The sequence below is a fragment of the Girardinichthys multiradiatus genome, chromosome 11, assembly GCF_021462225.1.
Source record: "Girardinichthys multiradiatus isolate DD_20200921_A chromosome 11, DD_fGirMul_XY1, whole genome shotgun sequence".
NCBI lineage: Eukaryota > Metazoa > Chordata > Actinopteri > Cyprinodontiformes > Goodeidae > Girardinichthys > Girardinichthys multiradiatus.
This window is the reverse complement of record NC_061804.1, coordinates 33,078,143-33,217,025: the sequence shown is the minus strand read 5'-3', so window position 1 is coordinate 33,217,025 and position 138,883 is coordinate 33,078,143. Positions and strand designations below refer to the sequence as shown.

The window sequence follows — 138,883 nt, the reverse complement described above, 5'->3', positions numbered from 1 at the left end:
TGTGAAACTTAGGCTGTGCCACAGACTGTTGGGTATGATGGCATCAGCACTGGCGGTCATCAAGTTCAGCTGTTTGTACATATGACCGTTTCAGTGGTGGCTGGCATCACAGAATTTGAGCCCAACGCAAGTCCTAGTTTCTCTGGCATGTGCACGCGCACTGAGTTTGTGGAAACGCTGGTGTTAGTGAAAGCAGGGCGTTTCTACGGGAACCATCCAAACAAGGAAGGCCATTACTACAGACGCCTCGTTACAAGGTTGGGGAGCCACAGACGAGGGCATGATAGTAAATGGTGTGTGGAACTCACACATCTTTTCATTCGCACCCAGAGCTCATAGCTTTATAGGCCTAGCCTGTTAGAGGGTAACTCTGACTGCCAGTGGGCTTCCACAGAACATCATTGGAACAATTCAGAGATCAAGACCTGCTACCAACGTAGCATGTATGAAGGCAAATGATGTGCATTTAATAGTTGGTGTACAAAACCCATGGTGAGCGCAATGCCGACCCCTGTGTCATTTATTCTGACATTTCTGCAGGAGCTACAGGATAAGGGCTTGGCATATTTCCACTGTGAAAGTGTACCTGGCTGCTATTTAAGCTTGTCACATTGGCTTTGGAGACAACAGTGGGGGAGCACTTGCTGGTGTGCCAGTTCATGATGGGCGCACGACGGCTCTATCCAGTGTTGAGGAGCCTCACTCCTTTATGGGATTTACTGATGGTGCTGGATGCATTGTGACGTGCCCTTTTCAAGCAGGCTGAGCTCAAAGTGCTTTTCTTCAAGACAGCTTTTTTTAGTCACCCTGGTTTCTGCCAAATGTGTAAGCGACATTCATACATTTTCAGTTAACCCGTCCTGCTTGCAGTTTCTCAGTGGGGACTCTAAGGTTTCACTCAAACCCTACCCTGCTTTTATACTAAAGGTTGTTAACCTGACCCTCCCATGCCGTACCCTTGAGTTAATGGCATTTTATCCACCATCATTCTCCTCTCAGGAGCATGATTGGTTGCATGCGCTCTGCCCTGTGCCAGCTTTGCAGATGTATGTGAAGAACACAGCCGCAAACCAGAGCAGGTGTTTGTGTCATGGGCTTCACCTCATAAAGGTAAACCTTTCTCAAAACATCGCCTTTCGCATTGGATAGTGGGGGCTATTACAATGGCTTATGAGAGCAGAGGCCTTGCACCCCCTGCTGGTCTGCAGGCTCCCTCCACTCTTCGGTTATATGAAACATGAATGAGGTATCTCAGTATATCACTTTTCTTTCAAGGAGCAATGAGGAGGGGTGCTTACAAGACTGAAGATCATGCGTGACGTCGGGCACTTGTACTGGGAGGAAGTCCCTCCTCTGGGAGAGGACATGACTTATGTCTGTCAGTCAAGACTGGCGTAATATCATAGAGCTTCTAGGAGACAGGCGGTGGGGACGTGTCCCATAGTGAGATACCTCACTCATGTTACAGAGACGTTTCTCCCATACAATGGACCGGAGCAGCGCCCGCATAACTGCAGGCAAACACCCAATCTGTCTGTCCATCTCCCGCTCCATCCTACCATTACTCATGAACAAGACACCAAGATACCTAAACTCCTCCACTTGAGGCAGACAATGATCCCCAACCCAGAGAGGGAACGGTCAAGAACTATGGCCTCCGACTTAGAGTAACTGACTCTCATCCCAGCCATTTATGCTCAGTTGTGAACCGTTTCAGTGAACACTGGAGGTTGTAGCCTGAAGAAGCCAACACAACCACATTATCTATGAAAAGCACAGATGAGCTCCTGAGGTTTGAAAAACCAGACACTCTCCTTTCCAGAACTAAACCTTGAGATCCTGTCTATGAACACAGGATCATTGATATGGGACAACCCTGAAGAAGTCCAACGCGCACAGGGAACAGTCTCAACTTTGTGCAGACACAACTCTTGCTTTGGGCATACAAGGATTGAATAGCCCTTAAAAGCCGCCCAGAAACCCCATACTCTTACAGAACCCTCCAACCCCCACAACATTCTTTGGAGACATGGTCGTAGGCCTTCTTCAGATTCACAAAACACATGTAGACCAGAGAAGCATACTCCTATGGCCCCATCAGCAATTCCACAAGGTTAAAGATCTGGTCCACTGTTCCACGGCTAGGAAGATAGTCACATTGCTTCTCCTAGATCTGAGGTTCAACCATCAGTCTGAAGCTCATCTCCAACACCCAAGAGTAAGCTTTCCCAAGGAGGGTGAGAAGTGTGATCCCTCGATAATTGAAACACACTCTATGTTCCCCTTTCTTAAAAAACAACCACCCCAGTCTGCCACTCCAATGGTCTTATCCCGGTCCTACATGAGAGACGGAAGAGGTGTGCTAACCATGATAGCCCCACAGTATCCAGAACCTTCAGCATTCCAGGCCAGGGGAGCTTTTAAATACCTCGGCAACCTCTGCCACAGCGATGAAATCGTATTTTCCTGAGTCTTCAGCCTCTGATTCCTCAATGGAAGAAATGCTGACCGGACTGAGGAGATCCTCAAAATGTTCCTTCCACCACCCAACAATATCCTCAGTGTGGGGAATCTTCAGTCCAGATCTGCAGTGTCCCCCAAAAGCATATCCAGCTTGGCATAGTCCTTGTTTACCCTCTCTGAGTCACCAAACTGTTTTCCGGAAATTCCTCAAAGCCAACCAAAAATGTCTGCTTCAGCAAGTTACCCGACATTCTCTTGTAAGAGTTAAATCCTCAAAGAGCTTCTGTTCCTCCAGACTGAAAGAAACCAGTTCAGGTTGTTTGAGGATTTCAAACAGTAAGAATCAGATTGGGATGCATTGAAACAAGGAACTCTTTTGTGTCTCACCAGGAAACCAGCAGGCAATGACAAGAATGAGCAAGACCTGACTAGCCCGGCAGTTAAAAACAGTGGATGGTTTTTGCTTTCCGGTTTAGAAAAGAGCGTTTATTGTGAGTCTTTTTACTTAAAGATGAGTAATGAAAGCTGTTATTTCTAACCTTTATTTTAATAATTTAAACGAATTGCATTTCTGAAGAATCCAGAAAGTTTGAGTACTTGTCGTATAATTTTATTACTCAGAACAAATCTGAATCATTTTAAATGCTTTTTATGCCTCCAGCAAATCAGTACAGAATGTGGGGATAAGAGACATATTAACCAATCCAGAATACTTTACTTGTTTCAGAACTCCACAACAAAATAGTTAAGCCAGGTAGGTTGCTGTGCAAAATGAACAGAGGTAGAGAGAATAGTGCAGTTTATTAGATATTAGGTTAACATTAGTCAGAGACAGTTTGGCCAAGATGCATGGTCACCACTGTGCTCTATATGCCCCTCCACTGGAGTATCAATGCAGCAGCAGTGGGAACTCTTCCAAAACTGCAGTACGGAGAAAATGCTTTTTGCTGCAGAAAGACAGAGTGCTGCAGCAGACCTGTCCAAGACAGCTGCAGCAACTTGGTGAGGATGCACAAATATATTTAGATGAGTTATAATAGATACAGATGCTGTGTTCATTTGTTCCATTTCATAATTCAGTGGTGCCACGAAGATGCATCCTCAGCTTTAAACAGAACATAGGTACCTCTGGGATTAGTGCAGTGAGAAGCGTGCTGCCCGCAGCAGGAGACAAGGACACACATCTCAGGTGTTATTGTACAGTACTGACATAAAGTGATAAAACTCAGCTTTATTTGTAGAGCACTATTTACAGAGTATTCAAAATAATACGTAATCATTCTTTTCCCATTTTCACTATTAGCTAAAGGTCACATGAATTCGTGAGGAGAACATTTGTAATAGACAAGCTTTGTTGTTTTTTAACTGACCTTCATTTACTCCCCAAATTTCCACTCCAAGTTCAGGTAAAAAAAAATCTTATAGCTTTTTGACAAGCTTGTGTTAATGTGGAACTACAGTGGTGCCTTAAAAATGATTTGGACCTCATGTACCACTTGAGGGGTATGCCCCTACCTGAAAGCTAGGGCACTAAAAACAACTGAGCTCATATTGTTGAAGGAATAAAGCTAAAATGGAATACAATCTGTGTCCAGTGTCTTAAAGGGAAAAACAAGGAAAAGGTTTTAAATTATTGACATGGCAACAAAAAACTCAAATATAAACACAAAAGCAAAGGTACCTGAGTAAAAGCTTGATAGCCTTTATGCTAGTTACAATATTTTTTCATTTATTCCTATCAAGCTCAACCTGGCAATTAGGGTGTGATAGTTATCTGTTATTTGTTTAGCTAATGTTGTGTTATGCACAGATAGACACTCATCCACCACTAAACTTGGTTAACTACTAGTTAGCACAATTAGCATCTCAGTCAATGACAGAATTGGCACAACACGGTTTACATGTCTTTTTAAAGGCCATATATCCTGTGTGAAAAAAGTGAATGTTTTTTATGTGACTTCTATTGGTTTTTTTAAGCTTTTATAGATTACATTTTCAACAATAAAATGGAAAAAAATTGATTGCATGACTGAAAAATTTAGCAATTTACACCATTTATTTAAATAATTAACTTAATTTAAATACATAATATTGCAAAAGTGATTCTTTTTCAGAACCTTTGTAAAATTTTCTCATCACCATATGTTTAATTTCTGTGTAAATGTCTAGTTGTTTAGTTTTTTGTTTTTGAAACACTCCTGTGATTCCATCCTGTACATTCCAAGAGGAGTTCATCCAGGTTTGTCCCCTGCACAACCTGACAAATGGGTTTCACAAAACTATTGATCGTTGTTTATTCTTCTCCAAGAGGACGGACAAAACATTATGCACTGGATGCAAGTCAACGACACAATGCAAGCGACTGATCTGTTTCTACATGCTCATCTAGGAGGAGTAAATGCTGCAAGTAGATAGAAAACTTTTTAACCAACTTGAATAATAAACTGAATTTGACAGCATTGTTTGTTAAGTAGGATCAACAGGTATGTATTTAACTTGGAATCTGTATGATTCAACTGACTTTGTAAAGTGCCTTGAGATGCCATGTGTTGAGAATCGGCGCTATATAAATAAACAGAATCTGAGTCACATTTCCCCACCCAGTCTGTTCATGGTAAAGACTGCTGTGCTCACACACTTTCGACTTAAAAAACAGACGCCGTGGTTTCAAAATGGTCTCTTTAATCACTTTAATCAAAAGCTGCAACAAAATATTTGACATCAGGACTTTGATGGAAAAACAATTAAGTTCACTTTGTTTGTAATACATTCAAAATATATATATAAAAAATAATAAAATCTCCTGTGCAATGTCACTGGTGTGGGAAACACAAGAATATGCCATTCACCTGTGTTGCTCAATGTGAATTTTTGACAAGCAAGGAATAAGGGCAAGATATCCTGTTCCTTTATTTCTATCAACATCTCAAAAACATCACTCATCTATTCTTAGAAAGAGAAGACATGTTGGATGCTGCAACAGCAGATACAGCATACACAGATAAACATTAGCTGCACTGGTAAGGCAATATAGGTATGAAGCCAAAATGAAAAGAAAATGTATTTTTACAAAAATCACTTAAAGTTCACTTATGCTGCATTAAAATTCATGGACCTCGAGAACTGTGGTCCAGGAAAGAAATTTCACACAATCTGTGGAAAACTATTTAAATTAGCACAAACAACTTTATGACACAGCTCCAACACTACAGAAGAAACCATACACAAATATCAAACAAGAGCAATAAAACAGGAAAGAAATTTAAAACACTTTCAAATGCTAAGGAAAATTTGTTTACATTTTAAAAAACAGTATAACAGTTCAGTTGCTCTCAAAGAAGATTCTTCAAATAGAAATGCACCGATCAAAGTTTTGTGGCCGATATCTAATCTACTGTTTCGTAAAGCTAAAAAGGCAAATTTTAGCTGATTCCAATTGCTCCTTTCAAAACTGTAATGAACAAAATTGAAAATACATTTTAAATTAAATGGTCTGTAATTATGGTCTGGAGTAGAGGCTACATCACACCATCTGTTTAAGGGTTAAGTATATTAAGTATAAAACAAATGAAATTGTTACAAATTTTACATTTAAACTGTCTTTAGTACTGTAGTCTAGGAATTAGCAGTTAGCATTAGTAATTGTAAACAACAGTCAATGTGTTTTAATACAAGAATATATACCCTTACCTTCTTGGGATTTCCAAACGGGTGCTAATAATTCTAAATCAATCATAAACAGGAAGAGGCTGGAAGCTCATAAGGATAAAAAAAAACAGCGTGTCTGTATTACACCTTCTGTTTCAAATTATCAGCCTCAACAAACCACAAACATGACTCGGTAGAAACTATAGCTTCCCTTAAAAGCCTGTCATTGTCTTGAAACAAAGTAGTGATGCAGAAAAAAAATAGCCTAACTAACTTTGAGTCTTCTTCCTTCAGTAAAAACTTCCACACCGAAGAGTGTTGTTGTTAGCGTGACCTGGAGGTGCTCAGGAATGTCTCAGAGCATTCACTGACTGGAAAAAGATCCGATATTTGAGTTTCCAACCGGACGGTGACCGATCAGGGCCGGTCAAGCTGGTCACCAGCTGATTTGTCTGTGCATCTCTATTGTGAAATATTTTAAAATGCCTTTTGCAATGTTTGTTTGGTCAGTGATGTTTGGTACAATAAATATTATAGCTCAGGCAAAAATCAGAGGGATGTAGGCGAAAAATATTAAACGTTTTTATCTCATCTTGTATCTTTGCTTGAGGCTGGAGGCACTAAATACTAAAGTAAAGCTGACTCTGAGCAAAACTAGGGTCAAGTTTCACCGAAGAAAATGTTTAAAAAAAGATTTAGCAAATGCATTTAGACTGTATCTCTGGTTGTCAAACTTTTTTATAATGAGCATTTAAATTGAATTGTGCAACACAAATATTTCAGTTTCTTTTACTAGAATGGTAATTTATTTAATCATCTTATTAGGTTTATCATTGTCGTCATCCTCATCGTCACCATCCCCAAGACCTTTCTCCTCTTTATCATCCCCATTGCTTGGTTTAGACTCCTGGTCGTCCGAACTACCAACTTCTATTTCCATTTTCAGAGCTGTCAGGTGAACTGCCTCTGCAGGTGAACTGCCATAACCGAGGTCAACACATTCAGCCGTAGACAAAAAAAAACACAACAAACTGTGAGATGGGAGGATTTTGGACTTCTGTGTACATATATAGTGCAGTAAATGAAAACAAATGGACTCCCAGACAAAGATGACCAGAGGGGCATTTATCCATATAAAACCAGTTCATTGTTCTCTTGTGTGTGGATTTGGGAAATTTCTTACCTGAACTTGAAGTTAGCACAGCAGTCTCAAGCAGAGCAAAGAAAGGTAATTTGCCCAAATAATTTTGTGTTTTATCTTTTAAGCCTAAGAAACCCTTTTTTCTCAGCAGGAAACAATAGGAAAGATAGTAAGCCTTAATTCACAGCAGCATGAATCCCTATGCTTTTCCTGTTACTACACACAGCCCAAAGGTTTGAAATTTAAAAAAATAAAATGGCACAATTATGTATCAGCACTGCTGCTGTGAATTAAAGTTAAAGTCAAGACCCACCCTTAGAACATGTATCCACACATACTCTAACATGTTTAAGTTCTTAGAAACGTAAACACTGTTTTTGAAGTAGATAAAACAACATTAATACATATTATACAGCACATTGCATCTCCAACACTACAGTGGCCTCAGTAACCCACAGTAATATCTGAAAGCTGACTCTAAAGGAAAAAAACATTAAAGCAAAAACAAGGCCTTTCATTCATCTCTTCCATGAAAATGAACCCAAGCAGCCAAACAGACTCCATAGCAGTCCTGAGAGAGAGAAGATAAATTAGCTGTGGTATTCTTTGAATCCTCACCACACAGTGGGTTCTTTCTTGATGTACTCGGCAATTTCCATCTCAGTGAACCTCTCCTTTTGTCTCCTCCTGTAAAACCTCACAGCAACAAAGATACTAAGGAGGACCAGGATGACGCCGCAGGAACCTCCGACAATGGCTGCCAGGAGGCCAATCTCAGAGAGGGATACTAGAAACAAAAGCACATGGAATTACTTATCTAGCTTCGGGAGTACCTCTCAAAAGTATGATGTGCAGTTGTTTTTAGACCCCTTTACTCTGATGCCCCTAAAAAACCTAGTGCAACATATTACATTCAAAAGTCCCAAAATAAGTCAAATGAGATTACCTTGGAGTAATTTAATAAGGACATTTAAAGCAGGGTTAGGTTAACATTAGGCTGAACATAGTAGGTTTAACATCTCACACAGCACTGTTCAGTCCATCATCTAAAAATGGAACGAGAATGGCACAACAACAAACCCACCAAGACATTCCTGTCCACCTACATTGAGGCTGAACATGGAGCCCACTAAACAGAAATGCAGCCTAGATGTCCATGGTAACTCTGCAGATTGATTTCCTTTTACATAATTATGCACTACTGTGTGTTGGTCTGTCATAAAAACAAATCCCATTAAAACACAATGAAATTTGTGGTTGTAATGTGTCAAAATATGGTATGAATAAGGGTATGAATACTTTTGCAGAAACAGTATACAGTTTCAGTCTAAAGAAAACTGCCAGTATATTATGGTCACCTCAAGTGTCTTCAAAGGTACAAAAAATATCACATACTGGATTATTTTGTATGAAAGCAGTTTGTTTTTACATTTTACAGTCATCAAAAATCATGCATAGTACATTCTCACCTTTGTCGACGACTCTAAGGACGGTTTCTCCAGTATTGCCGTGGGCATCTGGAGGGTTGGCCACCTGACAGATGTAGGTACCGTTAAAGGTGGGCTGGACCTCATGCAAGGTGACGGAGGCATCTTTTCCATTTATATCTCCTGACCACACTGCATGCCCTTTAAAAAGCCCTTGATCAGGAGGATATGGAACCTCTTGATAGTAAAACATCTGACAAACAGACAAAATGTTAAATAAGATGCCGGAATCCAAAGAAAATAAAAGGAAAAACCAAGTTTTTGCTTGTTCTATTAATTTTTACACAGTGAACACAAATCTTTAAGCCCTAAGGCCAGGTGTCTTAATGACTTTGTTCCTAAAATGAATTGTCAGAAAAAAAATAATTATGAGACCATATATTATTAAAATGATCCACCAGTGCACACAGACAGTATTTTAGTTAAGTTTTGATCTCAATATAGGTTTATTTAACATTTGATTGTTGTAAAAAAACATTATGACAAACACATTTAAAAACTGTAAATGCTTCTGACAACAGGTTGAATTTCCTTCAGTGTGCCATTCATGAAGCTGCAACTTGACTGCAGTAAAAAATAAATAACTAAAATTGTGCCCCACTATCATCAAAAATATATATATATATTTTATATTTTATGAACAGACTTTTATAATGCTCATTTTGGAATAAGTTTAAAGATCAGGCAATATCTAAATTAATCAGTCTAGTTTTTATTTAATATGGGTAGGATTAAGTGATTTGAACATTGTGGGAGGCAGCATCAGAATAAAATTATAGCTGTGTTGAGTTAAAAGTTTCAAATTACATCAAAAAACAGAGATGGTAGACTAACATAGGGGATCAGAAGCTGCATTTACAGTGTGGTATTTGTGTTATTATTGTTTTTTCGATGTTATAATCATACATGTGATGAAGCACTATGGGAGTTCGAGAAGAACTACTAAATTTAATGGGGGTTTATTGTGTATGTTTAACTCTATATATAAAATAAAAAACAAAAAAATTTACATTTTGTTCAAAACAGAAATGAATATGCAGAGAAACACCTAATGCTAACTGTTAAGTATGGCAGAGGCTACGTGATGATGTGGGCCTGTTTCTTTTCCAAAAGCACTTTGAGCCTTTTTAAACCGGAAACTAAACAATCATGTGGTCTTTTAGTTGAAGAAACAACATTTTCACTTGCTAACAAGAAATTGTACAAATACACACAAACATTTCAGTGTAATGAATAACACTGTAAAACCATGGTATTTTTAATAATGTCCTGTGAGAATTTCCTCGAGTCCATGCCTAAGATGAACCAAACCGATATAACATGTGCAGAATAAGGTTTACTATTACTGATGACAGTAAGTTTTTGATGAAAAATGTTTGCTACTTACACGCACAGCAATTTGTGAATTAATGGGCCGGAACATCCATGATACTGTAACTGTCTGAGGTGACACGGGATGAGTGGAACTGAAGGTGCACTTCAGTTTCACATTGGTCCCATTGACTGCTTCCACCTCCTTTGTAGTATAAATTTCTATTCCCCAAACATGATGCAACTCTGAAAAACACACCAGAAGTTTAGGAGATTGTACAAACTAACATTTTTATTATTATGGTTCTGAAAAAAATTAAAAGGTTGCATATTGCAACCCATCATTAAATCCACAACACAAATGAGAAACCTGTCGGCCATAACAGATTATTACCACTGGTTTGGATTGTAAGCAGGGTGCCAGTGAAAACTACGCATCCACTGATCAAGAGGTGAAAGAGTACTCGTATTCGTCTTTGGCTTATCCAAACCCGGGTCGCGTAGGCAGCAGGTTAGGCGGAGTGGCCCAGAGTTCTTAATTAGTAAAATAAATGACCTCTTACAGGATGAAGGAAGAAGAAGGGTATGTTTTCAATTAAAGTTTCACGATTACATAGAAAGTTAAAAGGTAATGATACATGTACATCTCAAAACATTGGAATATGGTGAAAAAGTTTTATATTTTTTGTCACTCATTTCAGAAACTGAAACTCATTGTTGGGAAAAGGTACATAAGTTTCATCATTGTTTAGTTTAAACCATGTTTATGTTTGAAATTCTACTATAGTTAAGATGATTCCTGTGATTGCTTTTTTAGTGTGTAAAAGTGTTTGTGGAAAGTTAAGGAATGCGGTCTGGAGTGGATCACTCCCTGGACATGACAAGCTTATACCATATATGGGAATGACTACTTTTTATGTTGAAATCTCTGTAAGAATTGGCTGAACCAATTCCCGCTTTTTACTTGTAGGAATGTGAGTTGTAAATAAAAGTCTGGTGTAAGGATATTTCTCTTTATGAGAAGGAAGTCGCTGTTCTGGCAGAGGACTGTCTCACCCTTGCAAGTCAAACTTACTTGGTTCACTTGTGTCTTATTTTACACTTGTCTGTATTTATCAGCTTTCTAACTCTAACACTCATAAATTATAAAAGATTCATTACTGATAGAGTCAAATATTTCAAGCTTTTTGCATTAATTACTGCATCAATGCAGCATAGCATGGAGACGATCAGGATGTAGCACTGCTGAGGTGTAATGGAAACCCAAATTGCCTTCAGGTCATCTGCATTGTTGGGTCTGGTGTCTCATCATCCTCTTGACCATACCCCATACAGATTCTCTATGAGGTTCAGGTCAGGCCAGTTTGCTGGCCAATGAAGCACAGTAACACCATGGTCATTGAACCAGCCATTGATACCCTTTGGTACAGTTAAGAAGCTACGACGTCCTTCACAAAAAGCTAAAATTGTATGAAAAATGCAAATGAAAGAAACATTTATCAGTTCTTACTTTTTTTCAAATTGCTATAAATGGGATATAACAAATTCCAAGAATACTGTTGCGATGGTGGCTGCTTGCGGTTGATAAGAAGGTCCTTAACAGGAACATTGATGCCCTTATTTTAAACAGGACAAATAACTTCAACCATTACAGAACATAGCAGCATTGTTGTTTTCTGGGACAAAATATGACCTGCAACAATTGTTTGTTTGGTCTTTATAATGCTAGAATGCTTTAAAATACACAGTTAAAAAATTACTTAACAAAAATTTTCTGTTTCTTAGTTTCATGCTGTCTGTAAAACTAATAAGTAAAATAAATGTATAAATTACTGTTTTGTCACTTCCATTCTCTCCTTTGCTCTTTTGATTTGGCGAATCATCAAGTCCCATGGAAGGAAAACAATGAAACCCTAACTGTGGAGTGAGGACAGAAAAGAAACTATGGAGCAGGAGGTGGTGACTGTAAGTAGGAGAGAAAGTCAAGGGAGGGTGGCTTAAACTTCATCAACTGTTTTCCAATTATAGAGTGAATCAGAATATGACAAAGCAACATATGGTTTAAACCATGTAAATGTGTTGAACATATTTTTTTATGTTTGATTAAACCATGTAAACAAAAGTAGAAGTCTAAACTTTACCTTTAGTCACCATTTTCTCATCCTTTTGATAAAAGTATCACTTGACACAGATGTCCTTGGTAGTATCAATCTTAAAACCACATGCTTAAAGTGATTAACATTTTCTGGCAGATCCAGCTGCACAGAGCCACTCCTTCCTTCTGAATAACCTGATTTTCCACTTTCCAAACTCTCAATAGAATAAGGATACTTTGACTTTTTAAGTTTGAATATTGGCAAGTTATTTAAATGAAATGTGGGGAGAGTATTTCTACTTCAAACATCCTGCTGAAATGTAATAGTTAAGCTAAATCTGAGGGTTTAGACAGCTGAAATATCCCTCAGATTACAAATATTTTTCTAAATAAATGAAAAATGGCAAAAATGTATATATTCTTTAATACAGTCAAACTTATCAAGATACTCCATTTAATCAGAATGGTCCAGTTTTCACTTGAACGCCTTTGATTGGTTATCATTAGGTCAAACATTAAAAAAAACTGTTGTGATTACTGCTAATCATTAAATGTATCAAAACTAACAAGTCCCAACATTTTCAGTACACAAACACATAAACTTGCAGCATGTTCTTTGATACTTTTTTGAGTGTAATAAAAATCAGATATAAAGGTAAGGGACCTGAGACATAAATGGGGATAATCTTGCAATTCCCTAATTTTCTGTAAGATTCAAAACGACTACTTCTGCTGCACAAAATAAAAAATATGAATTAGTCGAAAGCGGAAATTCATATTTGCCAGGAAAAGCCTGATGGATCTCGAACTTGTGGAACAGCCATTTGGACAGACAAATGTCTCTGCCATTTAATTTATCTAACTAAATTTGCTAGATCAAATTATTATTATTTTTAGATTAAATAGTAAACCAATTGTCAGGAAAACTTTGCAGATTGCATTTTTCCATGACCATTAAGACCAAAATGTACAAAACCTTTTAAAATGCATTTTTATCCATTTTACATTTCATATTTTAATATAGAGTAATTTAAACATCCATCCATTTTCTATACCCGCTTCTTCCATACTGGGTCACGGGCAAGCTGGTGCCTATCTCCAGCAGTCTAAGAGCGAGAGGTGGGGTACACCCTAGACTGGGCGCAATTCATCACAGGGCAACATACAGGACAAACAACCACGCACACACCCATTCACACCTAAAGGTAATTTAGAGAAACCAATTAACCTAACACTCATGTTTTGGGACTGTGGGAGGAAGCCAGAGTACCCGGTGAGAACCCACGCATGCACAGGGAGAACATGCAAACTCCATGCAGAAAGACCCCCGGCTGAGAGTCGAACTGAGGACCTTCTTGCTGCATGGCAACAGTGCTACCAACTGCACCACTGTGCAGGCCGTGATATAAACGATTAACCGATTTAAATGTTCTTGTTTCTATTTTAAAATCATTAGTTTCAATTTCTGTGCAACAGGTGCAGGAAAAGAGATTTGTTAAAATAGAAACACTGTGTTAACCTCAGAGAGGAGTGAATAAACTGAAAGCAAAGCAGCAATAAAGGAATTCCAAGACATTTATCAATGTCATTAAAACCACTGATAAAAAAAAATGTACCCTCCCTTTCCAAAGTTGTGATTCTACACACTGCAAAACACTATAGACTAAAATGGCACCAAGTTGCTTCAATAAAAAAAAAACATGGAATGCAGCTCCTGAGGAAATGTTTGAAAGCCAAACCTCACATGTAGGTCTCACTGCTGGATTAGAGATAAGGCTCCTCAGATAAGAAATTTCATCAAGAGAGAAAAATACACTACTGAACTGTTTCAGTCGGCTGCAGAAACTCAAACACAGAATGATTCCTGCAAAGATCAGTGAGCAAGTCCCACTCATAGAATTTGCCAATGAAGTAACCGAAGGCTTCTTTCATGTAACAGACAGGTTTCTTTATGGCAATTAAAATAGTGCAACTGCTAAAACAAATGTAGCTGTAGCTGAAGAGTTACACTCCATTATAAAAGCACAAAAACATTTTTGGACTCTGTTTGTGGCTTTGGTGTTTGTTTACCTTTTGCTTAGATTTTTCTATTTTGGTTTTTGTATGTTTTTCTTTTCTCCCTCTTCCGCCTCCTAGTGTTTACTACTTAAGTTCTTTTATGGTTTCTTATTACTTTGTATGTTTTATCATTATTATTATTGTACTTATTATAGTTCTTGGTCTTCCCTGGATTCTCTAGTTTTATTTCTCTTTAGTATTTTTGTGGTTTATTGTGTTTTATTTGTTCCTTTGCACTCTTCTTGTTTACTAGTTTATTTTCTGTTTCCTTTCCAGTTATTTCAGTCAGTGTGGTTAGGTTTGTTTACTTTTGTATTCAGGTTTTCTTTATGGGTTCTTTGTTTGTTCCTAGGTTGTTATTGTTGTTCCTATGTTCCCTCTAGTTCCTCTGTTTACTTTAGTCATGATTATTCTAGTTTTCTTAATCCCCATTTGATTATTTATCTTTGTCTATAGGTTTGCTTGGTCTGTGTTTCTGTTTATTGTTTATTAGTTACTTTGCCCATCCTCAGTCTTTGTATTTGTTTCACCTGTTCCTTCTGCTTCCCTGCCTGCTTGTCACACCTGTTCCCTGTTCTGTTGATTATCTGCCTTTGTTATCTCACAGTATATAAGTTGGTTTTGTGTCTTTGTTCAGTGCTGGTTCCTTGTGTTCGTCACACCTCGTTCTCGTGCATGATTTTGCTACGTTTTTTGACCTTGTAAAATAAATCTTTGAATTACAAAGATGATCCTGCCGAGCTCTTATCTGCACTTTGGTCCGATCCAAAACCACAACGTGACACTTCTAAGACTATCCAAATATTTTATTCAACTTAGCTTATTTATTTGAATAGATTGTTCTGGCTTTCTAATGGTCAGTAATGGAAGCTCTGATGGCAAGTTTTTGGCGATGTTTGTGACCACAAACCATTATATGCAGGTAAAATAATATAACTGTTCATTATTTAGCAGGTGCAAATTATCCAAAGATTATGACTACGGATTATTGAGGGTTTTAAGAAGTTACGGTCCTTTATACCTTTCCAATTGTTAACCGCCCTTTTAATGAGAAGCCAGGAAAACACCCGAGTTTTCTCCAGCTGTGTGAGGTATAGAGTAAACCAGCGCTCCTCCTCCTACATCTGCTGGTCTGCACTGCCAGCCAAGTGACCAAAAGAAGGGAGGGGAATTATTTTCGGTCACACAAAACATGGCTTTGGCATGGAAAATAAAAGAGCACCATCCATCACTCTCATTATTGTAAAACCTTTTTGAACCTGATGTTGCAAACCTCAAAATGGCATGTTTGTTAGGCAGCTGACCACAGGCTCCATCGGAGCAGATAGCCTGACAAAGTGAACAGCTAATATTAGTTTGTTATCCATGTGCTACTATATAAAAAACAGAATATAGGTAATCACACTGTAAAAAGGTTGTACCGAACCATGCCTATGCTCTATAGACTACAAGTTTAAGAATCTTGCCGTCCTTTGTTTTTCTTTATTCATGCATCTTGCAAGTAGGTGATGTTATGGAAGCACCTCTTTACAACTTCTTGCAAATCTCACTTCTTTTCAAATGTTTTAAAAGGCATCCAATGCGAGACAAAGACACTATTCATGATGGCGCTGCATACAGAAAAAAGGCCACTGTATGCCCTGATAAAAGGACAGGACAGGAGCATGCAGCAACAGTGTGGATTTCTGCCGATCAAGTGAAAAGTTGAACGCATCCACTGAAAACCACTGCATACATACTAAATGGGACTAAAGTTTTCACAGCTGCAAAACCCACCTACACACCAAGATGAGGTAAACATTTTGAGAACTCTGCTAAATCCCTACCAAAATTTAGTCTGTGGCTCCAAAGAGAGTGCAGGTGTCTAGATAAAAACAAGGACACTGCTGGGTGTAGATTTTATATGTTCAGGTTTAATGAACCTTACAAAGCTTTAATACACACTGAAAAAGTATTGTTAGAGTGGTTGCCACTATGCTCGTAAGCAACACCACAGCAATCCTTAGGTTTGCAAACCTTTTTTTAAACAAACCAAGGTGGAGGTGTTTAGCCCTAAAACTCACCGGCTGTCAAGGATGGTACTGAAGAGGTGATAGTTTGGGCTTGTCATTTAAGCCACAGGACCTGGGTACATTCCAGTCACTGGAGATGACCATAAGGTATTCTAGAGTCAAATGTGAGGCCAGACGACCAACACATGGGCGCATCACTAGCATCAAAGATTTTAAAAATTACGGTGAAACTTTTCAGTCCTGCTGTTTCTCTTCTTAATGAGAAGCCAGAAAAAGATTATAAAAGATTAAATTATTCTCTTATCGTGGCCGCATGGACACTAAAGTAACACAGAACTGCCCCCCTCTAATCCTCTACAATATTAGATTTGCAATAATGATTTGTTTTATTATATTAGGCACAGTAGGAATAATTGTTGCTTTTCTGTTAAGAAATGAATCATGTTATACATCTGTGTTTCATATTTTTGCATCATGAGCGTGATACAGTGTATCTGTGGTATATTTTCTGAACATGATCATTTTGTGACAATTTCATACCAACCCTGCTGGGTCATAACAAGACAAGGATCTAATCATAGCAGCAAATCTACAACATAATGGCTGAAAATGTATCATGAATCACAATTGACTGGTGAAGCTTAAATCTTAAAATGCTTTGCTGGGACCTTAACAGAATGGTGGATAAGCAACTGGCTGTAAACCTGAAAAGGACTATTTCACACTCCTGCTGCAACAGGAGAAGTATGCCCGCAAAGTAATGTGTTGAGCAAATGTACCTTATTTAATATCTGATAAATACAATACAATTCTTATTTTGCCCTGGCAGGTTAACCTTAAAATAAATAAAAAATAAAAGCATGCTGCTCAGAACTGACCTTAAAGCCATAAAAGTCTTATCAATATCTTATAACATCTTTGTAAGTAGAAACTCTTCATATTTATTGGGCAGAATGGAGGAATTTGGAATACAAAGAACTTTAACTCTTTGAAGATCCACTCATTTTATGCTCCACCTGTATCCCTAAGACATAAAAATGTGCACTTTAAGAAATTGCCATAGATGTGAGTGCCCAAAATTGGCAACAATGTTGATATCGAATTATTTTGCATTACATGGAAAACTGTCTTCATCTATTACAAAAACAATAAAACATGTTTTCTACAAGTTTTGAATGAATTTCAAAACAAAGTAATAAGAAAGATGATCAACAAAGACGCAGTTATGCCAATAAATTAAAAAAAAGAAATGTCAATGGGCCTAGAAGAGGAACTGGTCCAAAGCTATGCTGTTCACTTGATGTGATCAAAGGTCGATGTAGATCTCTGAACAAGATCCCTCTCACAAACACCTCTAAAAGAGCAGCTTGAATCTATTAAACCCGTACAAAAAGCTGTTATTAATAATACGCTGCCCAGGTATAAAGCCACGTATAAATATTAAGCGAACCTTGCTTTGATACAGAAAGGAAAAAGGCGAGCCGGTTTGAACATATGTCCAGGAAGTTCAAACTCACCTGGTACCACGAAACCTCCCAGAAAAACAAGAAGCCATATCCGATCCATGTGATAAAGCATCTATAGCTATTCCCTCAGATCCTGCTGTAAAAGTCCCTTCACGGGCGTTTAGTGAAGGGAGGCATGAATTTTAGCGACCTGTCCGCAGACTGTCGCTTTCTGAGATTACCATTTACAAGAAAAGAAGTGATTCATGGTTCATGCTGCTGCGCACAGAGCATACACCGGAGGGGGCGGGGTTAGACACCTGTTGCATAACCTGTTCACGTTCCACCCCAACTGCCACTATAGACGTAAAAAAAAAAAAAAAAAAACTTAAGCCAAATAAACGTTTGATTTGATGGTAGAGAGCTGACTTAGCAGCTCAATTATTCATTAATTAGGAAACTTTATTAGGAAACTGTACATTAATGCCATCTTGTGGTCACATTATAACAAAATACACTTCAAAGCCAAGCCAGGAGTCAACAGACTGGTGGCGTTATGTTGTGATAAGGTTATTGTTATACGAATACTGTATTGATAACAAATAAGCCGTTTATTTAAGATCAAATGTTATTATTTGATTGAACTAAATATTTATCTAGGATTTTATATCCTATTAATCCTCTCCTTGCCAGCACTTTCAGAATTTGGCATGGCCAGGTTTTGGTAGGATTTGTTGTGAAACATTTTTTCCATTTTCTCTATGTGATGCCCAAAGCTTAAGACATTTTTTTTTATAATCAAACCCTGCTTAAAGCTTTTCCATAACTTCAATCCTGACCTGTCTGCTGTGTTTCTTGATCTCAGTGACGTTTGTTCACTAATGTTCTTTGATAAACTTCTGAGGCCTTCACAGAACATCTGGACTTATACTGAGATTATTTTATACATATGTGGACTCTATTTACTAATTAGGTGAACAGTCCATGAGAGTCTCCTCCTGCTGCAGCTGATATTAATCTCACTGATGGATGGAAAACTGCCCCCAGTGATCTTGCCAGCTGCTTTTACCACCCACAGGAGAGCTTTCCTGTCGAGCACAGAGCAGCTGCCATGCCACGCCACGCCACACCGTAATGGACTTTATAAAATCCACGATCAACTGTGTTAACCATATTTATGCTGAGGTTGCTTTGCACCACTCTCCAGGTGTTGCACCTGTATGCTGATTCATCAGTGTGTGGAATCAGTTCCACTTTGGCAGTGTCATCAGCATACAGGTCCTTCTCAAAATATTAGCATATTGTGATAAAGTTCATTATTTTCCATAATGTCATGATGAAAATTTAACATTCATATATTTTAGATTCATTGCACACTAACTGAAATATTTCAGGTCTTTTATTGTCTTAATACGGATGATTTTGGCATACAGCTCATGAAAACCCAAAATTCCTATCTCACAAAATTAGCATATTTCATCCGACCAATAAAATAAAAGTGTTTTTAATATAAAAAACGTCAACCTTCAAATAATCATGTACAGTTATGCACTCAATACTTGGTCGGGAATCCTTTTGCAGAAATGACTGCTTCAATGCGGCGTGGCATGGAGGCAATCAGCCTGTGGCACTGCTGAGGTCTTATGGAGGCCCAGGATGCTTCGATAGCGGCCTTTAGCTCATCCAGAGTGTTGGGTCTTGAGTCTCTCAACGTTCTCTTCACAATATCCCACAGATTCTCTATGGGGTTCAGGTCAGGAGAGTTGGCAGGCCAATTGAGCACAGTGATACCATGGTCAGTAAACCATTTACCAGTGGTTTTGGCACTGTGAGTAGGTGCCAGGTTGTGCTGAAAAATTAAATCTTCATCTCCATTTCAGCAGATGAAAGCATGAAGTGCTCCACAATCTCCTGATAGCTAGCTGCATTGACCCTGCCCTTGATAAAACACAGTGGACCAACACCAGCAGCTGACACGGCACCCCGGACCATCACTGACTGTGGGTACTTGACACCGGACTTCTGGCATTTTGGCATTTCCTTCTCCCCAGTCTTCCTCCAGACTCTGGCACCTTGATTTCCGAATGACATGCAGATTTGCTTTCATCCGAAAAAAGTACTTTGGACCACTGAGCAACAGTCCAGTGCTGCTTCTCTGTAGCCCAGGTCAGGCGCTTCTGCCGCTGTTTCTGGTTCAAAAGTGGCTTGACCTGGGGAATGCGGCACCTGTAGCCCATTTCCTGCACACGCCTGTGCACGGTGGCTCTGGATGTTTCTACTCCAGACTCAGTCCACTGCTTCCGCAGGTCCCCCAAGGTCTGGAATCGGCCCTTCTCCACAATCTTCCTCAGGGTCCGGTCACCTCTTCTCGTTGTGCAGCGTTTTCTGCCACACGTTTTCCTTCCCACAGACTTCCCACTGAGGTGCCTTGATACAGCACTCTGGGAACAGCCTATTTGTTCAGAAATTTCTTTCTGTGTCTTACCCTCTTGCTTGAGGGTGTCAATAGTGGCCTTCTGGACAGCAGTCAGGTCAGCAGTCTTACCCATGATTGGGGTTTTGAGTGATGAACCAGGCTGGGAGTTTTAAAGGCCTCAGGAATCTTTTGCAGGTGTTTAGAGTTAACTCGTTGATTCAGATGATTAGGTTCATAGCTCGTTTAGAGACCCTTTTAATGATATGCTAATTTTGTGAGATAGGAATTTTGGGTTTTCATGAGCTGTATGCTAAAATCATCCGTATTAAGACAATAAAAGACCTGAAATATTTCAGTTAGTGTGCAATGAATCTAAAATATATGAATGTTAAATTTTCATCATGACTTTATAGAAAATAATGAACTTTATCACAATATGCTAATATTTTGAGAATCAGAATCAGAATCAGAATCAGAAAAGCTTTATTGCCAAGTACGTTTTTGGACATACAAGGAATTTGTTTTGGCGTAGTCGGTGCAATACAATACAAATTAAAAAGTATAAACATATCTACAATATAATATAAATATATGTGCACAGTTTTAAGTGAGTGAGAGTAAGTATAGATCAGTATAAGATGCAAGAGCAATACAACAATGCAGGTGATCATTGTGCAAGTATGGCAGTGCAAGTAAAGCAGGAGTCCAAGCTGAGCGTTAATGTAACGCAAAGAGTTACAGTGTTACAAGTGAAAGGGGGAGTGTCAGTGTGGTTTCCGGGCTTTGTTAACAAGGCTGGTGGCAAATGGGAAAAAACTGTTCTTGTGGCGTGAGGTTTTGGTCCGGATGGACCGCAACCTCCTGCCAGAGGGGAGAGTTTCAAAGAGTCTGTGACCGGGGTGGGAGGGATCAGCCAGAATCTTCCCTGCCCGCTTCAGGGTCCTGGAGGTGTACAGTTCCTGGAGCGACAGTAGACTGCAGCCAATCACCTTCTCAGCAGACCGAATGACATGCTGCAGCCTGCCCTTATCCTTGGCTGTAGCAGCGGCGTACCAGATGGTGATGGAGGAGGTGAGGATGGACTCAATGATGGCTGTGTAGAAGTGCACCATCATAGTCTTTGGCAGGTTGAATTTCTTCAGCTGCCGCAGGAAGAACATCCTCTGCTGGGCTTTCTTGATGAGGGAGCTGATGTTTGGCTCCCACTTGAGATCCTGGGAGATGATGGTTCCCAGGAAGCGGAAAGATTCCACAGTGTCAATTGTGGAGTCACAGAGGGTGATGGGGGCAGGTGGGGCTGGGTTCTGCCTGAAGTCCACAACCATCTCCACTGTCTTTAGAGCGTTGAGCTCAAGGTTGTTCTGGCTGCACTAGTCCAACAGATGGTCCACCTCCCATCTGTACGCGGATTCGTCACCATCAGAGATGAGTCCGATCAGGGTGGTGTCGTCCGCAAACTTCAGAAGCTTGACAGACTGGTGACTGGAGGTGCAGCTGTTGGCGTACAGGGAGAAGAGCAGAGGAGAGAGAACACAGCCTTGGGGGGAACCGGTGCTGATGGTCAGGGAGTCAGAGACGTGCTTCCCCAGCCTCACGCGCTGCTTCCTGTCAGACAGAAAGTCAGTGATCCACCTGCAGGTGGAGTCGGGCACACTCAGCTGGGAGAGCTTCTCCTGTAGCAGAACTGGGACGATGGTGTTGAAGGCAGAGCTGAAATCCACAAACAGGATCCTGGCATAGGTTCCTGTGGAGTCCTGGTGCCGGAGGATGAAGTGAAGGGCTAGGTTGACTGCATCATCTACAGACCTGTTGGCTCTGTTGGCAAACTGCAGGGGGTCCAGGAGGGGGTCGGTGATGTCTTTTAGGTGTGAGAGCACAAGGCGCTCAAAGGACTTCATCACCACAGAGGTCAGGGCGACGGGTCTGAAGTCATTAAGGCTTGTGGTCCTTGGCTTCTTGGGAACAGGGACGATGGTGGAGGACTTGAAGCAGGCTGGCACATGACATGTCTCCAGTGAGGTGTTAAAAATGTCTGTGAAGACTGGAGACAGCTGATCAGCGCAGTGCTTCAGGCTGGCTGGTGAGACAGAATCCGGACCAGCAGCTTTCCGGGGGTTCTGTCTCCTGAAGAGTTTGTTGACGTCCCTCTCCTGGATGGAAAGAGCCGTCCTCGGCGTGGGTAGGGGGCTGGTGGGGGGGAACTTCAGGGTGGGGGTTGGAGGTGCCAAGGCCCCTCTTGAGGTTGGAGAGATGGGGGTGGTGGATTGTGGCTGCAGCTGTTGGGGGGTGTCGTGGGGGATGGTTGCAGGACTGTCCCTTTGTCTTTCAAAGCGGCAGTAGAACTCGTTCAGGTTGTTGGCGAGGCGTCGGTCGTTAATGGAGTGGGGGGCTTTCGGCTTGTAGTTGGTGATTTGCTTGAGCCCTTTCCAGACAGACGCATAGTCGTTGGCTGAGAACTGGTTTTGGAGAGTTCCGTGTCTCTGTCCGCTCTGTAGAGCTGGAATCCTGCCAGCTGCAGCGCAGAGTCCGGTATTAATCCACACAGCCACGTCTCCGTGAAGCACAAAACTGCCGATGAATAAAGGTCCCTGTTTTTCCCCAACAGCAGTTGTAGTTCGTCAATTTTGTTGGGAAGTGAGCGCACGTTAGAGATAAATATTCCAGGTAACGGTGTTCGTAGTCCACGCTGGCGAAGTCGTACCAGCACCCCAGCCCGTTTCCCTCTCTTCCGGCGTTTCACCGCGTGAACAAAGGTGAGCGCACCTTTGACCAGAATGTCCAAAAATTCCAGAGCAGTAGGCAGAAAAGTTGGAAATAACTCCTCTGGTGTAGTAGCCCTGATGTTCATGAGTTCTTCTCTGGTGAGAGAGCTCCGGGTACCATCACAGCAGACCGTTTTAAAGCAAAAAACAAAACAAAACAATGCGCACCAACACGCCGAGGCGACCATCTGCGGCGCCATCTTGGAAGGACCTGTATATGTCAAACCTGAGTCCATCTTTGTCCATCACATGACAGTTCCTCTGCTGGAAGGTGATAGTTGCTCCTCCATTTGCTGCCCTTGCGACTGAGAAAATTTCTTGTGGATATGATGGCATGTAGAGTGCTTCTCACAGCTGTGCTCTTTGCCGTCGTCCCTTGTTGTCTAGAAGGTGGATCACCGCAGTCCCTCTTTGTTGTGCCATCCCGGTGCACCTGGTTCCATCTGCTAGCTCCACAGAGTGGCTCTCCGGGTGGAATGCGCTGTCAAATCTTATAAACTTTGTGATGTCGTTGATGATGTGAGATGTTGCTCCTGCATCTACCATAATGCCTTTCTTCTTTACATTGTTCGCTGGCCTGTGTTCTTTTGTGTGCTTGACCTTGAAGAGTCTATCTTCTTCTTCCTCTTGTTGTTCGGAGACTTTTCTAGTGCTTTCCAATCCCTCCTTTTTCTTGCACACGGATTCATGGTGTGTATTTCGTCTGCAGTAACTGCACCATACTTTCCTGGAGCACATTTTTGCCTTGTGTCCTTTTAACCCACATTTGTAACACTTCAGATTAGAATAATCATCTTTTCTGTTGGCAGTAATGATTTTGCTGATACTTTTGTTCAGCTTCACATCTGTCTTCATCACATTATCTTTACTGTCTGTTTTCTTCATTTTTTCTGCTTCTTCATAAACTCTTAATCTTCTTTTAAAGTCTGTGAATGTAACTTCATCTTCATTTTGAGTCACATGTACAGCCAGTGGTTTGAATGACTCTGGCAGGCCGTTTAGTATCATGGCTATAATTAATCCATCACTTAGGTTCACTCCTGCATCTTTTAATGCCGTAATGATATTCTCCGCCCTTATCGGGTAGTCAGTTACAGTCTCATTGTCGGACATTCTTAGGTTTGCCAAAGATGTGTACAAGTTTGTTATTCTTGGCTTGCTCTTGCATGAATAGGGTTCTTTTAGTATCTTCAGAGCTTTTCTGCCATTGTCTGTGGCATCGTGTCTTATCAGTAACAGGCTTTTATCATCTATTAGCCTTATTAGCTCAGCATAGCAGTCTGCATATTTCTGATTATCCTGTGCTCGCTGTTCATCACTCGAAGGCTCTTTCAAGATAGTCTCTTTTAGCTTTAGGATGTGCAAATGGCCAAGAAATCTTGTTTCCCACAAGTCATACTTATCTTCCGACCCATCGAAGAAAAGTTGAGGTAACGGCATTAAACCAGCAGCTCTGCTTGCCATCTTGCCACCTACAGACTTTAAAATAAACAAAATAAACAAAATAAAACAACCGAACTGTCAAATTTTTTATTTAAATGAAATCAAAACTTGACCACAATGCAGAGAACAATAACTTCTTTGTTCAAAAGAAAAGACGGAAACTGAAGATGAAAAGTTATGCATCAGAAAACGGTTTATCATTGTTTCATGTATGGCAGTTCTTTAACAATTGAAATATATATATATATATATATATATATATATATATATATATATATATATATATATATATATACATACATATATATATATATATATTCTACATTGTCAAGTGATTCTAAATTCTGCCTTATACAGACAGCCTAGAAACGTTTTAATTAGTTTGTTTGGACTTTGCTGAGAGAGAGAGATACTTTCACCCCTGGATGTAGCACAGACTTTTCCAAAAAGTTTGAAAATTTGTCTCGTCAGTCCACAGAATATTTTCCCAAAATAGGATATTATTTACAGTTTCTTAATGATGATCCCTTGCACAATTAAATTAACATATTTCAGTATACATCAGACTGATTTTTGATTTCATGGAGCACAAGTGATAAGTTAAGGGGTTTCAAGTGGGCTCTGACTTCTAAGGTCAGGTCAACAGCCTGCAATGTGAACGGTACGGTTGAAAAGCTGTTTGGGAAAAAAAAGGTTTTGAATAGTTAGGTCAGATGAAAGGGAAACTCAACAACCTATCCTAATGGACTGCAACAGGAGGTCACGAAACTTTATAATCACCTTTAATTTGAATTAAACTCATTTACAACCACATGCAAGAAATATGACACCAGAACAAAAACAACTGTTTTAACAACTAGCTCTCATAATGTAGGTAGTAGTAATAGTAGTAGTAGTATTACTTATCAATAGTGTTACCCTTCTCTTTGATAACATGTTGTATTTTTATTTATGAAATGAAGCATTTTTCTTGACGTCATTAATCAGCTGACAAGGGGTGCGCACCATTTATTGCCTGGTGACGGTTTGGCGCACCGGGTGGGCGAGGTTTGCTCATCTACTATTTAAGCAGAGCTTGGAGATGTTGCCGCTAGCGATGCGGACGCCCACTTCGATCATGTGACTAGTATACACAGAGTTTAAATAATGAACAAATTTAATAAATTGACAGAATGTGTCGATTCCAGTTGGTGTATGTGCCAGATCCTCTAATGGTTCATGTTTTATTCGTCCAAATTTACATTGACAGCAGTTGATGACGTAATATCACTCTGACAGGTCGTCTATGATCTCGCTTCGCCAGGTAAAAGGTTTACTCTCTACGTAAGAGTTAATCTCCTCCCACGCCGTCTCGTGACCCCTTTTTCCACGGTGATCCCCCGGCGGACGTTCAGAAATTCGTTCGGTGAGTTGAGATAAGACACGACAGGAAATATGTTTGGCATCTTATGGCTAAACTCAACACGCTATTTGGAAAGTGGCATCAGCTAAAAATGATGTCTAGCGTGAATGAAGCGTGTTTTATATCAGGTAACCCACGAGCTATTGTATCGAGGATTCCCTCCTGGCTGTGATATCATTATTCCCTTTTCCTTCCCTTTTAGGCGAATTCGACTCAGTCTCATAAACCTCCACAATTATTATAATAAAGTGCGGTTGGCGGCATCTATATATGTTTATTGCGATGGTAAGACTAGGAGCTGATGATGTGGCTGCCTGTAGAGCATTGTTCAGGGAATATTTGTATCCGCTCTATGTTGCTTATTTCGACCACTGAAAACATGTGCAGTGAAGAGCTGAGTTTCCCCGTAGACGTGTTTTCCTACCAGGCGTGCCCACCGTCTCGCCATTGTGCTTCTAAACGGTGTTTTACAGCAATGGGATGTGAACGCTTGGTGTATTCAAGTATAACTCGTACACTACCTTATTTACTTTGACATACCTCTAAACCTGGGGTGTCCAAAGTGCGGCCTAGGGGCTATTTACGGGTCCCGACTGCAATTCCAGAAGAATCCAAAAGTACCTCCCAGCCCAGGTGGTTGATGTGGATGGAGACCTTTTGTTAAATTGCTATTGACAAATTAAAATCTTCTTACAATGGAAATTAAGAGGTACAACACAAAGTATCCATCTTTTAATAACCAGGCTTTTTGCGTTCTCTTTAATTTCATAGTAAATGGGACCACATTTGTCCAGTGACGCCCAAATGTCTTTTCAGTGAATTTATTAAACTTGGCTTGACAGGAAACATTTTCAAAGAAAGCCCGACATAAATTGCATTCATATTTCTGAAGCATTTTTTTTAATTGAGCCCAAAAGAATTTGCGAATTGGATGTCATTTTTTCAAATAATGCAAACATGCAAAACCTTCTTAATTTTGGATCTACAGTGATTCACACCTTTCTTTTTACTACAAAAAATCTGAATATCTTTATTTGTTTAAAAAAATCTAACATTTTAATCTAATTGTTGTTGAAATGGTAAAAACATCACAACATGATTTGTTTTTCTTCAGTTAAAAAAATACTTTTTAATCCCTGTAAACTACTTCTGACTTAACCATATTTTGGCCCACGTGAAAAAAAAGTTTAGACACCTCTGCTCAAAACATATTTAAAGATGGGCACTATTTCATAGTAATTTAGTTTTCACTAACAGGTGTAGATTGAAAACAACACAGCTGGTTAATGATGTATAGATTCACAATTCATTATTTTACTAATCACTACGTTTTTGAAATCTTTCCTAAAAAGAAATAGCAAGTTCTGCTTTATGTGTAATTGTTTGATGACCTCAAAAGAGGCATAAGAATTCTGACATATATTCTGTAGCATTTGAACTTTAAAGGCTTCAAGCTTTATCATCCTAGCCTGAGACTGAAGTAGAAAAGCCATGATTAATACTACCATGGTTTTTGTTGAAGCTAAAGAAAATGGAGACTATAACAATGGTCATATTTAGGAAAATTAGCTGTCTGAATTTAACATTCTAAGTCTGATTGGTTCTAACTCAAATTTTCAGGTGAAATTACGGTCAATTTAGATGTTTGGCAGGAAACTGTGATTAGGTTATTTTGAAGAAATCCTTTATACAAAATGGTAGACATTTTTCAAGAACATTTTAATGTACTTGTTATTGTTAGGCGTCTCGGAATTGGAAACTCCTGTGTACGACGTGGCCTGAACGCACCATGGAATGAAAACGTCCGGGGAAACGCGGACCGACGTAACGCCGTAAAGCACCGCGTAGAAGCGCAAATGGCGGGGATCCAGACTCGACATTACAGCTCTGGAGTTCTCCTGACACGGCCTGCCTAGTCTACCTTACTGACACTCCTAGTGTTTGCCAGTTTAATTACTTACTAGCTTTTCTAATCAGTACCAGCAGCACAGAAATAGAGTTAAGCCGTGGTTGAAGAACTACGGGTTTGACAGGAGAGGTGATACCCTGTCAACGTCAGGTGTTGTTTCTGATACATTTTACCGTGATTTATGACGTGTTCCGTTTTAATGGCACGCTGTCTTCTGTCATTAGCGTCATAGCAGCTAACACGCTAACGTCAGATAAACTGTAACCCAGCAGAGTCAATGCGATCTGCTGTGTGATCTCTAAACACTCGCCTTTGGAGGGAAAGTGGCCTACATCCGTATAATGCTAGTCTGTGCTCCACTGCTGAGAGCCGCAGCATCATACTAAAGTTTACTTGCACTGTTTTAAGTAAGGTAACCCACTATCAGTTGGTTACCTTGTATCCCAGCGTCAAACCACGGACTGGTTCTCTTTCACCTATCGGCCAGCGGCCGGGTCTCCTGCATGATGAGTGGTGATGAACTGAACCCAGCTGCAGTGCCTCAGCCAGTAGAGGATCTACATGGAGACGGACGGTGGTTGTCACAGGTATGTTCTGCACCCATAAAGGTCTTTGTTTTCATTCATAATTATTCGGGCTACCATAATGCAAGTCTCATTCCACTGTATAACAATTCAGTTCAGTTGCGTGTGGAATAAGCATTGGGTCATGGGGTTTTACTTGATTATGTGCGAATAAAAATGTAGAATTTTATAAACATTAATCTGTCCTGGGCTCCTTTAAAGCCTGAATAGTTTGCTTTTATAGTGTCAAGGCCTGTGTGTTTCACTGCAATGGTTAATCTAGCTTGTTTAGTGGCACCTCCTGGCAGGTCTTTGCGAGGTTAATCCTCTGAAGCTGGAGCAACTTAGACGGCCTGCTTTGCTTCAAGCCCTCGATCAGGCGTCCTGGCTGTGATGAGCTTGTTGGATTTGACCTAACACTGATGGCTCATTCTTATTATCCTGCGGCTCTAATTAAGAAAAACCATGTCAGAAACAGCTTCAGCTAGTGCCTTACGAAATCATTTATACCACTTATATTTCTGTCATGTTAAAATCACATGTCTTCTATTATGATTTTCAGTGACAGATCAACACAAAGTTGAGACATCCTTGCCTATAATGACCACTTATTGTGTGTGTGTTTTTAGCACACAAGATTTGTGCAGGAGTGCAAAGATGGGGAACCAGAGGTTCTTTTTGTAGGGGACTCAATGGTGCAACTAATGCAGCAGTATGAGGTGAGGCAAACCATGTGCTTTGTTTTCGTTACATGTTTGACCTGCTTAGCACAAATACACATTCTGCCAAATTAACGTATTTTCAATTTGCATCTGTGGTCAGAATACCTCAGGTGCTATCCTTTGTCATTCACACATCGTCACACTGTTCCTTCATCAGACGTTTTTATAGCAATAAAGTTAAATCACGGAGACTGGAATTTCAATGCAAGCAGCATGTTCATTGAGGTTCCCTTTTTGATACAGATTCAGCTATTTATTTTTCATTAAAATAATAGGCAGCAGTAATTTGTTTTGTAGAAGCTTTTAGTAGCACAAATGTGTCAAAATGAATGGCAGAGATGTGCTTGTTTTGATTTTATTGTTTTGCAGGTAGTTCATGTGAAATTGAGATTTCTTTATTCCTCCCCAGGTCTGGAGGGAGATTTTTTCTCCTCTGCATGCGCTCAACTTCGGCCTTGCCGGGGACACCACCTGTAATGTGCTGTGGAGGCTGCAGAACGGAGAGCTAGAGAACATCCGCCCAAAGGTGGGAAAGCAAAACTAAATCACTTGTATACAAGACACCCCCTGGAGAGACTGTTCTCACTTCATTAAGGCTTTTCTTTCATGTTCCATGTGCTTCCTGGTTTCTTATATGTGCTGTGTAATTGAACCGTGCCCAGTGAAAACTAATAAACTGGTTCTCTGTACTCTTGATAAGGTGGTGGTTTTGTGGGTAGGAACCAACAATCATGAACACACAGCAGAGCAAGTTGCAGGAGGAATTGTTGCCATTGCACAGCTGCTCACTAACCGCCTTCCCAAAGCAAAGATTGTCGTACTGGTGAGTTTATTGCTGTATTTTGATGCTCTTGCTTTATAACTAGCAACCTACTGCTGCTTTATTTTTCTTTATTTTTAAAGATGAGGTATAACTTAATAAAAAATGCTTCTATAAATCAGAGCACAGTAAAAATGATCTGGTTTAGTTTTGTGAACCTAGATTGTGCTACCATATGTTAAAGAAAATATACTTTCTCCTGGCTACCTTCCTAGACAAGCCATACTAGTTTAGTCTTTCTCTTATTGTCCTGTCATTTGAACTTTACCATTCAACAGGCTACCTATGGCCTTTAGTCTCCAACATGTAGTTCTGCAGTTTTTTCCAATTTCTTTTATTATTGCGTGGTCTGATCCTGGGGAAAGCCTCCTGAGAAGATTTGCTGCTTTCTTAGCTGTTTTCCCCTTTGTGATGATGGACTTCAAGTAGTTCGGACATGGCCAAATAACTCTTTTCAGATTGATGGGCAGCAACAATTTCTTCTCTGTGGTCATTGCTGTCGTCTTTCCTGCTTGGCAGTGAACAGCTGTATATGCTCCAGACTGCCATCTCTTCTTATATAGAGGTCGTCTCACTTGATGATGATCAGTTATTGAAGTGAATTTGATTAAAGCGCTTCACGTAATGACTGGTATCTGGTGTGTCTTTGTGAACACATGTATAGAAGCAAATGTGTCCCAATATTCAAATTAAAATGTATTAATAGAATGCTTTTTCATTTTCAAAATGAAGCTGCATTTTTTTGACTCATAAATAAAATTAAAAATAATTCAAACTGCATTTTCATTTTCTTTTCCAAGATTGCTCAATTTGTAAATTAATTAAAATGATAAACTAAGGTTTAACATTTTATTTTCAAAAGATGTCTCAAAGGGACCAAAATTCATTTTGAAATGTCAAATTTGAAAATTAAAATGTATTAACAGAAATTCTTTTTTATTTTAGTCTTAGCAGCATTTTGTGACTCAAAGGAAATTGTTAATAGATCTTTCAAACTGCGTTTTAATTTTCTTCTTCGAGACTGCTCATAGTGTAACACAATGAAAGAGAAAACTAAGAGGGAAAATGCTTTTTTGTTTTCATGCCCGCGTCTACAAAAAGTGCTCCATAAATCAATTCCAAGCGGCGCAGGAGAGTGACGTCAGTGGCAACTCTTCTCCTGCCACAGACCGCACCATGTTGTACGTTAGGGAGCGGTGTGCAATGCTTCCGAGACGAAATAAGAGCACGAAGATTGTGTTCAGAGACTATGGGAAATCACCATGTCCGAATCTGTACCAGAGCTGCTAAGGGAAGCCGCAGCTGCCCTCGAAGGGCAACAAAATCCAATAGTATGTCTCTGCAGACCGGAAACCGCAGTTTCAGTCCTGCACGTTCAGAGCCGCAGTTCAAGACCGCTTGTTTTCTCGACTGAAATAAAAATTTGCCATTTTTTTTACACAAATAAATATAAAGATTTTCCCTTTTGGGTATCAGTAGGGTACTTCTGATTTCAATTTAGCCTGAGGTCTTCTTCAGCAACAGCTATTAAAGCTTATTAAAGCACCGATTGTAATAGTTTAGAGATTTAGTGCACCCTGATACCAAACAGTTTGAAAGTTTATTACATTAAACAATCAAATAGTAATAAATGCTTTATGGTTACACAGAAATATGTAAAATGTAATAATGTATACATAAAAACATTCACGTGCTTCAGCTGATGGCAGGAAAGTCAAGTCCTGAGAAATGTGAGAAATTCAGCAAATGATTTTAATAATACATGTATACACATCTATTACATGCAGTCACATCCACAGCTAATACAAGTCCCGATGAACTTTGTATTCTGTGTGGAATTAAATAAAGTTGAGCCGCAAAAGAGACAGTGAAAGTTTGTGCAGCAGGTCCTGCATCAGTCCAATATGGGCAAGGATTTTCCGTTCTGGACAGTTATATGCAACTGAAATAGAGAGAGACTAGTTAGTCCAAGTTATGGTAAGATCCAAGTTATGATAAGATATTTTTCTAAAACACATTCTCAAAATATAGGTAACAGAGTGATGTCAATTTAAATAGTTTAAAACATACATAGTAACATAAATATTGACTGAAATATTAACCTTTGGCCGTCTCTCAATGAACCTCTTAGAAGTTCTTTCAAGGCTCTTTAGAAAACTATTTCAGGTGACCACTTCATGAAGCTCATGGAGAGAATACCAAGAGAGCAAATCAGTAGAGGCAACTGTGGCTCAGGTTGTTAGAGTTCGTCATGTAACCGGTGGGTTTCCCCGTTCGAACCCCCGTTCCATCTGTCTCAGTCGTTGGGTCCCTGAGCAAGACCCTTAGCCCCAGAAAGCCCACTGCCCCCTAAAGTGATGAGTTAAAATGCAGATGTTGATTTCTCCATTGTGAGATCAATAAAGTCTAAATTGTTATCATTAAACAAAGCAAAGGGTGGCTATTTTGAATACCGTATTTTCCGCACTATAAGGCGCATTTAAAAACCATTAATTTTTTCAAAAAATGACAGTGCGCCTTGTAATCTGGAGCGCCTTATACAGGGGTTGGACAATGAAACTGAAACACCTGGTTTTAGACCACAATAATTTATTAGTATGGTGTAGGGCCTCCTTTTGCGGCCAATACAACGTCAATTCGTCTTAGGAATGACATATACAAGTCCTGCACAGTGGTCAGAGAGATTTTAAGCCATTCTTCTTGCAGGATAGTGGCCAGGTCACTACGTGATACTGGTGGAGGAAAACGTTTCCTGACTCGCTCCTCCAAAACACCCCAAAGTGGCTCAATAATATTTAGATCTGGTGACTGTGCAGGCTATGGGAGATGTTCAACTTCACTTTCATGTTCATCAAACCAATCTTTCACCGGTCTTGCTGTGTGTATTGGTGCATTGTCATCCTGATACACAGCACCGCCTTCAGGATACAATGTTTGAACCATTGGATGCACATGGTCCTCAAGAATGGTTCGGTAGTCCTTGGCAGTGACGCGCCCATCTAGCACAAGTATTGGGCCAAGGGAATGCCATGATATGGCAGCCCAAACCATCACTGATCCACCCCCATGCTTCACTCTGGGCATGCAACAGTCTGGGTGGTACGCTTCTTTGGGGCTTCTCCACACCGTAACTCTCCCGGATGTGGGGAAAACAGTAAAGGTGGACTCATCAGAGAACAATACATGTTTCACATTGTCTACAGCCCAAGATTTGCGCTCCTTGCACCAGTGAAACCGACGTTTGGCATTGGCATAAGTGACCAAAGGTTTGGCTATAGCAGCCCGGCCGTGTATATTAACCCTGTGGAGCTCCCGACGGACAGTTCTGGTGGAAACAGGAGAGTTGAGGTGCACCTTTAATTCTGCCGTGATTTGGGCAGTCGTGGTTTTATGTTTTTTGGATACAATCCGGGTTAGCACCCGATCATCCCTTTCAGACAGCTTCCTCTTGCGTCCACAGTTAATCCTGTTGGATGTGGTTCGTCCTTCTTGGTGGTATGCTGACATTACCCTGGATACCGTGGCTCTTGATACATCACAAAGACTTGCTGTCTTGGTCACAGATGCACCAGCAAGACGTGCACCAACAATTTGTCCTCTTTTGAACTCTGGTATGTCACCCATAATGTTGTGTGCATTTCAATATTTTGAGCGAAACTGTGCTCTTACCCTGCTAATTGAACCTTCACACTCCGCTCTTACTGGTCAATGTGCAATCAATGAAGACTGGCTACCAGGCTGGTCCAATTTAGCCATGAAACCTCCCACACTAAAATGACAGGTGTTTCAGTTTCATTGTCCAACCCCTGTATATGGATCAATTGGTTAATTGGTTGATCCATACTGGTTGTACACGGCGCTCTGTCAAAATGTTTCAGTACGACTGGTAAACTACAAAGCCGCACCGCTTGCAGCATTACGGCTACCGTAGTCAGGGGCGTCGCCGAAGTAATAGCGGTAAACACCTGTACTGTGCTTACTCCTAGTCCAACACCACTTGTGTGTGTATAACGTTTGAATGTACTGTTGCAGGAATTGCCTGAACTATATGTGATTAGAAGCTCAGTGTGTGGGGTGTATGTTTCGTGTGTGTGTATGGAAGATGTTGACATTACTCCTCCGGACAGAGGTGGCGCTGTGTGCTGCCGTAGCTGAGAATCAAGAGTGAAGGAGTGACGTCGGTATTATTTTGTGTGTGGGGTGGGTAGAGACGGCAACCGGAGCAGCGGTGTATGAGTCTGTAAGCCCTGTGTTTTTACGTGCTGTAAAGTCATTAAAAAGAACCCCAAATCTCGTCAACAACTCAGTGTTTTGATGCTGTTTCTTCATGCTCAACTCAGCAACGTATGAGTGAGGGAGTTAACCCCGAGGAAACTAGTAACTTCGGCCCTGGAGAAAGCGTCTCCCCTGTGTCATCAGACTACGGTCAGGGGACAGAAACAGGAAAGGTTAACAGTACTAACGTTTGATTTAGTGCATCAAACTGTTTCTTTTACGTGTTTACTGAATCAGGGAAAAGTTCCCTTTCACGTTTTAACTAACGTTTGATTTCAACTTCAACTTCATAGACTCCAATGCATTCCTAACGTGCGGTTGGTTCTATTCAATATAATTCTATGTAGAGGAGACCTTACCATGAGAGTGAATGGAGTTATCAGAACGCTGGTTTGTAGTGTATTAATAAAGTTTGACTGACTGACTTATCTGACTGTTTTGTTGACATTCTCTTTAGCACAGCTCCATCTAGTGGATGCATAACGCAACCCCAGTCAAACGTTAGACTGCAGTAGCTTCTATTCTATGCGCCTTATAATCCGGTGCGCCTTATAGTGCGGAAAATACGGTAATCCAAAATATAAAAATGTTTACTTACCTCACACTTTTTGTTTACTATATAATTCCATATGTGTTCATTCATAGTTTTGTTGCCTGTGGTGAGAATCTACAATGTAAATAGTCATGAAAATAAAGAAACCCATTAAGTGAGAAAGTGTATTTAAAACTTTTGACTGGTTTTGTGTGTGTGTGTGTACAATAAGCAATTTGATTACATTTTCCTCTTAGTTTTCTCTTTCATTGTGTTACACTATGAGCAGTCTTGAAGAAGAAAATGAAAACGCAGTTTGAAATATCTATTAGCAATTTCAGCAATGAGTCAAAAAATGCATATGACTTTAAAATAAAAAGCATTTCTGTTAATACATTTTAATTTTCAAATTTGACATTTCAAAATTAATTTTGGTCACTTTGCTTTCAATTTACAAATTCAGCAGTCTTGAAGAAGAAAATTAAAATGCACTTTAAATGATTTATTTAAAAAACATTTTATGAGTCAAAAAATGCAGCTTCATTTTGAAAATGAAAAAGGATTTTAGTAATACATTTTAATTTGAATATTGGGACACATTTGCCTCGATACACATGAGCTTAGTTTGAAATATATTTGGAATCTGGATAAAAACCTTTTTAATTAAACTTTTTTGTAAATTTGACCCATCTGTACAGTCTCTTATTTTTGTTTTACCTTTGTGTGTATCTGCATGCTTCCATTTGCGTTGCGCTTTGCCGCTGGTACACTGACTTTCCCCACTGTGGGACAATAAAGGATATTTCGGTTCTATTCTAAAACCTCCTAATTTTATTATGTCCTAAAAAGTACAACCCCAATTCCAATGAAGTTGCGACGTTGTGTAAAAAGGTACATACATGTAGCAACACATGCTGCCATTCAAGCAATGTCTTCTTGACGGACATCCCTGCTTATTTCAGCAAGACAATGCCAAGAGACATTCTGCATGCGTTCCAACAGAGTGACTTCGTAGTAAGAGTTCTGGTACTAGACTGACCTGCTTACAGTCCATAACTGTCTCCTAATGAAAATGTATCACGCAGAATGAAGAGCATAATATGACAACGGAGACCCTGGACTGTTGAGCATCTGAGGTTTTTACATCAAGCAAGAATGGGAAAGAATCCCACCTACAAAGCTTCAACAATAGGTGTCCTCAGTTCCCAAACACTTAAGTGTTGTTAAATGGAAAGGTGACGTAACACAGTGGTTAACATGCCCCTGTTTCTTGGAACGTGTTGCAAGCATCAAATTCAAAATAAGTGGCTATTTACAAAAATAAAAATCAATAAAGATTATCAGACTGAGCATTAAAAATCTTGGCCTATATTCTCGAAGGTTCTCAGAGATCTCCCAACTTTGCCCAAAAATGTCTGCCAAGGAGTCTCAGCTTCAGAGTGATTCAGCAAGCTTCAGTCAATAACTGGACCATGAACGTTTAAATTGAAGCATTTAGAATGTTTATAAGCAGTAACAACTGCTGCTCCTTGCAGACTAAAAATAGGAGATTAATTTGACAGAAATCAGAATGAATGTGAGACATTTCAAGACTTCTGTCTGAACTTGTGATTTTATAAAAAAAAAGAAAAAAAAAAAAAAAGAAAAGACAATGATGCCAGTGAATGTCCAGATTTGAATAAATGGATTGAAGTCCTGTAACATTTGATATCTCTTTGTGCTAATGAGGGTTTGTTACCTCGAGGAGAGCGGCCCAACCCGCTGAGGGAGAAGAACGCTGCTGTCAACAGACTCCTGTGCTCCTGGCTGCCACGGCTGGGCCAGGCTTTGTTCTTGGACGTGAGCAGCAAATTTGTCCATTCCGACGGGGCCATCGGCTCACAGGACATGTTTGACTACCTCCACCTGACTTCGACAGGTTACCGCACCCTTGCCAAGCCTCTCAGTGACCTGCTGCTTCAGATACTGGAGGAGACGCCTGAGGAGAGAAGGGCGTCACTGGTTTAATGGCTTTGGCCAGGCAGCGAGTCCACCAGGAGGCATGTCTTACTTGGAGTAGAAAGGGACCTTGAGTGGAGAGTTGTGTGGAGGAGGACACTACTGCAGACATAGCCACTGATTGCATTATTAAGCTGTAAGTCCAGTTCACTGCAGGCACAGGTAGAAGAAACAAACACTATACAATATTTGACCTGTTATATATTGAGCTGTAATTCCTATTTCAAATCTTAATCTGGAAAAAATATTTTAATTGTTCAGAGCCTAATCTTTGGCTGTGTCTTGATGTCATCAACCACGAGCAACTGGAGCAATCTGAAGTAAAGTCTCTCCTGTCACTTGGAATGCTGCAGACCCTGTGTCAGGTTTAATTTATCCATATATTTCTCAGTGTCTGAAAACCAATCAAAATTTGGCTTAAAACGTATAAAGTTATTGTAACATATCTCTAATCCACACAGGGTCAACATTTTACAGACAGGTTCAGATATATACATACACCCTACTAATGCTTGGATAAATTTCCCTTACCAAGTTGCTGAGAAACATTTTGTAGCCATCAACATTCTTCTGACATAATTCTTGCTGGAAATCTGACCTCTCTTCTTTTCAGAATTGGTGGAGCTAATTTTAAGTGGATGGTTTCCTGTGACAGACCTAGATTTTAACTAGCACTGAAACAAACCCTTGGCATGACGCTGCCACCACTGTGCTTAAGAGTTTGTACATTGCTGTTGGGTTTGAAACCCATACCTGAGCTTCAAGGTGTCTGTTTTGGAGCACGAGCTTGGATTGTCATCACAACTTTCAGTTTATGTTGCTGATAAACTGGCTTTACTTTGAATAGCGACAGTGGTGTTCCAACATCATTAATTCATGTGCTTCCTGGGTTACTGGTAATGTCTGTTTTATCTGGGGGCAGCTTGTATGCGGTGGTTGAAACTTGGACACGGTTGGGTGATCCCAAACACACACCAAAACTGCTTCTGGAATGGACAAAGCATTCTAATAAGGTTTTGGGATGGCCCTGACCTACATACCCTGTTTCAAATGTAGGAACTAAGTCGAACCGGCCAGTAGACCTACGATTTTAAAGAGCTTTGCCATTTTTCATAAGAGGAGCAGGAATTATGCCAAAAACTTGTTGATGGTTCCAAAATGCCTGTGGGTTTTCTGCAATCACCAATATACAATAATATTGGTGATTTTCATGATAACAATATCACTTGCAATATATAAACAAATAATTAAAAGTTGTCAATCTCTTTCTGGTTTGAGATCATAGCAAAGCTTGAGCGCAGATTACACTTATCCGAAAAACCTGGAAAAAAAACCTCGAAAATTCATTGTTTCCATCTCGGCAATAAGGTTTTATTGAAAATGTTGCTTTTGGCAGAAGTCTGTTTTGGCATTAAAACAACGTTATTGTAGTTTTTTAAATCACCTCACCACCTCTTTACCTTCTAAAACATTTAGTGTCACCAAATATATTACAGGCACAGAGAACCTGAATGCATTGTAATTAAATAATTGGGTAATATTTATTACAGTCCAAGCAGTTCTTCACAAAATGCATAGAGCAATACTGCAATTGCCATACAGCTGCGATATATAGTGTATGCATAGTTTTGACTCTGCATGAAATCTAAACAAATGCACCAAATTCTTGTCTTTAAATTTCACAGTAGTTGTATGATCTTTCATGATTTGACCCTCGGGGGGAGAATGGTTCAGATGCAACACTAACGGCACAAAATGTTATCACACTGATACCGATGAGTGTTTGGACTCCAGAAGACAACTGTACATAGCTGCATTTAGAATATCTCACAGCTTCACTCATGGGCAAACTAAATATTAACCACATACAGCTAGCCAGTATCACGTATTGGTGACATGATGCCGTTCACATTGTAGCTGTCAGTCTTCCAAACATCTTCAGTGAAGAGCAAAGCTTCTTTCCCATCCACCAGGTTTATTTACATTGCATTCAGGAGTGAACGTATGTTTTGGATTGCAAATACTATGGTAACTTCTTTGTAAATGCTTGAAAATTAGTATCCTGCTAGCTGTTACCAAAAAAAGAAAATGTGAGTCGTTGCTACAGCTTTGCTTCTGTCTTATTGTGCATTTCTTCCTTGTGTACAATTTTGATTGTGTGCTATATATGTCGGCACAAGCCAGTATGATGATCCAAGCAAAATCATTTCAGTTTCACAACACACACATTTTAAAATATAAAAGTAAAACAAGATAAAACAACTTACATTTAAAATGGGAGGAATTCATTGTTCTCTTTGCTGTAAAAATAATATATTAATTATTAGTTATATTATTAGCTACAACATTTTTGTTATTTTGATGCATAAACCTAAGCAAAAATGTAGACTATACACCTGCTAAACTAAATTATAGTTTGCAGAGTATTATATCTTCACTTCTCTGCTCTCTGAAGAGCAGTACAACAAGCTGATATTGGCTGCTTAGTCAGGCTATCTACTCCCATACAACCTGCAGTCGGCTGCTTACTGTACTGTTACCTTTGTATGAGATGGGTGACATTCTTTGTGTCCACATTACTCAAATTCTGTAAGTTACTCAAGTTTCTTGTAAGTGTGAAAAGAGTGTTGTACTCTTCTTTTAGCTACCTGACAGTGTGCATCAACAGGTAGGGGAGTGGCACGTTGTATCACAGTATAGTTCATACAGCACTTTCTCTGGAATGTCTTTAAAGACTTTCTACCAGGACCAGTCGGATGGAACCTGTTAGCTGTTCTGATAACTTTTTATCAGGTAACCGGCCCATGTCTATTGACATGATATTGTCTTTTAACCTCTTACTAATACACACAAATACTTGTCCATCTCTGTTTTTGTTTTTTTGGTTTTATTGTCAAAAAGTTGTCAAATTTCCACAAAGCTGTTTTGTTTGTTGCTGACGCACTTGACTCTGACATCCTGTAATCTGTTCATTGTGTTATCGCTAATGAAGATTATTGGTCAAACTATATTAGATATCATCACTCAAAATACTAAGAGCAATGTAAAAACCATACATAATGAATAATCTGTGAGCTTATGCTGTGGCTCCTGTTGCACATCGGGTTATCCGCCATTACTGCTGTCTTATGCATTGCACGTGTGTGAGTATGTGTGTGTTTGTGTGTGTGTGTGTGTGTGTGTTGTACAAATTCTGTGTGCCTTAAGTGTGTACAGTGAGTCTGGTGCTGGACTGTCTAGAAATGAGCCATGTTGTGTGAAGGACATGAGATTCGAGGGAATAAAAAGGAAGCGTCAGATTGCTGCTGTATGATAGAATATTGGCACTGTTGTGGCTTGTCGTCATGTTATTGAGTTAAAACATTCCAATAAAGAGGAATCCAACCATGTGTTTTCTGTTCCTGATTGGAAAATGGGGATATATCGCATGACTGAGTAATTCGATTTTTAAAAACGGACCAGTCTCATTGTACTGTGCAGTGCATCGTGAACAAGTTGCATTCGCCAACAGAACGAACCGTTTTGTTAGAGAAGCAAATTGGTAGACACTAATGAGTCCTTCTGCTTGTTCCTTGTCTCTTCTCTTTTAGTTGGAGAGTTCCTCATTACTGGATGAATTTGCTTTCACCAAGTTTATCTGTCTTATGCTTTAATGATTCAGCAGCACTCGGAGGCGGTGTCAATTCATTTTTAATTGGCTTCATTAAACAGTTAGGCATGCAGGGGCGATCACGACGGCTGGCGAGTTGTAAAACACAAAGATAATAAACCACTTTTCTCATTAATTACAAGTGTGACCTGAAGCTTTCCCAGCAGAAAATGGTGTGTCCATCCGGAGGGCTCTGGTGCATGACCAGCTAAAACTGTCAATACATACAAATCAAAACAGCTTGTGCATGCTGGGTTCACTGGAGGACGTTTCAGACGGCAGAGAATAATCAGGTAAAACTAAAGACAAGTAAATACGGGGAGCCTAATGTCTGCAGTCCCCTAATGTTATTGTGACTCTCTAAACAAGAAATGTTTGAGCAATGTCTTCTGTCGACACATTCATAGGAAATAACTTTGTAACCTTAAGACAGATGCCTGCTTCCATATAAACATTGCCAAATAACTTGTATCAGGTTTTTGGCAAATATTTATCAATGTTGGTTTGAATTTGATTTTCTTCTGATATTTGGAAAATGTAACACTGTCATGCTAGTATTGTGGCACTGCCTCTCTTTAAAGCAAAATTTACTTTGGTTGTAAAAAAGTAGTTATTTTACTTGACTTGGGTAGTACTGCAGGCAGAGCAGCTTAGAACCGAGAATGGTTTACTATAGAGCTGTTTATTTTCAAAACATGTAGAGTATATTGTCATGCTTGTACAGTCCCTTGAAGTATTCATACCTCTTAAACTTTTTTTGCAATTTGTCACATTGCAGTCACAAACTTCAATATATTTTACTGTAAATTTGTGAAACACCCAACACAAAGTAGTGCATGAATGTTTACAAAAAAGCTTAGTAAATAGAGTCCACCTGTGTGAGTGTGATCTCAGTATAAATACAGCTGTTCTGTGAAAGAACCAAGAAACACAGCAGGCAGCTTAAGGAGAAAGAGCTCTATAAGAATAATCCAAGGTTTCTCTTTAGGACAGTTGCTAAACTTACACACAGTCATAGCTCTGTTGAGCCATCCATTCCCTTAGCTCTTAGCAGTCATAACTTTATGGGATTCTTCTTAAATAAAATTGATTCTATTAAAAAGAAAATCTTTGACATACTCCCGAAGATGATTACTTCATCCTCAGCAAGTGAGACAACATTGGAAATAACTGCAGAACCTGATCTGTGTTTGGACTGTTTTGATCCTGTGGAGCTTCCTGAGTTATCAGAAATATTAGCTTCATCTAAACCTTCAACTTGTATGTTAGACCCAATCCCAACCAAATTATTTAAGGAAGTGTTCCCTCTGATTACCAGCCCCATTTTAGATATGATTAATCTATCTTTAGTAAATGGATATGTACCACAAGCTTTTAAGTTAGCTGTAATTAAACCTTTACTTAAGAAACCTTCGCTTGATCGAGATGACTTGAAAAATTACAGACCTATATCCAATCTTCCATTCTTATCTAACATCTTGAGAAAATAGTTGCTAATCAAATGTGTGAGCATTTACACAGCAATGACTTGTTTGAAGAGTTTCAGTCAGGCTTCAGAGCTCATCATAGCACTGAAACTCCTCTGCTGAAAGTCACTAATGATATTCTTATGGCCTCAGATAATGGACTTGTGTCTGTTCTGGTTCTGTTAGATCTCAGTGCTGCATTTGATACAGTCGACCACAATATTCTCTTAAAAAGGCTGGAATATGCTGTAGGGATCAGGGGAACAGCAGCTGGTTTAAATCTGATCTGTCTGACAGATTCCAGTTTGTTCATGTAAATGATAAATCATCTTTAAACTCCAGGATTAATTGTGGAATACCACAGGGTTCAGTACTTGGGCCAATTCTCATTACTATATATATGCTTCCAATAGGTAAAATTATCAGGCAGCATAGAATACATTTTTCACTGTTACGCTGATGATACTCAGCTTTACTTATCCATAAATCCTGATGAACCCAACCAGTTAGATAGACTACAAGCGTGTCTTGAAGACATAAAAACTTGGATGACTTTAAATTTTTTGCTTCTAAATTCAGACAAGACAGAAGTTGTTGTCTTTGGACCGGAGTCTTTAAAAAAGAAACTGCTTAGTCAATCACTTAACCTGGATGGCATTAAATTGACCTCCAGTAATAAAGTAAAAAACCTTGGTGTTATATTTGACCAGGACATGTCATTTAAATCCCATATTAAACAGGTTTCTAGGATTTCCTTCTTTCACCTCCAGAACATTGCCAAAATTAGAAATATCCTATCTAGGAGTGACGCTGAAAAACTAGTCCATGCATTTGTTACTTCAAGGCTGGACTATTGTAATTCATTACTATCAGGATGTCCACAAAATACAGTTAAAAGCCTTCAGCTGATTCAAAATGCTGCAGCAAAAGTTCTGATGAAAATTAAAAAGAGAGATCATATTTGTCATATTTTAGCTTCCCTTCATTGGCTCCCTGTTAAGTCCAGAATATAATTTAAAATTATCCTCCTCACATATAAAGCCCTTAATGATCTAGCTCCATCATACATCAGAGATCTGATTGTTCCATATGTTCCTAACAGAGCACTTCGTTCTCAGACTGCAGGTTTACTGGTGGTTCCTAGAGTCTCTAGAGGTAGAATGGGAGGCAAATCCTCTAGTTATCAGGCTCCTCTCCTGTGGAACCAGCTCCCAGTTTTGGTCCGTGAGGCAGACACCCTGTCTACTTTTAAGGCTAGGCTTAAAACTTTCCTTTTTGATAAAGCTTATAGTTAGAGTGGCTTAGGTTATACTGAGCTATCTTCCTTATTTTTTACCTCCGTCTTATTCCCTCCCTGTTGGATGGAGTAAGGGGAGTCAGGTTTAGCTTAAACCGGCTCAGTTAAGGTTGAGGTGCAAACACACCCTCCATTTCTGCTACCTGTATGACCCCCTCTCTTTTCCAATGGTTATAATAAGTCTGACAGAGGGAGGTATCCCAATCATTGTGGTTTTTAGTATAACAATGGCCATCAGTGGGCTCTAGATGGACAAACTGTCTACTTTTAAGGCTAGGCTTAAAACTTTCCTTTTTGATGAAGCTTATAGTGAGAGTGGCTTAGGTTATCCTGAACTATCTCTGTAGTTATGCTGCTATTGGCTTAGACTGCTGGAGGACATAATGACCACTTTCACCCTCTTCGCTACATTCTCACACTACTCTGCAATTTTACATTATTTGCTGTTATTTCAGCTTTTAACTTTGTTCTCTCTCTTTTCTCTTCCTAGAAGCTATACCTGGCCTGACTCTGTGTCTACCTGTGACACCTTTCTGGAGAGGGGCATCGTCCGAGCTTCTGCTGGCAACAACTTACTGCTCACCCTCTACCGATGACCCACATGGCCCTGTCTTTCAGTGTTTAACCCTTTCTCTCTCCTAGACATAGCTACTGACTGAGCTTAACTGTAACAAACTCTATGTGCTCTCTTTCAGACTCTAACCTTGAAAACTGGCTCAGAGTTTATCTGTTCTTTCTTTCTAGATGAAACGACTAAAGGAGCTACATCCATTAACATTTACTTTTCCTTCCCATAGAAAGTACTCCTGGATCAGTGCTTCTTTGTTCTCTTTGTGTCTCTGCTCTGTTCTCTCAAACCCCCAGTCGGTCGTGGCAGATGGCCGCTCACACTGAGCCTGGTTCTGCTGGAGGTTTCTTCCTGTTAAAAGGGAGTTTTTCCTCTCTACTGTCGCTACATGCATGCTCAGTATGAGGGATTGCTGCAAAGTCAACGCCAGTGACTGTCCACTGTCTCTACATGCTCATCCAGGAGGAGTGAATGCTGCAAGTCACTGACCGGATGCAATCTGCTGGGTTTCCTTAGACAGAAAATCTTTTTATCCAATTTGAATAAAAAGCTAACTACCACTGCACTGTTCAATGGTTAGGATTAATTGAAATGTATGTACCTGACTTTTGTGAAGTGCCTTGAGACAACATGTGTTGTGAATTGGCGCTATATAAATAAACTGAATTGAATTAAACTGAATTATAGCAGTTAGTTTGTAAAACAAAATCTCAAACTTTGAACATCCCACTGAGGATTGTTCCGCCATGTGAAACTAAAGAGAGTATGGCCTAACCTTAAACCTACCAAGACACGATCGTCCAACTAAACTTGACGGGGTGGGAAATGTGAGCTTTAAGCAGAGAAGCAGTCAAGAGGTCAGTGGTAACTTCGGAGGAGCGACAGATTCACCCCCCACCACCACACCTTCCATATTCAAGAGGAAAATAAATCCTTGAATATAAGGGTCTTTCTCCATTCAGTAATCACATTCAGTTTGTTAGACCATGTAATGTGACTTGTATGTGATGGCTCTTATTATAATTTTGCTTTGACTCTCGTAAAGTCATTTGTTGTACAAATCTTGAAACCAAATTTGTCACATGCCCTAATTCCACAATCTGATTATATTAGTTACGAGGACATAAAAAGCCGAGTTCGTTGTCATGATAAAAGCAGAAGCTAAAGCAAAGATAACCCTCTAGGAAGTTGGATTGTTTTAGTGTTAGAGAAACAATTTACTGTACCTTTGAGATCTGCAGGGTTAGTGTGAATTGTCCTAACCTGCATCCTCCACATGAGGGCTCTCCTGAGTTCCGCCTGCATCAACAGATGACATAAGTTTGAAATATAATATGGACCAAATATCTCATGTTTACTGGAGAGCTCCTGCTTTGTGCTTTACACTCTCAAGGCAGCCAAGAAAAGATGCATAACCCCCTTTTCACTCAATTATGCATTTTGAGGACAGGTCTGCACTGCTGGAAGGCAAAGTCTGTAGATTAATCTGTGGACAGGTCTCTGTGCAGCATGTCTTCAGGGCTCTGCAATACAAATTTATTTTCTGCATCATTATTTTGCATTTACAGAAGAGTGTATGCAGTGATGCAACCTCATAACATCACAAAAAAAATTTTTGTTTCACTATCTGAAATGTAAACGTGGAGTTTTAAAACTCTGCTTGATCTTTATATGGAACTGTTTTTCTCGGCTGGGACTAAAATTAAAACTTTTGACCATATACACACCAAGGAAGTTTGGCATAAAAACACAGGATGAATATGTGGAAAAGCACCTCATACCCACTGTTAAGTATGGTTTAGTCTCTGTAAACTGGTGGGCCCAATTAAATACATTAAAATGTTGTATTTGGTAATTTTGCAAAAGGTGACAAAATATGGCAAAGGCAAGGAGATATACTTTTTGCAAGGCACTGTGTAGCTATTAATATGTTTATCTTCATTTATGTGGCCAATGTTGACATTTCATCTAAAGCTAGTCTTTAGTGAAGGTCAAATTCTCCTGCTTACATCCCTTAACATTTTACCCTAGATGATCATCTCCTAACTTCAACCTTTTGACCCATTGCTCAATAACCTTCGATGAACATCCCCATCTGCTGCACACAATCACAAAAAGGCCAGAACGACATTTGCTGGCAGTTAACAGTAATATCCTCTTTTCTGAGTGGAACTCACCAATTTTAGGTTTGGTGTATCTATGATGTTTTTGCCAGTCAGCCAATTGCAATCTGTAAAATACCTTTTTAATTCTTGTCATTTTATGTAGTTTTCATTAACTCTGTGCCTGACAAGCAGGTGTGACAGAAAACAGGCTCTGCAAGAGCCAGCCTTAGCAGGCACTAAAGCAACAAATAGAACATAGTTCGCTCCCAGGCTTTAGCCAAACAGTCAAGGGTTGAGGCAAGAGATTTGCTGTGATGTGTGACAGTTTTTCCACTACGTCACTAGGAGTCCTAACTCTTTGACTTTACTAAGTCAGATGGCTCTTTTCTTTGCCTGCACTATATATAAGTATTGCTATATCCTTCCTCTTTAGACATGGGTGAAAAATAAATGTTGAAACCACGTGATTTAGATAAATGTGACCTTTTGATTAACCTGTGATCACCAGAAGAAAGATCTGTCTCCTGTTGCTACAGCGGGAGTGATGGATTGTAACATATCTGTGCCTTGCTTCCAGCCCAGTAGGTGATAAAGGATTAAAAGGTTTTAACCGAGCCTTCTCATTTTGTTTTTCCAGCAAGTTTTAGGATTCAAGCTGTGATCTCTAAAGTCAAAAGGTCTCCTCCTCCTTTAACCAAAGGGCCAATTTTATTTTAACCTCTAACATGCCAGTGTATGACGACAGAATGCATTCCTCTGCAGGCTGATGTGTTGGTGTTTTCACACCATTATTAAAGCTTTGGCAAAGTGAAAACTAGTTCAGCAGCTAAATTAGCTTTACTGCTAAATAGCTGATGAAAAAAATGAAAAAGACCAAGATAAAAATATAATACTGTAAAGAGATGCATTTGAACTTGAAGATTTAATTTAATTGTTTCTAAAAGATGATTATTTAGATTTAACACTGCAGCCTGAAAACTAATCTTCAGGGTATTTCTTGAGATTTTATGTGATAGACAAACACAAATATTGCATAATTTAGAACTGGATGGAAAAGGATGTTTTTCAAATTCTTTTATTCATGAAAAGTTGAAAGGTGTAGTGTGCATTTGTACCCAGCCTGATTTAATCAGATACCCCTAAATGAAATCCAGTGTAGTAAAGTCCCATTTGCATTGTAGGGGAGAGCAAACATGCGGAAGTAGGAGCTCTGGTCAGATTAGACCAAAATTGAAGTTACTGTCACACGCACCTGGAAACCAACAATGCACATTATCACCCTAAACGCACCATTCATAAGATGAAAGATGGTGGCGGCTGCATCATGCTGTGGGGATGACTTTCTTTAGAAGGGACAGGGAAGCTGGTCAAAGTTAATGAGAAGGTGAATAGAGTAAAATATAGGGCAATCCTGGAAGGAAACCCTTTTAGAGGCTGCAAAAGATTTGCTGGTGAAAATGCAACAAAATGTCGTTGCGCAAAGTACTATCCAAAAGGGAGCTAAATACAAATGCACAGTTAAAAAAAAAAGAACATGTATTACTTTTAATTGAAATTAATTGAGAAAAAATATATTTTTTTTTATCCCAATATGGTAACTGTACTTTGTTGTATAGATAAAAACAAATAATAGTATGTGATCATGTTGAAGAATTAGTGCACTGCATTATTACTAAGGTAGGTACTCCCTGTATGGTTTTGGTTGCACAAATGAATTAATCTGCTGATATTGTTGTGTAGAACATCCACAGTGATGTCTACTTCATGTTTAACAAACTTTGCTGCATCGTTTCTTCAAGAAGTAGACTCCACTCAGTTCTTTCTTATGCAGCCTCTCCGTGTTGCATTGCCAGTTGATGCAGGTCTGCTCTTGTTGTATGTTGAGGGTCTGATTTTCTGGCAGGTTTGCTCCAGAACTGTTTATAGCTGATGTCTGATGACATGCAGACATGTTGTTTATACCTTGTACTGCTATGTGATTCAATGTAATCCATATGAATGGTAGATGTTTTGTTAATTAACTGGTTGGACATTATAGGACTTTGCTGAAGTACATGCCTGTATAGATCTGCTTTCCCATTCTGGGAAAGGTGGCACAAAATAACTCATACCATATTGAGGGGAACAACCTTTTTCTCCACTGATAAATATATGCCCGTTCAGCTGGAATGTCAACTTCTAAAAAACCAGGTGGTTATGGAGGCATCAGTCTGTGGCTTCTCATGATGAAGTGCAGGACGAATCATGTTAGATCAGAGTGGGCTTGCTGAAGCATGTGCAGATTACATCTCCTAACCCAGCCTTGGACACAAAATAAAGAGTAGCAGCTTCTTTTTTTCAATGTGCCTTCTCTTCTAAGATAGTTTTTGCCAATAAGTCTCTCCATCTTTTTGCTGAGTAAAGAAGAAGAGGATTTTAGGAACAAGGCAGGATGCCTAGCAAGAGAATTGGAACCTTCTGTTTAATCAGGCTAAAACTGGAGGAGTATCAAATCCTGTGTAGCTGCTCAATGTGGGTTTTTAGGACCATGACAGTCCTGTCTAAGTATCTGACTATAGACAGAGATGACTGTATTTTTTATGAAGATGTGTCATTACACAGTATTTTTGTCTTTGCACTGTTAATCTGTTAATATCACAGAAATACAGAAGTACAAAACTATAAAAAAGATTTTAAATGGTTTCATTAACTGAAGTAAAAAAGCAATCCAAACCAACCTGGCCTTATATAAAAAAGTAATCGCCCTCTTGTGAAATCATTAATTAACTGTAATTACCCACATGTACTGGGAGTCAGTTTCACTGCCATGCCCTGATTACTGCCAGACTTGTAGAATCAGTTTCACCAATTACATGGAACCTGTCTGACAACATGAAGTAGGCTAAAAGATCTAAAAAAGTAACAGATAATACCCCAATTTAAAGAAATTCAAGAACATATGAGAAACAAAGTCAAGAATATCTGTTAGTCTGGAAAGGTTTACAAAGTTATTTCTATGGCTTTGGGACTCCTGTGACCCCAGTGTAAACCGTAGTTCACAATTGGAGAAAACATGAAACAGTGGTGACCCTCCCAGGGGTGGCTGACCTGCCAAAATTACAGCAAGAACACAATTATAATTTTTCTAGGAAGTCACACAAAAACCCAGCTCGTCTTATGTTCAACACCCGGCCCCCACTTCTAAACGTAAAACATGCTGATGATCTCTAGTCTTCTAGGAAAGTGTTCTGTAGGCTGACCAGACAAAAGTGTAACCTTTTGGGAGGTACAGTGTGCATCATGTACCCAAGTCAGTCATAGTGATGGCACTGTGGTGGTCTGGGACTGCTTTGCTTCTTCAGGACATGGATGATTTGCAGTAATTGATAGAATACATTCTACTCTCTGTAGCAAATCTAGAAGTAGAATGTCTGGACACCCGTTTGTGCCTTGAGGCTGAAACGCACAGAGGGACAATGATCATAAGCACACCAGTAAGTCCGTCTCTAAACAGTTTAGATAAACTAAATGAATGTTATGGAGTGGCCTAGTCAAGGTCCAGACTTAAATCCAATCGAGATAGTGTAGCATAACCTAAAACAGGCCATTCATGCTTAAAGAACCCTCCAATGTGGCTGAATTGAAACAATTCTGCAAAGAAGAGTGGGCCAAAATTCATCCACAATGTTTTAAGAGACTGACTGCCAGTTATGGTAAAAACTTAAGGGCAGTTATTGAACAAAGGGTGCTACATTCAGTTATTAGATATAGAGAGAAATAACCTTTTTACATAAGGCCAGGTTGGTTTGGATAGCTTTTTTTCCATTGAAGAATTAAATCAACATTTGAAAAGTGCGCTGTAAATAGGTTATCTTTGTCTGAAAGTAAAATTTGTTCGACCATCTGAAACATAAAAATGGAGCAAATAAACAGAATAAATCTATACAGGGTCAAATCATTTTAATAGCACTGTATGTTTCACAAAATGTTTTCTAGTCTTTGACCACCATTCCCTCTTTGTAATGATATCAGTTTTGAGAGCCAACTTTCTCACGTTTCTTTTGGTTACAGGTCATCTCCAAACATTGTTTGTGTAAGTGGAAAAGAAAAGTAACAGAATTATTTTGGTTTTCCTGATGAAAGAAGGACAGATGAGTTATGTGTGCAAGGTTCAGTGTTTTATTTTCTCTTGTGGAGGAGTTGACAAATTGCTGAAAAGACAAGCAGAAAGAGAGAGGGAGGGAGAGAGGGTATAGTTAAAATTTCCAAGGGTCCCCATCAATGTTGGTGTTTGTAAACCTTGGAGAACTAACTGGATGTTATCACAAAGATTGCTATGAGTAGATCAGTCAACTGAATATGGACACCTCTCAGTATAAGACAGGACAATACAGAGGAAATTTTATCTCGGAGTTCAGGGTCCAGGGCACAGAGAAACTTGTTCACAGTGATAAAACTTGGTTACATCATCACAATTGCTTTTAAATAGCTTTCAATCTTTGCTGTCTTTGCCTTGTCTTTTAGCTTGTATAAAAATAATCTGCATATACACTGCTCAAAAAAATAAAGGGAAAACTTAAAAAACACAATATAACTCCAAGTGAATCAAACTTATGTGAAATCAAACTGTCCACTTAGGAAGCAACACTGATTGACAATCAATTTCACAGCTGTTGTGCAAATGGAATAGACAACAGGGGGAAATCTTTGGCGATTAGCAAGACACACTCAATAAAGGAGTGGTTCTGCAGGTGGGGACCCCAGACCACTTCTCAGTACCTATGCTTTCTGGCTGATGTTTTGGTCACTTTTGAATGTTGGTGGTGCTTTCACACCCGTGGTAGCATGAGACGGACTCTACAACCCACACAAGAGGCTCAGGTAGTGCAGCTCATCCAGGATGGCACATCAATGTGAGCTGTGGCAAGAAGGTTTGCTGTGTCTGTCAGCGTAGTGTCCAGAGCCTGGAGGAGCTACCAGGAGACAGGCCTTTACACCAGGAGACGTGGAGGAGGTTGTAGGAGGGCAACAACCCAGCAGCAGGACCGCTACCTCTGCCTTTGTGCAAGGAGGAACAGGAGGAGCATTGCCAGAGCCCTGCAAAATGACCTCCAGCAGGCCACAAATGTGCATGTGTCTGCACAAACGGTTAGAAACCGACTCCATGAGGATGGTATGAGGGCCCGACGTCCACAAATGGGGGTTGTGCTCACAGCCCAACACTGTGCAGGACGCTTGGCATTTGCCAGAGAACACCAGGATTGGCAAATTCGCCCCTGGCGCCCTGTGGTCTTCACAGATGAAAGCAGGTTCACACTGAGCACATGTGACAGAGGTGACAGAGTCTGGAGACACCGTGGAGAGCGATCTGCTGCCTGCAACATCCTTCAGCATGACCGGTTTGGCAGTGGGTCAGTAATGGTGTGGGGTGGCATTTCTTTGGAGAGCCGCATGGCCCACCATGTGCTCGCCAGAGGTAGCCTGACTGCCATTAGGTACCAAGATGAGATCCTCAGACCCCTTGTGAGACCATATGCTGGTGCGGTTGGCCCTGGGTTCCTCCTAATGCAGGACAATGCTAGACCTCATGTGGCTGGAGTGTATCAGCAGTTCCTGCAAGATGAAGACATTGAAGCTATGGACTGGCCCGTCCGTTCCCCAGACCTGAATCCGATTGAGCACATCTGGGACATCATGTCTCGCTCCATCCAACCAACTTCATGTTGCACCACAGATTGTCCAGGAGTTGGTGGATGCTTTAGTCCAGGTCTGAGAGGAGATCCCTCAGGAGACCATCCGCTGTCTCATCAGGAGCATGGCCAGGCATTGTAGGGAGGTCATACAGACACGTGGAGGCCACACACAATAGTGAGCCTCATTTTGACTTGTTTTAAGGACATTACATCAAAGTTGGATCAGCCTGTAGTGTGTTTTTCCACTTTAATTTTTTGTGTGACTCCAAATCCAGGTCTCCATTGATTAATAAATTTGATTTCCATTGAAGACTGTTGTGTGATTTTGTTGTCAGCACATTCAACTTTGTACAGAACAAAGTATTCAATGAGAATATTTCATTCATTCAGATCTAGGATGTTTTATTTGAGTGTTCCCTTTATTTTTCTGAGTAGTGTATAATCTGCATATATGCAGGTCCTTCTCAAAATATTAGCATATTGTGATAAAGTTCATTATTTTCCATAATGTCATGATGAAAATTTAACATTCATATATTTTAGATTCATTGCACACCAACTGAAATATTTCAGGTCTTTTATTGTCTTAATACGGATGATTTTGGCATACAGCTCATGAAAACCCAAAATTCCTATCTCACAAAATTAGCATATTATTAAAAGGGTCTCTAAACGAGCTATGAACCTAATCATCTGAATCAACGAGTTAACTCTAAACACCTGCAAAAGATTCCTGAGGCCTTTAAAACTCCCAGCCTGGTTCATCACTCAAAACCCCAATCATGGGTAAGACTGCCGACCTGACTGCTGTCCAGAAGGCCACTATTGACACCCTCAAGCAAGAGGGTAAGACACAGAAAGAAATTTCTGAACGAATAGGCTGTTCCCAGAGTGCTGTATCAAGGCACCTCAGTGGGAAGTCTGTGGGAAGGAAAAAGTGTGGCAGAAAACGCTGCACAACGAGAAGAGGTGACCGGACCCTGAGGAAGATTGTGGAGAAGGGCCGATTCCAGACCTTGGGGGACCTGCGGAAGCAGTGGACTGAGTCTGGAGTAGAAACATCCAGAGCCACCGTGCACAGGCGTGTGCAGGAAATGGGCTACAGGTGCCGCATTCCCCAGACATGGGCTACAGAGAAGCAGCACTGGACTGTTGCTCAGTGGTCCAAAGTACTTTTTTCGGATGAAAACAAATTCTGCATGTCATTCGGAAATCAAGGTGCCAGAGTCTGGAGGAAGACTGGGGAGAAGGAAATGCCAAAATGCCAGAAGTCCAGTGTCAAGTACCCACAGTCAGTGATGGTCTGGGGTACCGTGCCAGCTGCTGGTGTTGGTCCACTGTGTTTTATCAAGGGCAGGGTCAATGCAGCTAGATATCAGTAGATTTTGGAGCACTTCATGCTTCCATCTGCTGAACAGCTTTATGGAGATGAAGATTTCATTTTTCAGCACGACCTGGCACCTGCTCACAGTGCCAAAACCACTGGTAAATGGTTTACTGACCATGGTATCACTGTGCTCAATTGGCCTGCCAACTCTCCTGACCTGAACCCCATAGAGAATCTGTGGGATATTGTGAAGAGAACATTGAGAGACTCAAGACCCAACACTCTGGATGAACTAAAGGCCGCTATCGAAGCATCCTGGGCCTCCATAAGACCTCAGCAGTGCCACAGGCTGATCGCCTCCATGCCACGCCGCATTGAAGCAGTCATTTCTGCCAAAGGATTCCCGACCAAGTATTGAGTGCATAACTGTACATGATTATTTGAAGGTTGACGTTTTTTGTATTAAAAACACTTTTCTTTTATTGGTCGGATGAAATATGCTAATTTTGTGAGATAGGAATTTTGGGTTTTCATGAGCTGTATGCCAAAATCATCCGTATTAAGACAATAAAAGACCTGAAATATTTCAGTTAGTGTGCAATGAATCTAAAATATATGAATGTTAAATTTTCATCATGACATTATGGAAAATAATGAACTTTATCACAATATGCTAATATTTTGAGAAGGACCTGTAATCTTGATATGTGTTTCTGTGACCATGTCTTAGCAAAATGTAGGAGTTTTATTTCACATTGATACGATAGCCATTCTGACAATTGCAGGAAGAAGTGGTTTAAACTTCCTGGGGTTTTTTTTTTTTAGGTGGTGGTGGCTTTGTCTTGCTACTGCTCAACATCTGCTGTGTCTTCTGATGAACTTGGTTGGGATTTGCGGTATGCTATAGGCATTAGTTAGGCTTTGTAAAGCTAAACCAGTTGGAAGTATGTTGTTAGCTTGATACCCATAATGAAGGATGGTTAGAAGTACCACAAGAGTCAGTCAGCAAACACTAATGCAGCACAGAGTCTTAAATATCCATCCATCACGGGGCAGACTCTAATCCAGTGTGGTAAAATCTGCCAAAAAAAACCAAACTGTTATGGAAGCGTACAGCTACAGAAGATATAAAAGTATTCATAATATATTGAAAATTTCTACACAAATTGCCAAATTTTGGTTAAATTTTGCAGGACCTTGCAAGCCTATTTATACCATCATATTTTGTTCTGTAGCTACAACAAACTTTAATAAATTTTATGTTTTTGTTATGTGGCGACCAAAACAAAACATAACCAACACATAATTGTGATGTAGAAGGAAAATGATTAATGGTTTTTGACATATTCTACAAATGAAATATCTGAAAAGTGTGGTGTGCATTTGTATTCAGAACCCTGAGTCAATACTGAGTTGAGCCACCTTTCACTGCAATAACAGCTTTTGGTATTTTACGGTGTGTCTCTACCCGTTTTGCAAATCTAGAGATCGAAATGAAGTTTCACAGTGGAGCAGTTGGTAACACTGTTGCCTTGCAGCAAGACAATCCTGAACAAATCCCGGTCTGGGCTCTTTCTGCATGCATTTTGCATGTTTGTCCTGTGAATGTGTGCATTCTCTGCGGGGATTCGCACCTCCTCCCACAGTCTAAAAATATACCCATATGACTAATTGTGCTTGCATGGTTGTTTGTTGGTTGTGTCCCTGTGTTGCCATGTGATGAACTGGCAACCCGTCCAGCATGTATCCTACCTCTCCCCCATTGACTGCTGGACATAGGCACCACAACCCAGAGAATCTTGATGAATAAACAGGTATGTAAAGATGGCAAAACACTGAAATGTTTGCTGATTACTTTTTGCACTATAGCTCAAACTTAATCAGACTGGATGGAGAACATCTTGCCACAGATTCTCAATTGCATTGTGGTCTGAACTTTGACTGAGCTATTCTACGTAGACAAAAACTTCACTTTTAGTCCTGTCTGACCAAAGCACCCTCTTTTACAGTTTCCTGTGCCTTCCTTGCCTTGTGTCAATCTGGAAACTGAACTTCTTATTGGTTTTCTTTTCAGCAATAACTGTGTTCTTCCCACTTCTCCATTAAGACCGGGTATGTGGAGTGCACAGTTGTCCTGTCAACAGATTTTGCAGAGTAAAAATGTGGAAAAATGCATTGGGTACGAATATTGTACAAGCCACAGTAGATCCTCATGCGATAACGACCAGTTCACAAACTATTTCAGTAGTTCCTGAAAATGGCATCAGACTGTTGACGGTCTGTAGGTATTTTTATTTATTTGGTTTGGTTAGCAAAAGTAATAGGACTCTATTAATCCCACTCACTGTTGGTGTTTTCTTGACTTCCTCTGTGTATATAGTTTAAGAATTTCAGCTGGTTTCTGTCAGATTCTTTTCCCTTTTGGCTATCGTCATGCATAACAAACATTCACTGAATGATATAACCTCCGAGGCTATAGCTGATTTACCACAGCTGCAGATTCAGCAGCAGGAGAAATGAATACAAGCAAAAATGTGTCACCCATGGAAACGCATGGACTAATTTACCCCTTTGTGTAGGTGCTCACACAGTATCCTGTTCACAGAGTGGGGGTCAGGAATGGACATTTTTTGACTCTGCATGCAATGATAACTCCTTTTTAGGAAATCCCCTCTGGTTTCTTAATTGCTCCTTTGTCTCAACCCATCCCGTTTCTGACCCTAACCCCCGTAATCTGCCCCAACTCCATCTGGATGTTTCTATTTCTGCAATAACACTTTGTCATGCTTCTCTAAAACATCTCTTATCAAAAGATGCTTTCCTTCATTTCTCCTTTCCTCACAGTTTTCTTAATCTTTGTCTTTTTTGGGGCCAGTTCAAGCTGAATGTTGCTTGAACAGGACTAAAAGTGAAAACAGTATAAAAAGAACCTTGGCAGGAGAAACAATATTCCTCTGAATCCCCCCGTCTGGATTTTTGTCTTTTTCATCCAATCAGGCAAAGTCCAGTATAACACCCTCCTACTAGCTCCATCCTCCTGCCTTTGGGGGAGTTGTTTTCTTTTTGTCAGACTTCATCACGTTTGATTTCTGGTAGAAATCCAGTTTAAGTGTAAAATTGTGGTTGTCACGGATACATTGTTTCATCTGTTTAACTGCTACCAGTTGATCAGGAATCACACAGCCAACCAGAACATTAAAAATTAAAACCGAGCTGTACTTTAAAATCTTTTTGATAATGCTCTTTCAAAATTCTAAAATGGTCATCCATGATTTTGATAGGAGCTTGGCAATAGTAACACAAATACTTCTGTATTTCTGTTTTTTCCTCAAAGCACTGCATGTTTTAAAGGAACTTTAAAACATGCATAAATTATAAAAAAACAAATTATAATTAGGCATTAGATTTCCTTGTAGAAACATCAAGTCTCTGTGCTTGATGTCAGATGTAATGATATGTTTTTATTTTAAAGATCGACCCACAGCACCCTTTAATGACAAGTCAAAGCAACTATTTAGGAAGATGTGTACTTTTGTCTTGCCAAAACCTGTGAGTCCAGTGTTTCAAAGGTATTTACATACATGGCGTAACAGCTTGTAGAAGCATCTTTTGACACAAAGCCTCCGGCATCGTCTCTGTAAGCATTGCACTCCTGTTTCAGGGTGTTTTCTATCATTTTTCTCTGCAGATCAGCATTAGATCAGTTGGCCTGGATGGGCGGCCTCAGTAGACAGCCATTTCAGGTATATCCATAGATGTTCTATTGTATTTAATTCTGGACTCAATCTAGGCCATTCAAGGACATTCACAGACTGCTCCTGAAGCCACTTGTTATATGGGCTGAGTGTGTTGTGTCATGTTTATGTTGGAAGATGAATTATTGCCTTAGCATGAGCTCCAAGAGCACTCCAAGGCCCTTAACCAAGAATCTTTCTGTATTTGTCATCTTACCATCTATGTTGACTAGTCACCCAGTTCCTGCCACTGAAAACTATCCCCACAGCATGATGCTGCCACCACTGTGCTACACAGTAGGGACGGTGTTGGCCAGGTAATGAGCAATGCATGGTTATCTCCACACATGAAGCTATGAGTACAAGCCGAAAAGTTCTAGTTTGGTTTCATCAGACCAGAGGCCTCATATACAAAAGAGTGTGCAGCTCTTATACTAAAGGTTGGCGATAGGTAGAAATTCTGAAACTTGTGGTGCACAAATAATTGGAAGAATTACAATTATAATAGTTATTATAGTATAAAATCATGGGTTGAGGAGGCCATCATGCCATTGCATTAGTGAGACACATTTAAACAGCACAAATAGGTTGCACATATTGAATAAAATTTCTATACATAAAAGCATATTCACTTACAGCTGGTGCCCTTAAAGCAGTTTCAGTGTAATCCATAGGTCTGATTACATTCAGAAATTGGCTCCTCGCTGCAAATTAGAGCCACAGTTTAGGGAAACGTTATACATCAGAGTAACATACGGATGACGCCGTCCTATATGGCCGGCACAGCACAGCTCAGGAATGACTTAAATACCCGACATGTCAGCCAGCTCCTTCTGAAAAGCTCCAGTTGAAGGACCGCAGACTAGGCATAACTGGAACTGGCACCATCGACAGACGGCTTCTCCTGGTTTCCCTCTGTAAGCCTGCAGACATTTTGCTTTTCGCTATTGTTTGGTTTCTGCTCTGATATGCACGGTCAGCTGTGAGACTCTTTGCAGACTAGTGTATTCCATCCCTGATCGTGTTGAATCAACTGGATTAATCACAAGGTGATTCAAACTAAGTGAAGAATCTCAAGGTTGATCAGTGGAAATCTGATGCATCCAAACACAGTTTCAACTCATCCTTGCAAGGAGTGTTAATACTTAATTAAGAACCCATTATTCTTTTTTTTTTTTATTTAAAATAAGTTTTTTTAAATATGTTTTCACATTGTCATAATGGGCTAATATGTGTAAATGTTTTTGGTTAAATAAAACTATGCATCAAACCTGTTTTGGAGTAGGTCGGAAACAAATGTAGAAAAAAAGTGAAGGGTGTGAAAACCTTTGGGTAACAGTGGCCACTTTTTACCTTCAGTCTCATTCCAGCACATCAGACACTCAAAATTGCTCCTGGCTAAGTAATAACTCGTGTACTGTAAATTGTAATTTACTCAATTTGTGCTTTAATGCTGCTCCCTTTTTTCATGGATATGCTGACCTTCAGTTTTGTCTGGAAGCACTTTTCACAACTCTTTTTCATTGTGCTCTAAAAAGGGCAGAGTGACATCCAAAAAACTGATGGCACTGCCAGAAAGACAACACTAGCAGATAGAAAATTGCAAAAGATGACGTGGTGTCCAATGAATTACTCAAACTGTTTTTTTTTTTCCATTACATACATGTTGCTCAGACATTGGCAAGTCCTTGAATGCACCACACGGTGAAGTTTTATTTTCAAAAAGAGCTGCTTACTGGTTACAATAATGAAATGTTGGGGAGAACATAGAGAACTAAGTGTTCCATGAAACATTTTTTCCAACTTCCCTGAAAGTATTAAAAGAGAAGAAATCAATCGTCAATGATTGCATTCACAAAACACTTTTTTTTTTTCTGTTGAGAGGTAATGAGCTGTCAATATCTTACCTGCATTAAGTATTTCTCTTAGTGATTTCTCATAGGATAGTTTTCCCAGTAGACTCAAGCTAAGGCTAATCCAAATAGGCCCTAAATCAAAATGCAATCATGCATCTTCAAACAAACACAGTCTCAGTAGTTTATTCCCAACTAGTTTATAAACCTTTAAACTGCTATCGTGCATTAGGCTTTACTTAGATAGAAGCCTATGGTAGTTGTTATTAAAGGCATCAATGGTGTTTTATGCATCAGCTTTGCCATGTGAAACCACTTGCAAAATGCAACTCGTTGAGCTAATCTGACTTCATCAAATTGTTTTTATATTGCAACAATTTTTGTAAATGACAGGACAGGCCAGATACCATTTAGCAGTTTGTTTGACATTAGTATGTTATGGTGATGGACCACTAACTAATTGTAAAATACCAATTGACCTCTGTGTAAATACATCCAATACAAATTTGATTGTAGTTTAAAGTTTTATAAGACAATATTCACATGAACTACAAAGTCATAATTGAGATTGGAGGTGTTTTAAGATGGTAGTGCTTAATTATACTTGGGCCCACTCTGACTAGCTGTTAGCTTTAGCCTCCAGTGAAATCTAAGAGTTTACTTAAAATGAACACTTTGAGTGTGTTACTCATTACAGGCAAGAGAGTCTCTGCTCATAATCTCCCCACAGAAAGCCAATTTCAGAAATTCAAATTACTCTTACAGGTCATGAATGAAACATGCAACAAAGGATTTAAAAAGGTAATTCACAAGAGACAGGCAGAGGACAGCTATAAATCTACAATGTACCTAATCTTTTAGGAATCAGCCTAAGGTCTCAATGTAATATGTGTTGCACATGTTCTCTTTAGTCCCTAATTTGGTCCAGTTTTGTCCTAAACAGTAATGTCACTTTTCTCCTCATGGCCAAAGTCAGAGTCATAGCTTCTCAATTTCTAGTCGTAGGACCCTCTCAGAGAGCAGGAGGAGGAGAGTATAAGAACAGCCCTGCTTCAGGGGTTGTTGATGATCTGCCTCGGCCGTCCATAACCTGTCATACCAGCTTGAGATGCTCCTCGGTTTGTGCCCATCTGAAGCCCAATGACATTCCTGCCTTCGTTCAGCTGACCCTCTGAAAACTCTCTCTTGTTCTCCTGTGACTTCCTGCACATGTACAAGCACATATTTCAGTGTCTCAGGCCTCAGACCTCTAGTTTTTATTTTATTTTTTTGTCTGAATTTGGTCACAAATAAAAAAGGAAAAAAGCTTAAACTCACTTCGGGAACCAGTTGGGATCTCCTTTGTAATTTCCATCATCCTTGGTGACAGCCAAACTACCCAGGGACAGCAGGGTCCTCTGAACAGCAGCCAGGTCCTTGCCTGTAAACAAGCAACAGTCTCCCTTAGAAACAGACGAGGGAGGAATAGACCTGAACATAAAGTTCCTCATTTAGTGTACAATAATTCTGCTAAAACATATCTGGAGGTTTTCTTACTTTCATAAAGATCTACAGTCTGGAACATGTCTGTTTTGATGACTCCATAGCTTTCTGCAGCTTTAAGGAACATGGAGATTTGTTCCATCTGCTTGAAGGCCATGCTGGAGGTTTTAATGGTCTTGATTGGTTTGTTGGCTCCATGCAGGCTGTTGATGAGCTCACATAGTACCTAAACACAGAAGGAAGCACATCCCTCTCATTAACACTGCCACCAGTGTGATTTGCTAAGTCCTATTTAGATAATGACATTTCCGCAGACTAAACACTCACACATCCATCCTTGAGCCACTTTTGGAAGCCAGTCTTGTCTGGCTCTGGCCGCCCGACTCCAGGGCCACACTGGGCAACAATCCACTCCACCAGCCTCCCCTCCAGTTCTGGGTCATACTTCTTATCAATTTTACTCTGAACCTCGCGGCTCAGGCCATATGCTGGACCCCTGTTTGCCATGCTGGTCCTGTTGGGCGTTAGAGTTATAACAAGATTACATCCTAGCTGTGTAGTGGGTGCATAACGGTTTCTTTCAGGTGTTATTAGAAAGAGTCTTTTTTTTTGAGTTTAGTTCTCCAACTTTACCACATTTGGGTCTGTCTGAACCCGTTTTGAGATTTTGAGTGTTAGACAAACACAAAGTAGTGCATTATTGTAAAATGGAAGGAAAATTATGCATCGTTTTCAAATCTTTATTTCACAAATATCTGAAGTGTGTGCTGAGCATTTGTATTTAACTGCCTTTACTCGGATACCCCTCAATAAAATCCAGTGGAAGCAACTGCTCTGAGGTAACTCACCAGTAAACAGTGTTTATGATCATGTAATTTAATCTTTGTATAAATCCGGCTGTTCTGTGAAAGCAGAGTTTTTGAAAATGTTAGTGAACAGCATCATGAAGATCAAGGAACACAGCAGACAGGTTTGGGAAAGCACAAATTTAGTCTATGTGGAAGAGTGGAAAGATAAAAACCATTATTAAAGAAAAGACAAGAAAACCTGTTGAAGGCTAATCAAAAGCCATGTAGTTTATACAGCAAACATGTGAAAGAAGGAGAGGAAAATTAAAGATTTTTGGCCGAAATGCAAATAGTCATTTGTGGAGGAAAAAGCAAAATGCTAATCACACCATCTAATGGTGAGACATGGTGGTGGCAGCATCATGCTGTGGGCATGCGTTTCTTGATCAGGGTCAGGAAAGCTGGTAGAGGTGGATGGGAATCCTGTAAAGTGCTGTCAGAATCTACTGGTCCTCCTCAAAATATTAGCATATTGTGATAAAGTTCATTATTTTCCATAATGTCATGATGAAAATTTAACATTCATATATTTTAGATTCATTGCACACTAATTGACATATTTCAGGTCTTTTATTGTCTTAATACGGATGATTTTGGCATACAGCTCATGAAAACCCAAAATTCCTATCTCACAAAATTAGCATATAATTAAAAGGGTCTCTAAACGAGCTATGAACCTAATCATCTGAATCAACGAGTTAACTCTAAACACCTGCAAAAGATTCCTGAGGCCTTTAAAACTCCCAGCCTGGTTCATCACTCAAAACCCCAATCATGGGTAAGACTGCCGACCTGACTGCTGTCCAGAAGGCCACTATTGACACCCTCAAGCAAGAGGGTAAGACACAGAAAGAAATTTCTGAACGAATAGGCTGTTCCTAGAGTGCTGTATCAAGGCACCTCAGTGGGAAGTCTGTGGGAAGGAAAAAGTGTGGCAGAAAACGCTGCACAACGAGAAGAGGTGACCGGATCCTGAGGAAGATTGTGGAGAAGGGCCGATTCCAGACCTTGGGGGACCTGCGGAAGCAGTGGACTGAGTCTGGAGTAGAAACATCCAGAGCCACCGTGCACAGGCGTGTGCAGGAAATGGGCTACAGGTGCCGCATTCCTCAGGTCAAGCCACTTTTGAACCAGAAACAGTGGCAGAAGCGCCTGACCTGGGCTACAGAGAAGCAGCACTGGACTGTTGCTCAGTGGTCCAAAGTACTTTTTTCGGATGAAAGCAAATTCTGCATGTCATTCGGAAATCAAGGTGCCAGAGTCTGGAGGAAGACTGGGGAGAAGGAAATGCCAAAATACCAGAAGTCCAGTGTCAAGTACCCACAGTCAGTGATGGTCTGGGGTGCCGTGTCAGCTGCTGGTGTTGGTCCACTGTATTTTATCAAGGGCAGGGTCAATGCAGCTAGCTATCAGGAGATTTTGGAGCACTTCATGCTTCCATCTGCTGAAAAGCTTTATGGAGATGAAGATTTCATTTTTCAGCACGACCTGGTACCTGCTCACAGTGCCAAAACCACTGGTAAATGGTTTACTGACCATGATATCACTGGGCTCAATTGGCCTGCCAACTCTCCTGACCTGAACCCCATAGAGAATCTGTGGGATATTGTGAAGAGAACGTTGAGAGACTCAAGACCCAACACTCTGGATGAGCTAAAGGCTGCTATCGAAGCATCCTGGGCCTCCATAAGACCTCAGCAATGCCACAGGCTGATTGCCTCCATGCCACGCCGCATTGAAGCAGTCATTTCTGCCAAAGGATTCCCGACCAAGTATTGAGTGCATAACTGTACATGATTATTTGAAGGTTGACGTATTTTGTATTAAAAACACTTTTCTTTTATTGGTCGGATGAAATATGCCAATTTTGTGAGATAGGAATTTTGGGTTTTCATGAGCTGTATGCCAAAATCATCCGTATTAAGACAATAAAAGACCTGAAATATTTCAGTTAGTGTGCAATGAATCTAAAATATATGAATGTTAAATTTTCATCATGACATTATGGAAAATAATGAACTTTATCACAATATGCTAATATTTTGAGAAGGACCTGTAGAGATTGGGGTGGCGGTCTACCATCCAGCAAGACAATGACCCTAAACATACACCGCCATTTACAAAGAGCTGGTTTATTCGTTAGAATGGCCCAGTCAAAGTCCTCACCTAAATCCAAGTCAGAATATGTGGCAACATGTGCAAAGCTGGTAGAGACATACCCCAAAAGACTTGCAGCAAAAGGCAGTTTTACGAAGTGTTGACTTAAAGTGGGCTGAATATATGCCCACCACACATTTAAATTTAACAAAACTAATAAACTTGCATTTTATTCTGTTTTTGTGATACATTAACAAATTGTACTTGATGAGCTGAAAGAAAACAAGGCAGTAGTTGTAATGTGGAAGCATTGAAGGTGTATAAATACTTTTGCAGGTCACTTTAACCATGTTTTATTGCTCACTAATTTGTTAGCACAATAATTTGCTTTTTGTTGCTGAGCTAGATAAGACTGATTGCAGTTTCATGTGTAACTCAACTATAAAGATAAAACCAGTTGATTTCTCATTAATGGAGCAATGAGGGACAAGGATTTTTCTGAAAACTTGATGGGATTACTGTGTGTGTGTGTGTGTGTGTGTGTGGTGTGTGTGTGTGTGTGTGTGTGTGTGTGTGTGTGTGTGTGTGTGTCCATTTCTATAATACAACAAAACACTAACTTTAGATTGTAAATAATCATGTGCAAAGCAATGAGTAGTTTTGTTTCCATTATCCAGACCATGGCAGTGTAATTATCCCACAAAGACATGAAAATTAGAGTGATGGATTTCTTGCGGAATTGCAACCCGGCCGCTCTCTGTAAGTAATCGTGGTCGGCCTATCTCACTTATTAATGCTGTATGAACTTCCTGTTGAACCACCCTGCTCCCTGCATCCTGTTTGCTCACTCTAGTGTCACTTCCTCCCCCCACCCCCTTCCTGACAAAAGGTAGCAATGTGCACAGAGGAATCTAAATAAAACATAAAGTTTGTCTCTATGGGAACAGGCTTCAAAATGACAAACACTGCATTCAGCCTGTTATATTAGAACAATAGTCAGCCTGTGTGTTCTTAGATGCAAGTCAGGGATGCACAGTCCTGCAGTTTCTGGATTCCCAGGACTCCAGATAACATGTGAAGAGGTTTAGAACTAAAACAAAAGTCTTTCTGAAGTTTTTCCTCAACTAATCTAGCATGTGTGCAAGTAAAAGGTTGTGTTTTAAAAAAAAAAAATATGTAAAAAGTATTTTCCTTTGTCTTTTTGCAGGAGAACTGGCTTTAAATTTGATCCATGAAGCATGTTAGTCCCTCTGGGGTAGAAAGACGCACCTATTTTTTCCATTGCAACTCAAGAGGCTCAGACTTACACAATAAGCGATGACTGCTTGACAAATCATCCACACTAAAGCAGAAAATCACTTGCATATCATCTCTATTTTCTCTGGTTTCAGTGGTTACACATTTGTGGGGAAGATGGATCTCTTCCTGTCCTCTAAATTATTCAACAACCAGTTTGTTGCAGCAACAACCATAAAAACAAAACATCTAAATTGTGTTTCGCAATCTGAGGAGTTTTATCTGGGATGTCCTGGCTTGCCTGGGTTAACATGCTGCAGCTAAAAACATCAGGACTTAACTCAATGAGGAATCAGGGATGATCAAGTCACAATAAACTCACTCAGATTAACTGGCTCTTTATTTAACCAAATGACACTCTCTGCTAGTTTTTGCAGTCACATATTGCTTATCCTCAGAGCGTAAATATAAATGTTTGCTATTGCAGGGTGTCCAAGCCAGTTGTGCGTTCAGGTGTTGGACTGGGGTTTTTGAAGGTTGCCTGAGGATCTCTGCACTAAAAATCAACAGGGAGATGTCTGATGGCTGCATGGAACATCTTGTAATCACAGAGGTCACTGTTATATCACCCCCATTACCAAGGTCACATCTTTACATTTAGGTGTTTCATTATGTTTGAGCTCAGTATGGCATCATTTAACCAAACCAAGTGTGTTGACAAGGCAGAATATTAGATTCTCATGGAAGTAGAAGTAACAGGGTTTTGTGGTATCAAAACTAAGCAGTGATGGGAAAATCTACAGAAACTAAAAAAAAAAAAAAAGAAAGCAGCAATTGTGTCAACCCCTACCATTACAATAACTAGATTTCTCCAAGAAAAGATTCAGGTGCAAGCAAAATAGATTTAAAGCCACAACATTGTTACAGAGCTTATTTTCCCATTGATGCACTTCTGGTATTTAGTGTAAAAAGGTCTAACAAACTAGTTAATAAGTTGGATTTTCTGCTCAGGTAGCCTTCCTGCTGTTGGTTGCTTAATACGCATCCCACTCATAACTTACAAACTGTAACTTTAATGCACTACAATTGCGCTCGTTTAGTTTTTCATGTCACAGTGTTTCATGAGTGGAATATATCTCTCTATCCATCTCTCTCTCTGGTTACTCTAACACGTTCTTCGAAGTCTTATTGAACTGTAGAAACAGTATGGGGTACATTTTTTTTTTTTTAAACTGGTTTCACAACCATAACTATTTATTTGTTTACATGGATACCAGTAACTGACCTCTCCCAACCGTAATGTCTCTGAATATGGTGCAATGAAAATGTCCAACTACTGCTTTTTAAAACAAATCTAGACCTTCATAGGACATGCCGTATTTTGGCACAAACATGTATTACAGATTACTCCAACTGCCCCCATTTAAAAAAAAAATATGTATACAGTTCTGTTGTATCAAGTCATTCACTTAAGTTAGATCTAATCTGCTTTTCCATCTTTCTGATAAAGTGACAAATACATGTGTATACATTTGTTCTTATTGTCATAAACACTTTTCCATTAACTTTTGCCTTCCGACACTTTATATCTGAAACCCTGAGAAATTTCACATCTCGACTGTCATTTCCCACAAATGCTTCTACACTTTCATATCATTATGACTTGCAGTCATCCATTATGGGGCGTTTCACAACTTCCTTTCTATTGCAGCAGAGTTTGAGAAAAAAAGGCAGCTCTGATCAAGTAACAGGGCTGATTTGATATTAGCTTTTGCGTTTTCTTTGCACTAGACCTGACTGCCGTCCCATACATGCTCACACACACACAGAAATTCAACTCATGCTTGACATGAGACGTGACGGATAAAGTTCTGCTTTCACTTCCTGAATCAGAATGTTGGTGTTCAGAGCAAATAAACTGTTCAAGAGTTCATGTCAGCGAGTGAAGAAAGAATGTAGAAAAAGACAGTTTCAGAATGTGCCAGCTGAATCAGAAGGAACAACTAAATATTAACTCCAAACATACAATTAAACAGTAAGGAGGGAAGGAAGGAGTGTAAGAAAGAGGGTGGGGGTGCATTAATTATTGAACTCTTTTTCATTCTTCCTGCATGGAATAATCCACAGACTCACCAAGCCAACAAAAAGAAACTCGACTAACAGAAAGATTTCAGAAACTTAAGAGTGATGAGGAAAACTACTAGTGCTTCTACTCACGTGGTGTAGTAGCTTTCAGATGAATAGAAGTGAGCTTGGCCTTGTGTTGTTGCGTTCCTGTTCCCTCAACGGCTCGGTGCAGTGTTGCCAGCACAAATACATACCTCCTGTCTGAACTTTATGACTACAACACAAAGAGAGAGAAAGAGAGGGAGAGCAAACAGAGTTACGCCTTCAGACCCTCTTATTTCATTCTATGACCCGCCCATATGGCTCCATCTTTGTTTTCCCACTAAAATTGAAATTCCTTATTTAGGAATATGGTAGGAAAGGGAAAAAAACTGAACATGTGACTTGAGAGTATGGTCTGGTCGCTGAAAAGAATTCTCCAAATTTCCCACTGAACCACAGTAGAACAAGCTGGGATTAAGTAGGTAGGAAACGAGGCAGGGGTGATAACATCCTCCAGAAGGGTGAAACCTGAAGAGCAGAGCGACAGGATTTACCGTCATTAAAAACCAATGAAGCAGATGCAGGGGATTGTGCATTGCTTTGAAGCTGGTGGCATTTGTGGTTTGTAAAAAGTCTGTGAAACTAAAACAGAGATCAGGTGGCCATGAAATGGAAAACCCCCCTCAGGATGAACAAGAGGAACAGGTCACTAAACAAGATTCTGACAGCTGGAATTAGTTTTTGATTTTAGAAGCAAAGTTTAGAAAATTTGTTCCATGACAAGCAGAGACATTCCCCTCTTAGCCATTCCAGCCTTTTTACCTGTTGAAAGCAGCAACATGCTCAAACCTGTCAGGACTTAACATGAAGATATGGGATTGTTTCCCATGTGATTAAGCCTTAGGAACATGCGATGTTTAAGCCAATCAGGATTCTCTACTCCTGTGATCTTTTTTGTTAAAAACCACACAGGATGCTAATGCAGTCTCTAGTCAGCATCCAGGTTGTGTTTTAGAACATTTTCCTTTTTTCTGCACATGGTGAAATGTTCAAAGCCTACCTGCCTTGACTTTAGGTTTGGTGTTATTAAAATGCAGGGCTGTGCAGAAGTATTCACAATTGAACATTTACATTTTATTAGGTTACAGCCACAAACTAAAAATCATATTATTGCATCTTATGAGATAGTCACAGTTGCCACATATATGAAGGCTACTAGTCCTTGATGAAGCCGTCTGGGGTTTCATTCTCAACCTTAGGACCTTTGCTTGAGTCCCCCATCCCCCATGTAAAGCTGGTAAAAAAAAAAAAAGAAATACCCCAAAGGTTGTGCAGCTGGAAATGCAGCAAATCCTTTTCTACAAAGCACTGGCTCAGGAGGGTGGATTACAAATTCTCTCCACATTTCTCTGATTTATAAAAATTTTTTAAAGCCATACATCATTTACCTTTGATGTGGTCTGTTCATAAAATACTTTTAAAGTTTGTTATTGTAACATGACTGAATGTGAAAAAGAAAACTGGCCAAGCAGTGTACATAACATTTATCATTACGACTCTGTCCTTTATTTAAATTATCCTGAAGCAAAATTTATGTTAAGCATCTGACAGTAATGTTTGTTAGAAAACATTCAACACAGTGCAAATATTGAGTAGACACAGACATGAGAAATTCAACATGGAGGTGAACCCTGGAGTGAGAGCAAAAGAACTCTAAACCACACTATTGACTCACTCCCACAACTAAACTCACAGGAGTTTTTCAGCCAAAAAAAAAAAACAAATCCAGCAAGAAACATTTTGCATGACAGTACTTGTTGAATGCTTCATTTGTACTGCTTAACTTGGTTGGATTATGGTAAATGTTTATTTTGTTTTACCAATCCATCTCCAAAAAACTGCACAAGTGAAGACCGCTAGATTGTCTTTGCAGCTTTTTCCATTCATTACACTACATTTATTGATTTTACCAGCTCTTTTGCAACATCTGGTGGAGAAAGCAGGCAGAAAACAGCAAGGATCCTTGTTTACCCCCATGCAATTGCTAGAGTCAGAGCAACTTGTGCTGCTGGAAGTCACTGCTGTGTCATATAAAGGTGGTGGACCCAAAAGCAGGCAGATTCCAGTTTTCAGAGGCTTTAAAAATTCAACTGAGATTCTACAAAATAGAAACGAGTCAAACCTTAGCCAGTACAGCAGCTCAAGATGAAGAGGCAGGAAACAAAGGAAGTAAGACAAAACACTGAGAAAACCAGGAAGTATAAACACTGATCAGGGTGATTACTGAGTGATGAAGGTGGGCTGATTATAAATTGGAAACAGGTGTGGGAAGTTGAAGAAATGGTTGAGGTTTCTAATTAAAATAACTAAAACTACTCAAAATACATGGAAATAATCATATTAATAATAACAATAAAAAACAAATAATCACAATACAAATAAAAGACAGGAACATCAGCCTTATAGCTAACATGTGCATAGTTTTAGTAGTTAGGTATTAAAATACTGCAGCTCTGTCTTTCTGAAGACAAATGCTGTAAAATGATGATGCCGCAAATATGCAACACCTAGTAAAGCAAAGCAGATAGAACACCCCCCACAATATTGGCTTCCCTTGTAAATATGTGCAGAAAATATTGAAATAAATTAATCTTTTATACCAGCAGCATAATTGCACACTGAACAAATTAGAAAAAAAGCAATCCTTGATTAGTGTAAATTTATTTAGGGAAAAAATGTTACCAAAAAAGTGTTGTTTTTCTTTTTTACTAAATCAACGGAGACACACTTAATGATACTCCTAAATGTCCAATAAAATAAATACGACTTAATAGTTTTTGAAATTGTACTTTTTACTTTTTTTTAGAATTTTTAGGAAATTGTAATTAGCACTCAATCACTTCATGTTTCATTGGGGAATAGATATGCCATGACATGTAGGCATTTTTCTCTCAGCCACTCCTCAAGAAAGGAAGAGAAGAAAACATCTCATTAAAGTAAGGCAAACGTGTTTTAATCAGGATATTGCAAGAAAATAGCTAGTTGCTTAAAACTGACCATATGTACCGAGTAGGATGTTCAGAAGTAAAAAAAAAAAAAAGATCTCTAAAGCCCACTGTTTTCCATTGCAACCATTAGAGCCTATCTGCATGACAGTTGGTTCTTTTGGAACCACCACAATCATAAACATGTGCAGGTTGTTAAACTCTGCACAGGCTTTTACTGGAACCACATGTTTTGCTACCATGAGAAGAATAAGCTTTTCAGCATATACGCACCATGTGGAACTAGCATGATATAAAGAATGCATATGCTGAAGAGCAACTTATACCTACTGTTAAGTATGGAGTAGTGTCTGGGATCCTGTGGAAGTCCCACATAGCATCATGAAGTTTTTTTAAATACCAGAATAATTTAAAACCTTGAGACCTCTGCCACAAACATAGAGAAGTGTTAGTTGCTGGGGCTTTAAATCATAATAATCCAAAACAAATGGCAAACTCAATGCAGAAATTATTCATCGGACACAAAATCAACCTTATTCTATGGCCATCTCAGCCCCCAGTTCTACATCCTACAGGAAACTAGCAGGGTGAGCTAAAGAGGAGAGAGCACAACAGAGGACCAAGTGTTACTGCGATAAGAAGCATTTCTTTTAAGGTGTTTTATACATCTTTGGGGGTGTCAGTGAAGGCGCTGTACCTCAGTTTAGTATAACTGCAGATAAATAAACAGTAGCATGTGTATTCTGTGAACTTAGCCTAGAACACAAATATGAGTTAACACAGGTTATTTTATTATACTAAACATAGACTAGCACACCGCTGGGTGATAATGATCAAGCTGAAAGCTGATAATTGAAAAATAGCTGCCCACTGGTCACAGCACGACGTGGTCATCATGGTGTAAAATCTGCACCTGCTGGACACAAAGAAACCTCACAGGTTGAGATGATGAATTGCAGCTCAGAGGACGGTCAGAGAAAAGTAGTTAAGTGTTTTGTTGCTTTCAGCCTCGGAGGCGAATGATTTAAGTGTGATCCTGTTTTTTTTGGCTCTTATCCAAAAAGCATCACAGGTACCTATAAGATCTGTCTCTGTGATTTCTGAGTTTTATAAAGGTAAAAGCACTCAGAGCAAAGTGGGCTTTTTCTGGTCAAAACCAACTGGATACATAAACATTAAATGAGAGCCCACATGGCTCTGTGACATAGAACAGTGCTGCAATGCTGTTTTTCTCTCCTGCAGGGCTATTGATCTCCATCACCACATGCATTAAGTTTTACTGTTCTCCATCAGCAGATAATCAGGTGCTTGTTTCAATTATATGTGCATTGTTTTCTAACCAGATTCTTGTGAATCTGTAGAAAGAAACTTTGCGATGTGTTTAGTGCTCAATGCAACTATCACTGAAATCCGTGTAAATTTTTATAACATCAGAGGGCTTCAAATTAGAAAAATAAACACTTGAACAGACATCAGCATACAAAGAACAGTAGGGCCTTGCAATTGTATTTATACCCCTTGAACCATTTCAACTTTTGTCACATTACAACCACAAACTGCATTGTATTATGATAAGATTTTACAAAGTAAAGCATAATTGCAAAGTGGAAGGAAAAAGATGCATCGTGTTTAACATTTTTTCACAAACAAAATTTTTAAAAACAGTTGACTGCATTTTTGTCCAGTCTCTTTTATTATGACACCCCAAAATCCAGTGCAACAAATTCCCTTTAGAATCCTTTAATTAGTAAACTGAGTTCACCTGTGTGTAATTTAATCCTACTATAAATAGCAACAGGGTTCTGTTGCTATTCATCAGTGAACAAACAACATCATGAATAACTGCAGATAGGTCAGAGATAAAGTTGTGGCACGGTGTAAAGCAGGGATTCACACTGTGACCAATGTTAAATTTTATCACAGATTGCACTGTGCAGCTAAAAACTAACACTTTGCATCACTCTGAACGGATCACCCCCACATTCACCCATTCACTAACATGTCTACGTTCTTTCGTTGTCCGATGAGCTAACCCCTCCCTCCTACTTCCCTATGTCTAAAGGGATTGCTCAAACCAGCTCTCCATCCAACGGGTCCGGACTTCCCCAAACCTGAAAGGTCTAACTAAGCAGGCTTACTGAAAGTTCTGTTTAAGCTGGTGTCGGGAAATGACTCGCCTAGCTTCTGACAGCCTTCATACAAAAGTCTCGCCCTTCTTCAACTGGAGGTCTGGACGACTGAGTAGCCCATCGCAGTCATCCACACTTTCAACAGTCACTTTTGTTCACGGCTGCTCATTCCCTAATATTACAACTGGCTCTTGGTATATGGGCTAGGTTGATTTTAGAGGCTCAGCACGAGCCCCAATGGCGCTGTTTTAACAAACTTGGCTAAGGCAACCTATAAAAACCTCCTAAAATATCTTAGAACCAGGCAACAAAACGTTTTACCACCAATGAAAAACCAAAAATATGGTGACTCAAATAATTGAATGTCCACGATTTAACTAGAATTTTATATGCTTTCTTTAATTAGTAACGCTTTTGCAGGGGTCAGTAACAGCTTAAATTCAGCAACACAAAATAATTTCAATAATAGAAATGAATCAATCATCTCAACCTGTCTTTCCCTGATGCTGAAACTAATGAGGTTGGAGAGGCTTTGAAGATGGAGGCTCATCCATGCACCTGATGGAGATGTTTCTTCTGGTAACGAGTGGTTTCTTGAAGGGAATACAACTTAATCTTCAGTTTTCTTTCTTTAAGTGGCAGGCACTGATGCTCCAGGCTTTGATGGTTAAACAGGAACTTTGTTGTCATATGTCTCCGAAGACAGTAGTTTCCAGATGCTGAAGAGTTGAAGGAAACCCGGAGACATAAATGAGGTTGATTCAGGACTTCCAGAAGCCTGAAACTTAGAGGAATCAGCTGTTCACCGATCAAGTTCACTTCTGTTGTCTGGATAAAAAGGCTTTAGATGAAATCAGATTCTTGATCTTGAGCACAGTCCTTTCTGGGGACACGGGTTGTTCCTCTTTTTAATGCAGTCGATCAGTGGGGCTGTGTCTCTGTTCCTTTTCCATCTAAGCTTCTTTACTCCATCCGATCTTGTTCGCTGGTCTTCTGCGAGGAAACAACCCCGTTCCCTCCTTCAGCATTGCTTTTATGGTGCTTGATGCTTTCACCTGTCAGCCCCTTATTAGGGTTCTCAGTTATTGCGCAACCTATTCAGCTCAGCTTCTCAGTTATTGCTCAATACTTTAGTCATGGTCATTGTGAACTACTGATTCTGTTTCTCAGCCTTGGAGATGCTGATAATAGCCACGCAGCTGGTCTGTAGTCGCGTCCTCCCTTCCTCCCGTTTGCCTTGAAAAGGTTCGCTGTCAGCATGCAGCTGGCTCTCATCACCCCCAGTCATCCTACAGTTCTTTCCCTAATCTGCTCAGTTTTAAACTTTACACAGTATTACACATTCCATTCTTCAGCTTTCAGCATTTACTTTAAAACACAGTTACAAAACCATCACTTCATTCTTTTTATTCATGCTTCACAAATGATTAACGTTATATCTCTTTCATATATAGCTGATTGAGAATGTCAAACCTTAATGTTTTTTTACTCTAATTCTCTGTTCTTACCCACATTTCAATCATACATCTTTTAACTTGTTAATCAAAGGTTACTAATTTCATTTAATACATGTGAAAGAATGTAAAATCATCATACATCATTGGATACTTGTTGTTTATACTTCTGCAAAAGATAAGACAGATAATATGTGGCCCCACACAGGCCTCTCCAGTCTCTCAGCTCCAGAATATGAGAACATGCTTGTTTCACTCCCTACTGCTTCAACTGTGTGTTTTAATAATTATTGCATGGCTTACACATAAGGATATTTATTGTAACTTTTATGGAGTTAACTGTGAGCAGTTACTAAATGTTGCATGGATTATATGGAAATATCTCACCTTATTTTGACAGTTCATATACCGATAAGCACAATGGTAGGCAACTTGGGGTTAAGTGCCTTGCCCAGGGGCATATCGACATGTGTCAGGAAGACGTTGGAATCAAAGGAGACTACATTTCCCACTGTGCCACAGCCGCCCATTGGGGTGATTGAGAAGTCCAATTGAGAATCTGTGGTAAGACATGAAAGTAAATGTTGGCAGGAACTCTGACTGAGCTTTAGCTACTATGCAAGAAAGAATGGCCAAAAAAGTCAGTCAATGTTCAAAGCTGGCAGAGACATAACCCAAAATACTTTTTACTTATGAAAAACCTGCAAATTCTAGTATCATTTTCCTTCTACTTCACAATTATGCACTACTTTGAGTTAGTCTATCACATAAAATCCCAATGCCATATACTGAAATTTGTAGTTGTAAAGTGAAAAAGTATGAACACCTTTGCAAGCCTCTGTACTTAGTAAAGTAATCATTCATTCATTTTCTATAGTACTTATTCCATAGTGGGTCACGGGGGAGCTGGTGCCTATCTCCAGCAGTCTACAGGTGAGAGGTGGGGTAGGTACACCCTGGACAGGTTGCCAATCCATCGCAGGGCAACACAGAGACACACAAACAAGCACACACTCATTCACACCTAATGGCAATTTAGAGAGACCAATTAACTTAACAGTCATGTTTTTGGACTGTGGGAGGAAGCCAGAGTACCTGGTGAGAACCCACACATGCACAGGGAGAACATGCAAACTCCATGCAGAAAAAGCCCTGGCCAGGAGTCAAACCTACAACCATCTTACTGCAAGGCAACACTGCTACCAACTGCTCCACCGTGCAACCCCCTTACTAAAATGTGGTCAAAATAAAACTTTGACTTTTGCAGTAGATTCACTAAAAGCATGAAAAAACTCACTTTAGACTATGAATGAGACTATGATTATCATGATAAAAAAAGCTTAGAGACTGCTGGTTCTTGCACCATTCCGTAATGCATTTGCTCCAGTCTTGGTTATTTTGAACTTTCAATTACTTTCATAGTTTTGTAATTGCTCTAATGGGCAACTGCCACAAAATAATAAATGCCAACATGATGCTGGATGTTTTTTGCATACTGAGTGGAAAATGAACTCTAATTATTGCATATCTTTACAAATATAATTAGAACATTTTATGCATACTAAATGCCAGTCTGAGCTCCTCCTGGCCAAAGATAAATTATGTTTTCACAATTCTCTGCTCACAACTACATGGATAATGCTGCAGTAACAAAATAACCAAAACCTTGAAAGCAGTGCCCTTTACTGATATCTTCCTGCACATTGTTACACATTTTTATTGGTAGTGTAAAGCAGGACAGTTTACAACATGTGTGAGGTGAATGAAGACTCATAGACAGACCGGTAGCATTGGATCATTAAAATACAAAAAGAAGAGGTAAACATCGTAAATTACTGTCAGCTGGACTGAAGCGAGATCATACAGTTCCGGAGTAGTCTTCATTGCAGGTATGAGTACTATTTGGTCAATGTGATCTCAGATGTACTGCAGAAACTGTTTATCAATGATATTACAGATTCTGTAATTCTTAGAGCTAGAGTGTGCAGTAATCACAACCGCTGATAATTATTCTGTCCATGCTCTCAGCTGACCCCTGAATGTCCATATAAATCCTATCCTCTCCACCTCCTCACTGTAACCATCGCTCTGAGGCAGGAGCCAGTTGAGCAGAAAATACCCATTAGCCCTGCAGTAACTGTTTGGTCTCTCTCCAAATTAGGTGATCCCAACCATTCTTCTTTGTTTTAAAGTAAAGTTGTGGGCTCAGTGATGACATCTGTATCCTAACCTCAGCTGATGGATGGTAGCTACATGCTGTTTATTGTAGCTGTAAATGAACTTCATTTATGTGACCTCTGCATATTGATCTGATAGAGAAGCATACATGGATGGTGTGGAAAGAGAAACTGAGAGGTAACAGAGAACAGACATCATAGTGTATAAGGATTGTTCTAACTATCCCTAAGAGTTAAAAGAATAATTCTGACCTTTTGAAGTAGGGTTCTGAGGAGCAGTCAGTATCTTACCTGAAGTTTGGACAAGCATAGTAGGTTTAAGTTCCAAATGTAAAGTGCATATTGAAAAACATGACACAGTAATAAAAATCAGGCAGACAAACAATCTGGTAAGACTGTACAAAAAGGTTTGAAATAATGCTTATTTAAACCATACAACACATTAGTTTTACAGCACTACAACATGGTGCTGCCACCACCATGTTGTTTTCCGTTACTCAAGCCTTTTTGCAGAACAGCTGTATTTCTTTCAAGAATAAATTGTACACTGTTTTCTTCTAAACCCACCTATTTGCACTAGATTGTATTTATGGGTATCAGAGTAAAGGGAGTAACCAAAAATGAGCATTTGTCAAAATCACTGCAGATCTGAGAATAAAGCATGACACTTATACAGGTCCTTCTCAAAATATTAGCATATTGTGATAAAGTTCATTATTTTCCATAATGTCATGATGAAAATGTAACATTCATATATTTTAGATTCACTGCACACTAACTGAAATATTTCAGGTCTTTTATTGTCTTAATACGGATGATTTTGGCATACAGCTCATGAAAATCCAAAATTCCTATCTCACAAAATTAGCATATCATGAAAAGGGTCTCTAAACGAGCTATGAACCTAATCATCTGAATCAACGAGTTAACTCTAAACACCTGCAAAAGATTCCTGAGGCCTTTAAAACTCCCAGCCTGGTTCATCACTCAAAACCCCAATCATGGGTAAGACTGCCGACCTGACTGCTGTCCAGAAGGCCACTATTGACACCCTCAAGCAAGAGGGTAAGACACAGAAAGAAATTTCTGAACGAATAGGCTGTTCCCAGAGTGCTGTATCAAGGCACCTCAGTGGGAAGTCTGTGGGAAGGAAAAAGTGTGGCAGAAAACGCTGCACAACGAGAAGAGGTGACCGGACCCTGAGGAAGATTGTGGAGAAGGGCCGATTCCAGACCTTGGGGGACCTTCGGAAGCAGTGGACTGAGTCTGGAGTAGAAACATCCAGAGCCACCGTGCACAGGCGTGTGCAGGAAATGGGCTACAGGTGCCGCATTCCCCAAGTCAAGCCACTTTTGAACCAGAAACAGCGGCAGAAGCGCCTGACCTGGGCTACAGAGAAGCAGCACTGGACTGTTGCTCAGTGGTCCAAAGTACTTTTTTCGGATGAAAGCAAATTCTGCATGTCATTCGGAAATCAAGGTGCCAGAGTCTGGAGGAAGACTGGGGAGAAGGAAATGCCAAAATGCCAGAAGTCCAGTGTCAAGTACCCACAGTCAGTGATGGTCTGGGGTGCCGTGTCAGCTGCTGGTGTTGGTCCACTGTGTTTTATCAAGGGCAGGGTCAATGCAGCTAGCTATCAGGAGATTTTGGAGCACTTCATGCTTCCATCTGCTGAAAAGCTTTATGGAGATGAAGATTTCATTTTTCAGCATGACCTGGCACCTGCTCACAGTGCCAAAACCACTGGTAAATGGTTTACTGACCATGGTATCACTGTGCTCAATTGGCCTGCCAACTCTCCTGACCCGAACCCCATAGAGAATCTGTGGGATATTGTGAAGAGAACGTTGAGAGACTCAAGACCCAACACTCTGGATGAGCTAAAGGCCGCTATCGAAGCATCCTGGGCCTCCATAAGACCTCAGCAGTGCCACAGGCTGATTGCCTCCATGCCACGCCGCATTGAAGCAGTCATTTCTGCAAAAGAATTCCCGACCAAGTATTGAGTGCATAACTGTACATGATTATTTGAAGGTTGACGTTTTTTGTATTAAAAACACTTTTCTTTTATTGGTCGGATGAAATATGCTAATTTTGTGAGATAGGAATTTTGGGTTTTCATGAGCTGTATGCCAAAATCATCTGTATTAAGACAATAAAAGACCTGAAATATTTCAGTTAGTGTGCAATGAATCTAAAATATATGAATGTTAAATTTTCATCATGACATTATGGAAAATAATGAACTTTATCACAATATGCTAATATTTTGAGAAGGACCTGTAGTGTATTTTAAACCTCTGAAATATAATTTATTTTAATTGGAGATTTAACAAAAGTAAATCATAAAATATGGCACAGATCATCAGCCCTCTCAATGCAGCAGGGGAGCTAGGACACATGGGTTTCATGTTGATGCTAATAGGACGACACAAAAGCAGAACTTCTTACTGAATTTGTTGCTGCAGTAGCCAGCAGCAAGACTAGCTCAGATTAAACTGGAACACCATGAAGCACACGGCTACAGAGATTTTACATTTCACAGTTAATTTACTCTCTTTCAAAGATTAATTTAGTCGAGTAAGGTACCAGAAGGCAATAGAGGATGTTTATTACAGCTCTGAATATGGTAACTGGACCAATGATGCAATTTATGTGCTCTATTTATCTAAATATGTCTTTGATAACAGAGGGGGTGGTGAGTTAGATGCCAAAGCTGCAGAGTAAGACAAAAGAAAAGCTGAATCAAACTCATACAGACTCAAGGAGTATATCTAAGGGATCTCCTGAAGTGAAGCAAGCTGAGCTTCAGCAGCTTTGTCAGATACAAACAAGAAGGAAGAAAACAGAAGGGGAAAAAGATTCTGGGACTAATGTAGATCTGAGTGGAAATCCAGGTGGACACGCCAGAGCGGGTTTGGAAGAGTGAGGACAGAGAAGGTCAGAGGAAGGCAGGAGGGCAGGATAAATAATGTAGAGGTGGAGGAACCAGTGGAAAGAAAGGAGGACAGGACCAGATGGAGACTGAGAGAGACTGTGCCAAGAAGGGATCTCAGGATCTCACCAAGAGAGTCACAGAAAGTCACAAAGAGCGAAATAGAGACTGACATAAACCCATGGACAGAGCCATTAGAAGAGTGGAAGTAGAGCGGGCTCCAGAGAGGAATAAGCCGAGTCCAATTTCATCTTTATGAGTGAGGGAAGTGGCAGAGAGGGAAATATTGAAGGAAGACAGGAGAGGAATAATTAAATGATTCTCCTCCGCGTGCTGTGTTATTGTTGGCATATTAATAAATCAGCTTAAAGGAGTAGGTCACGACATTTAATGAGGGGGCTAGGGCAAGTTTCTGTAACAAGACACTTACAATCAGTCTAGTACTTATTACAGTACAGTGAAAAGGATTTCCCCCCTTACAGATTTCTTCTGTTTTGTGACACTTAAATGTTTCAGATCGTAAGAAAATTGTAATGCCACGCAAAGATAACCTGAGTGAATACAAAAGCAGTTTCAAATGATTAAGGGAATAAAAGCTATCCAAACAAACCTGGCCCCATGTGAAATGAAACTGCTTTATTATAGAAAACATTATAATCATGATTATTTATGGTCAATACAGTCACAATTATTAAAAAAATTATTCAACAAGCAGTTTTGTGCCTGTTAGAATGGCCCTTGGCAGCTGATTAAGGCAGGAGGCTTGAGGCAGAGAAAAGGTGCAGACCCACTGGTTGTTTATTCACCAACACTGAAGACATACAGGTAGGAGACCCTGTTACACAGGTCGCACATGGTCACAGCTACAGCCACACTCAGGTTGTTAACCGGCAGCCTTTTATAGTCCCTCTCATTAACAGACCTACCATGACAGGTGACACAAACATATACACCAACATACATACAAAATTGCTAAGACATCACTTTATTTAACAAACATTATTACTAAACATCTCTAAAACAAGTCTCTACCTAGGCGTAAGTCTTTAACACTAAAGACTAAAATGCACACAGTTTACTCCTCCCCTTCAATTTATAATGGTCTCTTCCGGAACCTTTAAAAGGTGCTCAGGCCCCCGGGGAATCTTATAGCCCAAACACCCTACAGAGGAAGAGACAGAGGTAAGTCATTTGTTTAACAATACACTGGAAAACAATTAATTCCAAAGACTGGTCACAATACTGGTATTTTATCCATTTGTTATGTTTGTTTACCAGGACAGGTCATCATCAGTACCAGCTGAGAAGAAACAGCCTAAAACACCCACAAACTAAGAATAAAATACTCCAATCTCTTTCACAGTGTAATTTGTTCTTTCAACAATATTCAAAACAGCATTTTAAGTGTACCAGCATACGTAATGAAGCACTTCATTACAGTGCCCTTTAATTATCTCTGGTGTAAAAAAAATTATTTTAAAATGTAAAATTTAAATATCAAAAGATCAATTACATTTTAAACTATAAACATAAACATGTTCAATCCAGCCCCCAAACATGGAAATAGTTTGGTACATCTGCAAACCTTCTAAGAGAGAGACATCCACCTAAACTGGCAAGCTTGCCAAGGCAAGAGTTAATCAGGGAAGCAACCAGGAACCCCATGGTGACTCTGGAGGAGCTGCAGAGAAGCCAGATTCAGGTAGGGGAATCTGTCTACAGGACAAGGGTTAGTTTTGCTAGTCTATATTAAGAAACGGTTTCAAAACAAAAATCATAGTTAAAAGAAATCCACAGATGTCCCTGTTTAGGTTTTGGCATAAGCCAGTAAGGGGACACAGCAAATATGTGGAAAGAGGTGGCCTGGTCAGAAGGCATCAAACTTCCAATTTTTGACCTGCGTGATCTGTGCATGGAGGAAACTTTCATCCTCACTGTCCCCATGGTGACACATGATAGTGGCAGCATAATGCTGTGGAGGTGCTTTGTCTAAGCAGGAACAGAGAAGCTGGTCAGGTTTGATGGGGGGATTTTTTTGAGGCTGTGACTCACCTGAAACTAGAGCTAGGGTTACTTTAAATTAAGAATTTGTGGCAAGATGATAAAATTGATAATATTTACTTTCAGCCTAACAGCTTGAGTTGGTTTTAAAAAAAAAATAGGCAAGCATTTTAGTCTTTCGATCTCCAAAGATGGACAAGAGAGACAAATTTTAAAAAACTTTCAGCTGGAACTTCAGTGAAATGTGGTTATTTAAAGTATTTACTTGTGGAATCTTAACCTGATTAAATCACATTTTTAAGATTTTTGTTTGTAAAACCGAAATGTGGACCATGTAGGTAACATTTAAATTTAAAGGGTATTTAGAACCACAGACTGTGTATTAAAGACAGATATTCCCCAAAGTTCAGAAACATAAAACTAGAGAAATGGTTGTAATTGCAATACCACTAATGGCCACAAGATGTTGGCACCGTTAAAATGCAGGGATGCCCAAATCCAGTCCTGGAGAGCTACTATACTGCAACATCTGCATGCATTTGTTCTCCATCATGTCTTAATGAAATGAATGATCCGTTACTGGGCCTCTGCAGTGTTGAATAACACGTTGATGAGGTAATTCAGCCATTCAAATTCATAGCGTTGAGTAAATCCATTGTGTATTGTGATCTTTCAATAGCAAGTTTATAAGTAAAGTATTATAATGCATCTATACCTCTTGGCTGGGAGGTCAGCTGCTTATGTTCACGCTCAGGAAGGTCTAGTTCATATTTAATGCCAAAACAGTATTATTTAAATGTTTTTGACCAGAGGTCCACACTGTTCAGGCTTAATTTGTTTTATAAATTAAATGAAAAAGTTCCATAGGATTGGTTTCAGGTCACTGGCTTGCCCAATTAAAGAACAGTTCACCTCTTGGTCTTATAAAACTTGGTCTACATTTACTATAGAGTTTAGTTCATTTTTCATCTATTCTGTGAAGTGCTAGGCCCTTAAAAACGTACAGATTTGCTTTCTCCTCAGTCGTCAAATGCTAAAACAATCTGTAATAAATTCATATTGTTCTGTGATGCTTAAACATTCTCTCATTGGATTAATACCCAAACATAAATTCTGACTGAAACCATTTTTTTGAACACCTAATATTTTATCAGCTTATAAATATTTCTATATGTCTATAATGATTGTCTTATCTTTAAACCTTTATGAAATACTGTTGTTCTCATCATCATTCCTGTAACTACACAGAGCTGTTAACCAGCTACACACTTTAATGCATGAGTAGGTGGCTAAGATGTACTGTGCTGCTGCAGTTTATGCATTGCTCTATGCAGGGGCCTCTACTGAGAACATAAATTTGTTTGTATAATGATGGGAGATGGTTCTGTTTTAACTCTGATCTGAATGAGCGGGTCTGGAATAATTTTTTAATCCAAAAAGTATTTTTGCATTGTTTTGTGCTTTTTACAGGGGACAGCACAGTTTAGCCCTTTTGCAATCTATCACTTCTTGTTGTCTTCAACAAAAAAAATTTCACCATAGTTCATCATTAATTTTTTTTATACCACAGTCACTACAGAAATTTCTAGTGTAACGTATTTACATGCCTTATGTTCCTTCACCAGCAAACTTGTTGAACCCAGGATGCCGCTCTTTGCTGCAGTTCTCTAACAGTGAGTTTACATAAACATAAACTTAGCTGCTCATCCAGACGTATTTGTCACAGTTCTAGTTGTTTTACATACTTTAATTATTAATCCGAATGTAGATATGAACAAGTTAAGGTCGAAGCTATCTATTGTCTTGTGGCCATTTTCAGATTTATGAGCATTCACACACATCTGCCTGACTTGAAGGATATATTTATCAGGAATCAGGAAGTCATGGATTACGTTAGAAGTTATTATCTGGACAATCTGCTCGACCTTGTTAGGAGTAGCACTGATTTTCATTAAAACCATTATTTCATAATGTACAGATTTTTTCTGCACTGAATGAATGCATTAAAAACAAAAATGTGATATGTGTTGTGGTAAAAGACCTATAAGACCTTTTACAGAACTAATAACAGGAACATAAATAATTGTAGAGGGTGTTGTGCAGGTCCATCTCAGTAAGTTAGGACATCTTAGAAAGGTTCATTTATTTTAGTAATTAATTTCAAGTGAAACTAATATATATAGATTCCTTCCACATAGTGTAATATGTTTTATAGCTTTTTTCATTTTCTTTTGATAATTCATCAGTCCAGCCCTTTATTTCCCCCTCAGTTCAGGTAAGACGTTTATGGCTTCACACAGGAAAGGTAACAGGCCTGGATACATCTGTGTGTGTGGTGGATCTTAAAACATTATCTCCAGCCACAGTCCGCTCCTTGGAGTTTCCTGCAAGGAGGATGCCTTTTGACTTTTTTATTGACAACCCATGACTGCATAGGCCATGTTAGCCATAACATAACATTTCACAGTTAAAATACTTTTTTTCTTGGTGTCATGTAATATTCAAATTTTCTGGGAAACTGAACAGTGGGTTTCATAAACTGCAAAAATACATTTGGAAAAGTAGCATTCTAATATAATAGAATAATCTATATAATAGATGAAAATCACTGTTTGAACTGAAATAAAAAAAATAAACCTTTCGAGGAAGTTATGATGGATGGAGATGCACCTCTGAGTGTTTTCACCAGCCTGTCTAAAAGCAAGTATTATCTGATAAAGTTTCAGCTTCTTCAAGGAGAAGCAGTTAAAAGGAAAACCAGAATTCAGCCATTATTTAATGTTCATCTTTAGGAGTTAATTACTTAGTTTTATAGAGCTACACTCTTTGCAGTGCTGCAGCAAAGAGCTCAGCTCACCATGTTTCAAACATTCTGCAAGAATGAATCTGCACTTCAGTGTTCTCTGCAGGCTGCTGTGACACCGGGGAGCAAAGGAGATATAGTGCAGTTCTGCTTCTGCTCTTCACTGGTGTAGCCTTTGGGCTGCTTAACATCATTACTACCATCCTGTCACCACAGCAACCGGCCTGGTCACATCCTCTGCAATGCTTCAGCATTTGCGCGCAGTGTGTATGAGTGTGTGTGCTTTAAATGGTGGGGGCTTGACATAGTCTACGTTATGTTCAATACAGAGTCAATGAAGGCTTTCTGTGTGTCATGAAATATATGTGGCCTTTAGGGAATAAGTAAACACAGCTTTCATTACTTTACATATCTGACAATCTATGTTATTGTTACTCCTCCACATCACCTTTGTTCCTCTTCCTCTGGTCTCACAGCACTCTCAGTGTGTCCCCATGATTTGGCCATGTGCCGCCCGCGCCAACTTAAGGTTTAATAACGCTAAAAGGTTCACCGCCCCCACACCTCTGTCTTCTCTCCCTCAGTAACCTCTCTCATTACTGGAATTATCAGTTCCCGTCTAATAACTCACCTGCCTGCTGAATGAGTCACCGTGAGTCTGAGAAACAGTGGGGGGCGTCAGACCCATCTCAGTGTGAAAGGGATATTTATACTGCTCGAAAGCATGGAAGTTTAAACTGACAAGAAATTACAAAACAAAAGTTTGCATTGGTTTTATGGAAAAAGTTACTTTACTCAAGAGTGTCATATCATGAAATGAACCGATTAGATATCAATAATTTATCAGGAGAAGCCCTGAGAGTGTGTTCATGTTTCTCTAAGAGATGTATCATTTCTCTGAGCTAAATAATAAATGGTAAAGCTCGGGTCTGTGTATCTAAGAGCAATGCATTGTACCCAGCACTCTGTTGTGGATTTACAGAGCTGTGCAAAGATATACAATACCCTTGACCTTCTTCACATTTTGTCACACTACAACCACAACCTTTCATGTATTTTATTGGGATTTCTTATAATAGAGCAACTCAGAATATTGCATGATTGTAAAGTGGTACATTTATTCACCTCTGCATGGTGACGCAGTTGATAGCACTGATGTCTTACAGCAAAAAGGTCCTGGATTCGACTCCTGGCATGGGTCTTTCTGCATGGAGTTCGTATGTTCTCTCCGGGTTCTCTGGCTTCCTCCCACACTCCAACAACATGACTGTTAGATTAATACTTTGGACCGCTTTGTGACATGGTGTAGAAACAATCATTTCATCTTGAACATGAATAAAACAAAGGAGATGATTGTAGATTTTAAGAGAAACAGGAATAGCTAAAACACTGTTTCCATCATGGGGTAAGAAGTGGAGGTGGTGGAGGAGTATAAATACCTCGGTGTTCACCTGGACAATAGACTGGAGTGGAGATGCAATTGTGAAGCCATCTACAAGAAAGGACAGAGCAGACTGTACTTCTTGAAGAAGCTTAGGACATTCGGTGTTTGCAGCAAGATGCTGCATATCTTCTATAAGTCTGTTGTGGAAAGTGTGATCTCTTCTACCATCATCTGCTGGGGAAGCAGCATCAGAGCCAGGGACTTAAAAAAGCTCAACAAGCTGATAAAAAAGGCTGGCTCTGTTCTGGGGACTCCTCTGAAACCTCTCGAGATCATTGTGCAAAGAAGGATTCTTCAGAAAATGAAGAACATTACGGAGAACCCTGAGCATCTTCTTCATGAGACTGTTGTACAACAGCAGAGTGTCTTCAGTCAGAGGCTTCTTCAGATCTCCTGTAGAGGTCTGTCTTACAGACCTCTACAGGAGATCCTTCCTGCCCACAGCCATCGGCATCTACAACAGAGCTGAAGAAACTTGTATAATATGAGCTACAACAACATTTAATTTCCCTTTGGGAATAATAAATTATTTTTGAATTGAATTGAATTGAATTGGTGTCTATCAATTGCTTTTAGGTGTGTGCATGGCTGTTTGCCCTCTGTGTCTCTGTGTTGCCCTACGACGGACTGGCGACCTATCCAGGGTGTACCCCGCCTCTCGCTCGTAGACTGCTGGAGATAAGCACCAGCTCCCCCACGGCCCCGTACGGAACAAGCAGGTTTAGATAATAGATGCATGTTTTACTATTAAGAATCTGAGCAGTGTGACATGCGTTTGTATTCAGTCCCCTTTTCTCAGGTACCACTAAATAAAACACAGGGCAACCAAATGTCTTCATAAGTCATTGTGTGTGTATACATGAGTATAGGGGGTGATTTAAACCCAGCATAAATACAGCTGTTCTGTGAAGGCCTCAGAGTTTTGTTGAAGAACTTTAGTGAACTAACATTAACATCAAGACTAGGAACCACAGCAAGAAGGTCAGGGATGTTGATTTAAATAGGGTTTGTAAATAAAATAATATCCTGAGTTTTAAACATGTCATTGAGCACAGTTGAATCCATCATCTAAAAATGAGTCCTTTCAAGACATGGCTGTCCACTTAAAATGATGGGAGAGCATTAAGGAGAGCATTAATTAGAGAATCAGCCTATATAATATTAGTAAATATCAGTCAGGCTTTGACTGGGCCGCTCTAACGCATGAATATGCTTTGTGATATGTGAGAACATTTTAACACTGATATTCAAAGATGTTCTCCTTGTAAAGAAGAAGGAGCAAACATATCAGTCACTAGATGTGTTAAAATGGCAGAGGCATACCACAGAAGAACAGTTCTTCATTCTTGTAGCAGTAAAAACTTAGATACACAAGTTTCATGATCCTTCCGTTTACAATTATGCACAAAGTTGTGTTGGTCTGTCACATAAAACCCCACTTACAGTAAATAGAAAAAATTTGTGGCTGTGATATGAAAAAATGTGTAAAGGTTTATGGGGCATGAATACTTTTGCAAGGAACTTTATATTCACTTTCATCCACATGCATAATAAATCAACAGTGCAATTAATTATAACTTAACACCATAGAGTCCGATTTATCTGTGCAGTAAATTCTTGCTTTTGATGCTCCAGGTTCATTTTGCTGATGTGTGTGGTTTACTTAGTCCGGTATATGTAACTGTGTGCCTGCTCTGACCTTTCCAACACATAAAGTAAAACGGTAGCAATGCACTGTTAATTAGGACTTCACTGTAAAACACAGCACAACCAAAACTCACTGCATAATCATTTATTCACATATTTCTTTTCACATATTATAGTCTATTATTGCTGCAGTTGAGGGGCCTTCAGATTTTCTGCTTTCATTATTCCAATGAGATTTCTTTGCCCATGTCTCTTTATATTTTTCATCTTCATGCATGCTGAATGTTACATTTCACAGGAGCAGGATGCAAATAAATAAAACAGTCTTTTTTTAAGTTACATGTTATATTCTATTCCATTCTATTAATGCTTCTATAACATGCCTTTTCAAAGTCCAAGGAAGGAAAAATAAAACACTTTTTGGGGCATAGAGTCTCCATTAGAGGGAGGGTGAAGGCATAACAAAAAGCACATTAATGCTAAATATTGGAAAGCTGGCAATCTATGGTTAATTTTCCGAAGCACCCAAAGCCCTGCTCCCTGACTACATAGAGCCTATCCATACGTGATAGGCAAAAAGGCTAAGTGTAATTACTACATTTCATTTATGTACAGTAGCTTCGAAATATGGCACCAAATGTGCTTGTGAAAAAGGTTTGAGGTTAAGCGTTAAAATATTTGTGATTACATTATTTCTTCCCCCTTCCCGCCCCTGCTCAACTGAAACAGGTCTGCGTGTGATTCCATTCATAAGCTCTCAACAGGAACAGTATTGTACAAGCTAAAGTAAAGATACTGGCATTATTTTCTTTACTGTTCTGAGAGGAAATAGCATGCCTTGGTGGCACCATGAGCAACAAAGTGGACCGACACAGTATTGGAATCAAAATTCATTGTCAGTCTGTTCTCTGCTTGACATCTAATCCATCAAAGCACATGAAAAAGAGTAACTTTAGTTCAAAACAAAATCTTGCTGCAACAACAATAACAAATACTATGTTCCAGTTTATGTCAATCATCCTGGTGCTCATAGATTATGCTTGTTTTTTTAAAAAGTGCTTATTTATCCATCAAGTGACTATTCTCCAACAATAGGAAATAACTATCTAACTTTCAGTTATTCAGAATAATTTAGCATTCAGTTTCCCCTACACACACACACACACACACACACACACTCATGCGTATGCATGCATGCACCCGCCTAAACTTTTGCATATACACACATATGGAAAATGATGCCATCTTTTTTCTGACCTACAGCAAAGGCAACAAATAAAGAACCGTAGATTTTTCAACCTCAGAATATCTTTACAGTATCTTAGTGTTAGTTGTAAATGCTCAGTTTCAGTATTGGGTTTTCTGTAAGCACCTAGTGTCACCCAGTGAGAGATCAGAAAGCTTAGTATACAAGTTGAAGGTGTCCCCTCATTAAGAAGGTGATATTTTTATCTTCAAGTGTCAAAAACTCTGCTTGGTGGCTTGTTTTATTGTGAGTCTGTGCTCTTGAATAATAAGGATTTAGTGGCCAGTCTTGTGCCCTACAAAGCAGGCCGGGGAAAAGCTCTCGTCCAAAGTTTTAAAGGTCCTCGAGCTCCCAGGCGGAGAAGCCTCTGTCAGACATACGCTGACTCACTGGACTGGGTCCTGCCCAGGTTTGGGGCCTGGGACAGGTGTGAGACGTCCTTCTTGCGTACTTCGCAGATGGACTTCCTTCGGGCCTGCACACCTCGCATGGCCGTCTTTATCTTTCTCCATCCAAGGTGGTTCAGCTCAGCCAGGTTGAGCAGCACGCAAATGCCGCTTACTGCAAACATAAAGACCAGGAAGACAGTTTTTTCTGTCGGACGAGACACGTAACACTCCACCTCCTTCACACATGGGTAGCGGTCACACTCAAACATCCCTGGGACATTAAAGCCATACAGGAAATACTGGCCAGCCAAGAAGCCAATTTCCAGCGCGTTGCGAAACACCACCTGTATGACGTAGAAACGAGAGATGCCTTCCTGCCGCCGAACTTTTGCACTTTTGTGCGTTGGAATGGCCCCACGAGGTCCATTGGGGATCTCCTTGACGTCCAAGTCATGATCGTCTTTGCTTTCTGGATGCACCAGGATGCCATTGATGTTGCGTGAGTGAAGTTTGCGAACATGATGGTCATGGTGGCGACCATGGTGACCGTGCCCGTGGTGGTCCATGTGAGAATGGAGCAGAGAATAGCTTCGATCACGCGCTTTGGCAGACTGGTGAACAGAATACGTGATGAAGCACAGGCTTGGTGTGCACACCAGGATGATCTGAAAGACCCAGTAGCGGATGTGCGAGATGGGGAACGCCTTGTCATAACAAGCCTGGTTGCAGCCGGGCTGCATGGTGTTACAGATGAACATGATTTGTTCGTCTTCATATACCTTCTCGCCCACTATTCCAACTATGAGAATGCGGAAGATGACCACCACTGTCAGCAGGATCCTGCAGAGACACAAAAGAAGAAGGAACAGGCAGGTAGGGGAGGGGCGAGACGGAGAAGACATCAGTTAATGATGAGCAGATGTACCAATGTGCTGGGAAACCTGTGAGTGTGACAGTTCTTTTCAGGTCCTGGATAGTCCTTATTCATTATATCCTAAATGGCGACAGGGTGTTTTATGATTTTCTTATTATTATGTTATAGTCACTTTTCAACTGAAAGTCTCATCAGATCCTCAAAAAATACGTACATTTTAGGCTAATAACCCAACTCTGCTTGAATGTTCATGTGTGTGTTTGGTCCTGCGGTAACCCAGTTACTCTAACATACAATACAGGATGGTAAAACTGCACATATCAGTTCACTAATCAGGAGAGATTAAAACAGTGGCTTTATATAATCTTCATGGCTTTTATTGTTCTCTATGTGAAAATGTGTCTTCAGTTTAAAAACTGCTTTTTTCCAAAAACAAGTCACAGCTACTCCCAGAAGGAACAAAAACGAAACAAAAATGTTAAAACATGCGAATTTCAGATTCAACACATCAGTGAAACGGACACAAGTAAATACATGACAAGATGTAAAACAAATAGAGGTAAACTAAACTGAACTAAACTAAATTGAAATCCCTTAAACATCCCATGAGAAAATCCACAATGTACTGGTGCAATATATATTCAATTAAATGAACTGAACTAACTTGTGTGAAAATGAACCGAACTGTAATAAGCTCAGCTGTTCAGAACTGAATTAAAACGAGCTAAGTTCAGTTGAACTGTACTTAAATGACTGAGTTTGGTTGACATAAACTGAACTTTTGTATACTGGTGCTCTATAAACAACCAAATTTAAACAAAACTAAATTAAATTTTACTTACTTTAAAGTGGCCTGACCTAATGTGTTGTTTGTTGATTCTGTGTAAACAGCCTCAGTTAAACTGAACTGAACTGAATTTAACAGAATTTAATTAAGTTGAGTTGAGTTGCATTCTCCCTTCAGTGGCTGAGCTTACCTTGTGTCTTGGTGCAATTCACAATTCAATAACCTGAACTCAGTTATCCCTAACTGATTTGAGCAGACATGAACTGAACTGAATTGAACTGTATTGAAGGGAACTAAATTGAAGTCTTGGATTGAATTAGTTAACTGAACTGAATTAAATGGACCGCACTGAGTTCATTTTTAAATGAACTGACATTGATTAGAGTAACTAAATTCAATTTAGTTGGACTTGAAATTAATAGAATAAAATAGTTTAATTGAATATAATTCAAATGAGTGCAGATGAGCTTAACTGGACTAAATTCAGCAGAAATTATCTGACTACAGCCTTAATTAATCTGAGTTGAGTTTATGTGAATTAAACTTTTCATGGCTTGACCTGATTTGTTGTGTTTTGGTCCTGGATGAACAGATTGAATTGAACTGAATTGAATCCAATTTTTTCTTTTAAAGTGGTTCGACATGATGTTTGGCTATTGGTGCTATAAACTGCCTCTGTTAAATTGAGTTGAACTCAACTAATTTAAAATGAATGTAAACATCTTGAGATGACCTGTATGTAATGGTTCTATACAGCTCTAGTAAAGAGAAAACCTACTCTGACAACTCCAGGGTTTTAACACATAAATGACCGGACCTTTACAGACACAAAATTTAGTTAACTGTTTTTTCAAGTGTAAAAAAACCCCACAAATCTCAGATTCCACTATGTTATTATTTATTAAACAATGATGAAGCCAAATCCCCAAATATGTGCAAATAAACACTTGATTTTATTGAAGGTATACTTCCTTTTTACCGTAACTGTAACAACAATTCCAATTAACTTAAGAATATTTTCTGTTTATTTAATGTTTAAGTGTCACAGTTTAAGAGCTTTTGCTGAAGCATCTCTCTAAAGTCTTTACATTTCTTGAAACAATGTATAGTAAGTTCCTGGCTCAGAACTCATATCATCAAACTATAGTCAGTTTTTTCTCTAAAGCATATATGATGAACCATCATGGGTGGATCTTCTAAAACCTGTCAGTACCTCCCATTGAGCATTATTAGAGCACTGCTGCAGCTACATAAAGCTGTGTCCAGAGATCAGCAGAGCTACAGAGTGGTACCCCTGCTTTTTAAGGCCTCTGAGAGACTGATGTGCTGCTCTGTTACATTCTGGTGTCGATCCAGCATGGGCACTGCGGAGGAGGACTGGGGCTTTAGGGTTGCGCAGTCAGCTCTTTTTAATGAGTAAGGAAAGCCTGCGCATCATGGGGGCTCCCCGATACTTCGCCACAATGCAGAGGATGTGCGTGTAGCCCCACTGGAGGAGGTAATCACTTTAAAACACCTGCTGCTGAGCACAACAGGGACACTCACTATGCAAGTTAGAGGACAGAGAAAATTGATTATTAGCATTCACTAAGGATCTATGCTTCTAGGAAGAGTGAAAACTGTATTTATGTATTTTATTAATGCATGAATTGCTGCCTTTTCCACTCAAATTAAGGAGAAATACTGAAAATAAGAAATAACAAAGCTAACGAAAATCCCTGTAAAGGTTGAAACAAGAGGTAGGAAGATGTCTGAATCCAAGCTTCCTTGTGGAGTGAGATAATAAAAGTCTCTAAACAGCATGACTGAGGTGACAGCTTGTTAAAGCAAAGTGAGAGGCAGGTGAAGATAAGAGCAGAGAGGAGCATGTGTTGACATAAAACAGACTTAAAATAGAGCAGTGCTGCATTAGGACTGCTTCTGCTCTACCTGTGAATATCTGCTTGTGTGTGATTTTTCTGTGAAAAAAGACAGAAACAAGGATGCAGAAACAAAGACAAAGACTCAGCCATGGGTGCAAAATGGTGAACACATCTAGCAGTCTGTGCTCAAAGCAGCTGCGAGTGCATATGCTACACTGACCCTGAGTGTGGTTGATAACCCGACCGAGTGCAGCTTCCCTGCACCTTTAGAATTTAAAATATTGCCTGAAATTTACATGAGGATATTAAGCCGTGTCCTGGCTTTGTTCACGCAGCCTGAGTAGGGTTTGGAGGTTTAACAGCAGTGGTTTTGAATGGTAATTGATGGTTCTATGCACCTGTGGCGGTTACTGCGTTTTTAACAAAGAAATCCTCATTCTTTGTTTCTATGTTTGTTTTCAAAAATCAAGCTGTGTTTTAAAGAGTCTGGGATCAGTCTATGAACTGTTAATTTCATCTGTGTCTGCTGAACATAACAATAACCAGCTGTGGTGCATGTACAAATTTTCTGACAGTGCTCACAATGTGCCCAACACAGGGACAATAATTTTCCATTGAATAGTAATACAAACATGCACCGTCAAATGAGGGGAGCTCCACTAGATATGAATCATGAAGTTATTAAATGCAACCTGACATGGAAATCTTTGGTTGGCTATGTCTAAATACTTAACTGCCATTTGTTCATATGGTGCATCGTATATAAGAAAAACTATTGTTTAAATCTCTGTTTAAATCTTCAAAATCTGCTTCTTTTTTACCTTTTGATAATGACTACACATACTGCATAGTCAACCCTTAACAGCGTTAGCCTCCTACCTGAATGTCCATATAGTGGGAAGCTCAACGGAAAGAAGGTTATTTGATGCTAAAACTATTTTGTTTCGTTGCTGTGTTTCTATCTGAGCTATTATAGAAGGTGGTTTGCAACAGATGGTTTGTTTCATCCTTAATAGACATTGTATAAAGTCTCTGCAACATAATTTAGCATATAACCATTTAGCAGTCAACTGGAAATATGCAAGATGTTCTATGCAAACCGGTGGCCTGCTCATTAAACGCTCTTCTCCTCCAGCTTAATGCACACTTTACCAAGGCTTATATCTGACATTTAATTAGTGGCCTGAACTCTCAAGAATTGTCTCTGTGTGCATTCAATTGTGGCTACACTGTGGCTACATTTGTGGCAAACCTTTTTCTTTTATTCTAAATTAAACTAAGTTGTTGTCAAACAAACTGATTAAACCTACCAGAATCCATTAGAAACCATTGGAGTATAAAAAACCTTTACACTTTATATTATGATGTGAGACAATTCAAGTCTCTGAAAAGTGTAGATTCACTAAACCGAATTTGTCAATAAAAATGCAACCAAAAATTGTATTATTTTTGCAAATACCTAATATTTCTATGTCCCAAACTTGTACTTTGAACCAGTAAAATAAAATGAAATAGCATCAGATTACAATCCATAGTTTTAACCATAAACTCCAAGCATGTGACCATCTTAGCCCATGTAGAACAGGCTTGAATGCCTTTCAGCTGCCGAAAATAAGACAAAATGCTCTGCAGTATTCACTGAGACATTTCAAGAGTCTGATTCCTACTGCACATTCATGTTAAACAAAAGGGAATATTTTTTTTACATAAGTGCTGTCGTGTTACTTATTTATGTTAAGGATAACAGCGACCACAGCCCAATATGATGGCGCGGCAGCTATTTAATCTGCTATTGAAATTAAGAAAAGGTTTTTTAAACTCATCACTTCCATCTGATGTTTGAACATCTCCTCTTGCTGAATAGAATCAATTGAAATCTAGGTTTTCAAGTCAGATTCTAATGAATAGAAATGTTATGAGTGATCATTGCTTCCCTATTTTACTTGTAGTGACTGAGTATAAAACTTTTTGGGTTGATATTTCTTTAACTTTGAGGATAATCCTCTTCATGAGGATAATTCGTTATATGCTTTTACTATATGTCTTTTTGTGTAGAGTTGGAAAACTCTTGCAGACTTTATTGTTTTCCTCAAACACTAAAATTAAAAAGCTACTGCACAAGTTGCATACAGTGCTTTGCAAAAATACCCTTCCACTTTGTACTTCTTCAATGTTTCCATATTTTGACAAGTTACAACTACAAACTTAAGTGTATTTTATTGGGATTTTATCCAACAGACCAACACAGAGTAGCACATAGATTTCAAGTGGAGGGGAATTTTTGGCTTTTATACTCTGGCTGTATGCTCAGGATCGGAAATGTTAAGGATCATTGTCCTGATAGAAGGTGAACCTCTGACCCTGTCTCAAGTCTTTTGAAGTACCTAACAGGTTTTCTTCCAGGATTGCCCTGTGATCAGCTCCATCCATCTGCCCATAAACCGTGACCATCTTCTCTTTCTATGCTGAGGAAAAGCATCTCTACAGCATGCCACCACAATGTTTTACTGTAACAACGTTGCACTGCATTTGTTTTCTGCCACACACAGAGTTTTAGATGTAGATCTGGATCGTATCTGACCAGAATGCCTTCTTCAAGATGTTGTGCCCTGATATGGCATGTGGCAATCTTTAAATGGTAAGTTTTATGGCAATTGTTTTCTTCTTGGTACTCTTCCAAAAAGGCCAGATTTTGGAATGCTAATAATGATCTTTTTTTAAGGGGTATTAGGGTAAAGACAGCTCAATACAAATGCTAACCACACTTTTCAGATTGTTTTATTTCTAAAAGGTATTTACACTTCTTCTACTCTCACTTCATAATCCTGCTCTACATTGTGTAGGTCTCGTACTCGTACTCGTACTCGTCGTCTTCCGCTTTATCCGGGACCGGGTCGCGGGAGCAGCAGACTCAACAGAGACGCCCAGACATCCCTCTCCCCAGACACCTCCTCCAGCTCCTCCAGGGGGAGCCCAAGGCGTTCCCAGGCCAGCCGAGAGACATAGTCCCTCCAGCGTGTCCTGGGCCGTCCCCTGGGCCTCCTCCCGGTGGGACGTGCCTGGAACACCTCCTGAGGAAGGCGTCCAGGAGGCATCCGGTATAGATGCCCGAGCCACCTCAACTGGCTCCTCTCGATGTGGAGGAGCAGCGGCTCTACTCCGAGCCCCTCCCGGATGGCCGAGCTCCTCACCCTATCTCTAAGGGAGTGCCCGGCCACCCTACGGAGGAAGTTCATTTCAGCCGCTTGTATCCGGGATCTCGTTCTTTCGGTCATGACCCAAAGTTCATGGCCATAGGTGAGGGTAGGAACGTAGACCGACCGGTAAATCGAGAGCTTGTGTAGGTCTATTACATAAAATATCAATAAAACACTTTGACGTTTGTGGTTATAACATGACAAAATTGATGTATGTAAAAGTGTAGGTACCCGTTCACTGATTGGTGCAGCATAAATGACTTTATAGGTCAGGATTTTGTAATAATATGGACAGAAGCGGATAAATCTTTTGTTTGATGTTGCAGTGCCAGCATCGGTTTAGGGCTGCAGTTTTCTCACTGCAGCTTTGTTCACCTCAGTGGTTACTTTGCAGATTTACCTGTGGATATTCATTACTGCAGCACTGGTCATTCAGTTTGTACTGAACCAATGTTTGTCATTAGAAAACAAATCCCCCAGACATTGCATGTATTGAATGCTTTGCGTGTTTGTAAGTGTGTGTATTTATGTGTGAGTGTGTGTGTGTACACCACTACTGGATAACAGGATAATCAGCATGAAGCAGATTGCTGCATTAGCAGAACGCAGTGCACTAAGGTTATCTGCAAACATCAGTGTTTTAAGTCCCGCAGAATAACAGGCCAATACTGTTAGCTGGAGCAGATCAGGACAGTAAAGCCCAGAGGCCTGAACCTGCAGAACATTTAATAACCACTATAAATTATTTAAAAAAGGGTTTAGAATTTTAAGTGTCTCATACCCCAGGGGGACGATATAAAAATAAACTTACTTGCTGAGTCAAATTGTTAAAGACAACATAAAAAAGATTCAGGCGTTACAACAAATGGATCCTTTAACAAAAGGTTCTTTAAATGGCGGGTAAAATATCACCCACATCAGTCTCCCTCTCCTCACCTCATTTAGCTGCCTTCATCCCACAGGACTTCCTCCAAGTTGAGACTAATGATTATAATTTCAGAGACCTCCTAAATCCCTCTGCTGTCCAATAGATGTAATAGGATTTTAACAAAATTGATGTGCCTCTCCCCCTATGTGGTTTCACATTCAGAACTTCGAATTTTCCTCTCTTTGCGCTGCAGAGCTGACAGTTGGCATTTTCATAAACTTCAAAGACCAACTGCAGCTTGTGGGCAAACTGAAGTAAATGTCTAGAGGGACGACAAGTGGAGGAAGAAAAGCTACGGACGTCACGCTTCTGCGCACGTGAAGCCCTTCAAACTAGTCTGTCGACTGACTTGTGTGATTTGTGTTTTACTTTATGCTTCCTGCTCTTCAGCTGGTGTGTTGGCTAGAAATGCAAGTCCTGTCTTTCCCAGAGGCTTTCACGCACACACAAACATTAATACAAATAGCTTCATTCATACAACAGCTGCTGCCGAAGGCCTTCAGGGAGAAAAGAGCACCCCTATGGCACGAGAGCAGATGCATCAGCAAATACACATCTTTTGCCTCTCATATAAATTATTTTATTGCTTTAAAACATATAAAAGGTATTTTTATGCATGCAGAGACAGGGTTGTCAAATACTGTATGAGCACAGCATTTTCTGAATCATTTCTCCCACCTACATGGTCAGGCCTTAAACTTAGGTGACTTAATTAAGTCACCTAAGTTTTCCTTTTACATTACACACCATTCAATTTATTTACAGCTGCAAATATTTTGGAGGATGTTTCTACCTTGTACTAAAATCTCAATACCATCGACTTTTTTTCCTTTTTTAAAAATAGCTCAAGCTAAATCAGCAGTGCATCTCTGCAGCTCTCCCAGAGTTACCATGGGCCCTTTTCAAACTTCTCCATAATAACTTTCTTCTTGACCTGCCATCTGTGTTCCTTGGTCTTCATGATACTGTTTGATCACTAATGTTCTCCACCAAACCTCTGAGGCCTTCACAGAAGAGCTTTATTTATAAGCAACTGAGATTAATTTACCCAGCAGCTGCATCAGAAAACAAATTTTTTCCCCTCTCACACCAAATATCTCTTTATTGTATTTCAGTAATGAAGCACATAGGTGTAAATTGGATAAAAGACAAGTCTATGACAGACTGTACGAGAGTAGAGTTATCTGTGGAAACTCTCCGGGGTACAAGTATACCCACCCCCCATACGCTCTCAATAATATGCTTCACTGATTACTGATGAATAAAGACCTTACCAGGCCTCAAAATTAGGCAGCTTAACCATCAGAGCGAAGACATTTCTTTTTTCCCATCCCTTCTTCCCTCAGCGGCGCTCTTCTCTTAAACTGTTTTAATAGTTTCAGGCTTTGCCTGCGTATCAGGCAGTAAAGCAGACGGCCCAGGGTGCCACTAAGAGTGGGTGTAACAATTACTTTAATACGGGCTAAACTTGTGCTCCCTCTGATGAGATGTTTGAATTAAAATATTTGTAAGAGATTAGGTGGATGTTGTTTTATTATTTTAAAGTAAAACGTCTAAGTTTTATTCAAGCAACAACAAAATCAATAGCAACAGAGATGTAATTATTTCACTTGCCCATTCACCATCTCTCAGGGAATTGGTCTCCAGCTGTTTTACAGGTATGAAGAAGGAAATAGGGAGAAGTAATTGAGAGGATCAACAAGTAGTGTATGAGGCAATTAAATCTAAAGGCATATTAAAACAGCCAAATCCATTTATACCAGTAATACATTTAAATATTGTTAACCTCATAGCACAAATGCCTAAGTGATGTGACTTAGACAATTATACTATGAGGATAACAATGTGAGGGAAACAGTTGCATTTAGGAGCAATTCTTTTTGTTTGGAGTTGCTTTTCTGATTAAAAAAACCAAAAACAAAACATGAGGCTCTAGCCATGCATGGCTGCACAGCACACTAGGTCCTGCTTTTCTACATCTCATTCTTCTTTGTGTCATCTAAAATGAACCTTTCATCTAAAACTACCCTTTCATTTCTATTCAAGCTATATGTATACGATTAATCTAAACTAACTTGAAAGCATCGAATGAATCACATTAGCATTTCCATTTGTGTCCAAACCAGCACTTTATGCTGATTGTATCAAAATAGGCTTTTTTAAAATATCCCATAAATCATATCTTTGCTTGTCAGACTTTGGAGTAATGACTTTTGAGGCAAATATGGTAGAGTCAGGAAAATATTTTTCACTCAGAGCAGAACTTTTTTTTGGTGCATGATGGAGATTAGCCTTTGATAATTTTACCTTATTGCTTCAAATTGCCTGATTTTATGTAAACATTTGAATATTTTTCATTCTGACATCCAGCTCATTTGTAAAATTACATGTCATCTCTCTGCAGCCTTTTTTTGTGTAGGAGACCATGCAAAAAGACATTGCAATAACAGTTATAAAATCATGTTTTTGAACAAAACAAAACACTTTACAGATAAAAAGGGGATGTTTGTTGTAATCCAAAAAGCCAAAAGCACATGAAGCACACATGTTTTCCACTTCTGTCATATTGATCCCTGACCCGGCTGACTTGGCACTGCCCCACTTGGCCATCTTGTTTGGGAGAAAGGGAAGATGTGGAGGGGTGTTCAAGGATGTGGAAAAAAATCTGATCGTACATTAACAATAAAATGTTTATGAATAGTTTTGTTTAAAATCAAAGAGTAACAGAAAAAGATCTTTCTTAGTAATAGTAATATGTGTAACATTTATGAGCTTTGTCTACGGTGGCCGACAGGTGCAAACACACAGCAAACTGTTAAATGCGCCACAAATGGTGAAGCATGCTGCAAACATATGAATGATACAAACTCCAAAACACACAAACACAAAAAACAAATGCAACAGAAAAACGCTACAAAAGGAAAATGTTGCAATCACAGAAAATGCACAGAAGCAAAAAAAAAAAAAAAAAAATGCTGCAGTTACCAAAAACAACAGCAGGTGAAAAAAAAAAAAAGAAATATGCAAGCTCGCTCCACAAAACGGAAGTGCACCAGACCACTAGGGGGAGTCGAGCACCAACTCATAAAGGACCAGACCCTCAGAAAAGACATTACCGGTGATGTAACACCGGGATGCCTGTAAGAAAGTGGAAGGGAAGAAAGAAAAGGTATGTTTTCCTTTATATCTTTAATTGACATGTGGACTTTATCTTTTACAATATCATAGAACAGCAGGATATTTACATAGGTAACATTAGCATGACCCTAGTGGTCTGGTTCTCCTCCATAACTGTAGCTGTCTGTCATTATCAAGAAAACTGGATGCTACAGCATCTGGAGTGTCATTAGTGAGTCAGGTAAGTGGGATGCAACACCCAGTGTTATTTTACTACTGAGTAATGCTACAGAGTTTTCGAATAAATACATATTACTGGTTTAATTGAGTGTCAAACTTGGATCTCTTGAGTTTAAAAAATTAAATTTTTTGTAGATCAGCTAGTGTTATTGTCTCTAATTTAGTGTATTTGCCACAATACATCTAGCTTTTTCTGTTGTTCAACACAGGACATTTTAAACCATTTGTGACACTGCTAAGAAGTAACCCAGAAGTCTTTCTTTTCATGTATCCCCATTACTGGAATCCCAAAGCCTTAGAAATGGCTTTATAACCCTTTACAGACTGATAGAACTTGATAAGTTTGTTTCTCATCTGTTGTTGTCTTTCAAGCAGAGCATGAAATGTCACTTTTTGAGAGCTTTAACCTTCTTCATGTTGTCAGACGGGTTCTATAAGGAATTTATTAAGCCTACAGTTCTAGCTGCAATAGGGCTGAGCGTGGTTAGAGAAATTTAACCAAAAATTGGTGAATCACAATTATTCATGGTACTCGATGATTCTGAAATCGGTGAGAAATTAAATACATTTGTTGCCACTTTATGTGTGAATGAATATAGTATATGCAGCTCAATCTCCTGCTTTTTCCCAATTAGACCATTTTATACAGTTACAACTTCTTTGTTCTTAAAGTTTGAAAGGTTGGTCTGTTTCACAGTCAGTTTCATTGATTTGGTTAGACACCTACAGTTAGTCTTTGTCAGTTAATCTCTAAAGACCGAGTTCAATCAGTTTCCAGTTCAATAAGACAAACTGTATTGTACTTCTGTGGATGCTTGGGAGTTGTAAATGCATCATTACATGTGTAAAGGTATAGCTATACGGAGCATGTATGTGATTCAGAGGGATCCCATACATAAAGCCTTACAAAGTCTGCACAAATACACACATCGCTGATTGGTTGCTAAAATGAATAATAGCTTGTGCTGAACAAAAGCCGAACTCAGCTTTTCCGCTAAAATCGCCCCTTCAAATAGAATAATCAATAGCATTCAACATCAGCTATTGATGTACAAATAAAGCAGTGACAACTCTGGATACACACAAGAAACAGTTTAATTCAAATCACAGCGGTGCTGGTTGATGGATTACAATTTCTAAACTCTGCTTCAATATTGGTGACATTTTTCCCCTTTGCAACAAATTATTTTTTGGCAGAACAGATCTTGTTCAGGGAAAAAGCTTTTGAAAGTTATATGAAATATGTGCTGTCTTAGTGTTTTTGATAGGATGATGCCCTCAATTTCAGCAGAGCATTCCTGTATGGATTATTTTAGGAGAACTAGAGTGTCCTCCTTAATGCAGGGAACTGTATTTCTGTCTTGTGGATATCCTGACCCATTTTGGAAAAGTGAAGAGATTGTGTCCTTTAAAAAAACTAAAAGAGTGGAAAGCTGCAGTGCAGCGTGCCGGACACTGTATATTTTCAAGTATCACTATCCAGAATTTCACAGCTCTCCTTTTTTAACCCTTTACAGAGACAAGGTATTTCATACTCCACTTTGTCCTATGCATTAAAAGACTGGTCAATTCTGTATTCATTTTTAATGAATGACTTGACATGTGTTGCAACTTGAAACAGGCAGAACACAGCATTTATTAAGAATTAATGACTTATAATGCTAAAGTGGGAAGTGATAGATGATAAATAATGGATTATTTGAGTTTGTTATGCCTGCATAAGGTATAAAATGGGGAAACTGATATGGACATTTAAACAAACAAAAGAAATTTTTTATAGTAAACTAAACAAAAATGCCTCTTAGAAATGGTGCAGCTTTTTTAATGAATAGAAATTTAACCTACCAAACGTTTTTTAGCTAACCGAATTAATTCAGGTTATACACAATACATTTCAGGCCTTTTATTCTTTATTTCAGCAGTGGCTCCAGAGGAAGCAACTCTGAATAAGTCTCGTTTTCTTCTACCTCTACATCATCTACTTCTCATCCATCTGGCACCCTTTATCATTTGATTTTTCCTTAGATCCTTCTAGTCTTCCATTTATTGCTGCCTCTTGTGCTTTCTTACTCCTCTATTAGTCTTTGGTGCTGGCGTGACTACAGCATTGCAGTCTTGTTGAAGATGCAAAGACACTCTTCCTTTTATCCTTCCTTCCTTCCTTTTCTTTTCCTTTTGTTTCTTCTTGCAGTATATCAAATCTTGTCACATTAAAGAGCATCTGTGTAACCCTATGTTCACCTGTGGCTTGTGCATTATGTAAATACTTTTTTTCTTAAGTACGCTATGTGTTAGAGCTACATATTTTGGGTTTTTAATGCAAGTATTTTTTACATTCCTGTACAACTGACATCACACAGGGGAAATAAATATTAACAAAAGCAGATGGTGGAATTTGCTAGACAACATCCCATCCGCATTTAGTTATCCTTTTGGCAGATCACTGCAGTTAACAAGCATTTGTTTTCCCTGCAGGAACAAGCACTGCATTTGCATCATGTTCAAATTCAAATTTTTGTGGGTAAAAAAACAATTTACAGTGTTTCACTGTGCCTTGTATGGTGCAAAATCTATTCATAGGCTATTCCTTGAACCTTTTCACATTTGTCACATTGCAACCACAAACATAAATGAAAATGTGATATTAGGATTTTTAGTAGTGTGTGATTGTAAAGTTAAGGGAAAATGATACAGCCACAAATACCAATATAAAAACTTGAGTATACATTTGTATTTAGGCTCTTGTTGAAAGTATTCGTTGTGGACCCTACAAATCTTGCTTTGATGATTTGATGATTTTCAAAACCATGTGTCGTGTTTTTCCTTCAGTTTCACAGTTATGCACTACTTTACGTTGGTCTATTAGATAAAATCTCAATCAAATGCATTCACGTTTTCATTGTAACATGACAAAATGTCAAGATGTTCAGGGGCTAAAAAATGTTTGCAAGATCCTGCATATGATTATGTTATATGATAAAACCTAGCGAATCAGGATTTGTATGGGTTTCACAGTGGTGGGCACATATTAACATACTTGCTATAATAGTGAAATTTTAGAAGATTTATAAATAAATTATGAATAAACCCATGAGACACAAAACAACCACTAACATTATCAAGGCTGCCTATTCAACTTAACACAGCTGTACCCTCAGCGTAAAAATGTTGTTCATTTTTGTGACAGTTAGGCATTTAGAGATCCACAAAAGGCACAGAACAGACAGCACAGCACTGACTAATACCACCTAAGTACTTTCCATTAAGAATCCTAATCAAATAGGCCTGAATATCTCTGTAAGCATGTATTTTAATTAAATACATAGAGTGCATGAACAGCTCTGGCTCTGTCCTCTTAGGAAGCTCCCTCTGCCCATTACAACCACAAATTTCATTAATTCCCCCAAACTGACAGAGCAGCTGAGACAGGTTGTGGCTCTTTTTCAACATATTTAATGGTCAAAGTCCCACGTCATTGTATCTTTAGGCATAGGCTTCTTTAAATATGCAATTGTCTGTAAATGAGGTTATTGCAGCCTTGACAATGCTTTCTTTTCCTGTGTAATTATAATTACAGACAATGGTTACCCATGCACACGCTGTACATAGACCAGTCAGATCACAATAAATGAAATCAGTCTCTGAATGAGTCACCATATGCACGGCACCTATGGTTGGTCAGAGGCACAGAAGCAACTCTCAGTTGTCATTCTCCTTCCAAGACCATAATTAAGCTAACCTATGCCGCTCCATAACGATGGTTCGATTCTATTTTGAACAAAGTTCTGTACTCCTGGGCTAATTACCATCCTATGCCTAGGCATAGGTTAGCTTAAAACCTACAATTAAGAATCAGCTTAAATATAGTTGGATCAGACAGTCTAGTCATCTGACAGAGGGACTGCATTTGTTGATTGGTGCTCACAAAAATATGACCAACATGCAACCATGTTTCATTTCAGAGTGATGCAGGGAAGACTTTTCAGCCATGGGGAGACATCTCCTATTTCTGTTATGGAAACACGACCTTTACACACATGCAAAACTGTTAATAACAAAAATGACACACAGACTGGATGTCCCTACTTGTGATGTGGTCATCAAACAGTGGCTGCATGCTCTGGCCACACCCTGTGAAGTGTTAGACTTCACGATGCACGATAGTGCTACAATACATCACAGTTGGTTATGTTCACAAGTGCAATGGAGCACACCTGACCACTCCCAACTGGACCGTTGGGGGTTGTCAGTGGTGCAGTAGGCTTGAACCTTTCAACCCATAGAGGTCAGCGCAAAACATCTGGACTTGGTATGCAATTTAGTGTGGAGTGGCTCAGTAACAATCTCAGAGGCACCTCCACAGCACAAAACTGTGCCAGTGGTGAACAATTCTCCAACTTGCTGGTACATCCAAGACATCATTATCATAATTTAATGTGTACGGTATCAATAATTTTCTGACCATGCAGACACATGCTTAGGATTTGGATTCAAGTTGTTATCTTCAGTACATTTGTTAAAACTGCAAAATATTGCCTCTCTATAGGTAGAAAGCCCAGACCCAGACCATCGCTTCATGGTAAATTGTAATAACCTAATTGAATTCTTAAAATATGACTACTGTATTATTATTTACTATTTTTAATTAGGGTTTCCTGCAGAGAGGCTACATATAAAAAACACATGATTTTAAAAAGGATAAAAAAGAATATTCAGGCATCTATGACCACAAATCCTGGAAAAATACTGTACAAAGTGAATCCAAAAGACAATGAAGCTTGTCTCCTATGTTCTAGTGAAACAGAATTGAAGGACTGTAAAGCTCCTAATGTAACAACTAATAACCTAGGGTCAACTAGAAAGAGCCATGTTGGACAAACACAGTTTGAGGGGGGCCAAACAGAGGGATCTTTTACAAAGCATCTCAGCGAAATCAACACTGTATCGCATAGCTGTGGTTGTTGTAAAACTAATCCCTACTGGGGGTAGTTTTTCACCAGCTCATAGGATCATTTAGATAACTAAATCACTTGAAGAATTTTTGACAAAATAATAACAAAAAAGACATGAAGAATTAATTTGCACCAATTTAGGAAAGCACTACTTATTTAAATGCTGCTTATTTAAATGTAGTACATGTTTGGAAATGTTCACATGCCTGAATATTACAGGAAAACATTACACCCTCAGAGTATTCCATATGCTTTTGAAAGAAGTAGCAGGCAAATTGAGAGTTGCGTATGTGCCTCTGTAAGACTGTGGGTGGCTTGAATTATCCAGGGATTAATTTTCAGCGTTCTTTGAACCCTGGGATCGCAGGGTTTCATTGATTTAGTTGCCAGGACGGGATTTTAAAGCTGCAGTAAGTAATTTTTTTTCCTCTTTATTTTGACCACTAGGGGGCGGAAAGACTCTAAAATATGTTCACAACAGTTAGCATCTAGCTTATCAAGTTGTTATGGCTGACATATTAGCAAACAGTTGCCTACTCACATATCCAGCAGAAACAGAGCAACACGAACATCCCTTTGGTCTCCTTTGTCTGGCCACCTGTTGAATGTAATTCCAATATTCACTGTTGCTTTAGCCTTTATTTGCTCCTCTGGCTCATGAGAAAAATATGGGTACCATTTTGTTTTCCTAAATGGGCGACTTCCTTCACCAGTTCTCACAGTTTGTTGAAATGTCACCCAGGCCAGCTAGCTCGTCTTAGCTCCTGATTCGACAGAAGCCGCACGGATCCATAAGCTAGCCAACTCTGCTTTGGCTGATACTGAGTTAGAAAAAAAATCTTTGTAGCAGTTCGTGTCTAGAAGTGGTTTTCTGCAAAATGGCAACAAAGTCAAGAGTGGGAGGGAGTCAAATGATTTAAATAAACAAAAATACTGCTTAATGCACCTTTAAATCAAAGTGATTTTCAGATTTTTATCACACCTGAGAACTAGACCAGGCGATTTCATTGGTTAATGCTCTTTCAGTAATCAAAGGGGAACTGACTGAAACTGCTTGGTTTAGTGCAAGGTTGGATGGGAAATCTCCACCACATAGAGTTTCACAGTCCATCATTGTTTGTAGATGTCTTGGAGCAGTGGTCGGAAACTCAACTTGTGTTGAATGTGGTGTTACAGCAGAGACAAATCTAAAACTGGCGGGATGCCTCTGTCTTAGAGACTCAACATCTGTGCTGCATTGATGCAGTTGCAATATCACTGGTTTGGCACATTGTTTATAGTGCCTTGAAAATGTTTTCATATATATTAAATTTTTTTCATATTATTTTACTTACAACCACAAACTGCAGTGTCTTTTATTTGGACCTTTATGTGATAGACCTACACAAGTTAGCATACAGCTGCAAGGTAGAAGGAGAATGATACGTGGTCTGAAAAATGAGGCACACAGTTATATTCACCATTGTTTCAGGATAGCCCTGTATGTCGCTTCCAATCAACTCTCAACAGCTTTCTTATCCTAACTCCACCAAGCATCACCACAGCATGATGCCACCAGCACCATGTTTCACACTGGGGATGGTGTTTTCAGGGTGATGTAAAGTGCTTGTTTCACACCCCCACAGTGTTCTGCACTTAAGCCAAAACGTTAAGCCTTTGTCTCATGTGACCAGAGCAGTTTCTTCTACATGTTTGCTGTGCTTTGGATTTTTCTTCCCCCTATGGCTTTCTTCTCCCTGTGAATCTTCCATCATTAGGCCAGATTTGTTGAGTGCACAAATAATAGTTTGGTTGATGGATCCTTCCACCTGATCTTTCAATCTCTGCAGCTTCTTCAAAGGTACAATGGGACCTGCTTGTCTGGAAGCTCCAGTTCAGGTGGATGAACATATCTGGCAGGGTTGCTATTGAGCCACTAACTTTAGGATACATCTGTAGGCACTTGATTGCACTAAGTTTTATTTATGGTTACCAGCATAAGGGGGCAGAATACAACTGCACAGTACATTTTTTAGATTTGTATTTGTATAAATAAAATTAACATGTACCATTTAGCTTCACCATTTAACTTCCAATTTACAATGCACTACAATACAATACTGTTTTGTTCTATCAAATGGAATACTACTCAATACATTGAAGTTTGTGGTTGTAATGTGGCAAAATGTAAAAAAATAATTTAAGAGGTGTGAATAATTTTGCAGGGCACTGTATTAGCTAGTTTTCACTGCTTCAACACAAGAAAAGAGTCAGAGAAAAGGGAAGGTTAGAGCGTATTCTTGCTCTAGACTACCTGTGATCAGGGTTAATGAAGAAAGAGCAGCCAGATTAACTGTTTCAAAGGTTTCCCATTTTCTTTTTGTTCTGATGAGCAAATTTTAAATTACACTCTGATTCATCCTGGTTTCACAGGCTGGGCATCGTTCACTTTTCCAAATGAACATCCAAGTAGAACGTTTGGATGGTGGTCAGTCGGGCGGAAAATTCCACTTTTGCATCCCATTAATCACAGAGATAATGTGGAGAACAGATTTCACTCAGATTGTACAGAATGTCTCCACAGCATGTCCCGACTCACAATCTAAGAACCCTTTTCATAACCTCATCACAACTAACTAAAAATAGGAGACACTGTCATTGTAAGAAGTCGTCCCACCGTACTGTCATAAAGAAGCAGGTTAGTGTGGGCCAAAAGAAGCTAATTGACTTTTTAAAAGAAAAACAATGTCAGTTACTTACGCCCACCTTCCTCTACCTTCCTTACCTGTCTGTTCACCTTGCTTTCATCTTGCACACCTATGATCTCCTCTCACTTCTACTCCCCTCTCCTCCTTCATCCTATTGGTCTGTGGCCAAGCTCAGTCTATCAATAGGCAGGCTATTAGGTAGTATCAACTAAGTACCCTCACTGCATTAACCATAATGCTTATCAAAGCCTGCTATTGATTATGTGCAATTAGTTTATCCCTTAACTAGTGGTGCAAGAGGAGGATAAGTGTGAGCAGAGCAGAGGGAGGAAAAAGGAAATCAGGGAAGACAGAGGAGACAGCACTGGGACAAGCCTTTAGGAGGAACAGGGGACACCCCAAACAAAACAGGAACTCTACATGAAAGCAAACATCTCAGAATAATATTAACAAAACAACACAAACATGAGACGGGAACATTTGTATACATCCGTGTCTTACCTTCCAATCATGGTAGAGTGCTGCTGGACAGCTGCCTCCAGCAGCCTCTCCAAAATGGTCCATTCTCCCATGATGATAGACAGGTGGCAGCGGGGTCAGAAGAAACAGGACTCTCTTAATTCTTCAGCTTTCCTCCAGCCTGCAGGACCAGCCTACAACCTGGTGAACCAAACCCCAGCCCCACACCAACTCCTGTCCGACCTCTACTCGCTGATCTGGCTGCTTATCTCAGTGTTGGTGTCTTCTTCTGGGACTGTCCTACAGTGTGTTCCCTTTCTGGGAGCTGAACTCACTGCATCTCCCCTCAACCTGCCCCCCCCTACCACTACTACCTCCTCCACAGTGCAGTGATGCTTGTCCCCCCACCCCCTGCAGCAGCGCTCTGCTCTGCGCTACAGCATATGCTATAGCTCACTGTACGACAGCCATGATCACCCTCTCACTGTTCCACTTTCCTCTTTCTGTCCTCTAGCTGTTCTCTCTCTCCCCCTTTCGTTCGTCCTCCCCTACCCCCGGGGCACTCCTTGTACTTCAGCTGCACTCTCGGCCACCGGTGTCGCTCGGCACTCGTCCTTGCATTGTGTATCTTTGTCTTTGCTGCACCCTTGCTGCTCTAACCTAAGCACTCACACACACCACATCCAGCTGATCCACTTTGTATAACCTCACCATAAACACACACACACACACACACACACACACACACACACACACACACACACACACACACACACACACAAACACAAACACTTTCTGCTCAATGACAGCTCAAAATCCTTCTCTCCCACTTCCTACAGAGGACTGCAGACCCACACCAGACGCGAAGCTCCTGCCTGCTGAATGTCACTTGATGACTGGAGGAATGGTCGCTCCCCGCTGCTCAGAGCACCACATAGACCCATAAAAACCTGCACACACACATAAACACTCACTCATACACTCACAAACACGCTGCCACCCAGCCCCTTAGTAATAAATCAGCTGCCTTGCTGCATCCAGCAACACTGAACCAGAAGCAGCTCTCCGAAGACCTTCTGTCCTGTCGTCCCCCTGGCTAATTTCGCCACAGTCCAGTGCCAAGAGTCGTGTCTGCTGCAGAGAGCAGGAATGAAAAGCTGTCTTGTAAAACCTATTTCTAGGCTCCATCATCTGGCATCCCCCTTCCACCTCCACTGACTTCCTCCTGTCCCTCTTCTCCACACGTTTGTGTGCAGATCTTAGTCCTTCTAGCTACCTCTGTCTCAGTGCTTGGTCCCCATCCATTCTCTCACAGCTCTGTGCTCTTCTCTCTGTCTCTGCTCCTCCTTCCTTGCTTTCTCGCTCTATCTCTCTGTCACACTCTGTGAGCATGCAACACCCCCCCCCCCCTCCCTCCCTCCCTCCCCTCCCCTCCCTCTCTCCCCTCTGTACCTTCTCCACTCATAGATCTGCTCCCTCTCATTCCTCTCCCTCCTTCGCTCCCTCCCCTTCCTTCTTCTTGCCTCCTCTGGTAAATGTGCTTGAATTGCTACCCTGATCGCTGCTTTCCTTACGCTTGCAAGAACGCCTGCTGCCGTGCTGCTGTGCCTGTCTTTGCCTGATGTTGCACAGAAAGGGCGGATTTGAGATCTAACAGTGCCTCCTGCCCTACAATTCATTTTTCCACCTTGTATACTTTCAGCTACCACAGGCTCATAAGGATTAAAGGAAAAGGTATTTGGTGTAGGTTTTTCCTACACCAAATCCCTTTTTATCTCTTAATTTCTCCATCTGACCCAGCCCTCATGCCCTTTCTGTTTTTTTCTCTCTTTATTTTCTGTTTTTTTATCTTCCTTATGCAGCCTCCATTAAAGCCACCCCACGCTCTGTCCCTCTCTTGAGAAATGAGTGCTGTGTTGTACTTTGGCATGACATTGAAAGCTGCATTCATTAGATTTATGTTAAGGTGGTGAAGGAAATGTAATGGTCTCATCCAGTACAGCCACAGATGAATGCAGATGCATAGTTTGTTATCAACGCAAATCTATACATATGTACAACCAAGGTAAGCAGAGGATGGAGAGTAGTTTGAATTTTATAGAATCCCTGAATTGCTCTTAAGATGTGAGTCAAAGTGATGATTTCCCATCTGGAGGACCGAGTCAAGTCTTGCAGAAGTGAAAGATGCAGTGGCAGCACATGAGACCAGCACACCAGAATGGAGCCGGGGCAGCAGATTTAGCTGCATGCCCACGGGATGCTTTGGAGATTTTTAAACCCCTCTTCTATATTTTAATATAAAAGGTGAAATCGAACACTTTTACCTTAGACCTTTACAACACGCACATGTGAGAAATAGATAAAGATCAGGAGTTGATGGGGCAGCACAGAGATTTTGCTAGATCAGCATCTTTTGTGGTGGGACTAGAGAAGGGGGGAAGGAGTCTTTCCTTTACCAAGGACATATGGCGTAGTAGTGCTAAAGCAGAGGGGGGAGCTGGGCCAGTGGAGTGTGAGGGCTTTTGCTTGGCACGGGTCGACTCTCAAACCGAGCAGCTGAAGCGTTGGCATCAGCCGGTCGGCAGTCCGGGAATAACTGGATGGTTCATGAAGGACGCAGATGTGTTGTCTTTTCAGTGACCTAGAAGAGTGGGCTAAAGCAGGCAGAAACGTGCATACTATACCCACCGACAACGAACACTTAATAATAATACAGGCATAAATGCAAGTGTCTTATATTTAAAAATTGGGTTAAAATTTACCTCACAACAGAATTCATAATTTCTGGACTTTTCAAATTTTGTCAAGTTTGACAAGAGGAAGGGAAAAGGGAATCGTTTTCAAACATATTCTACAAATGAAAGAAGCTGATAACTGTGGCATGCATTTACATCAAGCTCCCCAGTGTCAATACTTTGTAGAAACACCTTTTGCTGCAATTACGTTTGCAGGGTCATCAGGGGTGTGCCTCTGTCAGTTTTGCACATCAGGAGGCATGTTTGCCATTCTTTGCAAAAAGGCCTAAGCTCAGAATGGTTGACGAGCATCTGTGAATATCAATTTTACATCCACCGATTCTCAATTAGATTTAGGGTTGGACTTTGACTGGGCCATTTTAACAAACTAATATGTTTTGCTCCAAACCATCCCAATGTAACTCTGGCTTTATGTTTTGGGTTTTTGTTCTAATGAAAAGTAGCCCATTGCCCAGTCTCAAGTTGTTAGCAGCTTATAGCAAGTTTTTACCCAGTATGACCATGTATTTAGCTCCCAACTTACATGTCTTTGCCAAAGTATGAATCCCTTCAGTATGTTGCTGCACACACATTTTTCCCTTTGGGGCAGGCGTATTTAGGGTGGTTAGGCACTGTTAGTTTTCTGCCACACATACATATCTTCACGGTTCTGGGTTTTACCTAAGGGCATCGGTGTAAAGGGGACAGCTTAATATAGATATATCAAACTTTTCTGATTTTATTGTAAACATTTTTAAGATTAAGAATAATTTCCTTCCATTCCACAATCATGCACTACTTGGTATTGGTCTGTCACATAAATGTTAATAAAAGAGAGAGACTCGTGGTTTTAAAATGACAAAGAGCAAAAAGTTGAAGGAGTATGAATAGTTTTAGAGGAAACTGGATGAAGGATCTTCTCAGCCTTATCTGGGTCCTACATAACATTTTACTGCATTGCTCTCATTCACGCAAACACACATACAGGTCCTTCTCAAAAAATTAGCATATTGTGATAAAGTTCATTATTTTCTATAATGTAATGATGAAAATTTAACATTAATATATTTTAGATTCATTGCACACTAACTGAAATATTCCAGGTCTTTTATTGTCTTAATACAGATGATTTTGGCATACAGCTCATGAAAACCCAAAATTCCTATCTCACAAAATTAGCATATTTCATCCGACCAATACAATAAAAGTGTTTTTAATACAAAAAACGTCAACCTTCAAATAATCATGTACAGTTATGCACTCAATACTTGGTCAGGAATCCTTTGGCAGAAATGACTGCTTCAATGCGGCGTGGCATGGAGGCAATCAGCCTGTGGCACTGCTGAGGTCTTATGGAGGCCCAGGATGCTTCGATAGCGGCCTTTAGCTCATCCAGAGTGTTGGTTCTTGAGTCTCTCAACGTTCTCTTCACAATATCCCACAGATTCTCTATGGGGTTCAGGTCAGGAGAGTTGGCAGGCCAATTGAGCACAGTGATACCATGGTCAGTAAACCATTTACCAGTGGTTTTGGCACTGTGAGCAGGTGCCAGGTCGTGCTGAAAAACGAAATCTTCATCTCCATAAAGCTTTTCAGCAGATGGAAGCATGAAGTGCTCCAAAATCTCCTGATAGCTAGCTGCATTGACCCTGCCCTTGATAAAACACAGTGGACCAACACCAGCAGCTGACACGGCACCCCAGACCATCACTGACATTGGGTACTTGACACTGGACTTCTGGCATTTTGGCATTTCCTTCTCCCCAGTCTTCCTCCAGACTCTGGCACCTTGATTTCCGAATGACGTGCAGAATTTGCTTTCATCCGAAAAAAGTACTTTGGACCACTGAGCAACAGTCCAGTGCTGCTTCTCTGTAGCCCAGGTCTGGGGAATGCGGCACCTGTAGCCCATTTCCTGCACACGCCTGTGCACGGTGGCTCTGGATGTTTCTACTCCAGACTCAGTCCACTGCTTCCGCAGGTCCCCCAAGGTCTGGAATCGGCCCTTCTCCACAATCTTCCTCAGGGTCCGGTCACCTCTTCTCGTTGTGCAGCGTTTTCTGCCACACTTTTTCCTTCCCACAGACTTCCCACTGAGGTGCCTTGATACAGCACTCTGGGAACAGCCTATTCGTTCAGAAATGTCTTTCTGTGTCTTACCCTCTTGCTTGAGGGTGTCAATAGTGGCCTTCTGGACAGCAGTCAGGTCGGCAGTCTTACCCATGATTGGGGTTTTGAGTGATGAACCAGGCTGGGAGTTTTAAAGGCCTCAGGAATCTTTTGCAGGTGTTTAGAGTTAACTCGTTGATTCAGATGATTAGGTTCATAGCTCGTTTAGAGACCCTTTTAATGATATGCTAATTTTGTGAGATAGGAACTTTGGGTTTTCATGAGCTGTATGCCAAAATCATCCGTATTAAGACAATAAAAGACCTGAAATATTTCAGTTAGTGTGCAATGAATCTAAAATATATTAATGTTACATTTTCATCATGACATTATGGAAAATAATGAACTTTATCACAATATGCTAATTTTTTGAGAAGGACCTGTATATTGTTTGACTTTATTTATATGCACTCTTCATGTTACGTGTGCTCTGTATGTGAAGCACTGACCTTCCTTTTGGGGGACAACCACTCTTATTAGGTCATGGCTTCCTTAATAAATTTAGAGTGTATAGCTGTAAGTAAAAAAATTGCTAATGTACAAATTGACTTGTGTATTATGAAGGCAATGCTTTCTGTAGGAATCCAATTGTATTTTTTTTTACAATTAGTCATATTAAAACAGCAAACTTCGGAATGTTTTATTGAGATTTTACAGTATGTGATAGAATGATGCAAAGTTGTGCATTATTGGGAAGTGGATGGAAAATGATTGATGGTTTCCCAGTGTTTTTGGGCATGTTTCTGTCAGCTTGGCACATCTAGAGGCTGACTTATTTTCCCATTAACCTTTGCAAAAAATGCTCAAGCAGATGGAGAGTGTCTTGCCACAGTTTCTTATTCAGATTTAGGTCTCAGCTTTAACTGGGGCATTCCAACACAGAAAAGGGCTTTGATCCAAATCATTTTCATTAAGTTCTGGCTGTATGTTTCAGGTCGATATCCTGCAAGAAGTTAAACCTTTGCCCCAGTCTCAAGTCTTTTGCAGCTTCGTACAAGTTTTCTTCTGGCACTCACTATACATTTTCTCCCCAGGTCTAATGAGCTTCACTGCCCCTACAAACATGTCACACTTTTGAAAATTATGATTTTCTTCTTCATTTCACAATCATGTGCTGCTTGCTCGATCACATAGAATGTCAATTAAATAATTGATTGTCATATAACACACTGTGACAATGTTCAAGGGGTCAGTCATTTTCTACCGCTTATTCCATAGTGGGTCGCGGGGGAGCTGGTGCCTATCTCCAGCAGTCTATGGGCGAGAGGCGGGGTACACCCTGGACAAGTTGCCAGTCCATCGCAGGGCAACACACAAACAACCATGCACACACTCATTCACACATAAGGGCAATTTAGAGTTACCAATTAACCTAATAGGCGTGTCTTTGGACTGTGGGAGGAAGCCGGAGTACCCGATGAGAACCCACGCATGCACAGGGAGAACATGCAAACTCCATGCAGAAAGACCCCAGCCGGGAATTGAACCTAGGACCTTGTTGCTGCAAGGCAACAGTGCTACAGTGAACAGTGTTCAAGGGGTCTGAATGTGAATTTGCAAAGCCCTCTATTTGATTGTATTTCCAGTTGTGTATGAATTTTTGAAGTATTAGGTGTTTGAACAACACTGTCTGTTTCCTTTGTAGCTCTGGCTGTTTGTTTAGGGTCTCTGGCCTAGTCTCAAGTCATTTGTAGCCTCCTACAGGGTTTTTTTTTTTTTTTTTTTACCAGGACTGCAGCTTTATCTATCTTCCTATCATATCTCACCAGCTTGCCTTTTAATGCAGAAGAAAATCATTCCCACAGCATAATGCTGCACCACCGTGTTACACTGTAGGGAAATGCAAAAAATGTGAAAACCACATATCTCTTTCCTCCCACTCCAAAATTCTGATCTTGGTCTATCCAATAACCCCCATTAAATCAATGGGTATTTGTGGTTGTAGTGTGATAAAATGTGAACAAGTTTAAGTAGAATGAAAACTTTTGCAGTGCACTGTACACTAAGTCGTCTTGAAAACTGCTGTAATCTTTGGAACACCAGCCATCCTATCAGCTGGAAGTCATGACCAGTCCAGTGGGTCCTGCAAACACCACAATGTGATGACAATTTGTGAAAGTATTGTCTGATTGAGCAAGAATGACAAGTTCCAGAGTACACACTGCCTTCACTAAACCGCGATTCCATTTTCTTCCCAGAAATACTTACAGCCAGTTGATTTTCTGCTTGAAGAAACAAGGTGGCCAACAAAATCTGGCACCAATGAAGTGAATTTATAACCACACACATGCAAAGTACAGTGAAGTCTCCAAATAGTATCTGGTAATCAAAAACAACTATTATACATTAATTACTGACAAAACTAATACATTTTGTTAAAGGAGTGCCTCTGTCTAATATTATACAACTTTAAAATTTTTGTCAATTTAGTTTTGATAACCAAACATTTAAAAACATGCAAATGTTGTAAATGAAAGGAGAATTGTTTAGATAGAGTTAACCAAGCTGTACTAACAAAGGATCTGTCCGCCACTAATTATGTGAGACTTTAATCAAGCCAGCTTCCGCTGAACTCATGATTAGATTATCATAGAAGTTGCTTGGTATATAAAATCTAAGCTGTGGCGTACGACCGCCCCCTTCTGGACACAGTAAGCATAACACGTCTTATACGTATATAAAATATGTACAGATATACATCTCTAAGTGAATAAATCATAATAATCTTGCCCGTGCCCTTTCGGGTTAAATTCATCGTTTAGATTTTCATCCGGAGAATTTAACTTGGTTTTAATTATAGGTCATTTCTACCACTAGGGGGCAGCCTGATCACCACTCGAACAATGTTCACTTTGTGTCTAAGGAAGAAGTTATCCAGGATTGCTAGCTGGCAGACAGTCAGACTGCAGGAACGCTAACTTGGTCGCAATAGTGACTGATTTATCCAACAAGTATTAAAGCTAAAAGTGGAAGCTCTCGGGTACCACACACCGCAGAGTGTTGATTTATAAGTTTTGGGAAAGCAGGAAAACGCTGCGGATAGCGGACCTTTAATAACTGACAGCAGCTGCTGAGGAAGCTCAGAGAGTATCATTAGATTCAGTCATGTCTGCGACCGGAGACTTCGGGAACCCTTTAAGGAAATTTAAACTGGTCTTTCTCGGGGAACAAAGTGGTAAGTCTGAATACATCACCTTATAACTGATTGAGGTGGAGGTCGTGCTGTTATCTGTAGAACATGTAGCCGAGTTAATGGCTTGTTCTTGCGATTGACGCCGAGCTATTAGCCGGGCTACCATTAGCCGCATATCGTTACACTGTGTTGGCACTGTGGGAGTGTGGCGACACTGTTGATGTCGTGGGTTTGTCCACGCTTGCTGCTTCTTGGACTTGCTCGTCACTCCCTTCCAGGTTTCACTCATGAATGAGGAAACTGACGTATTCGCTTATTAGCTCACTGACACCTTGTCGCTCATAGGAAAAGTGTAAAGTAGTGGAAAACTTCGATGACTGGTTAGTGAGGCGAAAACAGTAGTTATCATCGAGATCTAGCTTTATGATTTGATATATTTGTTAGTTTGTTGTGTTAGAAGAAAGCAATGAATGTCGGTTAAAGTCCGCGAACTTTGATTACTCTGATATTTTTTCCACCCCCGACGCATTTCCAATTACCCAGACCTGTCTGGTTGGAGTCCTGCAATTCCCAATTCTTTTTATTACCCTTCCCAACCAGGGGGGCTCAGGCTACACTTATGCTTTAGGAAGGAGGAAATATGGATTCTTATTTTCAGTGGTAGGTCTGAGACAGTTTTCATGCAGTTCAAAACACAACATAGAAAATCTCCCCAGGCTTTTTAAAGCTGTGCGACACCACAGCGTGAGTCTAATTTGTGGCTTCATGTTGAACTGTTTTTATTTGATCCAAGCTTTGATGGACAGGTAGGAGCTGTGGTTACCACACACTAGTATAACTCAGAAGAAATCCGCTGATAAACAAAAGTATTGCTAAAAAAAAAAAATATCCAGGCACTGTTATGGTAGAAACAATCAGTGAGGTTTATCAAAGTAATCATGCAAGATGATAGCAAAGGTTTCCACAAAGTGTTTGCTCTGACTTACACAGTTAATACATTGCTTTTATAACAAAGACCGAAGAAATCCTTTCCTTCTCCTCTCCAGCTGCAGAGCAGAGTCTTACCCACAGTCTAACAAGCGTAATGAAATAAAGACATAACCATACGTTCACATTTGTAAGGTTATGGAAAGCAAAGTTCAACCCATGAGATCGAATGAGTTTTAATCTAGAAACAAATATTTCCATCACATACTCCATACTCTCCATCAAAGCCTTAAACGGCAATAAAAACTTTTAATTATGATTACAGAATGTACAGGTAATGGTCAATAGTACTTTTAATTATTTAATGTGTTTTTATTGTATATATTTCTTTCATTTTGATCGTATACATTTAGCAGTGGCATTGTGCAATATGCTAAGGGGGAAGTGGATATGAGTGAATGTTATGTGAAGTCTATGGATTTTTGTATTGTGCAGCAGTTAGTGTTTGTATCCCAGACAAATGTCCTTTGGACAATAAAGTTAATCCGTCCGTCCATTTAAAATAAAATAAATAATATGATTTCCACTTCTATGGTTCCTTGTTAACTTCTCTACTGGGCTGTGCTGTGGTGTTAAGGTCAGCCAGATTTCATCAGACATTAATTTCAGAATCAGCTTTATTGCCAAGTTTGTAGAGACAAACAAGGAATTTGACTCCGATACACTTTGCTCTCAATAATAAAGAATATATTTAATTAATTTGAAATACGTAGCACTGGCAGGAGTTCTGTTTTACAAATTGAGATGTTTAGAATGCTACAAATTTGTAAATTGAACTCCTCGATTACGAACATTATGCAATACCAAGTTGTCCTTGAATCCTTAGTTTTTTTGCATTACTTTCTATGAAGAAATAAATTTTTTATTAGACTTGCGCCAATTAATGGGCTAGAAATCAAAATGGACATTTATCCATTGATCAGCTTTGAATGGTGATTGACAGGTTATCACTAAAATCTTTTTTTTTTTTCTAATCCTGTTCATTAAATCCATAAAAAACTAAAAGCTTCCACTATTTTCAGCATGTACTTTGAAGACTTATTTTGAAATTGCTTAATTTTTCAGTGGGATTCTAAACTGGTACCTCTATCAAATAACCACTATCAATTATTAGTTTTATGTGGGGTAGTCCTTAGGAAAAAAAACGTAGTCAGTTAAAATTGTAATCAGCAAGTCAGAGCTCAAAGGAGATCAAGAATCGGTACAGATCTGGAAAAGCATGATCTGTAGTTCTCTGGTTTTAAACAGCACCGTTAGAGGTGAGAGTAAGCAAATGTATGGTAAAAATCAGACATTCATAACAAACATTGTTTAACTATGATAAATCAGTTACTATACATTCTATATACTATACTATACTAATCTACCTGAAATATTGCTGTCTTTGTTATTATAATAAAATCTGAAAAAGATTAGTTTCTCATCTTTAAGTGTTTTTCTTTTTCCACGTGTTTCATTCCTTTCCTTTCCTTTTGTTTGTGAATCCGTAATCAGCTGCGGGTCGTTGCGGCCTTAGAACCAGCTGTGTTGACTTTAGTCATGTCTTGGTCACTTGATGCACATTGCAACTGATACTGTAACCTGATCTCACCCCAAAGCACAGCCTGTGGCTGGACTCCACTGTCCCCGAGCTCAGAGACACTTCAGAAGTCCACATGTTTAAGCTAGGAGTTGTTATGGGGGTGTCTAAAGTCGGTCCTCGCAGGCTTGTGTCCTGCATGTTTTAGATGTTTTCCTGCTTCAGCACACCTGATTTCCACTGGTGGCTGATTAACAGGCTTTTGCTGAACTGCAATCACCTGAATCATGTGTGTTTAAAGCCGAGAAACATCTAAAACATGCAGGACACCGGCCCGCTAGGACCGACTTTGGACACCCCTGTTATATAGTATGTGAAATAGGGTGAGGTCTTTCTCATTATAAAAGACGTTTTGGACTTTAGGTCAGGCTTGATCAGCCATGATCATGTTGCAGAGGATCTTTTAATCAATGATTTAACCCTTTTTTTAGAAAGGGGATTACTCTGATGCCATTAAACAGCTGAATAATCTCCAACTTGAACTGAATGTTTTTTCTTTCTATTTGTGTTTCAGTGGGAAAGACGTCATTGATCACCAGGTTCATGTATGACAGCTTTGACAATACGTACCAAGTGAGTCAGTGCTGTTTTTAATCACCATTAGTTATGTCTGCAGTGTGAATTATTCAATGATTTCTCATTCTTTTCCAGGCCACAATAGGAATAGATTTCCTGTCAAAAACCATGTATCTCGAAGACAGAACAGTAAGTTTATTTTCAGTGCTATAGATGTGTTGGTCAATGATGGTAATTTTGTTTTATTTTTTTTATGCCTTGCTAATGTCGTGATCAGGATACTGTACCCTCTGGACAGTCCATATTTTCACTGAGTGCTTACTCCTTCAACTTAAGTATTCTTCGTCTCCTTCCTACCCCTCCATCTATCTCTCATCCATTTTTTGAAATGAAAACACCTTACTTGATCAGGAGAAGAGGGATGATGACAAGTGAAGGGTGATTATTTATTTATTTCCCCTCCAGGCCCAGTCAGCTTGCTTTCTCTGATGGTCATTCTCTACCTGCATGCCCTACACTTTGTCTGTTTCTCTATCTTTTCCCCATCCGTCTTACTTTATTTCTTTTTCTTTCCATTTGTTTTGGCTTCATTAACTTAGCTCATTTATCTGTTTTCTTTTATTTCCATTCTCTCTTTGTTTCTTTTGTTATTATTATTTTCCGTTCCATCCTCTCCCTGGCCCACAGATCAGGTTACAGTTGTGGGACACAGCAGGGCAGGAGCGATTTCGCAGCCTGATCCCGAGTTACATCAGAGATTCAGCTGCTGCTGTCGTCGTGTATGACATTACAAGTAGGTGATGTACTATTAGCTGTGTTTAAGAATAAATAAATGTCTGCTTAGTTATACATCTGTTTTATTTCCATTAATTTCAGATCATTCCCTTGATTTCGTCTGTAAAAAAAAAAAAAGGCTTTCCTCTACCTAATTGTGTTGCTCTGACTCCTGTTTCCTCTTTGACTTTCATTCAGACGTCAACTCTTTCCAACAAACTACAAAGTGGATTGATGATGTCAGAACAGAGAGAGGAAGTGATGTCATTATCATGTTGGTGGGAAACAAGACAGACCTTGCAGACAAAAGGTTTGTTTTCATCTTTCCTGCCTCTCTTCAAACAGTTACTAATTACAGCTTGCTTATTTACAGGTCCTTCTCAAAATATTAGCATATTGTGATAAAGTTCATTATTTTCCATAATGTCATGATGAAAATTTAACATTCATATATTTTAGATTCATTGCACACTAACTGAAATATTTCAGGTCTTTTATTGTCTTAATACGGATGATTTTGGCATACAGCTCATGAAAACCCAAAATTCCTATCTCACAGAATTAGCATATCATTAAAAGGGTCTCTAAACGAGCTATGAACCTAATCATCTGAATCAACGAGTTAACTCTAAACACCTGCAAAAGATTCCTGAGGCCTTTAAAACTCCCAGCCTGGTTCATCACTCAAAACCCCAATCATGGGTAAGACTGCCGACCTGACTGCTGTCCAGAAGGCCACTATTGACACCCTCAAGCAAGAGGGTAAGACACAGAAAGAAATTTCTGAACGAATAGGCTGTTCCCAGAGTGCTGTATCAAGGCACCTCAGTGGGAAGTCTGTGGGAAGGAAAAAGTGTGGCAGAAAACGCTGCACAACGAGAAGAGGTGACCGGACCCTGAGGAAGATTGTGGAGAAGGGCCGATTCCAGACCTTGAGGGACCTGCGGAAGCAGTGGACTGAGTCTGGAGTAGAAACATCCAGAGCCACCGTGCACAGGCGTGTGCAGGAAATGGGCTACAGGTGCCGCATTCCCCAGGTCAAGCCACTTTTGAACCAGAAACAGCGGCAGAAGCGCCTGACCTGGGCTACAGAGAAGCAGCACTGGACTGTTGCTCAGTGGTCCAAAGTACTTTTTTTGGATGAAAACAAATTCTGCATGTCATTCAGAAATCAAGGTGCCAGAGTCTGGAGGAAGACTGGGGAGAAGGAAATGCCAAAATGCCAGAAGTCCAGTGTCAAGTACCCACAGTCAGTGATGGTCTGGGGTGCCGTGTCAGCTGCTGGTGTTGGTCCACTGTGTTTTATCAAGGGCAGGGTCAATGCAGCTAGCTATCAGGAGATTTTGGAGCACTTCATGCTTCCATCTGCTGAAAAGCTTTATGGAGATGAAGATTTCATTTTTCAGCACGACCTGGCACCTGCTCACAGTGCCAAAACCACTGGTAAATGGTTTACTGACCATGGTATCACTGTGCTCAATTGGCCTGCCAACTCTCCTGACCTGAACCCCATAGAGAATCTGTGGGATATTGTGAAGAGAACGTTGAGAGACTCAAGACCCAACACTCTGGATGAGCTAAAGGCCGCTATCGAAGCATCCTGGGCCTCCATAAGACCTCAGCAGTGCCACAGGCTGATTGCCTCCATGCCACACCGCATTGAAGCAGTCATTTCTGCCAAAGGATTCCCGACCAAGTATTGAGTGCATAACTGTACATGATTATTTGAAGGTTGACGTTTTTTGTATTAAAAACACTTTTCTTTTATTGGTCGGATGAAATATGCTAATTTTGTGAGATAGGAATTTTGGGTTTTCATGAGCTGTATGCCAAAATCATCCGTATTAAGACAATAAAAGACCTGAAATATTTCAGTTAGTGTGCAATGAATCTAAAATATATGAATGTTAAATTTTTATCATGACATTATGGAAAATAATGAACTTTATCACAATATGCTAATATTTTTAGAAGGACCTGTACACTAATCTTCCCTAAGCAGCATTGCAGCAGAGGAAGTTTTTTCTCTTCATGGATGTCAAAGCAATAATCGAATCTCTTTTCCACATATCTGGTCTACATTTGTCTGTAATACAGAATATATTTTGTCTGTCCACGATGTAAACCTATATTTCCTGGCTGTGCATCTTTTAACTTCCTTATCTACCACAGGCAAGTATCTATTGAAGAGGGTGAGCGGAAAGCCAAAGAACTAAATGTAATGTTTATTGAGACTAGTGCAAAAGCGGGCTACAATGTAAAGCAGGTAAGGCTTTGTGAGAGTCGTGCTCTGTAGTCCTGCTGCTGGTGCTGCAGCCTGAGCCGTTCGACCTAAAGCTTCCATCTGGAAATAAAAAAAAAAAAAAAAAGGCAAGAAGTTGAGACTGAGCTCTGAGATTTATTTGGGAGCAAGGTTGTCTTCTTAAATTCTTCCAAATGTATACATTTCTCTTCATTCTGTCTCCCTATTTCCTGGATACAGTAAAGCTTTTCAAAAATATCCAATATCTACAGTGCCTTGTGAGGTATTCATAGCCATTTTTGACATTACAACCTCGTAGTATTTTTATTGGGATGTTGTATGATAGACCAACACAAGTGGGAGGGTATGGTTAAATGGATTTAAACATTTTTTACAAAAAATATGTGAAAAGGGCAGTATGGACTTTTCCTCGGCTTGTCTGAGTCAATAGTTTGTAGGACCACATCTTGCTGCGATTGCAGCTGCAGGTCTTATGGTATGCGTCTCTAGCAGCTCTAGCAATATTTTTACCAGTTCGGCTTTTTTTTTCTAAAACAGCTCAAGCTCAATCAGATGCGCTCTGCATCTGTTCACTTCAGTTTTCATGTCCTGCCACACATGGATGTTGGTCTGGACTTTGACAGTAATATGCTTTGAACTAAACCATTTCATTTTCACTCAGGCTCTGTTTAGAGTGGTTTAACCTGTTGGAAGGACAACCGCCACCCCAGTGTTAATTAAATCCGTCCTTATGGCGAACCTCTAATGGTCTTTTTCCCTGCCACTCCTGTTGTAAATTGCGCAACTGATAGTTGCTCTGTGAGAGCTTGAATGTTTGGGATATAGCCTAACCCTGCTCCGCGGCTTTCTCCCTGACCTGTCTGCTGTGTTTCCTGGTCTTCATCATGATGTTTGTTCATGAGGGTCCTCTGACAAACCTCTGAGGCCTTCATAGAACAGCTGCAAAATACTCAGTTGAAATCACACACAAGTCGACTGTATTTACCAATTCTGAAGGAAGTTGGTTACACAGAATTTCGCTTCGCAGTATCAGAGTACAGGGAGATGCTAAATATTGAAAACCATGCAATATTTACCCACTTTGCAATTGTGCCCTGCTTTTTGTCAGTCTATCACATAAGATCCCAATAAAACACCTTCAGGACATTTGCGGGTGTGGCGAAACAAAATGTGAAAACATTACATATCAAAAATGTTGCACTGGGAGGCTTTTGGTCTGGAGCAATGGTACCAGTAGCAGCAGGCTGGAGCACGGCTTATTTTTTTACTTCAATATAATCAAAATCTGTGTTGTTGTTTTTTTTTTTCTTCTGTCTGTTTTGATGTCTGTGATGCGTGTCATGGTGGGTGTTTGTGTGTTCGTTGGGACTCACAGACAGATAACCACAGAGGAAGGAGAACAGAGAGCGAAAGAGATGAATGTTCTGTTTATTGAAACGAGTGCAAAGACAGGCTACAATGTCAAACAGGTAGAGGGTGTGCACGCTTGTGTGTGTGCCCATAGCACTCATGCCCTGTTTTGATTGGCTTCTGTTCTACGCGCATGCATGCTAAAACGTGCTTTAAACGTCTGCTTCCGATGAGGAGCGTGAATTTGCTTTTCAAGCTCTTTCCCAACCGGTGTTTGTAATGATTTGGCCAACTTTTCAAATCAAAAACCCTTAGGATGGGTCCGAGTTTGGAAACCAATGGCTGGCCCTTCTTTATTTCTGCAGTAACAGCTTATTTGTTGCTGTGAAATCTTCGTTTTTAAGAGTGTTTTCATTTCATCCAGTTTGTTGGGGATGTGCATGTTCTGCATCATGATTTTATCTCACGAGGATCCATCAATCAATAAAAACCACACCGTTAGTGTCTCAGTTACACTAGAATGGTGCTACATCTTTTTTCCAAACCTCTTGATTTATCAGATGCATGTTTATGCAGGAGCTCCAACAAAAGCACCTTAATTGCAGTCAAACATTGAAAAAGCTCTGTTGGCTGTGTTCTTTTTGTGCAAGCTTGAGGTGAACTTGTGCTAAAATATGTAATGGGATTATGCACAGGGTGCATGCTTGTTTTGACTGCTTGTTCTGTACTGAAAATATTCCTGACAAGATGCATCCACTTGTCTTTCCTTCAGCTATTCCGTCGCGTGGCAGCCGCCCTCCCTGGCATGGATACCACACAGGACAAGAATAGAGAGGACAGTATCCTTTGTGCGCTTGTTATTGTATTTGCCTAACATGAGAGAGGAGTTGGGAGGTCTCCTTGCTCTCTAATGTCACCTCATATCAAATCAGGGGTATAATCCTTGCCACGGGGTAAATCTAATGCAGCAATGTGACATCACACTCTCTCACTCTTTTCGTTTAATCTTCACTTTAGATTTAGTATTCTAAGGACATCCAGCTGCAGACTATATTATTTAGTATGAGCTAAAAGGAGCTCCTCCCCCAAAGACCTTTTCTAAAGTATTAACAAAGCTTGCAACACGGTTGCTCTAATAGGTTGTGATGTGTTTCTTTTAACAGAGGACTAGTTGCCAGCAGTTACAGTGAATCTTCAACATATGAAGAAACCTGAGATGTAATGTAATAGAAGCTCCACAGGCTCCTCTTTTGGCCCAGTTCTGAGGTGTGTCTGAGAGCAACTTGTTTTGGTCTCTTTAAATGTTACTGAGACACTTCACACCCCATTTTCGTAGTTTGACCAAAATGATCTAGCAGCGCAGAAACGAGACACAAACGGCAAAAAACAATGCAAAACTGTTAGAAGGCATGGTGCTACTGCTATCAAATCAATGGCCAGGATGTCAAACGCACAACAAATTCATGTCTAAAATAAAGTTTGTCTTTTTAGCGTTACTTGCAGCTTACCGCTTTGCTGCGTCCGTCGTTTCCATAGACAGAAGGAACTGACCCCTTAATCAGATGAAGACTTTCGGCTAATCCTTCTTTATACTGGTGAAGGTTGCTAAAGGCACTCATCCTTGAAGTGCTTCACGCAGACGAAGAGGAATTTCCCCACTGATGTAGGAAGATTTTCATGAAAAATAACATTTAACCAGGCACTTCGAAGAGGTTCTGATCCTGGGGGACGGTGTAATGATTTAACAACCGAACTTATCCTCTTGCAGTGTAGGCATACTTCAGCTTGGACTACAAAATCGCAGCAAGAAATAAATATGGCGGAGATGTGAAATGGATCAGCCAGAGGTCCATGACCTTATATAGCTGTTCCGCAGCAAATACCGTCACATGACAGTTGGAAAAATGTAACACATGATAGAGAAAACTGAATGGACTGAAAAATATGTCCCAAACCGAATATAAGGATCTCTATACAGTTCCTGGAGAGACTAAATGGACCTTTTCTGCACTTCTACAGATTCCAAGTACACAACAAAATGTATTTAAAGGCTAAAAGTGGATTTTGCATGACATGTCTTCTTTAAACTAAACTTTGCTTCTCAAACCGTTATTGCTTTGTTGTACCCTCCTCTGCTCTGATCGTGTTTAAGCATTGGCAGTAGTTTTAGTTTCTTTTGAAACCAGCACATTTTATTTCTTGCTCTGTGGTGTTCCTTAACTCACCAACCCTGCAGTGATTGACATAAAGTTGGAGAAACCACCTGAGCAACCTGTCAGCGAAGGAGGCTGTTCCTGCTAGAGTTTTCAACCGGCTGCAGACGTTTTCTGGAAGCCAGTCTTTCTGTATATGTTCCCTTCACTACGCCCCTCTCTGTTCCCCCATCCCGACTAAGAACACTACAGCCATCATCCTCAGCCGTTGTTGACACTCTGCTCCTTCATCCAGATGCTCTGAAAGCCACATATCACTACAGTTAAACATCACACTGTAACTGACATATGTACAAAAAGCACTGACAGCTCGTCCTCACAGAGCGCCTCTTTTCGGTCATTTCAGAAGAATTTATTGTTGCAAGTATCATCGGTCATATTGGTGTAAATCTGAACTTTGTTTCAAACCAAACAGAAGAACGACAAATGTCTGCTGTAAGGCGTCTATCCAGCAATGTGTTTAAGAGGGAGAATATTCTTTTAACAGATGAGCATTGCTTTAAGCCTAGTAAGCTGTGTGAATGTCGTATGCATTTGTCACTTCACATAATTTATGCCGTGGAGACAGATTGGCAAGAATTTTTTAACATTTATTAGCGCTGAAGAAACTTTTTTATTAACTGTTCGATATACAGTGTGGGAGTTACGCTGACGCTTGTTAAGTTTAATGATTATTCTGGTTTCTCTACAGTGAAACAATCTGTACAACTGTGATGCAGCTAAAATCAGAGGCCTCCTTAGCAGAGTCAGCAGAGACTTTACTATAAACATTATGTTGACTGTACTTTAGGAGCATTCTCTCACCTTTTTTTAAGCACATATGATGAAAGCACATCAGAAAAACTATACATGATTATAATGCTGCATAAATGTACCACAAAATGACATGTCAGCCCCATTCATAGTCCGGCTCCTGCATATATCCTCAGTGTTTCTTTTTTTACACTGACTTTTTCCCCAAAGAGGACAGCTAAGGTGTCGTAGAGTATTTTTTTTTCTTTGATTGTAGTTTTAAAAGAGGATTTTCACATAAAGCCCAACACAAACTACATGGATTGGGAAAAAATTTGTCTTTTTAGGGTTAAATCTTCAAGGGCTTCCCTGGCGTCCACTTTGGAATGATTTTGTCTGAACACTTTTAAACCTTTGTTATATTTTGCTTGTTTCTACTTTTTGGCTTTGATCTTTTGTTAGTGATTTATCAACACATGTATTTAATCTTCAATGACTTGAAATATTTATTTCTGTTGGATTCATGCTTTTTTTTATTTTATTTTATGGCTGGTAATGTTTTTTCCTTGTAACAAGCCCCGAATCACTACTGGGATCTGTATTCTTCCGGACCAGCTTTCCCAGAATCGGTGAGAGAGTCTGCTGTTTGTCTGTCACCTCTGGTTGTTGGGTGTTTGATCATACTGATGACATTGTGCAATTCTTGTGAGAACTTAAGCAGGAGAGTCCAATATATATATAGTATAGCTGTTAACATTTCTGTCTGGAATGGTTTTAAATTAAAAAATAAATTTACACTTCTCACAACTGATGAAGTTCTTGTGTCCCACAAACAAAAACAACTGATAATGACCTTTATGTCACCTCAGTGGGCAGCTTTGACATTCTGTATATAAGTCAGGTACAGTTATTGCCTGTGTTTAGAAGAAGAGGCACAAGTTTTTATAAAACTGATCATTTCAAACCGCATTGAGGCAAACTAGAGGCCCAGAGAAAATTGAATTCAGATCCTTAAAGATCCCATATCTCTTAGTACAACACCAAAGTTTATGCAAATGTAATCAAACACCTTTAACCTTTTCACATTTGTCACTTAAAGAACCACAAACTTTAATGTATTTTATTTGATAGACCAATTTAAATTACTGCATAATTACAGCAGCTGGAAAATGACATATGGTTTACACTTTTTACTAATAGAAATCTAGTAAAAGTGTTTTTAATGTATTCAGCCCTGCTTAGTCAATAATTTGTAGATGCAATGAAATTACAGCTGCATGTCTGGTGGTGTCTGCCATTGTGCCCATGACTGTTTAAGGGTTGTTCAGATGAAAGGTGAATTTCTTACGCAGTCTCAATTCTTTAGCAGCATCTTGCAGGTTCTCTTTAAGGATCACACACTGAGTAGCTCCATCCATCTTCCATCAGCTCTGATCAGCCTCCCAGTTCCTGCTGAAGAAAAGAGTCCTCGCATGATTCTGCCACCGCCATGTTTTACCACGAGGAGGGTGTGTCTAGTATATTTTCTGTCACACATAGAGCTTTGTCAGTATAAATACTTTTGCATGCTGCTGCAATGACAACAATGGTTGAATGTTTGGGATAACCATGGAACATTTACTCTTTAGACTAAAAAACCTCATCAATTGACTATTTTAGAAGCTCGTCTGCTTCTAAACTGCTTTTTTTTATCTTTGTGATTCTTTAGATTTTTTGATTTTCCATTACAGGGAAGATACTTCAGCAATGTCCGCATTGAAAATGTAATTTACATACAGTTTTGCATGCAACAAATCACCATGGAAAATAGTTTGGAAAGCCAAGCCCGTCTGTCGCACAGCAGTTAAAATAGGAATTAAAATTACTGTGACTTCAACGAGCAATTTATTAACCCAACATTTTGTTCCACAGCATGGATTAGTGCATGGTCCCTGAACTTTACAGTTTATCACATCCACAATACAAGCGAAGAAGAGTTGGAACCTCGACTAGTGGTTTAATTTACAAACATTACTAAGAGCTCAAATAACAACACAAACAGCTAAAATATTGACTGCGGTCACGCCAGCCGACACTAGCTCTCTGGCAACGAAAATAAGAGGAAAACAGAAAAGTAGCCTACAGAACATTTATATTAATTACATTTTTACAACTTTCACATACTTGTTTTATGTGAAAGAATAAATATTTCATAATTTTACTGTACAGTTTTGGAGAAATACCTTGACAAAGTACCTCAAAATGCTCAACCAGTATATGCATTTGTCCCACTTTCAGGAATTTATTTCTCCAGAACAACACAGTTTCTTCAGATTATAAGAGAGGGTCATCTATACTGAAATTAGTCAGTCAGTCATTTTCTACCACTTATTCCATAGTGGGTCGCGGGGGAGCTGGTGCCTATCTCCAGCAGTCTATGGGCGAGAGGCGGGGTACACCCTGGACAGATCGCCAGTCCATCGCAAGGCAACACACAAACAACCATGCACACACTCATTCAGACACCTAAGGGCAATTTAGAGTGACCAACCATGTCTTTGGACTGCGGGAGGAAGCCGGAGTACCCGGTTAGAACCCACACATGTACGGGGAGAACATGCAAACTCCATGCAGAAAGAGCCCCAACTGGGAATCAAACCCAGGACCTTCTTGTTACAAGGCAACAGTGCTACCAACTGCGCCATCATGCAGCCACTATACTGAAATTATTAAATATTAACTCTGGAGATGACTCATATAATCTGAACAGAGTGTGTTGTCACCTCTCATGGTTTTGGAGAAATAAATTCCTGAAAGTGGGATAGATGCATATACAGGTCCTTCTCAAAATATTAGCATATTGTGATAAAGTTCATTATTTTCCTTAATCCCCTCCTTGAACCTCCACCTTAACGTGGTGGAGGGGTTTGAGTGCTCAAATGATCCTAGAGGCTATGTTGTATGGGGCCTAAATGCCCCATACATCTATCTCCCATGGCAAACAGACTCTCGGTGATGGGTCAGACAAAGAATGGTTCAAGAACCCCTCATGAAGAACAAAATATCGAGGCACGTGACGTCGCCCGGTACGGCGGAGCCGGGGTCCCACCCTGGAGCCAGGCCTGGGATCGGGACTCGTCGGAGAGCGCCTGGTGGCCGGGTTGCTCCTCGCGGGACCCGGCCGGGCCAAGCCCGAACGAGAGACGCGAGGCCATCCCCCAGTGGGCCCACCACCTGCAGGGGGAACCGTGAGGGACCGGTGCAAAGAGGATTGGGTGGCGGACGAAGGTGGAGACCTCAGCGGCCCGATCCCCGGATGCTTAGGCTGGCTCTAGGGACGTGGAATGTCACCTCGCTGGGGGGGAAGGAGCCTGAGCTTGTGCGGGAGGTTGAGAGATATCAACTAGAAATAGTCGGGCTCGCCTCCATGCACAGCGTGGGCTCTGGAACCTGTCTCCTTGAGAGGGGTTGGACTGTCTTCTACTCTGGAGTGGCCCACGGGGAGAGGCGGCGGGCTGGTGTGGGTTTGCTAGTTGCCCCCCAGCTCAGCCGTCTCGTGTTGGGGTTTACCCCAGTGGATGAGACGGTTGTATCCCTGCGCCTTCGGGTTGGGGAGAGGTCTCTGACTATCATTTCAGCCTACGGGCCGAGTGGTAGTGCAGAGTACCCTGCCTTCTTGGCGTCCCTGTCGGGGGTGCTAGATAGTGCCCCTCCCGGGGACTCCATTATTCTGCTGGGGGACTTCAACGCCCACGTGGGGAACGACAGTGACACCTGGAGAGGCGTGATCGGGAGGAATGGCCTCCCCGATCTGAATCCGAGCGGTGTTTTGTTATTGGACTTCTGTGCTAGTCACGGATTGTCCATAACGAACACCATGTTCAAACATAAGGGTGTCCATCAGTGCACTTGGCACCAGGACACCCTAGGCAGGAGGTCGATGATCGACTTTGTTGTCATATCATCAGACCTTCGGCCGCATGTTTTGGACACTCGGGTGAAGAGAGGGACTGAGCTGTCCACTGATCATCACCTGGTGGTGAGTTGGATCCGCTGGAGGAGGAGAAAGCCAGACAGACTTGGCAGGCCCAAGCGCATAGTGAGGGTCTGCTGGGAACGCCTGGCGGAGCCCTCGGCCAGGGATGTATTCAACTCCCACCTCCGGGAGAGCTTCGACCAGATCCCGGGGGATGTTGGAGACATAGAGTCCGAGTGGACCATGTTCTCTGCATCTATTGTCGATGCTGCTGCCCATAGCTGCGGCCGTAAGGTCTGCGGTGCCTGTCGTGGCGGCAATCCCAGAACCCGGTGGTGGACACCGGCAGTAAGGGATGCTGTTAAGCTGAAGAAGGAGTCCTATCGGCTGTGGTTGGCTTGTGGGACTCCTGAGGTGGCTGACAGGTACCGTGAGGCCAAGCGTGCTGCGGCCCGGGCTGTGGCAGAGGCAAAAACTCGGGCCTGGGAAGAGTTCGGTGAGGCCATGGAGAAGGACTACCGGTTGGCCTCGAAGCGATTCTGGCAAACCGTCCGGCGCCTCAGGAGGGGGAAGCAGTGCTTTGCCAACACTGTTTATAGTGGGGGCAGGAGACTGCTGACCTCGACTGAGGACATTATTGGGCGGTGGAAGGAGTACTTCGAGGATCTCCTCAATCCTGCCATCACGCATTCCGTGGTGGAAACAGAGGCTGGGGACTCGGGGTTGGACTCTTTCATCACCCAGGGTGAAGTCACCGAGGTGGTTAAAAAGCTCCGCGGTGGCAAGGCTTCGGGGGTGGATGAGATCCGCCCTGAGTACCTCAAGTGTCTGGATGTTGTAGGGCTGTCATGGTTGACACGCCTCTTCAACATTGCGTGGCGGTCGGGGACAGTGCCTCTGGACTGGCAGAATGGGGTGGTGGTCCCCCTTTCATAAGAAGGGGGACCGGAGGGTGTGTTCCAACTACAGGGGGATCACACTCCTCAGCCTCCCTGGTAAGGCCTACGCCAGGGTATTGGAGAGGAGAGTCCTGCCGATAGTCGAACCTCGGCTTCAGGAGGAACAGTGTGGTTTTTGTCCCAGCCGTGGAACACTGGACCAGCTCTATACCCTCTACAGGGTGCTCGAGGGTTCATGGGAGTTTGCCCAACCGGTTCACATATGTTTTGTGGACCTGGAGAAGGCATTCGAATGTGTCCCCCGTGATGCCCTGTGGGGGGTGATCCAGGAGTATGGAATCGGGGGCCCTTTATTAGGGGCCATCCGGTCCCTGTACGAGCGGAGCAGGAGTTTGGTCCGCATTGCTGGCACTAAGTCGGACCTGTTTCCAGTGCATGTTGGACTCCGGCAGGGCTGCCCTTTGTCGCCGGTCCTGTTCATAACTTTTATGGGCAGGATTTCTAGACGCAGCCAAGGGCCGGAGGGGGTCTGGTTTGGGGACCAGTGGATTTCGTCTCTTCTTTTTGCGGATGACGTGGTCCTGCTGGCCCCCTCTAGCCAAGACCTACAGCATGCGCTGTGGCGGTTCGCAGCCGAGTGTGAAGCGGATGGGATGAGGATCAGCTCCTCCAAGTCCGAGACCATGGTACTCGACCGGAAAAGGGTGGCTTGTCCTCTTCAGGTTGGAGGGGAGTTCCTGCCTCAAGTGGAGGAGTTTAAGTATCTCGGGGTCTTGTTCACGAGTGAGGGAAGAATGGAGCGGGAGATCGACAGACGGATCGGTGCGGCTGCCACAGTAATGGGGGCGCTGTGCCGGTCCATTGTGGTGAAGAGAGAGCTGAGCCGAAAAGCAAAGGTCTCAATTTACTGGTCGGTCTACGTTCCTGCCCTCACCTATGGCCATGAACTTTGGGTCATGACCGAAAGAACGAGATCACGGATACAAGCAGCTGAAATGAGCTTCCTCCGTAGGGTGACCGGGCACTCCCTTAGAGATAGGGTGAGGAGCTCGGCCATCCGGGAGGAGCTCGGAGTAGAGCCGCTGCTCCTCCACATCGAGAGGAGCCAGTTGAGGTGGCTCGGGCATCTATACCGGATGCCTCCTGGACGCCTTCCTCGGGAGGTGTTCCAGGCACGTCCCACCGGGAGGAGGCCCAGGGGACGGCCCAGGACACGCTGGAGGGACTATGTCTCTCGGCTCGCCTTGGGCTCCCCCTGGAGGAGCTGGAGGAGGTGTCTGGAGAGAGGGACGTCTGGGCGTCTCTGCTGAGTCTGCTGCCCCCGCGACCCGGTCCTGGATAAGCGGAAGACGACGAACGAACGATTTTCCATAATGTCATGATGAAAATTTAACATTCATATATTTTAGATTCATTGCACACTAACTGAAATATTTCAGGTCTTTCATTGTCTTAATACGGATGATTGTGGCATACAGCTCATGAAAACCCAAAATTCCTATCTCACAAAATTAGCATATTATTAAAAGGGTCTCTAAACGAGCTATGAACCTAATCATCTGAATCAACGAGTTAACTCTAAACACCTGCAAAAGATTCCTGAGGCCTTTAAAACTCCCAGCCTGGTTCATCACTCAAAACCCCAATCATGGGTAAGACTGCCGACCTGACTGCTGTCCAGAAGGCCACTATTGACACCCTCAAGCAAGAGGGTAAGACACAGAAAGAAATTTCTGAACAAATAGGCTGTTCCCAGAGTGCTGTATCAAGGCACCTCAGTGGGAAGTCTGTGGGAAGGAAAAAGTGTGGCAGAAAACGCTTCACAACGAGAAGAGGTGACCAGACCCTGAGGAAGATTGTGGAGAAGGGCCAATTCCAGACCTTGGGGGACCTGCGGAAGCAGTGGACTGAATCTAGAGTAGAAACATCCAGAGCCGCCGTGCACAGGCGTGTGCAGGAAATGGGCTACAGGTGCCGCATTCCCCAGACCTGGGCTACAGAGAAGCAGCACTGGACTGTTGCTCAGTGGTCCAAAGTACTTTTTTTGGATGAAAGCAAATTCTGCATGTCATTCGGAAATCAAGGTGCCAGAGTCTGGAGGAAGACTGGGGAGAAGGAAATGCCAAAATGCCAGAAGTCCAGTGTCAAGTACCCACAGTCAGTGATGGTCTGGGGTGCCGTGTCAGCTGCTGGTGTTGGTCCACTGTGTTTTATCAAGGGCAGGGTCAATGCAGCTAGCTATCAGGAGATTTTGGAGCACTTCATGCTTCCATCTGCTGAAAAGCTTTATGGAGATGAAGATTTCATTTTTCAGCACGACCTGGCACCTGCTCACAGTGCCAAAACCACTGGTAAATAGTTTACTGACCATGGTATCACTGTGCTCAATTGGCCTGCCAACTCTCCTGACCTGAACCCCATAGAGAATCTGTGGGATATTGTGAAGAGAACATTGAGAGACTCAAGACCCAACACTCTGGATGAGCTAAAGGCCGCTATCGAAGCATCCTGGGCCTCCATAAGACCTCAGCAGTGCCACAGACTGATTGCCTCCATGCCACGCCGCATTGAAGCAGTCATTTCTGCAAAAGGATTCCCGACCAAGTATTGAGTGCATAACTGTACATGATTATTTGAAGGTTGACGTTTTTTGTATTAAAAACACTTTTCTTTTATTGGTCGGATGAAATATGCTAATTTTGTGAGATAGGAATTTTGGGTTTTCATGAGCTGTATGCCAAAATCATCCGTATTAAGACAATAAAAGACCTGAAATATTTCAGTTAGTGTGCAATGAATCTAAAATATATGAATGTTAAATTTTCATCATGACATTATGGAAAATAATGAACTTTATCACAATATGCTAATATTTTGAGGACCTGTACTGGATGAGCATTTTGAGGTACTTTGATCCGTTATTTCTCCAAAACTGTACAGTAAAATTTTTAAATATTAATTTTTTTACATAAAACAAGTATGTGAAAGTTATAAAAAAGTAATTAATATAAATGTTCTGTAGGTTATTTTTCTGTTTTCTTCTTATTTCTCAACCGTTGCCAGAGATCTAGTGTCGGCTGGCGTTACTGCGTATTTCTGACTGTCGGCTCACTTCACCGCAGTTAATATTGTTCTGATTCACTTAATGTCACAGATTTGTATCTTGTAATATATAGCTATGGGATATATATTCTTTACAATGATCATTTTTATTGTTTAGTTTTATTTCTGAAAAGGTACTCAAGACCCCACACTTTATGAATCATGAACCCTTGCTATGAAGTACATATTGGACAATATTGTCTGTTATGTATGTAATTATTGTATGAATTGTAACACACAAATTTTGTAAAGGTCTCAACCCATTATTATTATTATTTTATTATTAATATTGTTATTATAGGCCTCGAATCATAAAAAAGTGTGCCTTGACAATTTGAAAGTCATTTTTGCGGACGGGTATTCGCAGGTTTAGCTGTTATTCAGGCTCGCGATAATTTCTTCAAACCACGCGAGAGCTTCCAAGGCGTTCCTCACCATGGCAACTAATTTAAACACCCACGAGGTTGTTTCAGCTGTTTAACTACATGTCGTCCGCTCGAGCTGACGTACTGAGTTTTGTTTGGAGTTTTCCCAGAAAGCTGTAAGTATTTAACTCCAGCATGAGCTGTGATTACTACGAGACGCTTGAAATAAACAGAAGCGCAACAGATTCAGATATCAAAAAGGCGTAAGTTTCACTCTCTTTTTTTTATCGGCCTCTTCCTGCGTTTCCACGTTACACTTTTTTTCCTCATATCTGCGTAGATATCGACGTCTTGCTCTGAAGTTTCACCCGAGCAGAAACGGAGAAGCTGGAAGTAGCGAGATATTCGTCCAGCTGGGTGAAGCCTATGATGTTCTCAGCGACCGTGAGTTGGTTCAGCTGATTGCTACAGCTTTTAATACTATCCATACAGTACCTTATAAAACTATTTATATCCATGCCTCTTGTTTTACGTACATATTTGTGGAGCGTGGGGAAAAGATGCATAGTCTCCTATTTATTTTGAAAATAAATAATGGGACACGTGTGCGATACAATTTAACCTCCTTTTACGCTGATACCCCTAAATAAAATTCAGGGCAAACAATTACCTCCAGAAGTCTCCAAGTAGTAAATACAGTCTGCATGTGTGTAATATAATCTCAGCAACACTGCAAACATGTGGAAGGTGCTTTGGGTAGATTTAATTAATTTCAGTTTATTTATATATTGCCATTTCACAACTAATGTGGTCTCACCCAATTCATATATACTGTAGAAATACAGTCAGTTCAGTCCAATCATAGACAGATTCATAGTCAAATACATTCCAATTTAATCCTACCAATCAAACAATGAAGTCAAATTCAGTTTATTATTCAAATTGGCATAAAGTTTTCTGTCTTAAAAATCCAGCCAGTTAAACCAATGACTTTGCAGCGATCCCTCCTCCAAAATGAGCATGTAACAGTGGTGGACAGTTTATCACATTGAGCTACTAACCTTCCAGCAATCCTACATAACGAGCATGCAGTTAGCGACAGTGGAGAGGTGAGCTCCTTTAGCAGGAAGAAACCTCCAGCAGAACCTGGCTCAGTGTGAGCGGCCATCTGCCACGATCGACTGGGGGCACAAAAAGAAGACACACAGAAGCACTGATCCTGGAGTACTTTCTTTTCTATGTTAAAGAAAAATCAAAGAGTGGATGGCAGCTCTTGCTGCTTTAGTGGTTTCATCTGGGAGAGAAACACAGCTAATCATATAAGTCCTGAGGTTATGGTAAAATCACACAGTTACTGATTGAGCTATTGCTGTGTTCTCTTTCAGTATATGATACAGCAAACACTCAGCCGATGGCCCCCTCCAGGACAATGTCAAGGCTAAACAGAATTGCCAGGTGGAACAAAAAGCACAGAAAGAACTTAAAGCTAGTAAAATTTGCTGTTCATAGATGCTCTTCATCCATTCTAGGTACATTTAATCTATTTCTTAAAAAATAGAAAGTTTACCCTCTAGATGTGCAAAGCTGATACAGACAAACCCCAAAAGAACTGCACCTGTATTTGTAGCTAAGGCTGGCTGTAGAGTATCTCTTCAAGGTGATGAATACAAATATATGCCACACTTTTCAAATGTTAATTTGTAAATATAAAAAAAAAACTTTATCACCTCCACTTCGCTATCACTTTGTGTTGGTCTGTCACAGAAACTCCCCCAAAATTACATTAAAGTTTGTAGTTGGTAAATAACAAAATGTGAAAAATTGTTCAAAGTCAATTATATTTATGTAGCACATTTTCAACAACTCATGCTGAACGAAGTGCTTTACAAACTTAAATGCAACTAAAATAAATAAAATGCATGACAATGTATGCATCATCTTACAAAACACTGCACTGTACATGCCAAATGAAAAATTTAGCAATATGAACATATTTTGTGGTTTGTGTTTTCTTAAATAATGCAAGAACATTTTAATGTCAGTCAGTCCTTTTCTACCGCTTCTTCCATAGCGGGTCGCGGGGAAGCTGGTGCCTATCTCCAGCAGTCTATGGGCGGGAGGCGGGGCACACCCTGGACAGGTCGCCACACAAACAACCACACACACACTCATTCACACACCTAAGGGCAATTTAGAGAGACCAATTAACCTAACAGGCATGACTTTGGACTGTGGGAGGAAGCCGGAGTACCTGGTGAGAACCCACGCATGCGCGGGGAGAACATGCAAACTCCATGTAGAAAGAACCCAGGACCTACTTGCTGCAACAGTGCTACCCACTGTGTCACCGTGCAGCCCACATTTTAATGTGTTAATCAAAATCTGCTTACTGCTATTTTATTAGTATGAGTCATTTTTAGAGTTTGTATCTACTCCTTTTCAGCTAGAAAAAAGGCAACCTATGATAAATTTGGTGAGGAGGGACTCAAAGGTGGTATCCCTGCGGAAATTGCCAGTGGGGGAGCTTGGTCATCCAAATACATCTACCATGGCAATTCTGACAAAACTTTCAGACAGTTCTTTGGATGTGACAACCCATTTGCAGGTGAGAAAAGTGCATTCAAAGACCATATTGTGCCTGTTTTTTTTTTTTTTAAACCAGCTCCATTTATCATGCATTGTCTTTTCCCTAGACTTTCTTACAATTGAATCACCGCTTGAGTTCAGCTGCCTACAGCCAGGAGTGAAAAGGACACAAGATTCTCCAATCGAGAGAGATCTTCATTTGTCCTTGGATGATCTCTTCCATGGATGCATAAAAAAGATTAAGATATCTCGCAGGGTAGAAGCAGCTAACATATTGCAGAGCGTTCTTTTCTCCTCTGCCCAGTGCTTTTCTGGGGTTGAATCGTTCATACGTCCATTAGACTGAGTGCATTTGAGTGCTGTGATTCTTAGAGTAGTACAGGACAAAACAAAACATGTAAACCTAACAATATCTCAAAACACGAAAAAACGAAGTTTTTACACATTCATCTTCAGCATGACTGTCACATTGAGTTTTGGCTTTTAGTGATTTATTTTAAACAGTTCTGTTTTCAGGTTGGTGCAGTCATACCACAAACAGCTTCAGTGAATTAAAAAAACATTTTGGTAAAGAAATTAAAATTTATTGTGGAGTTTCCCTAATCCGCACAAGGTTTGAAACATTGTCCTTAGATTTTTAAAAAGGACCTGCCCAGAAAATGTTAGCCTCTAGCATCCACTCTCAAACCAGTTTAAATGTCGGGCTGTTGGAACACCACCTTATGTACATGTTTTAAACATCCAGTTGTTGATTTTTGGAATTCCTCCTCCTTCATTATTCCATTACCTCTGTGCAATGTGCCAGAACTGTTTGTAGCAAAACAGGACCCTCAGCATGATGCTGCCACCACCATTCTTGACAGTTGGTACTTTCTTGGGTTTGAAAGCCTATCTATGACTGGAAATCATTTTTGTTATTGTCACCCAAAAGCTCAATCTTTTTTCCCTGTCACCTTGAAATATTTCTCTGGACCAAGCTTCAAGATCCTTTAAGCTCGACTGAAAATGACGTTTGCACTTTCAGTCGAGCTTGAAGATGCTGATTTTGTAGCAGGGGTTTCTTAATTGGTGGGCTGTGATGCCAATCTACAATTTTCCAGTTTATAATGGGCTTGAGCCATGGTGGTTCCTGGGTTGTTCCTAAAGATCCTGACCCATTTCTTTTACTCTAAATGGTGACAGTTAGGGTCAGATGTTTAAATCACACGTACAACACACGAAATGTTCCAACATGACAATGATCCCAAATACAAATCAAAATGAGTTTGTTTCGTCAAACACAGCAATACAATATTTCAGTTAATGCAACAAAGCAGTAAACAAAACACACGCTTCAGGCTTTTCTACTCTGTGTCATGTGTTGCAGGTTATGAATGAGGACGGACCCACTTCTAGTATCAAGGACAAGATTCTGACTATAGAAGTAAAGCCTGGATGGAAGGAAGGCACCAGAATCATTTTCTCTAAAGAGGGAGATCAGGTATACTCTTTGTTGTTAAACTGTATACAGCATGCAGTAATGCCCTCTATTCAAATGTTTTAAAAAATTGGTGCATTTTACAGAATTTTTTAGTATATATGTGTTAGCCACTGAATAAGTGTACTTTATTAAAAATTGTTTTTATGATTTTACCTAGACAGATTGAAATTTTTTACCACATATGAATTAGTGGGATTTGAGGAAATTCAAACCTGTTCAGCTATCATTGTTTTAAACCAAATTAGCCATCCTCTTGTGTTTTACCTCCAGGGACCAAACTCCATCCCTGCAGATATTGTGTTTCTGGTGCGGGAGAAGCCTCATCATCTGTTCATAAGACAACACAATGACCTCATCTACAAGGCCAAGATCTCTCTGGAGATGGTGGGTCATGTCTGTGTGTTTTTTTTCTCAGTCATGTGTGGTTAAATGTTGAAAAAGAAAACAAACCTATGGAAAATGTTGATTTCTGTCTCTGTCTGTCTGTCTGTCAAATCTGAACAAAATCTGTAGGAACCCTGTAACAAACAGAAGAAGCTATAAAAGCTTCTTCTGACAAAATTCATTTCTGTCCCAACAGGCACTGACTGGCTTCTCTTTGGATGTCCAGACACTAGATGGCAGGCTACTCACCATTCCTGTCAATGACATTGTGGAGTAAGTGCTTTCCAGTGTAGAGGCTTACCGAATATCATTCATTTACACTACTGAATTTGGCAACAACAGTCCGTTAGAGATCTAAGATCAACAACAAGCACACACAATGTCAAAAATACACTCATTTTATGTCAACTGTATGTTTTAATTCATGGCACCGTTTTCCTCTTCCTAAATTTCTCATCATGAACCAGCCCTTCGTACAAGAAAATGCTGAATGGAGAGGGAATGCCGCTGCCACAGGATCCTTCCCAGAGAGGAGACCTCATCATTGCCTTTGACATCGAATTTCCAGAGAAGCTCTGCGCTGAAAGCAAGAATCTGATAAAACAAGCTCTAAGTTTCAAATATTGACAGCAGGTTCATTATATGTGTTGGATTTCATTAAGTAAGAGCTGACATATACAGTGAATGATAGGTAAATGTAAGGCAGCTTTGCTGAAATAGCAGCCCTCAGGTTCACTTCAGTGATTATAATAAAGTTGTGCAGCTGTGATTTGCTGCCATCAAAGCTCGCTTCAGCTGCTCATATGTGACAAACATCACCACGTTCCAGGAGCCCAGCCGTAAGAACGATGGCATGAAGCTAAATCAGGAGAAAAGAGAAAAACATTGTGCATTATAATGATTTTATTACAGCCTCTTTTCCATCGAGCAACACTGAGTGCCAGAGATGCCACAATACAGTAAATCAGTGAGGTGAATAACATTTATGTTGTGATTTAAATAAGTCGAAATAAAAACTATATCTGTTAAAAGCATATATGTGATTGGTCTAAAGGCGACAGACTGTGTAATTTCATTCAGATTTATTTGATATGTTTATTTGATGAAAAGTATATTATTTAATACAGCAATATACAGGAATTATAAAAAAAAAATGAATAAATAATTAAATTAATTGAAACCATATTAACATTTGTGTAATTCCAGTTTTAGGTATTGGTTTAGACATTTAATTATGTAATTATTATGTAATTATCTCATTCTATAATAATCTACAGTCCTTCCTCACCCTTTATAAAAGGCATGCGGGCCTTCATTGGTCATCATGGCAGCAGCACAATTGAGGACGCAGCTGTACCGGCCAAGAGCAGAGTTCATGTATCT

At 40.2% G+C, this 138,883-nt stretch overlaps 6 protein-coding genes across 15 annotated transcripts in view; 3 read left to right on the top strand and 3 right to left on the bottom strand.

Moving 5' to 3' along the window:
* Positions 1-5,128: 5,128 nt before the first annotated feature.
* mpzl2b (myelin protein zero-like 2b) lies at positions 5,129-17,957 on the bottom strand. The gene is made up of 5 exons (XM_047380049.1): positions 17,733-17,957; positions 10,127-10,296; positions 8,722-8,932; positions 7,871-8,039; positions 5,129-7,088 (listed from the first exon to the last, which is right to left on the bottom strand). The coding sequence occupies exons 1-5, from the start codon at positions 17,791-17,793 to the stop codon at positions 6,917-6,919; spliced, it is 783 nt and encodes a 260-aa protein (XP_047236005.1). The 5' UTR covers positions 17,794-17,957; the 3' UTR covers positions 5,129-6,916.
* Positions 17,958-25,388: 7,431 nt separating this feature from the next.
* Positions 25,389-39,891, top strand: pafah1b2 (platelet-activating factor acetylhydrolase 1b, catalytic subunit 2). Of its 3 annotated transcripts, none has more exons than XM_047379322.1 (6): positions 25,389-25,584; positions 28,040-28,179; positions 28,785-28,874; positions 29,287-29,403; positions 29,578-29,700; positions 36,233-39,891. In XM_047379322.1, the coding sequence occupies exons 2-6, from the start codon at positions 28,096-28,098 to the stop codon at positions 36,509-36,511; spliced, it is 693 nt and encodes a 230-aa protein (XP_047235278.1). In that variant the 5' UTR covers positions 25,389-25,584; positions 28,040-28,095; the 3' UTR covers positions 36,512-39,891. The 3 variants fall into 3 exon arrangements, with proteins under 3 accessions (XP_047235278.1, XP_047235275.1, XP_047235277.1); XM_047379319.1 differs by having other exon boundaries at positions 25,389-25,686; XM_047379321.1 differs by lacking the exon at positions 25,389-25,584 and having other exon boundaries at positions 27,473-28,179.
* An 18,114-nt stretch (positions 39,892-58,005) lies between these two features.
* LOC124876846 (gap junction delta-2 protein-like) lies at positions 58,006-106,619 on the bottom strand. The gene is made up of 9 exons (XM_047379866.1): positions 106,321-106,619; positions 103,674-103,730; positions 87,163-88,015; positions 67,916-67,932; positions 66,054-66,110; positions 59,983-60,169; positions 59,710-59,881; positions 59,491-59,593; positions 58,006-59,376 (listed from the first exon to the last, which is right to left on the bottom strand). The coding sequence occupies exons 1-9, from the start codon at positions 106,389-106,391 to the stop codon at positions 59,226-59,228; spliced, it is 1,668 nt and encodes a 555-aa protein (XP_047235822.1). The 5' UTR covers positions 106,392-106,619; the 3' UTR covers positions 58,006-59,225.
* A 7,403-nt stretch (positions 106,620-114,022) lies between these two features.
* Positions 114,023-125,536, top strand: rab6a (RAB6A, member RAS oncogene family). 5 transcript variants are annotated; one of them, XM_047379490.1, is made up of 8 exons: positions 114,023-114,357; positions 117,396-117,454; positions 117,533-117,586; positions 118,085-118,190; positions 118,370-118,481; positions 120,344-120,437; positions 122,557-122,623; positions 124,021-125,536. In XM_047379490.1, exons 1-8 carry the CDS (start codon positions 114,288-114,290, stop codon positions 124,083-124,085), a joined length of 627 nt encoding a protein of 208 aa, XP_047235446.1. In that variant the 5' UTR covers positions 114,023-114,287; the 3' UTR covers positions 124,086-125,536. The 5 variants fall into 5 exon arrangements, with proteins under 5 accessions (XP_047235446.1, XP_047235445.1, XP_047235444.1 ...); XM_047379489.1 differs by lacking the exon at positions 120,344-120,437 and adding an exon at positions 121,810-121,903 and having other exon boundaries at positions 114,028-114,357; XM_047379488.1 differs by lacking the exons at positions 114,023-114,357; positions 120,344-120,437 and adding exons at positions 117,175-117,204; positions 121,810-121,903.
* A 7,569-nt stretch (positions 125,537-133,105) lies between these two features.
* On the top strand, positions 133,106-138,288 carry dnajb13 (DnaJ heat shock protein family (Hsp40) member B13). 4 transcript variants are annotated; one of them, XM_047379755.1, is made up of 9 exons: positions 133,106-133,226; positions 133,391-133,494; positions 134,436-134,579; positions 135,494-135,655; positions 135,744-135,892; positions 137,003-137,116; positions 137,387-137,500; positions 137,697-137,773; positions 137,968-138,288. In XM_047379755.1, exons 1-9 carry the CDS (start codon positions 133,171-133,173, stop codon positions 138,125-138,127), a joined length of 1,080 nt encoding a protein of 359 aa, XP_047235711.1. In that variant the 5' UTR covers positions 133,106-133,170; the 3' UTR covers positions 138,128-138,288. The 4 variants fall into 4 exon arrangements, with proteins under 4 accessions (XP_047235711.1, XP_047235710.1, XP_047235713.1 ...); XM_047379754.1 differs by having other exon boundaries at positions 133,110-133,313; XM_047379757.1 differs by lacking the exon at positions 134,436-134,579 and having other exon boundaries at positions 133,111-133,226.
* The window catches only part of LOC124876844, a 7,074-nt gene continuing 6,435 nt past the window's right edge, over positions 138,245-138,883 (bottom strand). The window contains exons 13-14 of the mRNA XM_047379863.1: positions 138,789-138,883; positions 138,245-138,359 (exon numbers count right to left, since the gene is read on the bottom strand). The exon at positions 138,789-138,883 is cut by the window's right edge and continues 86 nt beyond it. Coding sequence (XP_047235819.1) covers positions 138,245-138,359; positions 138,789-138,883 — 210 coding nt within the window. The remainder of the gene's footprint in view (positions 138,360-138,788) is intronic.

Excerpts from the sequence above, each read along its gene's own strand:
- mpzl2b (XM_047380049.1), bottom strand. The coding sequence starts at position 17,793 with ATGCTTTATCACATGGATCGGATATGGCTTCTTGTTTTTCTGGGAGGT. Across the intron at positions 8,040-8,721 it reads CCTTAGAGTCGTCGACAAAG|TATCCCTCTCTGAGATTGGC; the intron begins GTGAGAATGTAC and ends TTTTGTTTCTAG. Across the intron at positions 7,089-7,870 it reads AAGAAAGAACCCACTGTGTG|TTCACCTGCAGAGGCAGTTC; the intron begins GTGAGGATTCAA and ends CGGTTATGGCAG.
- pafah1b2 (XM_047379322.1), top strand. The coding sequence starts at position 28,096 with ATGATGAGTGGTGATGAACTGAACCCAGCTGCAGTGCCTCAGCCAGTA. Across the intron at positions 28,180-28,784 it reads ACGGACGGTGGTTGTCACAG|CACACAAGATTTGTGCAGGA; the intron begins GTATGTTCTGCA and ends GTGTGTTTTTAG. Across the intron at positions 29,404-29,577 it reads TAGAGAACATCCGCCCAAAG|GTGGTGGTTTTGTGGGTAGG; the intron begins GTGGGAAAGCAA and ends ACTCTTGATAAG.
- LOC124876846 (XM_047379866.1), bottom strand. The coding sequence starts at position 106,391 with ATGGGAGAATGGACCATTTTGGAGAGGCTGCTGGAGGCAGCTGTCCAG. Across the intron at positions 103,731-106,320 it reads CACTCTACCATGATTGGAAG|GTGGCCAGACAAAGGAGACC; the intron begins GTAAGACACGGA and ends TACATTCAACAG. Across the intron at positions 59,377-59,490 it reads GATCCCAACTGGTTCCCGAA|GAAGTCACAGGAGAACAAGA; the intron begins GTGAGTTTAAGC and ends GTACATGTGCAG.
- rab6a (XM_047379490.1), top strand. The coding sequence starts at position 114,288 with ATGTCTGCGACCGGAGACTTCGGGAACCCTTTAAGGAAATTTAAACTG. Across the intron at positions 120,438-122,556 it reads CGGGCTACAATGTAAAGCAG|CTATTCCGTCGCGTGGCAGC; the intron begins GTAAGGCTTTGT and ends TCTTTCCTTCAG. Across the intron at positions 122,624-124,020 it reads GGACAAGAATAGAGAGGACA|TGATTGACATAAAGTTGGAG; the intron begins GTATCCTTTGTG and ends CCAACCCTGCAG.
- dnajb13 (XM_047379754.1), top strand. The coding sequence starts at position 133,246 with ATGAGCTGTGATTACTACGAGACGCTTGAAATAAACAGAAGCGCAACA. Across the intron at positions 133,314-133,390 it reads GATTCAGATATCAAAAAGGC|ATATCGACGTCTTGCTCTGA; the intron begins GTAAGTTTCACT and ends ATATCTGCGTAG. Across the intron at positions 137,501-137,696 it reads CCAAGATCTCTCTGGAGATG|GCACTGACTGGCTTCTCTTT; the intron begins GTGGGTCATGTC and ends CTGTCCCAACAG.